At 40.1% G+C, this 144,179-nt stretch overlaps 1 protein-coding gene, 1 long non-coding RNA gene and 2 pseudogenes across 2 annotated transcripts in view; 1 reads left to right on the top strand and 3 right to left on the bottom strand.

Annotated features, from left to right (window-relative positions):
* The window catches only part of LOC147623594 (uncharacterized), a 1,066-nt gene extending 141 nt beyond the window's left edge, over window positions 1–925 (bottom strand). Inside the window, exons 1-3 of the mRNA XM_086820862.1 lie at window positions 577–925; window positions 375–452; window positions 1–84 (exon numbers count right to left, since the gene is read on the bottom strand). The exon at window positions 1–84 is cut by the window's left edge and continues 141 nt beyond it. Of these exons, the coding sequence (XP_086676988.1) occupies window positions 1–84; window positions 375–452; window positions 577–925 (511 nt within the window). The remainder of the gene's footprint in view (window positions 85–374; window positions 453–576) is intronic.
* A 38,958-nt stretch (window positions 926–39,883) lies between these two features.
* On the top strand, window positions 39,884–50,192 carry LOC147623593 (uncharacterized; annotated as a pseudogene).
* Window positions 50,193–59,263: 9,071 nt separating this feature from the next.
* On the bottom strand, window positions 59,264–60,338 carry LOC147623592 (uncharacterized; annotated as a pseudogene).
* Window positions 60,339–93,243: 32,905 nt separating this feature from the next.
* On the bottom strand, window positions 93,244–136,132 carry LOC147623591 (uncharacterized). Its single transcript, XR_015269275.1, has 4 exons — window positions 135,844–136,132; window positions 135,415–135,743; window positions 93,964–94,093; window positions 93,244–93,792 (listed from the first exon to the last, which is right to left on the bottom strand). It is a non-coding gene; the product is annotated as an uncharacterized LOC147623591 (long non-coding RNA).
* Window positions 136,133–144,179: the final 8,047 nt, after the last annotated feature.

Here is a 144,179-nt window from a genome sequence, read left to right as displayed (position 1 = left end):
ACAGTACATCCGTGTACGGGTCACAAGGCGTCCAAGGTACGCTCTGCAGAAATCTTCCGACACTCTTCTGCTTCTTCAAGAAAGCTGCAAAAGAGAGTACACGAGAAAAACGACTAGCGTAATTATGTATCGGATTTATTTATTATAAGCGAAGGAACAAGCTGAAAACCTGTCAAAATTTGCAAAGCAAACTCTAGCTTCTTCATTGAGTCATTACTTTTCCTTTGCCAGTATGGTAACAACTTACTGCACTCGTACCGAAATAATAAATACAGGAGAACAAATTAGGAAAACGCAGAAGGAGCAAGATTATCGCCATCCTTCAAGTACGGTTTCCCTCACAAAATCCTACCAAAAGGAGCTGTGAAAATTACCCAAACTACAAAAATTGCCCCCAAAAAAAACAATTAGGGCGGAGTTGAACGAGTTCTCTGTGTCGCATAATGGAAACCCTGCAGACGAAGCCAAGATCTATCAGGCTTTGGAAATAATTATACCACAACGGCTGAAATCCCAAGCCAAGAGCCAGAAAAAACATAAAAGAAATTGAGAGACATGGGGTACGGCAGTGCATGCCTTGCACGCAGCTTGCACTGCAGCGCAGGTACATCATACCCAGGCAACTTGCGCAATTCGGAACGCAAACTGAGAGAGCAAGTTGCAGTAATGAAGATCGCTTACACCAGCTGCAGAACAGAGAGAACACAGCCCAATGGTAGTAAATCTTAATAAAGAATATTAAATATAGCATGACATGTGTAAAGCCAGCAGGCTGTGCTCTCTCTCTTCTGCAACTGGACTCAGCGGTGCCTGGGAACAGTGTCTTGAACGAGAGGAGGAGGAGCTTGTATTTGCCCTCTTTTACGATAAAATAGTAGGGTACTTTGAGAAAAACCAACAAGATCACAAGGTCTTGAGAGGACATGCAATTACATCAAGGTATTATTGTATCATTGTGCATGTATGCATGCAGCCACATGGTGTTACAGCATGTATGTACATGTGTCAGGCCAGCAGGGATGTGCTCTCTCTCTCTTCTGCAACTGGGCTGTGTTGGAGGAGCTTGTATTTGCCTTCTCTTATGATAAAATAGCAGCGTGCTTTGGGAAAAGCAATAGGTGAAGAGGGCGATTTTGAGGAACACGAGGTTTTGAGAGGACATCTTTTATGATAAAATAGCAGGGTGTGGGGAAAGAGAAACCGGGTGTGTTGAGACTGCAAGCTGATGAAGGCTTTTATAGGACCGGTACTACTAAGCCGGCCGTTATCGAGATTCGAGAGAAGCCAAGCATGGCAATAACGAAGGAATAGTGGGCGGTGGGGGGATGTGAAATGAGTAGAGGCACAATCTATAGACCATGTTGTCAATTTTTATTTTTATTTTTATTTACCAACAAGCGCAAGATTTAATTAAGAGACAAAAATTACAAAGTCTGGCTGGGAATGTTGTCAAATTTTGAATTTGACTCGATTAAGTTCAACACTTAATAGGGGGGATTCATATTGTGCATTGCACAAATATAGATTACCGCCAACACTATGTTTTCTTGGAAGAGGTTCGAAGAGCTATTTTAACATGTCGGACAACTAGAAGAAAAATGGAAAGTTGCTAGAGAAGAACATGTGAAAGTTGCCCTTGACATTGAAGAGGGGAATAGAACAAACCCTTAAATGAAGGGAACTTCAATGACAACACTATCATTTTTCTTGCACTGCTTATTTTGATCAATTTCTCTTTATGCTCAATAATTATTGGTTGTAATCTGAGATCTATCCTTAGTCCAACTTTAAAAAGAATTATATTTATGCTTGTTATGGAAAAACTATGAAGGTTCTTTTTTAAAAAAATATGTTACTCCAAAAGGTAACTTTTTAATTAACCTATCTATGGAAGAGAAAAGTAAAAAATGAAAAGTAAACTTTAAAGCAAACCTTCCTACAAAAGAATAAACCTTACTTGCAAAAAAGAACATTACTTGTTGCCACACGTAAGTTATGAATACAAACCTTGAAATTGAAAAGTAAACTTCTATACTATCTCTTACGCGGCGGCTTGGGCTGCCGTCCACGTCAATGATTTTATATTCACGTGATCACAAATTTTTTTTGTTAATAACATGTGTTAACATGTTATTAACATGTTAACATGTTAACATGTTCCCAAAAAAGCCGGTGGGAAGCTCCCTGATAACCGGATAAAATCCCGCCGGGGTTTTGCAATACCCGGCGGTCCCGCCGGGAAAAAGAAAACCCCGGCGGGTCCCGGCGGGGTCGTCATCTAGCCCAGTGGGCTACAATTTTCTATATATATGGGCCCGGGGGGCCCTTTGGGAGTTCATTGCTGACAGTATACACAGGTAATGAGACTTGTGTTTGTGTGTGTGTGTGTGGGTGTGTGTTCGTGCGGGCAGCCGCCCATTGTCGCAATACGCGGCAAGATGTGGGTGGTCCGCCACACGAGGGGTGTGTGTGTAAGGCCATTCTTCGGAATGGTGTTTACCCTGGGGCACTTAGTCGGTAACGCGGCTAGTCTGTGTCCTATGGTAAGTATGGCACGTCGTAGCGGTACTAATCGGTAACGCGGCAAGCATAGTATCGTTATGGCGATGTCACCTTCCCTTTGTCAAATGCGGGCATATGGTCGGTAACGTGGCCAGTGTATGTTCGTATCCTATTCGTATTCCCATAGAATCGGGCGGCATTTTGTCGTTAACGCGGCAAGTTGGTGTTGTCCGCTAGTGCATATATTGTTTTTTGCATATTGCGGCATTTGATCGTTAACGCGATCGAAAAAAAATTTGCTTGCATATTACGGCATATGATCGTTAACGCGGTTGAAAAAATGTCATAAATTTGTTTGATTTGACTTGTATTGTTTTTATTGTGTTTGATCCATGCGATACTTGGTTGCTAACGCGGCATGAGTATTTCATGGATCAAAGTTTACATCATATTGTCTTAACGTTTTATTTCATAATATCGTGATTCGTAACTCGAAAAAATGAATATCTCTCTCTCTCTTCCCGCCCCCCTCTCTCTCTCATGATACACTTCACAACTCTTTCTCTCTCTCTCTCTCATGATACACTTCACAACACGATAGATGTGTAGATAAGGATTTCTTTTTTTTTCTCTTAAAATATACATAATTGCTAATAATTTCTTTTTTCTCCCTCTATTTACTTAAAAATTAAAACAGTACATTATTTTCCTCTTTAGGAACTCACAAAAATATTCAAAATGTCATCTAATGTTTCTTCTCTCTATCTGTCACAACTCTCTCTCTTCCTCTCCTCTCTCTCTCTCTCTCTCTCTCTCATGATACACTTCACAACTCTCTCTCTCTCTCATGATACACTTCACAACTCTCTCTCTATCACGATAGGTGTGTAGATGAGGAGTGCTTTAGGAATACAAAACATTATTTTCCTCTCTTTAGGAACTCACAAAACTATTAAAAATGTCATCTAATGTCCCCTCTCTCTCTATCTGTCACATCTCTCTCTCTTCCTCCCCCTCTCTCTCTCTCTCATAATACCCTTCACAACTCTCTCTGTCACGATAGGTGTGTAGATGAGGAGTGCAACATGTATACACTTGATAAGTAATAATGCACTTGTTGCGGTTGTCTCACGTTCGATAATGTATTGCATGATGTTGAGTTCAGTAATATTGTTTGATATTCCGTTTTTGTTTGATCATTGATAAGTAATGATACACTTGTTGTTGTCCTCTCACGTTTGATGATGTATTGGATGATGTTGATTTCAGTAAAATTATTTGATATTCCGTTTTTGTTTGAACATTAATAAGTAATGATACACTTGTTGTGCTGTTCTCTCACGTTTGCTTGATGTTGATTTCAGTAATGTTGTTTAATGTTCTGTTTCTTTGTGTTTAGTGATATTTGCTAGATTTACGAAGACGACCAACATGCTCTTCCCTGAAGAGCGTAAAATCGTTCTACGAGCAATTCGCATTGAAGCAGCATCACAGTGTCACAATGTACTGATGACGTCATCAAAAAGATCAATGAGTCTGAGATACTCATGCGAGATCTAATAGAGCAGATATGGGAAAATGCACAGCGTCGACTTCGAAGCGGAGGCAACGCTGAGTTGCTTGATAGACAAAAGATAGCAGATTTCAACCATCAACATATAACACGAACCATTTTGGGGAGCATGTGTGTAGCATGCAATGATCTTAGAGATGCTGCCCCGCCTGAAGCTAATATGCATCGTCTACAGTTATGGGACGTTGTATGGAGCGAGCAAAGAGCCAAGAGCAAGCGCATGAAGGCGCTGGATGCAGAGTCACTCCCCAAAAGAGTGCGCATTGCCCAGGACGTCGCTGCAACGTCCAGCCAGGTAGATGCGAGTGGGACAGGTGCCATTAATCATACAATCTACAATTCTATGTACACACACCTCATTGGCACCCCGCACGAGGCTCTGTTCGAAGGGCGAACAATAGGCTCTGGTGTTTTTGGCACAGTAAAAGAGTATACAGTTAAAGGTATATCATTTTTGTCGGAGCACATTACTTTTTGCGGAAAGCACTACAAAGGAGAAGGCAGCGCCAAGTTCAAGAGCTTCCAGGCAGAGAAGGACATGCAGGTTCTACACCCATCAATTGTCAGGTGTATTGCCTTCACAAAAGAATCTCCTTGGATCACTATTTTCCCATACTATAATGGCGGCTCGCTTGGTGATACTCTTCTAAAGGTCCCCTTCAGATTCAGTGAGTTCACCAGAATTTTTCGTTTGGATCGAGGATGGAGACAACCCCCGCCCGATAATATTCCTTTAAGTCATCTAGAACTTTCTAAAATAAAACAAATAATAATAACCATGCCACATATTATGCATGCCCTGGTGGAAGGCCTAGCAGCAGCACATCTGGCAGGAATTGTACATACCGATCTACATCCATTCAATGTAGTGTTGGATTTTACAAAAGAGTTGAAGCCACGCGTAGGTATTATCGATTGGGAGTTACTGCTAAGAGCGCCCAAAAAACAGATGTCTCTCAATTTTGTATTTGAAGCAGACAAGAACCCTGAGAAGGTGACACAAGCGGTCTCCTACGCAGACAGAGAGCGAAATAAACGACCGTGGATAGCCCCGGAACTTTATGATCCGTTTTTGGCAGATGCATACACTCCTGCATCTGATGTTTTTGCTTTAGGGTATTTATTACAAACTTTATATGACTTTTGGCAGAAAGTACAAGAGTTGTGGATGGACAATAGTTCCTATGACAAAGTTACCATGGATACTATTATTTATAGAGTCAAAAATTGGATGTGCCTGCCTAATCGCGATGAGCGAAAATCAATTTTGCAAGTAGTGGAATTTTTTAGATCACTAAATACTGACCCAACGAGGGCACAACGTCCTCTTGTAGAGCTATCGGTGTCATTCACCCCAATTTTGTAATGATACAGTATCAGGAGATTAAGTTTCAAGAATGGCACTTTATTTCTCTCTTCAAAATTTGATGTGTCCATTGTTTGAAATATTATCTCATTGAGTCTTTGCAATATCTCTCTTCTCTTGTGGTGTTTAAGTTTATGTTTTCTCTTCAAAATTTGATGTGCGCGCATTGTTTGAAGTATTTTTGGAGTCAAGTGGATATTTCTCATTGAGTCTTTGCAATACATATCTCCTCTCGTGGTGTTAAACTTTAAGTTTTTGAGGGTAACGGTCAATTTATCTTATGTTGATCTTTACAGTTCATTAAAATCCTAAAGTCATTTACGTTCATGCAGATATGGCAGAGGCGCAAGCAAACGAGCATCAAAAGTTAGCCAAGAAGACATATGAGTGAATGAAGGCCCTTGCACATGGCCTGACAGCCCGCGAAGCTACAAGAACAGCATGCAGGTTGTCGAAATGGACAAATCCTACTTATGCTCAATGGAAAGACATAAACAAACGCGTAACCACAGAGATGATAAAGGAAATATGGCCATGTCCAGATGGCGAGATTAAGAAGGAAAGATGGAAGATTTCACGTTGCACTCACAATGATATCAAAATTAATGCCGAGCGCATTTTCTTGGAGGTGTACGGTTGTCCTCTCCATAACGCCGACGCTCCACTCTATTTTGCTAAGATGCTATATGCACAATTTATCCTAGAAACTCCAGTGGACTTCGCCTCCAGAGAGGCCACTGTCAACACCCACGACATACGTGAAGAGACAGTGACATTCACAAGGGAGGAACTTGCTCTCATGGTGGAGGGCGCTGTATTGGAGCTAAACAAGGTCAAAGAAAGCTTAGGGGCATAGCTAGCAGAGAAGGAGAAAGAAGCTGAGCGATTATCTCAAGTGTCAACTCCTCCCCCGGCCAATAGAGGGATTCAAGAGCAGCTCACAAAGATCAACCAAGATGTACAAACCATCTCTTCACGTATTGCTCCTGTGCGCCAAGGAAACCACATCTCTCATTTTTTGATACATCCTGATCTTGTGGGAGTTTCTGCTGAGGCTACTAGTTCCTCCACCCCCCAATGTCCTGTATGTTACAAAGTATTCGCGATGGGTGGAGCGGCCAGTATATACTACCCTGTGGACACTACTACCACTTAATATGTTTAGTGAGGCAAATGCAAAATATTTCCACATGTGCATTGTGCAGTGTCCCAATAAATCAAGGTATTTATACAGTGTTCGGCATGGCTAGCGAATATAAACCACCAGGACCTTTAGATGCAACTCCTAGTGCAATTCGCAATTTATTTCAAGATGAAAGCTAAGAAAGACATAAATCCTACTTTTGTATTGATAATTTCTCCAAATACGATCATTTGTACAAGTACTTTTTATGAAATTAATGAAATGACTTCTTCCTCTATGTCAGTATCTTGCTCCAAAATTCTTTCACCGTTTACCCTCTCGTCTGCTAAATTAAGCTCATCTAAGTCAATGTCTAAATTGTCTTCTATCTCAAGGGTGGTGCTGCACGACGTGCGTCCAACATCAAAGTTCTCGTCTACTACATCATCACAATTGTACATCCATCTGGACATATCTTCTTCATACTCTTCGCTTTCAATGTCTCGCAAGATCTTTTCATTGCAATACATGTAAACAAGTTTATCTGCTCGATCTGCAAGAAGTCAATTGCGAATAGTACTATGAATATATTTGTACATGCTCCAGTTTCTTTCTGAGCCTGAGTTTGAAGAGCATTGACTTAGAACATTCATCGCAAGGTTGCGCAATAAAGCATAATGCTCACCACCATTCATCATCCACCACTTCCATGCAGGTTGCTCTTTAGCCATTTGTTGAACAAGGGAGTTGGAAAATAAACCCTCTTTCAATCGAAATGAGGTCATCTCCTTTATGCACTTTACACGATCATCAACATTATTATAGAAAGTGTTTACCACTTTATAAAAATCTTGCACCACCTCAACGTTGGACATCAAATCCATATTCCAATATTCAGGATCTAACATGTAAGCAGCACTGTGTAGTGGTGAATGCGCTCCAATCCATCTAGCATGAAAGTACTTCAATAGGACTTTTCTTTGTCTACTGGAGAATGGTACACGCCATTGCTTTTCCACCACTGAATGCTCTAATTTCTCAGGACACTCCAAACTCCGCTGGACAGTCCACCATTGCATCCATGCTTTCCCGAGATTAGGCGCTCTTTGATCAAGACTTTGTACGGCATACATAACAGGCATCATTACATGGTATGCATCCATCACGCTGTTCCACCAACTTCTTCTCGTAAGCGCTGCCTTCAAGACTTTGATTTTCTCTTTCACTTTTTCAAGTTGAGTGCTCTCCCAATCATGAAATGCCATGCATGTAAATGTTTCGCAAACTGCATCTTTATTTCGAAGAAGAGACTCAAAAGTGTAAAAGTGAGTGCAAAACCTAGTCTCCGCTGGAAGCTTTAACATAACTGACATGCGAGGTCGAAAAATATCTAACACTCTCTGTCTCTTGAGCATGAATCTCACAAGTTGGCGAGCAGTGTCGGCGATTGAGGCAAACCATTTGGTATCATCACTTTTATACCAATCTTTTAATACAAGATTCAAACTATGAGTATTACAGCCTACCGGAAAAACATGTGGATATTGTCGTTGTAGGATTTTGGATACATTTTTGCAATTCTTTGCATTGTCCATGACGACTTGGACTACATTTTTTGCACCCACTTCCTCTATCACAGAACCAATGACTTGAGCAATGTAAGCCCCAGTTTTGATTGAACCAGCTGAATCCACGGCACGGATGAAAGTCTCACCTCTAGGTGAAATAACCATTATATTAATTAATGGTTTTCTTTGTACATTAGACCATCCATCACTTACTATACTACATCCAGAAAGCTCTATATTGCTAAGAATTATTCTTTGTACACGTTCTTTTACTTGCGCATAACATTTCTCTAATAGATCATTTCGCATAGCATGGTACATAGGCGGTGAAAACCTTGGTCCAAACTCACCAATTTTCTTCCATGCTCTCTTCCAATGCTCACTGTCCACCATCATCATAGCACTCCCAGAAAATTAAATCGCTTCAGCAAGGGCGAGTTGTGCATCATCGAGCCGACCTTGACATAGGCTTTCTTGCAATGAAGTTTGACGCATGGGTATATTTCCTGTCAAAGTTTCGCTTGCAGGAAGATACACTGGGTAGATTACTTTACATTGACATTCGGAGTGCAAGCAGTAGGAGTGCAAGCAGTAGGAGTGTCATGTTTTCTTGAATCTTTCTTTTGAATTTCTTCTCTTATGCGTTTGGCCACTACAGGTGCAGAGGGGTGGGTACATGACTTTTTCTTCGGTCCGCCTAAAAAGTGTTCTCTTAGTCGAGGCGCCCCACCTGATTTTACTGCATGGCATAGCTTACACTCCCAATCTATGAATCAATCACCAACGTTAATTGCATATTGCCACTCTATCCCAGGTGCCTTTTTTTTCTGCTATTTGAAATTTGGACTCTATTGGAGGTATCACTGGATCCAACATTGTCCTCCATCTCAACAAATAACCTATTCAACCAAGCATATAACAATGAATACACAAATGAAAAAACAACAAAGTCACTCACGTATTACAAAACATACATTAGCAGACAAAGTACTTCAAAACTATCTTGACAAATACAAAAGATCATCACATAACACAAAACTACTTCGAAACTATCTTGCAAGGTCTGACTACAAAACTACTTCGAAACTATCATGCACATTGCACCCCCAATGAAGGATGCCTTTTGTACTACCCAATTAAGGATACTTTACACAATCAAAGATCTATGCTTTCCCAATACTCTAGTATAGGACAATAGACCTTCTCTAACATTCACAAAAAAAAATCAAAGATCTATGCTTGCCCAATACTCTAGTATAGGATAATAGACCCTTGTCTACTCTAAACTATATCAAGTATCAAGAACCAATACAAGCACCTAAGCAAGACTCTTGGCTCCATCAAACCATTCATAAAGCAGGACTCTTGGCTCCATCAAACCATTCATAAAGCAGAATGAGGTAGATTACCTACGTAGCTCAAATGCAAAGCTGAATGACTCCAAATTTGTCCCTAAATCTCTGCAAGTATTAGCTACGAACCACACCCTGCCCCCAATTCAAAGAACTAAGGATGAGTGGCTCAATAGCCTTAGGAGTGCCTACAAGGAAAGACGACAGCCCCTAAGATAAGGACGTTCTTCCCAAGAGGACACTTCTAGTAACTCGAGAGCTCTACAAGTACTTTGAGGAGAGATATCACGCCCCCAAAACAAGGACTATCTCCCCAAAAGTTCCACGATGGGTGTCGGGCAGTGTTTATAAACAGAATAGAACCCCGCCGGTGTTCTTTGGTTTTCTCGGCGGGCCCACCGGGATAACTGCTTATCCCGACGGGCCCGTCGAGAAAATCAAAAGCCCGGAGGTGTAACGAGACTAGTGGGTTCTGGCAGGTCATTACTCAGGTCATGTGAATATACAATGTGATCACAAGTTTTAATATGTTAACAATAGGTTTTGTTAACGTGATCACGAAATTGTGGACGTTAATGAAATCCCTGGTCCACGTGTCAACTTCTTTTGCGCATGCACCGCTTTCTCTTCTCTGGGCCACCATGTCCACGCTGCCCCTATTCGTTGCTGGGTGGCTGATTTACAGAGGTTGCAGGTGTTGTAGATTGCCGCCCCTATTTGACTTCATGGCGTTTTGGTCCACTCCCCTCCAAGCCTCCTATTCGCACAGTGCCCAGCGAGCTCTTCACGCCCTTTCTTTTTCCCAACTCCCGACTGTGCAGGCTGTTGGAACCGTCAACGTGCTCTCCTCCTATCGGGCAGTGTCCAACTCTCTCTCTCTCTCTCTCTCTCTCTCTCTCTCTCTATATATATATATATATATATATATATATCACTATGTTGCGGATGCCTTTTTTTGTTAGCATCATGCAGGCTTTGGGAAGCGTGGATGTGCAAGCTATTGGAAGTGTCGACGAGCTCTCCTCCTATTGGCCAGTGTCCAGCACAACGAGCTCTCTATCCCCTGGTGAGCATATCTCTCTCTCTCTCTCTCTCTCTCTCTCTCTCTCTCTCTCTCTCTCTCTCTCTCTCTCTCTCTCTCTCTCTCTCTTGCGGACCTGCAGGCTTCCTACGAGAGGTGACATGGCAGCGTGTGACGGCCGGCCATGCAGTGGGCGTTTGCCTCAAGGGCTAGCCAATGATCCCGCGTTTGCCATAGCCGGTCGACACTGCCCCTTCCGTCGACCATGCAGTGGGCGTTTGCCTCAATGTCCTTCGACCATGCATCAGTGCTACCATGCAGTCATGTAGTGTTACGATTGACACCGCACCTTCCGCAAGCCATGCAGTGGGCATTAGCCCCTCCACGTGTCTCATTTGTGTGTGCCGCACGCGCGCGCGCGTGTGTGTGTGTGTGTGTGTGTGTGTGTGTGTGTGTGAGAGAGAGAGAGAGAGAGAGAGAGAGAGAGAGAGAGAGAGAGTATTTGAAATAAAGTGTCCGATTTGAGTGTGTGTGTGTGTGTGTGTGTGTGTGAGAGAGAGAGAGAGAGAGAGAGAGAGAGAGAGAGAGATTATTTTTGTGGGTGTGTGGGTGGGTTTTTAATTGTTTTTAGTTTTTTTAATGTTAAATTTTTAAAAATATATTACTAATTTGAGTGTGTGCCGTGTGTGTGTGTGAGTTCTTCTAATTGTAGTTGAAAGTTTTTTAATTGTGTGGTGTGTGCGTGTGAAGAGAGAGAGAGAGAGAGTGTGTGTGTGTATTTTGTGGGTGTGGGTGGGTTTTTAATTGTTTTTAGTTTTTTTAAAATGTTAAAATTTTAAAATGTTTTACTATTTTGAGTGTGTGTGTGTGTGTGTGTGTGTGTGTGCCGTGTGTGTTTGAGAGTTTTTTTAATTGTAGTTGAAAGTTTTTTAATTGTGGTGTGCGCGTGTGTGGGTGTGAAGAGAGAGAGAGAGAGAGAGTATTTTGTGGGTGTGGGGGTGGGTTTTTAATTATTTTTAGCTTTTTAAAAATGTTAAAAATTTTAAAATGTTTTACTAATTTGAGTGTGTGTGTGTGTTTAAATATGTTGAAAGTTCTTAAATTTTTTATTAATTTGAATAGCAAGTGTGTGTCTGTGTGTGTGGGTGTGCGGGTGAGAGAGAGAGAGAGAGAGAGAGAGAGAGAGAGAGAGGGAGAGAGTGTATTTTATGGGGATTTGTGAGTGTAAAGTTTTTATGTAAGTTGAGAGTTGTTTTTTTTAAGTGTTCATCCTTTAAAATGAAGTATTTAATAAATAGTATCACCACTCAAAGAGTAATTATCCTTACGAGAGTAATTTTGACAAATTATATCCCTCATAAGCATAGGCTTTGTGTATAGTAATATCATTTCATTTAATTGATCATCCTTTGGCTGTGCCCACTTCCTTTCCCTTATCTACACTTCATAAGAGCGCATGCATGTACTCACACACACACACACACACACACACATACGTGATGTGCACATGTGTACATTCACAAGCACACATGTGCATATATACACACACACATACATGCATATATGCACACACCCACACACACACCCACACAGAGAGTGTGTATTTTGTGGGTGTGGGTGGGTTTTTAATTGTTTTTGGTTTTTTAAAAATGTTAAAATTTTAAAATGTTTTACTAATTTGAGTGTGTGTGTGTGTGTGTGCCATGTGTGTTTAAGAGTTTTTTAAATTGCTATCTCTCTCTCTCTCTCTCTCTCTCTCTCTCTCTCTCTCTCTTCCCTTCTGTATGTTTGATTGTCTGTCTGTCTGCCTATCTGTCTATACCAATAGTTATTATTGCGCTTTATTTTGTATTTGGTGTGAAATATAATTAGTAGAGGGTGAAAAAAATAGAGAGATAATAAGTTTGTTATTTTATGTGTCTTTGTATGTGAATGTGTAGAAGCAAGCACAAGGACAATTGAATCAAAGTTGGTGATTTTGAGTATAATTCTCTCTTCAACTTGAGGTTAGTTCTTTTGATGTCATTACTATCTCTCTCAATTTTTGTGTTAAAAAGGGATGCATAGAGTCACGATTACCGAGAGAGAGAGAGAGAGAGAGAGAGAGAGAGAGAGAGATGATTATGTACATCAAGATACTTTTTTAATCTCTTTCTATCTTATGAGTGTTTTGTTGTTGATAATCTGATTGTAAATATTAGTGTAATATTGATATTTTAGAAACCTTTCATTTTTTGGACTTCTATCTTTGAGATTGTTTAGAATATATAGAATATACAAATTGTAGTAGCCTTGGAGAATATATGCATTTAGTATTTTATATTAATTGATAAACATTCTTAAAAAAAGCAAAAAAAAACCTTTGATAGACAATTATATGTGTCACTGTGTTCTTCTTTTTGTTGTGGTATACATGTAGGTTACTAGGGTTAGGTATATGTTGGCAAAGATACATAGAGATAATTGTAGAGCTTTAAGATATTAATTTTGGATTTCAGCAAATGGAGCTTCAAAATGATAACAATTGCTCCAAAGATGTAGTAGTTGTGGATGATTCTTCCAATGAAGAAGTAGCTTTGTCTACGCCGCCTGAGTTGATGAATGTTCGAGTTGCAAAACACCTTGCTCGGTCAAGGTCTCCATCTGGACAAACAAGCTCTAAAACTCTAAAAACTATTGCCGATACATACGACTGCACTGAGAAAAATTCGGTTGCTTGCAACAAGGAGTACTTAGATGCCCTTTGGGATGAGATTTGTGGAAGTGTCAGCCAAAGGGGAGATACGTTAAGAGATGAGTTGATTCATCATCTCCATCGCGTCCATGACAGTAGTGGTCGCATGGAGGCAAACAAACTAGACATGATTTCTTTCATGGAGAACATGCCTGTTCAAATTGGGGAATGTCTACGTGGATGTAATGGGCAATGTAAAGAACACATAGATTCTCTAAAAGATCAAGTGCGTACATTAGGCGTGGAGGTATTAAGTCTAAAGATATATGTTAATTGACTCAATGAAATTATGAAAAAGATGTGCTGTGTTTTAGAAGCCAGGGAAGTTGCTTAGAGAGAGGGATGATGTTTTTTGATCAAGGGTCAAATTGTGTTCCAACTTTTAGATTTGGCTCTTCATTTTGACGATATATATGAAATTTCTATTTTCTCAAATTTAATACTTCTCTCTTCCATCTCTCAACATGTTTCAACTCTGACTTCCTCTCTCTCTTTCTCTCTATATATATCTATATGTGTGTGTGTGTGTGTGTGTGTGTGTATCTCACTATCTATCTATGTCATTGTCTCTCTTTGTCTATCTCAAGTATTATGTTGTTTGAAGTTAAGAAAAATAGTATTCGTTATTTTGTATTTCAGAGGAGATTGAAGATGGCTAGGAGCTGTACATACTTGAGTTCGAACCAAGTTCGTCGGCTTTGAATTTTGGATGCAACACGCAGCATGACTCGCCGTCGTACAGTCAGGGACAAGGACTTGCATTCGAAAACAAAATGGTGCTAATTTTATGGATTACTTTAACATAGTTGGAATTGAAACATTTAGAAGGACTGAAAAAGACAAGCAATAGCATCTCTAATTATCGAACTGTTAGAGAGCACTAGTGTTTTATGGTATATATAGAAACTTCCTTTTTATGTAGCCTTTGTGTTTTGTTTGATTAATTTATATTTTTATTGAAACATTCTTTTTTCAACAGGGAATATCTTTACTTTTTAGAACCCAGATTATTGTTAGGTTTGTATGGTCGAGACAGTTACGAATGAGAGCTTTGGGCTCCTTGGAATTTACAATCTACGATTGCGGAAGGTTGCAAATCAACTTCATGTACGTGTAATGTTTGTGGATTATGAAAAGCCTGATAAGCTAGATTTTCGGTAAATAGGCACTGGACAATACATAATTTTTTTATTTACTGTTTACAAGCCTGTTCAAACGTCGTTCACCTCAAATATTGATCCACCAAATGAGTTTTGTAAGCTTTTATCCTTATCCTAATTTTTTTCAACGAGAATTATATCTTCAATGCTAATGTTTCTTTTTGGCATACACATTGCCAGATGGAGGCATGGGGTATAGGCTACCAAGGAGGGATAATCTAGTTGTTTGAAGATTGTTTTGAAGCCGTGTTCAGGTGTGTTAAGATTGTCATCATTTTATGGGTTTGTAATACTAGATGTATATTTATATGCCAAGTTTGGTGCTTTAGAAGCTTGTATATGGATATATGTGGCAATCATGATGTGTTTATATATAAGGTTGGCAAGTTGAGGACGATGTATACATATATGTATGAGTGTGAACAATATCTATGGATATTATGGGTGCGTGCACATACACAGACACATATTTACATGTGTGTATGTCACATGCAGATATTCCTTCATATGTGCACATACACAGACACATATTTACATGTGTGTATGTCACATGCACATATTCCTTCATATGTGTGCACACACATACACATACCTTCCAGTTGTAGCATGTATGGTTTCAATGGATTGCATGTACATGTACATGTACATACATACGTACATACATACATACATCTTTATGCATGTTTGTGTGTAACTGGATCTGCCTAGCTTCTAAAAGGAAAGGAAGGGTGATTTTACACATATTTCTTTTGCCTTGAAAATGCAAAATGTTTCCTGCCCACCGTCGGAGACGGGTCACGACACTAGTTAAATCAAACCTTTCTACAAAATAATAAACGTTACTTGCAAAAAAGAACATTACTTGTTGCCACACTTAGTCATGAATACAAACCTTCCTACAAAGGAATAAACCTTACTTGCAAAAAAGAACATTAATTGGCATAGGTAAGCTATGAATACAAGTCAACCTCACATGGTTGGCTGATGTCATATCTATCGATGCCTATTAAGCATCTAGTTTTAGGAAAAAGGCATTAGAGGGATTTAAGCTGCCAATGGGAAACCTTCCAACTAGAGGGGTTTAATCTACCCAATGTAATGCTAAACCCTTTTGCATTATCTCAATCAGTGTAATTTGTAAGTGCTTCAACAAGATTCACAGATGGGGACCCCTTTCTCCTTGACATGGTATGCCTATCCAAAGGCTCCTTTAGTTGTTGCATCTACCAAATGCATGTGAGTGGTGCATGTTATAGTTTTTCTTCTTAGAAGTATTGGGTTATTCTCACTTTTTTCCTACTACTTTTCATTTGCAATTATGAGTTGAGCATTTTCATCGCATTCACCTCACATTGCTTAGGCATAGCTAAAGTCACCTAAATTTTGTCTTGATGAATTAAAATTTGCACACAATCACAACAATCGCGTGGGAAATGAGACACCTAAATCGTGTCATTTTCTTGTTAGTTTCAAATCAAGGTTTAAATAATTGAAATGGTTAACAAAGTTTAACAACCATTTCATAGATTACCACTACAAGATACATTACTTTGATTGACCATTTTGAAAATGTAACAAGGTTTCTCTGAAGATGGATGCACACACAAAGTGTAACAATATAAAACAACCTAGTTTTATATACTTTATTTATTTTATGAAAAAATACAATGTGAGAATTCATCACAATTAGCAAGCCCTTAAGAAACCACAGATACAAGATTTTTGTCAACAACATGATAAAAAACGATTAAAAAACACTATAGAGAATAACTATGTTGAGTTTTATGGGAAGATATGTATTAGCACACTACCCTTCATGACCATTGGGGATGCTCGAGAAGTCATTATGGCATGTGTATGGTTCATGGGTGATTTCAATATTCATGCCCGTATACCTTGGAGCTAAAAATATTATCTCGTACAAAATTGGACTTGCACTTCTCAAAAACAGAGTTGTTCACACATAAAGTGTGTAAAACTAATAACCTCTTTCACATACACTAATACAAATAGTGTCGCCCAAGTGCAAGGTGGATAAAATAATATATAAAAATAGTGGCACATGGCAAATCAAATAATCATGGTGGTCACAGGACCATCAAAAATATCATCAGACATCTAATAAGTGTCGCGCGTATACTGTCACCATCATCACAACACACCCACGCTCTATATCACCTACGTCTCTCTTTCACTTACTCACAAAGATAATCACATAAATGCCACACAAAGCTGTGAATAAACTAAATTACACACCTAGACGGTGCCGCATAAAGCTGTAATATATATCATACACTAACAATGATTTAGTCCCAATCATAGACCTAACGACTACGGTGTTTCACATAGTGTACCATGCACCACTTAGTTTTGTCCCACTCTTGCGTATGTCATGCATCGCGCCGCCACGACAATGCACACACACAAGATAGAGAAGCTTGAGAGCACACAAACTCACTAGATTAGAATGAACAAATGTGTGCTCTGATACAAAAAGATAAGTACACACCCCATTATGAGTAGATAAGAGGGTGTACATATGCACGGGGAAAAAACTCTTAGTGAGGGAAAAAGTACCCGTGAGTGACGGTCCTAAGTATGCTCACACATATCACTACATATAATGCTACAAATCCCCCCCTAGAGTGATGGTGTGAACATGTATAGGGTATGCCTGATCAATCTTGAAAAGTTAGTAAGCCCAAAGCTTTACAAAAAGATGAGGAAGAGCCATTGTGAATAAATCTGCCATGTTGTCATGTTGTGTAGGCACATAGACCAAGGTGATCTCTACTACATAGAGTCTTTCCCTAACATAGTGGTAATGCACCTTAATGTGCTTAGTGCGAGAATGAAACACTGGGTTCCTCACAACTTTTAATGCACTCTGGCTACAATCAGTGAAAATCATAGCGCTTAGACGACTCTCCAGACGACTCTCCAACACCCAAATCTATAAGACGTCTAAGCCACACACACTCACAACTGTAGCTGTATAAGATGTCCTATACTCAGCTTCACAGTTGGAAGTTGCCACTATAGGTTGCTTCTTACTAAGCCATGATATACATGAATCACCTAGGTGAAAGCAAAAACCACTAGTGGACACTCGTGTGTCATAACATCCAACCCAATCTGAATCACTGAAGGCATGCAGTTGTGACTCACCCCCCTTTGGATAAAATAATCCAAAATACTAAGTGCCCTGCAAATAGCAAAAAACTCGCTTAACAGCCTGCCAATGCTTCATACCTAGGCTATGCATAAATCTGCTCAGCTGTGAGACCACATATGGTATATTTGGCCTCGTGTTGCACACATAAAGAAGGGATCCAACAGCCTGCAGAGTCTCCTGCATCTTCAAGACTAACTCGAGTACCTGTCTCCATAGGTGTAGCCACAAGTTTACAGTCTTTAAGATTAAACCTCTTCAATAGCTTTTGTATATATTTAGACTGCATCTTAACAATGCCATCATTGCGTTGCATAAACTAAATCCCTAAATAGTAATGCAAGGGCCCCAAATCTGACATCTCAAACGATGACTGCAAATTAGCCTTAAAGACTAAAATCTGATCTGCATCGGGTCTCGTCTGAGCGGCATGTCATCAACGTATAGAACGATACTCTCTATTGGATTGTTGCAAAAATCATTTTCAACCAAGTATGCATGAGTGCTCATACCATGCTTTAGGAGCATTCTTAAGGCCATAAAGAGCCTTTTTCAACCTACATACTTTAGACTCTTCTCCTTTCACAGCAAAACCAAGAGGCTGTGATACATACCCCTCCTCATGTAAATCACCATTCAAGAATGCAGTCTTAATGTCCAACTGATGTACATTCCACCCATGATGTGCTGCCAAAGCAATGAGCCACCTAATGGTAGTCATACAGGATGTGGATGCAAAGGTCTCATCATAATCAATGCCCTTTTGCTGGGCATATCCCTTTGCAACAAGTCTGACCTTATAGCGATCAATGCTACCATATGCATCTTCTTTGCGTTTTAACTTGTAAACCCACTTAGTACCAATGGCCTTCTTGCCAAGAGGCAGATCTATCAAATACCAGGTGTCATTCTTGAGTATAGAGTTATACTCATCCTACATAGCATGCATCCAATGATCATCATCGCATGCTTTCTCAAAGGAAATAGGTTCCTCCTCATTACATAAAGTAGAAATGAGAACATGATCCTTTATGAGAATAATCTACATGATGAGAACTTACATGAGATCTGATAGGTAAAGGAGCTACCAACTTGCTATCCCTCAATGTCTACACAAGCCATTTTGGCATATGCCTAGATTCTTCTACGGCTCCTCTCTCCTTATCCGCTACATCCTCAATAATTGTCTCATCAAAAGGCTAATTTACAAGCTGATTTTGCACCTACAAAGGCTGAATTTCAGCACTTCGTTGAGCATTTAATTGCTCCACATATGGCTGCTCTCCATTAAACAAAGGTAGGAGCGAATCAAACATGTCCTGTGAGCATACATTTTGTTGTTTTTTGTATAAAATCATGGTTTGAATTAAGTTTTCAACAAAAATAACATCTCTACTTACCAAAATCCACTTTGAGGCCGGATGGTAGAGTCTATATACCTTGCTTTCTGAATTATACCCCACAAATATTCATTTAACTACCTTATCATCAAGCTTACTGCATTGTTGCTTAGGCACAAGAGCATAATAAGCAAGACAACCAAAAATACGTAAATGAGCCACAGAAGGCTTCCTGCCATGCCAAGCTTCATAAAGAGTTTTAGACTCTGCAAGGCCTTCGTAGGGTGTTCAACACATAGTTTGTGCACATAGTTGCCTCTAACCAAAAACCATGAGGTAAATCTTGGGCTTTCACCATGCATTGTGCCATCTCCATGAGAGACCTGCTCTTCCTCTCAGCCAAACCATTTTACTGAGGTGTGTATGGCACTGTACATTGATGCCTAATGCCTTTTTCAGCCATATATGCATGAAATTCCTTGGACATATACTCCCTCCCTCAATCTGAACAAAGGGTGCCAACTTTACATTCACATGCATTTTTCAGCCATGGATACAAAGTGCCTTAAACCTCTAACTTTTGCTTTAATGAATACACCCAACTATATCTAGAGTAATCATGGATACAAAGTGCCTTAAACCTCTAACTTTTGCTTTAATGAATACACCCAATAAAAGTGACGAAGTAGAGATATCCCCCAATAAATGGTGTCCTCATAAGACCACATACATCACTATGTATAAGTTATAATTTCTTAATAGCTCTCATAGATCCATCCTTTGAAAATGATGCCCGATGCATTTTACCAAGAATATACCCCTCATATACATGTCTAGCATGGGTCTCAAGAGTTGGTTGGCAACTCAGACACCATATCATGCCTTTAAAGGCATAACAAACTGCCATAATTCAAATGGCCAAATCATGCATTCCATAATTCTGCATCACTTATAGCATGAGTCATAGGAGACTCAGCAAGTATCATACTGCAACTTCTCAAATACATCCATATTTTATAGACCATGAAACAAGGTACCTGAGGTAATGATAGAATAACCATCATTAGTATCCTGAACTGTACATCTATTATCCATAAATTTCACCATCAAGCCTGACAAGGATGAGGCTAAAACTAACAGAAAGTTCTTCTTAATTCTTGGCACATATAAAACTTTAGAAAGAGTAGCACTCAATTATGTAGTGCCCTGGTTTCCTGCAATAGTGACACTTCTTGGGTCGCTTCATAGTGGTGGAATCGTTATCCTCCAACGATTTCCCTGTCAGAATACTAAGCAATGACAACAGTGACGTATTCGCTTTGTCCATAGTGGCCAGGGCTGTGCGCAAATCCTTAGTTAACCCTTTCAAGAAATAGTCATTCAAGACCTCCTGGGCTGGCCGCTGCACCAGCGGAACCCGCTGTAATAGCACTTGAAATTTTGCAGCATAATCCTCCGCCGATGTGCGCTTGCCTTGCTTGAGGACCCGTAGCCACTCCAGAGTTTGGCCTACTGTCTTCTCCACACAAAACCTGTGCAAAAACGACACACGTACCGCATCATAATCCTGAAAATGCCCGACGGGGTACTCTACCAGCCATCTGGATGCTTTGTTGTCACTGAGGGTAGACTCGAAAACTAATTTCTTATGCAGAGGAACAAGGGGTGGAGGCACATTCAAGCCATAATAGTTGTCAAACTGCCGCACATGTGCATCTGGATCTTCTCCTTGTTTCCCCCGAAACTTAGAATACTTGATGTTGTTGGCTGGTGCGGCCATCACTATAGGTTGCGGGTGTGTAACGGCCGGTGGTGAAGGAAACAGCCGTCACGCAGCCATTCGAGGAGAGGTTGGGGGTGTCAAAGAGCGCCCACCCGCATTTGGAGTGCGGATAGGAGGACAAGAACGGCTCCGTCGCTACAACCCGGCGGGCTCTGGCCTGCCCAGGGAAAGAGGCGGGCTACTCGTCGAACCATGACGAGCTTCGTCAAATAGACGGTGGCTCCGCCGCCCAGTTGCTGGGACCACCAACTCAGGAGGTCCCTGATAACGTGCGTGCATTCACAAACATCGTGGTCGCCAAGTGTAATCGCATTTACTTCTTGTGCAGATAGTAAGCGATTACGGGACTAGCTACTTTCATACACAGCATACTTATCTTACAAAATGATAAAAATTAAGATAACAGCATGACAGATTTAAGACAAGTATGGAAAATTTGCACAGAACATCATAGCAGATTTGATTGATTGATTCGTGCATACAGCTACATCCATATATAGGAATTGTATCCGGTAATCCGAACAGACATATCTTCCTATGACATCCCCTAGAATCCCTAACTGACTATTGTGCATTACAATTTACCCAATGCGGTCACAAGAATGCAGTTGCGGTGTGCGGTTAATGCCGCAACAAAGCATTTCTAGCTCTTCAACATCAAGGTGCATAGAGAGAGAGAGAGAGAGAGAGAGAGAGAGAGAGAGAGAGAGAGAGAGAGAGAGAGAGAGAGAGAGAGAGAGACAAGCTGCCATTCCTTCTCAACAACGTTGTAATTTCGTCCTGCTCGGCTTCACTCTTGGCGTCCAGGGCTCCAAGTTATCAGGTAACTTACATGCATGTCCACAGAGGGCACTTTCATGAGCACACACACAGAGAGAGAGAGAGAGAGAGAGAGAGAGCTTTTAGAACTGCTTCAATGTGGAGGTCATGGTTGCTTTGTGTGGGATGGTGAAAGCTTCTTCATCAAGCCTGGTGTCTGACAACTCCATCATCAAGAAAGTGGTGCCTCCTAAACAAACGAAGTTCTGTTGCTATGCTGACGAGTTCCATCAGGAGCGCGGGCTATCACTCAGCGGTATAGATCCCCATACATTGTCTGGAAACAAAGGCATTCTGGAGAAGTAGTGGGATGTAGTGTTTATGTGCCCAATGCCACTTCCGGGGAGCAATAAGAAGGTTAAGGCTTACCACATTAGACGAGAGTTTGCAGAGAAGCTCGTGCATCGTAACTGGGATGGCTATCAAGAGGGTCCATTTATGTATGAAGTGGGCCAACTATTTAGAAAGGCATTTGCGGTGGAGAATTACCCCACTGCCAGAATAGGTCCAACGAAGGAGATTGACACTATTGCATGGGCTCCATTTGCAGAACAGGCCATGAGAAGCTCAGAGAGGAAAGGCACAATATTGAGAATAAGCATAAGAGATGGGAAGATGGGAGAACAAATTGAAAGATGGAAGTACGTGCTCCACCAAAATAGACGATGTAAGTGCAGGTGTACAAGCAGGGCATGTGACAGTATTTGAAGATGAAGAGAAACAATAGATACACAGCATGAAGAGGTTTTCACAAGAGAGGTTACAGGTGGTAAGGTCAACTCTTGAAGATGCGAGATCTTGAGTCGACGTTGCCATGCGCGACCTCCATAGGGCTGAGGGTGCCCAGTAGTCAAGTAACATTACTACAATGCTTTAGGGGGAGATTAGTTCCATGGAAGATTAGGCAACCTGTGACCGACTACTTGCTTTGATGTCTCAACTCCAGGCCAACCCTCTCAACAACATTGCACAGTTACAAGAAACTGTTCTCAAGGCAAAGGTAAGCTACTTGCCACCTCGTATTTACATAGCTTCAATAGAATATGTCTCTTTTTGTTTGTTGTAGGTGAGATATGCAAAGCATAGCACAACTTCAATTGCTATTGTATGTTACTATGTGTTATGTAATGCATCCCACTTGCATCTGTGCTATTGCATACAGAATAGCAATCAAAAGCATATGTGCTATTTTGTGCTATATAGCACTAGGCTTCTATTTTCTTTTTTCTGCATGTTTGTGTTAACTAATGTATAGCACTTGTATGTCTGCTATAGTCCTCAATGTGTGCTATATACTACATTTCAATAGAATGGGGTAACTGTTTGTTATTGTGTGCTAACCAGCATTCTAGAGCAGATTATTCACAAGCACTGTACTAGCATGATTGCTATTGTCTGCTATTATGGTGCTATATAGCATAGAAGATCATACTAGTTATTGCATAGCATACTAGTATGTGCTATTAAGTGCTATCCTATGCTATATAGCATAGATGAGCATGTTTGCTATTGTCCTCTAGCATGTGCTATCTAATGCTGTGCACTGGCATGTGTGTTATTGACTGCTATTGTGTGCTATATAGCAGTTAGGAGATTTACAAGGTCATGCATATGTGCTATGGTGTGATATGGTGTGCTATGGGTCCACATACATATGTGCTATGGTGTATACTAGTTATTGCATATAGCAGTTGCATCTGTGCTATTGCTTGCACATGTGCTATTGTCTTCATATGTAATGCATTACACTAGAATGTGTGTTTTTGGTCAGCTATTGTGTGCTATATACAGCATAACACATTGAGTGCTTGTTGTACTTGTGTCAGATGCAGACATAAATGTGCTATTATGAGCTATATTGCACATTCCACATGGGATTGTCAAGTATTGCATGATTGTCAAGTATTGCACTACTCCCATGCACTATACTATAATGTTTTTCATTGTCTGCTATTGAAGAGTTTCTATGCTATTGCTTTGTGCTATGTGCTATATAATACATAGCACTAGCATGTACACTAATTGATTGTTCTTTCTTGTTTTTATAGACACTACTTTCTAAAACTGAGATGGAGTATGAAAGAGAGACGGGCTACCTAAACTTTTGTGGTAGCATGGATATGACATGTGAGACAAGAGTGCCGACTGCAATCAAGCCTCTCCCTCCATCTATTGTTGAGGACAACCAACAAAGCACCATAGTTAGAGTGTGTAGAGGGTATGGATGTCCATTTGATGATACTACACTAGATGCTTTCTCACTGCCCTGCTGCCATGTCTACCACATGTTATGCTTTGCTCATGTTTGCAGAGAGTATGGTGCTTGTGTTGCAAGGGACTGCAACCAAGAAGTTCCTACCAGGGAAAAGAGGATGATGGGCCAAAAGCAAACAATTGTAAAAAAAGAGCATACTTCTGGTAAGTTAAACATGGGTTTTATTCCATCAGCATTTTAAGATGTTGCATGCATTTTATATATCACATTGGATTTCCAGGTACAGAGAAGGAAAAATTTGGGTTTGCACATGAAGTGGCTGGGGAAGGGATAGAGCACGTCTCCACTCATTCACTGGTAAGCTCATTGACATCTTCAGATGAAGTGTACTTTCCTTCCAATTAGTGACTAATTACAACTGAACATGTTGACCTGTAGAGAAATTCTCACATGCTGGGCAAGGATAAGGTGGTTGGCTCGACAACTATGAACGACCCATTTACACCACATATTCAGTAGGCAAGTGAAGCTGAATCTACAATGGGCAACGATGTGATCGATCAGTTGGCAGAGGATGTATGTGAGCCAGAGAGAAGAGTGAGCCCGAAGCCAGCAAAGCCTACCCCAAAGCGGCAACAGTTAACCCCAAAGACCCTAGGTGGTGATGGACTTGATGTCCCTCTTATCAACTATGTAAAGAAATAAAAGCCCTCTGCAAAGTAGAAGTTGTATTCTAATGAGATGTCAAATGAGGCTCCTTAGCCATTTGACATCCATTCATTTGTCTTCTTGTAGCCCAAAGGCATTGCCATAATTTGAATGAGTTTTTTTAATTTGGTATTCCATTCTTTTGCGCAAGTGTATATTCCTTTGATGTTTTTTGCTCCTCCTTGCAACTTGCATTTTAAGTATTTGAGTAGAATGTAGTGATGTGTGTGTGTATGCTTACCTCCTGTGCATGTCGCAGGTGTTCCCCCTATTCCTAAATATCCACTAAGATCCCGTTCAACTGCCTCCAATGTCGTGGATACTCTTGTAAAAGCCACCGACAAGAAGGCTACTTTGAAAGATGCCTCCAAGGAGGCCATACTGTAGGTCCTAAGGTTCCAAGTAGTAAAGTTAATGTGTCAGATGCAAGTAGTAAAGTTAATGTGTCAGATGCAAGTAGTAAAGTTAATGTTCCCATGCAAGAAAATGCCTCCAAGGAGGCTATACAAGCTGATGACACATGTGACAGTGTAGGATGTCAAAATGCACAGAATGCAGGCATCAAATCTATTGATGACATCAAGTTTGATGCATATGTGTGTGATGGTGTTGATATGGCAGCAAATGTATTTGACGACATTAAGTTTGATGCTTTTTTGCATGTTGATGCACTTGTGGATGCTCTTATAGGTAAAATAACTGATGCATAGTCCAATGCATGTATGAATGGTTCTGTGGATGCGACTGTGGCCAAGGATGTCATCGATATGAATGTGGATGCTGGTATTGGCAAGGGTGCCATTGACCTCAATGTGGATTCCAGTGTGAAGGACACCCCTAACTTGAATGAGGATTGCCATGTGGAGCCTGCTGACTCTAATGTTCAGATTCTAGCACATGCTACGACTTCCCACGGGCCCATGTCATTGGAGAGGCTACTGTGCATGATGATATCTCAAAGGTTAGTGACCAGTTTGATGAGCAAGAGCATGTCGAGGCTACTGTGCAAGATGATATGTCGCATGTTAGTGACCAGGTGGATGAGCAAGAGCATGTAGAGGCTACTGTGAAAGAAGGACACCCCTGACTTAAATGAGGATTTCCATATGGAGCCTGCTGACTCTAATGTTCAGATGCTAGCACATGCTACGACTTCCCTGTGGGCCCATGTCATTTGCGAGGCTACTATGCAGGATGATATCTCAAAGGTTAGTGACCAATTCGATGAGCAAGAGCATGTTAGTGTGACCAAGTGGATGAGCAAGAGCATGTAGAGGCTATTGTGATATCTATTATAGTGCCTCCTCTACGGACAAAGACCCGCTTGTTAGTGTTGGATTTGAATGGTCTTTTGTTGAAAAGTTATAGGGTCACATATCACTAAGGTATTGCTAGGGGAGGGGTACCTATTCATGCCATCAACCAAATCTACAATGTCATTGAGACGCCGAGGGTTGCCAACAGGGCACACTTCCATTATGTGGCCAGATCAGATTTGGCCACTTTTTTAAGTAGTTGTAGTTGCCAGTTCAATCTTATTTTATGGAGCAACTGCTCAAAAGAGAATATAGAAGCAGCACTATGTCTGCTTGTTTTCCACATATGCCATCAGATATATTTATTGATAGGATCGCGCACAGGATAGGTGCAAGACAGATGACTTCAGCCCCTGAAGGACATCCCAGGTGTGCCTTGTTCTCCTGATAGAGAGAAACCACTGTTCTTCAAGGACCTACATGACCTGTGGCGCTATTATAGAGAATGGAATGAAGACAATACACTCCTCACATTGACGATACAAAAGATACTAAATCTAGAAAATTATTTTATTTGTCTGCCGACCTTTGAGCCAGAGGACACGGATGATAACCCCTTCTACCTCACCAGGACCCTTTTCCCGTGGGCTACTAAGATGGAGGCAAAGTGGGAGCCCACGGGAGTATACATGCACTCACATGATTACTAATCCAAAGGACACCCTGTCTCCCTTCGTGATTAGGCACTTTAGTCGACAATAAGTAGATGATCTTTTTGTACAATGGTACTCTCGTACCTTTTTGTAATAGGATACCCTTATACGATATTGTGTACTCTGAAACCCTTTGTAATACAATTATCCAAATACTACAGTGATTTAAGTTTAATTCCTTGTTGCTTTTTTGAAGATCAATCTAATATGTGCTATGATAGGTAGTGCTATATAGCACTATCCAAGTTCTATTGGCTCTGTTGTTTCTATGTAGTGGTACCAATTGTTTCTTAACTGGCTACCTATGCCAAGTACAAGCACACAAGCTGTCACAGATTTGTGCCATATAGCACAAATATGTGCTATATTGCAATCATGTCTGACAACCATGTCAAACATCTAAGTGGTGACATCTAAGTGGTGACTACACCTATGTCTGACAACCTGTGCTATATTGCAGTCATGTCTGACAACCATGTCAAACATCTAAGTGGTGACTACACCTATGTTGGCACTTGTGACAAAGACATGTGTGTCATAAATCACATGTATGTGATAGACATCACTTGCATGTCCACTAACTCATCTGTGCTATATAGTACAGATGTGTGCTATATCGCAGTCATGTCTAACAACCATGTCAAACATCTAAGTGATGACAACACCTATGTTGGCACTTGTGACAAAGACATGTGTGCCATAAAGCACCTGGTGTCCCAACACAAGAAGGCAAGAGTGATAAAGACATGTGTGCCATAAAGCACTTGGTGTCCCAACACAAGAAGGCAAAATAGGGTAGAATGCCATTGTCCACAAGAGTCACAAGGAGTAGCAATACCAAAAAAACCTGCAGGATCAAGTCAATACTACAGGGAATTAAATTTGCACAACATCCAACAACATGTTGCACATCAGGGAGTAAATCCAAATATACAACATGGGTTCTATAAGACTAAGCAAAAATTTGCACACCACCACCACTATACTAATCTAGTTATAGCATGGATAATGAAAAGGTAGCCAGTACCCAGTGATGACCAACTCAACTTTATAATGAATACTTTACAAAAACAAAACAAGTAAGCTGTTAAGAGATTATTATTTTCAAAGATACCAAGCCTGCATATACCTCATAATAAGGCATGGCATGGTATATAGACTCATGGATCGACGGGGACAAGTAGTGGCTAACACCCATGTTGTCAAGCAAAGTATAATGTTGGGGATTGTCTAATAGTACCCTATAATCACATAAGTGCCTCTCGCACATCTGTTTCCCCATGCATCTCTGAGAGATTTCTCAGTCAAATACCTTGTCTTAACACATTTAAGAATATAGAAGTCCACACCTTCATCGTTCTGCTCCTCTACATTCACAGCATAATTGTCTCCCTCAGCTGACTGAGCATATCCTGTCCTCCTTTGAACATAGCATAATTAGCCAAATCTTCATTTGCTGGTATCTCATTTCCCAACTGTGGTTTAAGTGTAATGCGTTCCCATTTTTTAACATATGCCTTGTTGTAGCAAGACCTCCACTTCCTTCTGATGCAAGCATTGCAAAAACATGACAACTGCTTGGTCTTCAATTGAGTAACATCATGACACAAAAACCCGCAAATGCTATGCAAGGATCGAGACCCGTTTAACAGTCTCACATCCCCACGCTTTTGACTTGTCTACATCGTCGGGCTTTATTAGCCAAAAAGTTCTGTTTATGTCAAGGCCTGCTTCTTTCGTTGATTCAGCATAGGAGCTAGATGCACCACGTGACATTGTTTTTATCAAAAAATCACAACATCTGCAGCTTGCCTAAGAATCACACCGTATGTCTTAAGCTGCTCATGTGTTAGGGCCCTCTTCACCATAGCGCAAGCGCCATCGTGTTCCCCCTTTCCATGACCTAATCTAAAAATTTCCATGTCATCTCTATCCCTGTCAGATCGTAAAATCTGCCAACAAAGCAGAATGGCCTTGAAGCTTTGAATTGCGACATTGCACCATCAGACCACACCCATCACACCCAGTGCTGCTCAAAACACAAACCTTGATCTTTGAGCCACCTGTTGTGCATAAGGAAGCAATGTTGGACAAAGAGAGTATCATGCAGCTTGTAATCAGAAATGTAAAAGTGCATTTCCTTAATTATGCTGTCATCTTTGTCGCTTTGACGATAAGAAATGTGAACTAAGATTGTACATTGGTCTGTGTGCCAATGCATTGACTGAATCTCATTCTGCTCTTTGAATGAGTAGTTCTCAGCAAAGTCCACCATAGAGACTATGGTATCTACTATAGGAAACACCTTCAAGCACTCTCTATATTGATCAACCCCCTGCCATCTGTATGTAAAGTTACGCTTGATGAAGGACTTGGTTCTTTCTTACAGAAGCTTTGTGAATTCTCTAACAACCAAATGCTTGATGGAAAACACCTTTCGTTTCCTTGTTTCACCATTCTTGTTTTGAACCTGAACATCTTCAAAGACTTGAACTGCAACTATTTTTGTTGTCTCTTGATGCTCACATGGACAAAAGGGAATATTCTTCACACTGCATTTATCACATTTGCCCATAAGACATTTGTACCTGTGAAATGTTGAATCCTAATTCTTTGCACATACACATGATTCCCATAGTTTTGTTATCCTAGACACGAGTGCTCTGAAGCCGCACATTTGCCACCAACAAGCACAACTTTTTTACAAATGTCACAAGCACATGAACATTAGTAGCATCGGAACGTAGTTTATTGTATGCATCTTTCAAGGACAGCATTTGTATGTTGTACACACAGTAGCATGTGTTTCGATCTTTTAGCTTTCTTACAAACCATGGTTTGAGCTTCTCAAAAGACCTCTGCCCAATCTTCACTATTGGGTGGGTCTCTCTGAACTTTAGGAAATACTCTGTCTATAGATAACACATATGCATTAGTTGTCAATGTCCTAAAGTAACTCAAAACTGTAAGCTATATAGCACACTAGCATATGATAATATTGTGTGATATGCATTGTATAACGCATAGCAGTAGTGCAAAACTCATTATGCTTCTGCTATGCATTATATAGCACATAGCTGACCAAAAACACACATTCTAGTACAATGCATTACATAGCACACATATGAAGACAACAACACGTGCAAGTGCTATGGCTCATGTAACACATACTAGTAGACAATAGCAGATATATTCTTGGCTGCTATATAACACACAATAGCAGTCAATCATCTAGTAAAAAAGTTGATAGTAGCACATATGCTTTTGATTGCTATATAGCATAGAATAGCAAGCAATAGCACAGATGCAAGTGCTATGCAATAACTGGTATACTTCTGGATGCTATATAGCAGACAATAGCAGCCAATACCACACATGCCAGTGTAATGCATTATATAGCACACAATAGTGGATAATAGCACAGATGCCCTTGGTTGCTACATAGCACATAATGGTAAGCAATAGCAGAGATGCAACTGCTATGTAATAACTGGTATACACCATAGCACATATGCATGTGGACTGTAGCAAAGAGTCTTTTTTTGAGATTGAGGCACCCTTTAAATTACCAGTATGAAGTGCCAAATAGCTCTATACCTAGTTGTCCATGGACACCAGCTATTGAGCCACCTATTCATGCTTTCACCCTACTATGAGTACCTAAATGAGGATGGTTGCCGCTATGGGTTTCCATGTTCTTAAATACATATGCATATGTATAGCCATGGGTTTGTGAGTACCTCAGTGCGTATGTGTTTGTATAGCCATTTGGACATAAAGCATGGTTATTTGTATAGCCATTTAGACATGATGCATTTGTATAGCCATTTGAACATAAATCATGGTTATTTCAAATTCTTGCATTGAAGTGTCTTATGATTTTCTCACATGTTATATTATGAGCTCGATTCATAGGTATTAACCATTGTGACCTGGATGATGAAAGTTACGTAACTTTATACAAATTGTTTGTAATGTTACATGTGTAAGACATGTTCAACCTATTTAAGAGATGCTTTGCAACATGCTATGGTCACTTTATGCCTTTTGTTTAGAGGTTATGTAAAGAATTCAACCTATTTAAGAGATTTTGTGAAGCATGCTATGGCCACTTTATGCCTTATATTTAGAGATTATGTATCTCAAGGAGGAATATCTATTAAATCTTCAACAAGAAGAAGAACCCAATGTCTTGATTTACCACATACAAAGTATGCCTTGCATAATATTGGGAATCATGAGGGAGTGCAAGTGGATTAGCAAGCTAGTATGTTTATGTGGAGATGTTACTCTAGAGGCACAACAACATACCAAGAGCTTTACTCAAGTCCACTACTCTATGTTCTATGCTCGAAGTCAAATATAGAGTGTATGTGGTAGAGGATTACTTGAGTCCACCGCTCATTACAAATATTGAGTGTATGTGGTAAGAATCACTTGAGTTCACATCTCCTCCAAATATGGAGTGTATGTGGTAGAGTTTTCCACCACTCCTAAATGTTTGTGACCTAGTACTGAGTGCATGTTGTAGATTTTCTCGAGTCCACCTCTCCTTATTGTTTGTGATCAAAGAGTACTGATTGCATGTGGTAGATTTTCTCAAGCCCACCTCTCCTTATTGTTTGTAACCAAATATGAAGTGGATGTGGTAGAGTTGACTTGTGTTACATACCTAGTACTAATCTTTAGGATTAGTGGTCTAATCTAGCAGGGTTAGGAGAGCGGTAATAAAGATGCAAGCGAAATTTGTCAACATTAACACTCTCTATTAGAACTGGGTTAAACTAATATAATCCCACCAGTCAATTCCTCGGTATACAACTTTGGATAATAGCCATAAAACTTGATAATTTACACATTTGCCTCATCAAAAACATGCCCACTAAACCATACATCTGCCACATCAAAGGTGTGGCTTATGAACTGGACATCTTCCATATCAGAGGCGAACTAGGCATTTGGAAATACGTACCTTGTACTAATCTTTAGGATTAATGGTCTAGTCCAGCAACGTTAGGGGAGGAAGTAGGGGCTGATACAAGCAACTAAGGCTCATGGTTAATAATACCAAGTATACTGGCTGCTTATGAACTGGACATCTTCCATATCAGAGGCGAACTAGGCATTTGGAAATACGTACCTTGTACTAATCTTTAGGATTAATGGTCTAGTCCAGCAACGTTAGGGGAGGAAGCAGGGGCTGATACAAGCAACTAAGGCTCATGGTTAATAATACCAAGTATACTGGCTATATTATATTCACTCTGTGGTCTGTGATGGACTAGGATTACTGTCTGGAACATGATTGGATTCAACGGGATCACGAACTGTCATGCCGAAGGCCTCAATAGGCAAGCGTTGGTGGTATATATGAGTGCTGACTGGCATGGTTTGTGGGATTGGAGCCTTAGCCTCTCTCTTGGGGGAGGTTTGTGGATGTGAACCCACGGTTAGGTGGTGAGCTAGCCTGCCCTCCATTTAGGGGGTTTGAACTAATCACTCATGTTCTGAAATTTGCATTTAGAAGATCTATGGGGTTTTAACAACTTGAGTCCTTCCCTCCTCAATGTTTGCAATAAAACACGAGAAAAATTATAGAGATCTTATGGTCGACTCTTCCCTTTAATTGAGGTCAACTATTTAGAATGGTTCTTATGTCTAGTGTGGTACTGGACAAACAGGTGGACAAGTACAAGCTAAATGAAAGAGAGAGATTGTCCAATACATTTTATGCATTGCATGGTATACTTGCATGCCTGGAAAAACATTTTGGAGTGAAACCTTTTAATACGTGAAAGGTCTATATGTCTAGTTTATATGGAGAGGGTGCCCTCTCGTAAACCATATGCGTGTGAATTCTTTGTTTATTTAGGCACGTTGCTCGAGATCAGTTTGTTTATATTAGAATTGGGATGTCTTTACATCAAGATTAAGGTGTCGTTTACACCATATCGCAAACTGAAAAATGATTGTAAGGCGTGCTTCACATCTGTTTGGTGGATGCCTCTAAAAATAACCCTTGTGTTGAAGATGATCTCCAAGGCATTATTGTAGTGTCCCCCCTTGGATTGAAGCTTTAGCTCCAAGGGCTGTTGTGTCATTAGAGCTGACACCTCACCTCCAGGCAAAGCGTGTTCATCAAAATTTGCATTGATTGAGGGAACACAGAAGGGATTTACAGCTAGAATCCTGCGAATCTACCATAAGTAAGGTATTTCTTGACCGCGGCCTCTTGGCAAAGGTCTTCTAGGAGGAGAAGATGAAGCTTTTGGTGCTGGGAAGGCAGCCACAGGAGGTGGAGATAGCAAAGGGAAAGAGAATGGGCCTTGGGCGCATAGAGGACATAGAGGGCAGCGCTAACTAGCGTGCCATGGATCCGCCATCCCTAGGCACGCAAGGGCCATCAAGGAGCGCAAGTCAGGGGCCAGAAGTGCGCAAGGGGCGGTACGTGCATTTTAGGGGCAGCAAGGGGGCGGCCATGATCTAGAGACATGGTGCCCATGTGCAGTTAGCCCAGGGGTGCAAAAGCCGTCTATGGGGGCAGCACCCTCTGTCTACAAAAGTGGCCAGATGGCCTGCGCACAGGCTAGCCATGTTGGGGGCCATAAGGCTATGCTGTACAACTAGGTACAGGTCAACAGGGCGTACAACCAGCAACAACGTGGACAACGAGCAGAGGACGCCCGCGTAGAGGTTGGTTGCGCACGTGATTGTGTGGGCTAAGGAAAGCTAAAACATTAGGGCCAAAAACTTATAATAAAAAAAAGCCCCTTTTAAGGTTTTGATTAAAACACTAATTAGCTAAGGTTTTAGTAAAATGAGACCTCCAAATTTGGCCGTTCAGAGGCACTTTTGGTGCATTTAAGACACGGATCAAAATAAATGTTAACATTCCTTAAATCATGTTAGAGGTACTTTTCAGTCATTATTCTCAGCGTTATTTGAATTTTTAAAACGTCTATTGTACAAATATTCCCACCAAAACACATCCTTTTTTTCTCTCGTCATCATTTGAGTGCTCTCTCTCTCTCTCTCTCTCTCTCTCTCTCTCTCTCTTCTCTTCTATTCTTTTCTGTTATACTCTAATGTCTATCGTTAACTCTTTACTCAATGCAAGAGAACGCAGATACAAACTTGCTATTAACATAGATTAGGTCTATTCATCTTGGAGAAGTATTCACCAACGAGCATTATTGGACAAAGATGAGGCAAACAGACTGCGACTAGAGGGAAGAAAGCACATTGATTTGTGGGTGGATGGAAGTATTTATCCTAATGATCTTTCAACTGGTAGACCTTCTCCATTTGTAAATGTTCATGACTTGATTAGATTTGTTAGAGATGGTTTTGATGGTCTGCTTAGTTACTGTATGATATATTCTGCATCTTCTGTGTGCTCAGTCTAAATGCATCAACTGAAAGAAACTTTATTAACATCTCAGAAAACTATTTCAGAGCTTTATGATAAGATTAGAGAGCTAGAAGCTGTAAACCACTCCTTGAAAGAGAAACTAGTAAACTTGAAAGAAACCCCATGAGGATTCAAAGAGAGGAAGAGAACTTTAAAGAATATAAGTGAGTTGTCTGAAAGTAGTGGGGCTAAAAAGAGGAGACTCAACCTTGCAAAGAAATGTGTCTCTCACATTTCAGGTATTAATATCCGTCGAAATGAGGAGAGAATCAAGCTTCTCATTCAAACCATGAACAAGGCATAATTCTTCAATCTCCAGAGAATACAAATTTGAGATTTTACCATCAAAGAGATAGTAAGAGACTTAAGGACCATTGTGAAACCAGATGAAATAGTAGAGACTTGTGACATTGTGGGTATTAGTCGCAAAGGTTACCAAGATCTTTCTGGATTATGGTTCCAAAATCTTAGATGCAAGAGAATAAGGGATTTTGGTTTGCAAAGATTCCTTTCAGTTTCTCTACTCCTGGGAGACTGCTATGAATCAAAAAATTTCGAGTATTTTTTGAGAGTACATACATATTAAAGAGATAATGCCTTATGAGAGAAGCAGAAGAAAAAGAGTACATTTGTCTAATGCATTCAACAATATATGGGTGGATCTTAAAAAAGTGCAAATTGCAATGGTGCATATATATAAAATTACTGTAGAAGAATGTGGTGGAGTGCTAAAGTTCGTGTTGAAGCTGGATGAGACACATATCCAAAAAGGACAACAGATGGAAAGAGTGAGCATATCTATCATGAACAGGGCAATTGAGTACAGCAATGGTAGAGGAGAGGAACCATAACATAAAATCTAGTCATCAGAGATGGAGCTTTGGTGGGTTGGTGTAGCTCAAATACCAACTGAAAATCATCAAACCCTCAAATGGTTGTTCTTCCACATAGGTATCCCTAATATCATTCAATCCCAAAGTACTGGAGATATGTTCGTTAGTTGATGGAGTTGGCAATTTCAAAGTGGAATGGCATTTGGGTGCTGACTTAAAGACTATCAAATGTATGCTTGGAATATGCAACGGGGTTAATGCAAAGTATCCTTGCATTTATTGTATGGAAGGTATGGGATCAAAAGAGTGGAGCAGTTTGTGACCAGCAAGGAGAGTCCCAACAATGAGAGACTCTATAGATCTGAGTAAGTTCAAGAATAAAGAAAACATTTGGGATTCCATTCTTCCTATCTCTCTTAAGAATGTTCACATAAGCACTTTACATGTAGAGATAAGAATAATCGACAAGCTTCTGAGATTGCAGCTTGATTATGCATATTCTATTAAACCAACATCGTTGGCAGATCAATGTATTGATAAATGTGAAGCATTGCTATCAAAAATGTGAAGCATTGCTATCAAAAATGGGCTTTCATGGGGGTCAGGTTCATTTAAGGAAAGATCCAACAGTTTCAGGGAAAACATGAGATGTCATGGCAGATGTCTCCATGGAAGGTACAAAAGCTAGAAGATTTTTAAGAGACCATAGTAAAAAATAAGTGAATGTTATATGGGATTGTTGGAAAGAATTGTGTGAGATCACGATAAATTTTGCCAGTACACCACGGCTAGCAAATCTTAGAATGGAGGTTTGGAAGCATCTTGACATCTTTCTAAATGTTGTTAGACAATAGAAGACATCAAGTACATATGCACAAGAGTACAAGAGTTCTATTACAAATCTCATTCAAATAATCAAAGAAGCATGGGGAGAAAAAGATATCACATACTATTTAGTAAGACTCCTTTGTATTCATGATACACTCAATGGAATTGACATATGCTAAATTTTTTTTGGTTATGCAACACATCCTCCATGTACATGGGCAATATTTTGTTGAGGAGCATGGACCCCTAGCAACATACAATAACCAAGGGATGGAAAAGTCACATTACCAGGCATGCACATCATCGTTCTTTTAGATCACAAGACATGGTGGAGGGGCTATAAGAAGCAATGCTCTTGAAGAGTTATTCAACTGGTTTTTCGGAAGACAACTACAAAGAATGCAGAAAAACGACATTTCGGACACATAACACTATCAAAAAAGAGAACTGTTGTATTCCTAACTTTGTACAAAAAGTTATCTATTGTAATCCGGAGTATGTATAAAAAGTCTTTTCCAAAGTTTTCACAGCATCATCCTTTGTCAGTGCTCCCCTGGAGCGTAGAAATTTTCTTCTATTGTAGCCACCTAGTGTGTTTACATCGATTTTATTTGCAGCTAGAGCATACACAGAGTATGTCAAAAAATATCCTGCTCTAGAGGTGGAAAACGCAAGGCCATAATAACCAAAAATTCTAGTAGCGGTTCTCAAGAAACATGATTTTATTAGCATTGGCTTGTATAGTTGAGAAACCATACAGTCTGCAGAGAGCTTCAATACAAAGTATAAGCCAGTCTGCATCCTCGGAGAATTGGCTATGCAACATATGGAAAATATTCTCATTCATCTTGTACAAATAGTGTCCAAGTGTAGTATCTTTCTTGCTAGAGCCTGCTTGCCTTGAGCCTTTACCTCTCCCTAAGAAGTTGTCTTCATCTGCTAGCTCCAACTGTAAACAAGAGGAATACTGTGAAATTATTGTAAGTTAAAACAATATAATATATGGATTCTCCCTAAGAAGTTGTCTTCATCTGCTAGCTCCAGCTGTAAATAAGAGGAATACAATGAAATTATCGTAAGTTAAAACAATATAATGTATGGATTTAAATTCATATTCATTTACCTTTTGATTTTCATATTGTTCAAGTATATCTGATGTCCAGAGTGAGATTGAGGTTTCTTTGATGTCTTTAAGTTGGACATAATCACTTTGTTCCTCCCTAGCAACATCAGCAATACCAAGTGAAGCTTGAAGCTGATTGAATTCATCTTTGGAGATCAATGGTTGTGACTCTTGTGATTTCTTAATACATAATGATAAAGCATGAGTTGAATCAATGAACTTGTCATTTGAAGTAGACACATCTAAAGTAGCAAATTCATCATTATGCTCATTCTCAATATCGATGAGCCCTTCAACAATTTTACAACCCTCTACAATGATGGCAAGACAATAGTCCTCCCTCAAGTTAAATAACTTTTGAATATCAGTAAGGAGTAAATACTCCTTATCCTTGATAGGAAAACTTGGCAGTGAAGGAACAATATATTTATGCAATGGATCTCCACCTTCCTTAGGTGACAGAACAATTGTATGTGCCTTTAATTCTATGATTTCATTATCCTTGGCAAGCCTCTTCTCCTCCTCAGGTCCAAGTTCCTCCTCTATATCATTTGCCTCTAAATCTCCGAGAAAGAGAAATTTTGAAGAGCCCTCAATATCCTCAAGTTCCTCCTCTTCACCTCTAAGAGGATATTTGACAATGGAGAAAACTATGAACGTAGCAGCTTTGACCATTCTCCTACAACCTTTTGGATGAGAGGAGCATTCTGCATTTTCTACTAAAAACCTGTGAAGTACATACTACACCTCTTTGTAAATGTTTGTCTCTGGATAGATAAGGTTCCCATAGGGACATGGACATACTCCTTGATAGAAGGCCCTACAGGTTTCTCAAATTCATCAAAGTCCTCTTTGATAAACTGCATGGCATGATTAATAATCACTGAAACATCAATTTATGAATTGAAAATATCCTTAGCAACTGGAAAGAAAGAGGCCTCAATTCCACTCTCAATAAGAAAATCCAACATTCTCTCTGTAGGAGACACCTCTACTATCTCAGAAAGACCAGGAGCCTTGGGTGATGACTTAAACTTTTTTGATGCTATAGGACCTACCTTTGGTGACTTTGTAAGCTTTCCACGTGCTTTGGATACACTAGACTTTGATTGGGTATCTAGTGCACTAAGAGAAATATTTGAGGATCCAATAAGCTTTGTTGGAGAGGGTTGGCTTGTTTCCTTCAGTTTCTTAGATGATTTTGTAACTGTTGTAGGAGATTTGGAAAGCCCTCTCTTTTTGGAAACTTTGGGCCTGGATGGAGATGTGAAGATTGCAAACCAATAAGCATTTTTGGTTAGGTAGACCTTTGAAATGAAGACTTTGAACCACCTATTGGAGATGGTGACCTTGGTGAGGCATGAGTTTGTGATGGGGAAGATGCCATTCCAGAATGGTGCGATAAAGGAGACCTTCAATTTGTATAATAACAAATCACGGAAGGCCATGTGGAATGTACCATTGATGAAAGATCCAATAAGAACATGCCATGTGTCACTAGCCGTTAGAGACAACGAATGGTTATGTGCCACATGTCCAACGGTAAGTGAGGTATATATAGAGATGTGGGACCACATTATTCATTTTTGACTTTGAGAGAGCTCTGTCCTTCGGTGCGACCACATTATTCCCAAGTGAATGCTCGACGTGCCCAAATTGAAGGTAATCCCTTGTGATCTTCTCTCTGTACGTCGCGAAAGGATCTAAAGTACCATGCGGTTTTGCATTTATCGCGCCATTTTGCAGACAAGGTTTTAGGGGTGAGACGACAATTATCCATCCATAGTGACTCTTTGGTGAATTGATGCTTGAAATCTAGGGCCCTTGAGTTTGTCATAGAAATAAGATTACAAATCCAGAGAAGATCACATTAGACCTGATAAGACTTCAATGGAAAGCCTTGTTCTTGAGTTCTCTGCTCAAGAGCAACAACAATAATGTCTTCAATTGTACCCACTATTGGTGTCTCAATGTTGTTGGTGACGTCCGCTATCCCTTATTCCACAATGCGATGCCCCCTACTTTTTTTAAATTCTTTAAAAAAAAAGTTTTCTCTCTATGTCTCGTGGTGGGAAGGAGGGAGACTAACTATTCATTGATCATCCATTGAAAATTAGTGGAGGACAGGTGCTTCATTGAACTTCTACCAAGTTGGAGATCACAAGAGCCTGATGTTGTAAGTGGCCCCCCTGGCTGATCCAAGTCTGGTGCTAGTGCTACCAGAGAGACAGAGTAGTGTTTTTAGCTGTTCGTAAAAACGGCGTGAATCGCCTACATCTTCAAGGGACTTTACCACCCACTCGCGCCTTACGGATTGTTCTACATGTCTTTTGTTGGAAGTACCTTATTCATTGATCATCCATTGAAAATTTATGGAGGACATTTGCATTAGTGCTTCATTGATTTTCTACCAGGTTGGAGATCACAAGAGCCTGATGTTGTAAGTCGCCTCTCTTTGGTGCTAGTGCTACCAGAGAGAGAGATTAGTGTTTTTAGCCATCTGTAAAGCGGCGTGAATCGCCTGCATCTTCAAGGGACTTTACCACCTACTTGTGCCATTTACGGATTGTTGTGCATGTCTTTTATTGGAAGTACCTTATGCAACCTCCTTATTGGTCTTTGGTTTTGAGATGCTATGTTTGCTTAGCACAATCCTTTATTTTCATACCTTATGCAACCACTTTTTGGTTTCAAGAGATGTGTGCTTAGCACTTTGGCAAGTCCTTTATTAAGTCATACCTTATGCAACCACTTTTGAGACCTCCATATGCTATGTGTGCTTAGCATATACGTATATGGAAAAAAAAAATCTTGCTTTTGTTTGGGAAATCCTTTTGTGTGCCTTTTTGAAACCACTAGCCATGCACATCCTTTCTTTATTTCCTCTTGTTTGAGGGTCTTCTATTAATCTAGAAAGGATTTTGACTATTGTTGCAGGGTTTCTCAAATATTTCTTAGTTTGTAATCTATGGCAAGGACAAAGAAAACTGCATGGAAAGTATATATTGAAGATCCAAAGATAGCATAGGTTGCTACTACACCCGGTCCTAAGAAGAAAAGAAGGTTAAGATGGTATTATATGAAGAGGTGTTTTTCAGAGATCAAGAAGGCCCAAGATGACACTCATCATCTTAATATCCCAAGGGCTGCCTTCATCTGTGTAGTAAAGCAAATATGTGACAGGATTAGTGTCTTGACCAAAAGTAATACCCCATACAAAAAGTGGCAAGGTTCTACATTATGGTGCTTGCAAGAAGCAGCTGAAGACTTTCTTATAGATTTCATGACTGATGCTTATATTGCTGCTGCACATGCACACAGGGTCACTTTAATGAACAAGGAATACTCAATGGTGAGCAGCAGGCTTAGGTATAGATTTGATAAAGTTCTCAAGCCAGTTCCCACCACAAATACTAGAGCCTTTAATATCCTGGCAATTCCTCCTAAGAGGTCCCGCAAAGCTGAGGGGCCTACTATTGAAGATGTTACACATGAGTATGAAACAAGAAAAGCACTTGACCAAAAAGAGATGCTTCTCGAGAGGGAGGATAATTTTTATAAAGAGGAAGTTAAGAGACTTGGTGCTATGAATTATGATAAAATGGGCAAGGTATCTGGTCAAATGATTATCAATGTCTCCTCCAACCCTCAGAATGATTATTACTTGAGCATTTCACCTGAGGACAAAGTGATGTTAGAGAAGACAGATATTGCAATATCTGACTCTGTATTATTCTATTGCATGAGGTAAGCATCATTCTTTAGGCACATTTTTTTCCTTTTCTCTCCTTTTTGCATACTTAATACTATCTTTGATTACAGGAGAGCTGTAAATATAAATCTCACACTAACAATTATTTAGGCCCAATCGATACTTGATGACTATGATGTTTCACACGATATACCTTGCACCACTTAGTCCTGCACTCGTCCTACACCACTCTTATGTATGCCAAGCATCCGCCGAAAATAATGGGATCACCCATGAACCATACACATGGCATCACGACTTCTCGAGCATCCTCAATGGTCATGAAGGGTAGTGTGCTAACACATATCTTCCCATAAAACTCAACATAGTTATCCTCTATAGTTCTTTTTATCATTTTTATCATGTTGTTGAGAAAAATCTTGTATCTATGGTTTCTTAAGGGATTTCTAATTGTGGTGAATTCCCATATCTTATTTTTGCATAAAATAAATAAAGTATATACCACCTCATTTTACACTGTTACACTTTTTGTGTGCATCCATCTTCAGAGAGAGCACCCTTGTTACATTTTCAAAATTCTCAATCGAAGTTAGTATACCTTCTGTGAAATGATTATGTCAAACTTTTTTAACCATTTCAATTATTTAAACCTTTATTTGAAATTGATAAGAAAACGACACGATTTAGGTGGCTCCTTTCTTACACGAGTGTTGTGATTGTGTGTAAAATTTATTCATTTAGATAAAATTTAGGTGAATTTAGCTATGCCTAAGTAATGTGAGGTGAATGCGGTGAAAATGTTTGACTCATAATTGCAGATCTGAAAAGTAGTACGAAGAAAGTGAAAATAACCCAACATTTCCAACAAGAAAAACTACAATATGCACCACTCACATGCATTTGGTAGATGCAACAACTAAAAGAACCTTTGGATTAGGCTTAGCTCCAATAACTATTGTAGTATATTCCTCTTTCTTACCTATAGAAACCTCCTTGCCTAGGCATACCATGTCAAGGAAAGGTGTCCCCATCACTGAATCTTGTTAAAGCACTTACAAATTACATTTATTGAGATAATGCAAAAGGGTTGGGGCATTACATTGGGAAGATTAAACCCCTCTAATTGGAAGTTTTCCCATTAGCAACTTAAATTCCTCTAATGACTTTTTCTTAAAACTAGACTCTTAAAAGTAAACCACCTTGGATATTGCATTGGCCAAACCGTGAGGATGACTTTTATTCATAGCTCACTTGTGGCAAGTAATGTTCTTTTTTACAAGTAAGGTTTTAAGCCACCTTTATGTGGAAAACCACTCTTTTTGAATGGAAACCACCCTCCTTCTTTCCAAAATCACCTTCATGAATCTTAATCGTCTCCATAATCCATCAATATGGATGGAATCCACACATTGAGGAGATCAAGGGCCTAATTTCAGAATTTCTAAGCACTAAGTAGGCTCAAATATATATAATGCAGGGCTCATAAGTTTTCTTTTCCCCTTCTTCAAAAATAGCGTTGCATTGGTAGTTTTCTTTTCCTTGAACAAAGAAAATTATTTTTCATCTTACTTTCCTTAATTAAAATTTTCCTCCACCACTCCGTGATGGTGAATTGTTCTCTTCTATTTGAGTCACGCTGCACTCGGGCCATGGATTCTAGCTGTGAACTGTGCACCTGGCCGTCATGGAGGGCTGCTTCGTGAAGATTATTAAGTATTTTTATACAAAGCTTTAATAAGCTTTACTTCAAGTTTTATTAAGCTTAGTTTTAAAGCTTTAAAAGTTTAAGCTTTTTTCTTTTAAAGGTTGAAATAAAAAGCTCACAAAAGATTTAAAATAAAGCTTTTGCATATCTTCAAAGAGGGTTTACAAGTGCAATTTGTGGGCATCAAAAATCCCAGCACAAAATTTTTAGATTTTTGGAAAACTCATAACAAATTTTTTGCAAATTGTATGAGGTGGAAAATCCAGCAAGAGGTGGTTTCTACGTACGGCTTGGCTAACCGGAATGTAAACAAATTAACACCAAAATAAATATTTTGTTTTTGCTCATCTCTACATTTCAGCAAGTGTCCAAGACTTGGGCATTATTTTTTGGTAAAATGTTTAAAAAAATTTCAAAGCGATTTTGAACGGGCTTCTTTCCAAATTGTCAATATCAAGGCTTTATTCAATGTATTTGTTGGGAAATATTCTTGCATTTTTGAAGACTTCCGAAACCATGGTTATTTATTGATTATTTAACATCAACAAATTATTTTCACCACTTATTTTTCAACATATGAGCTCTACTTTGAATATTTTTCCAACTCCTCAAATTCAAGCACATGGACAACACTTTATTACTCAACCACGCGTCGGACCACTTATTTTTCAACATATGAGCTCTACTTTGAATATTTTTCCAACTCCTCAAATTCAAGGACATGGGCAACACTTTATTACTCAACCAACATTTTATTACTCAACCACGCGTCAGATGAGCTAAGTATTATTATTTCAACAAATTTTCTTTTCTACATTTAAAATTTACAACCTTTATTTTTCCACATCTTTCTTTCATCATGAATCCTTTACCCCCTACCATTCAAGAGCAACTTCAATCACTCCAAAATAAGATAAGTTTGTTCTTTTGTAATTTCTTTAAATTATTGTTTTATAATTTATTTTGTAACTTAAAAAAATATGAAAATTTGATGATGAAGAAGACTTCTACTACGATGACTAATTCGACTCTAGAGGTAATAAATTTATTTTATTTGATTATAAATCTTATTTAAGACTTTTTGTAAATCTCAAGGAGAGTTTTTCATGGATCAAAAGTAGAACTTCTTAGAGGAATTGTCCCTTCCATCTCGAACTATACTTTATGAATTTTTCACTATGTATTAGTCTTATGGTATGGGACACAAGATCAATCCTATGTGAAGGATTCCAAAGCATACTTATCTCTAGATTTATGTAGGATAATTTATGGTGGTATGGGACACTAGAATGTATTACACATAGAAGTCCTTGATTTAATATCTTTTTGTCATAATTTAAGAAGATTGTAGAATTTGTATATGGACAGACAATAATCTCCTTTGCTCTCGCAAGTAAACATGTAATTGAGGTCAGTTCCAAGCAGGAGGGATGTTACATAATTTCCACCCTTTAGCTGAATATAGAGGCGCCCACTAGTGTGCCATCCTAGTGAATTGGTATTGTGGGTGACCCCACATTAAATACTACTTACCCAGTGTTATTGATATAGCTTGAGACCATGCTTAATGGGTGTATGTTGTTGAGGTGTAACAAGTAGTGCCATGCTTTATGACTATATTGTGGTGAAAGTGAAACAAGTGGACTACGCTAGAGACAACTGCACATGGTCGAAACGTAACAAGTGGTTTATAAAATTGATGTGCCATGCTAATTGAAGTGTAACAAGTGGTAACTCACTACATTCTAGATGATGTGTATAATGATACTCTCATAGTAGTGAAATAAGTAGTGAGTGTATGTTGTGTTTTTGCCTATCTCCACGTAAGCTAATTTTTCTTACTTTGTTTACAAATTTTAATGAAAAATCTATGGTTTTCTTGATTTTTATGTTTTACAAATGGTTGAATTAAATTCAAATGCTATGCCTTTTATGAAAAGGCCACCCCCTTCTCTTCTTTACATTCCAACCTTTCTTAATCCTAGAAAGATTAACTTAGTGAGTAATTAAACTCTTCTTATTGTTTACTCTCTTGAATTTAGGAAATTGTGTGGATTAGAGTTCTATAATTCTAAATTGGGTTAAGTAAGTTAAGTAAAGAAAGATAAAAATGAGAAATGGTCAGCCATACAAAGGAGGTTATGGCAAAATTTTTCAAAATTTTGTGAAAAAGAAAGTTTATTTTTATGTTATTCTAAAAGAGTAATTCCCACCATTTTTGCATCTAAAAGAAATACTCTAATTACTCCATGTACATATTCACCTATGAATATGCATGGATATCATTGATATTAATTATTAAATTTGATTTTTATACATAGAAAGATGCATAAAGGAATTTTTTTAATTACAAAAGTGTAATTCTCATTAAATTTGATTTTCATGCATAGAAAGATGCATAAAGGATTTTTTTTAATTACAAAAGTGTTATTCTCATTAAATTTGATTGTTATGCATAGAAAGATGCATAAAGGAATTTTTTTATTTTAAAAGTGTTATTCTTATTAAATTTGATTTTTATGCATAGAAAGCTGCATAAAGAAATTTTTTTATTATAAAAGTGTTATTCTTATTAAATTTGATTTCTATGCATAGAAAGATGCATAATGGAGTTTTTATTATTATAAAAGTGTTATTCTTACTAAATTTGATTTTTATGCATAGAAAGATGCATAAAGGAATTTTTTTTATTATAAAAGTGTTATTCTTATTAAATTGGCTTGAGCAATTGAGGGTTCTACTATTGTTTGAAGCAATAGTGGCCACCAATTCACTTTGGAGAGGATTAGGCCAAAAACAATTGAATTATTAAAAAATTCAATGTAGATGGCTCAGGACAAGAGTAGAGTAACAGTGCATAAACACCATTAAGCTTTTACAAAGAGGGAGGCTTCTATTTATAGAAGAAAGTGAGCCTCTAACTAGGCAAACTAATTCTAGAATTTTCCAGATCAGTTTGGTTAATTTTTGACCATTTTTGAGTCAGTTCAGCTTACTTTTTGGATCTAGTTTTGAAACAGGAGAGAGAAGAGATGAAAATATCTCATTTTATTGATTAAGAATTAGGGGTAATGATGAGAAAAAGGTGCCTACTTCATGAGGGGAGATCCCCACACTGAGGTGTCAAAATTCAGTTTTTTAAATTCTTTTCTTTGGTCCTTAGTCCACTCTTCATCATATGTGAGCATTTACTCATTTTTGGGAGTTTTTTCTTTTATTCTTCAATTTATCTCCTCCCTACACTTGGATTGATCCTATTGGCCCATAGAAACCTTAATTGGACCATAATCCAAAAATTTCTGAAAATCTGGACCCTTAGGCGGCTAAGGTCCTTTATACCTATTTTCAATTAATTCCAATTGCACATTGGAAAGTTCTTTTTGAATTTCTGTTTTAGGGGAAACCATTTTAGATACTAGGAGGATTTTTATATCCAAAAATATCTCAATTTTGAATTACCTCCCTCTAGAGACATTTTCTCTCTCCAGGCCAAAACAAGGTAAAATAGGATCTTTCTTTTATTTTAGAGAGGGGAATAATTATAAGATCAGAAGGGGAGGTTCTTACACCTACACACCTCAAAAGCTGGAGGGAGGAATCTTACAATATTAGAGGATCAACCACAAATATGTTGCTTGAAACCTTTGTGGGCATTGTAGAAATGTGACCTCACTCCTTAGTTCTATCCTATGGATAGCCTAGTTTGTTTCATGGACAATACTCTCCTTGCATATTTTTAGATACTCATCTTGCACTTGTCTTGGTTTTCTTTATCCCCCAACCACCCTTTTACCATGACTGTTGAGTATTCTAGTCTATGACTATCTGTTGGAAGTATTACTCTAGGATCCGCACCACCTCTCTTCCTCCTCACACTTCTATCCTCCACATGAGGCATATACATCTCAAGTGAATGCATCCTTGCCTAAGATCTCACTGAATGTATCAAGTCAACCAGCTTCTTATCAGAAGTACTTCCACCCTTCCCCAACATGAATCTTTCCTTTAGCTTCTCCAATTATGGTCCAGTACCAAGATGTTTTCCAAACATGAATGCCTTGTAGTGTGCACTCTACAGAACTTCCATTGCTAGATCCGCACTCTACATGACTTCCATTGCTAGATCTGTAGTATACGCCTCATAAAGTGATATGTACTTGGAGTACCCATGTGCAACCCTCATGCTTGAATGTTTTGTTTCAGACAAGTTCATAGTTGGAACAAACCCCATATCCTCATGTTGCTCAAGGATCGCAACTCCCAACAATTGAGAAGCCTGAAGATCCCACCAATTGAACCATGCAAGTAATCCTGGAAGCTCTCCACCCTTTACATGTTCAAAAGTCCAGAATGACAAAAGAGATTCTTTGCATTTCTCTGCTTCTACTTCAGAACCTACTGTCTTTGTAATGAAGGGGGATTGGCCAATTGTGTTAATAATGTTGGGCAATTGTGTTAATAATGTTGGGCATGGTTTGTACATAAGGGAAGCCCATGGGCATGGACATGGTCGGGCAAGTGTGGGAGCCCAACATTAATAAAGTGTGAAAAGGCGAGCAAGTATATAAGTGAACTAATTGTAATTAGGAAAGCTAATCATTTTTACTAATTAAATCATACTTTCTTGGAGCTTCAAGCTTTCCATGGCTATGGTGGTACTCCCTTGAGTGCATGTGGTACTTCATTATGATTACATCTTTCTTTTTCTCTTTTTGCATCACTACAGTGGTATTAGAACTAGCTTTGATCCCTTTCTTTTAGCCAAGGCTTTTGGTGAAACCCTAATTTCATCTCAAGCTTGGTAAACCCTAAAAATTTCAAGCGACTTAACTTCAAGTAGTTCTTCGATCCTTACTCTAGCTACATCCCACAGGATGTAATTGCATTAGGGGAATTTCGGACTTAACTTTGGGCCCTCTAAGAAGTGTCAACTAAGCTTAGAGAGAGATAATCCAAAAAGCCTAAAAAATAAGGTGAAATTGATTTTGGCGTATTTTCTCTTAGCATTTTCTTGAGATATAAAAGATATATTTCTATTCTTAAATGTACATAAAAATGATAGAATATTGCCAGTTCTCGAAGTCGTCTATCTGTTCATGTACTATATGTACTACGTGAACAATGAATTGGTCAATTCTCCAAGTTTAATGGCTTATATCTCAAAATCTCTATGTACAAGCCAAAATAGAATATTTCTTGAAATTTGAACCAAGGATCATCCAAAAATAGTTCAATTTCCCTCTCTGCAAGAAATTTCACCTCAAATCTCGAAGGTTTTCTACTTCCCTCCCTGCAAGAAACTTTACCTCAAATTTCAAAGATTTTACGTATCAAAGTTTGCAGGTATTGGTACCTTCAAAATCAAGGTTTTTCTTGCAAATTAGTTGGAGTCTTTACTTCTTTTTACTATTTTGGCATCTTTCTCTTTCCATTCAGATTTTTCTACCAATCAAGTGCAAGGAGAAATACAGAGAAAAGAGACATTTACAACCTACACATTGATCTTGAACATGAATATGAACCTGTAAGTAAGAGAAATAAACCTAATACTTTGTGTACTGCTTCTAAAGAAATGTTGAGGATGCAAGGGAAGAAAAACATAGATTTATGGATTGTTGGGAGGTTATATCCAAAAGACCCTTTTACAAACTCCACACCCCTATTTAGGAATACGACATCTCTGCTTAACTTTGTTGGAGATGGCTATAATGGGCTCCTAGGATATACACATCATTTGGAAGCAACAAGCAATGTTCTTAAATTAGAAAGAGATTTGTTTGAGAAGGAGAACATTCATTTGAAGAAAACCATATAATGGAGCATTGTGTACAGAAGTTATTAAGCAATAAGGAAACCATTTCAGGTCTTGAAAAATAAATGTTTGAATTAAGACATAAGCAGACGTCATTAAGTCTCCGTAGATGACACAAAAAAAACTAAGGGATATTGAGCAAATGAAGCTAGGAGGTGGTGGCATCAAGAAGAGAATACATGTAATCAAGTAAGCTCCTTTATATTAACTGGTTTATTGTTTCTATTGTGATATTTTATGAATAGCAAACATTATTGCATATATTCATGTATATCAATTTTTGCATTTCAATATGATATCATATCATTATTGCACCCTGATAAAGAATCAACGACTAAACCTTCTGGCGCACATTTAAGTCTTCTTTTAGATCACCAATATGCAGAAGCACTGATGAACGAGAAGAAATATAAGAAAGTCTTAGAAAAGCAAATAGGCGACTTTTTCAAAGAGAATTAACTCAATCCACAGGACATCCAGGTAATACTTGATGAGGCTGGTATATCACACAGAGGGTACTCAGTCATTTATAAGACTTTGCAGGAAAAGATGAAGGATTCTAGTACGAAAGGATCATTATTGCGAAATCCTTCTTTGGTTAAAAAAAGTGCGTAAACAAGTAAACGAAGAGGTACTGCAAGCACTAGGAACCCCATTTCATATTGAAGACACCTATGCTGCACCAACAGGAGATGTGGTCTACAATAGATACAATAATATTTTCTACGACGTGGAGGCTCTACAATCATATGCTGTTCAATTGTTTGAAGTTACTCCTGAAGAATGTGATGGTGTCCTCAAATTTGTGCTAAATCTTGATGAGTGTCAAATTGTGAAGGAGAGAAAGTTAGAAAGGGTTACCATCACACTGATGAACAGGGCACTTGATACATCTATTCTAAAAGATGATCCTAGATGGTTTAGTGTTCAATTTAAAAACAATATATTGTCGTTGGGATCCTTTGAGGTAAAATTTATTAGACTCGGATATGTTTGTGAAAAAAGAATTACATATAAAAAATACTAATGGGTGTTGCATTCCTATGTTTCTTATGTATTGCAGGTAGAATCAGAGAATTTTGATGTTCTGCATTGGGTCTTTCATAAGACATCGATACCCGAGATCATCCAGCGAGTAGAGAAATGACAAAATCTTGGATGTGGAAGGCATGTGACAATATAAGGTGGAGTGGCGTATGGCGGGTGATCTTAAAACTCTGAAATGTATGCACAATGTGTCAAAGGGTGCCAATTCAAAAAGTCCCTGCTTATATTGCATGTGCAGTACAAAGGTGTTTGATAAGAGGTATTGGAAGAAGGCACCATATAGGCACTTGAAAGACTCAAACTTCAAGCCAATTCTCTATATTCCACTATCAAGTGTCCACATTTGTACAATGCATGCTCTTTGCAGAATCATTGAAAAACTCTTGTTTTTATACATATGTTTTGCATGGACTCTACAGCCCAATACAGCAAAGGTTACATCCATCAAAGCACTAGAGAAAGTTCTATCAAACATTGGTTTGCACAATGGACATGCAAAAATGGAACAAGATGAAAAAAGGTCTAAGGATGGGAAGAATGTACCCAAGAAATCTTCCATTGGAGGTGTTAAATCAAGAAGGTTTCTATTTGAACCAACACCAGAAGGTTGTAGAAGAAGACAATCGGTGCAGATCCTAAAATACAACAGATGGAAGTGCGTTCACAATGTAGTAGTAGACCATGCAGACAATGGTCAAGCAAGAACATGGAAAGCCAATGTGTGGAAATCTCTAGACACTATGTTTAAGTTCGGTGATAAGAAAGTGTAGAGGAAGGAGGACCATGAGATATTTTAAACATTGCTAGATGAGTTCAAGAGATCAATGATTGATGCATGGATGGATCAACACATCACCCACTATATGATTGATTATGCATTGAACTAGTTTTTATAATGTATATTAAAAAATATACTAATTAATGTTTTCTTTTATTCTCTTGAAACATATTATATACCAGATCATACTCCTTGGTTTTCAAAGAAGTATGGTAGTTTATCAATATGGTCAACCCAGGGAATGGAGAAAACACATTATCAAGCACACTCCAGGTATTTCAATCATACAAGACATGGTGGAGGAGAAGAAAAAGCTAACAGTTTAGAGGACTTACATCAGTGGACATATAGGAAGCTTGTACACAAAGCCAAAAAGAAGTAGCAATTGAAAGCATCCAAAATTAATCAAGCAGTAAAACTTGTGAATAAAGAAAGAAAACAAGATATATGGAGGAGATCTAATGCAAGTATTAAGCATGCAGAATGGCGAGGAACAAAACAAAGAAATGGGAAGATTTGGATACCCATAGATCCATGATTAACATTTCAAATTCAGAGATGATCATATGCAAAATTGTCATGACATTACATGAGAGAATATTATTACAAGAGATAGGAATATGCTACTACTCCTTAACTTGCTCACTAACATCCTCGGGTGCATGAAGCCTTGCCCTTTTTGAAGATGGGTCTGCAACATCCTGTAATAACTGGAAAACTAGAGGAGCCCTCGGTTTTGTGAATCTGAGAAGCTCCCTTTTTCCATAATCACTTAGCATATTGGGATCCTTAATCCCACACGCCAATCCATAAGCAGTATAGGCTAAGTAATATTTCCTCCTTAGTGCATAGACTCTAGGGCCCTGCCAAAGATTCACAATGCTAACTACTTCTCAAAAAGCATGACTTTGTCTGCATTCCACCTGACAGGATATGCCCCAAGGTATCTCGATAATGTCTTGATTGCAAACAAGGAAATTCTGCATTGTCTTTCGAGAATTTCTTGTGGAATATAATGAATTGTGGAAACTTCAATTGATTTATGTACTCTCCCAGTACTGAGTCCATTCCGAGTCTTCCCATGCATTTGCCTGCTCCGTGCCCAAGAAACTCATCCTCAAACACAACCAGCTACAAAACAATATTGTCGATGAGCCAACACAACAAATAGAATAAGCTATTCAGCATCATAAAAAGTGATTAACAAGTAAACACACCTTCTGATTTTCATCATTAACAAGTAAATCATTTGTCCATATATTGATTGTTGAGTTAGTGTCCTGGACCGCCGATGAGGATGCCCCTTCCCTTCCCATGTGTGAAATATTGTCTTTGCTGAATAGCCTGAAATTCCCCTTCAGTGGGAAGGTTGGATTCATAGCTTTTTGCATCCTTGTAAATCATAGATAATGTGTCGGCACTGACAGAATGGCACTGACAGAATGGAACTCACTGTCCTTGGACATTTGAATCCAATAAGAGATACTTATCCAAATTTACAAAATCTTCATCTTCCTCAAGATTCTGTGCAATGATGCACGTACTGGATGCCGTCAAACATGACTGTACCACTCAAGGTGGTCTGCTGAAATTACTGCCCTTTCTCCTCAAGATACGAACGAGTAGAAACGATCATGTCTTCGATGGAGAAATTGAAATTAAACATGCGTGAGATTTCAGGATGGCGATGATGCTGTTGAACTTTATAAAGGAAGTCGAACAACTTTTCATTTGGGGTTTCTTGAAGGCCAGCATCAAACTCAACCTGAGTCCCGAAAGGTTCCATCTACAAGCCAAGAAATATGTCAGGACGATGAAAGTTCTGTGTAAGATAATAAAGGATTAGGCAAGATCAGTATAATGCGATAATCGTTGGAGAAATCTCACCGACATCTTTAGTCGCGTTGTAGTAATTTGATGAAATATTAGTGAGAAAATGAAATTGCAAGGAAAAATGTGCCAAAATCACTGCAACGCGATACATGTGGGAGAATTCCCAAGGATCCCTCTCTTTACGTTATAGTGATTTAATGCAATATGTCGAAGGCAATGACGATTGTAAGAAAAATCACTACAAGAACGATAGTAGGACAAATCACTATAACACGATATGGATGGGAGAGTTCTCACCGACTCCCCTCTTTGTGCTATAGTAATTTGATCAATTATTTGTAAGAAAAAAAATAATTTCTTAAAAATCTAAATGATGAAATCTTTGAAAATGCAAAAAAAAAATGACAGTAGGACAAATCACTATAACGCGATATGCTTGAGAGAGTTCGCACCAAGACCTCTTCTCATGTTGTAGTGATTTCAAGAAATTTTTGCAAGCAAAGTACTATTGTGGGCAAAATCACTCAACACGATATGGGTACATTAGTTCTCACCGAGATCCCTCTTCGCGTTATAGTGATTTGATGAAATATTTGGGACATATAAATTAAATTCTCAAAAATCTAAAAGCAACAATCTTTGATGGAATATTTATAAAACAATTGTACAACTTTGGCCAAATTGAAATATGGAAATATTTGAAAACATACCGCGAAATTCACTGGGAGAGCAAGAAGCAACCAACGAAGTTGACTACTGTAGGAGAGCAAGAAGCAACGTGAAGGTGATGACTACGAGAAAAATTGCATGAGAGCAAGAAACAACAAATAATGAATGTTGGTCACCTTTATCCACAGAAACTAACGGTCTATACATGTGGCAGACATGCATGATGGCACACCACGTGCTCTATGCACGTATGATGACACGTGTCAAAAATTGATTGATCATAATCATCATGAGTACGGCCCCACATCCTTCTTCGCATGTGTGGACATGCTCTTTTGCACGTGTTTCGTGCGCTTGTCCTCGGTAAATGTGATACTCGTACTCGGTAAATGTCAAGTGTCCTTGTCTTTTGTTCCCATTTCGTTTTGCCTCCTTCAGCTGCATGTATTCCTCCGTCGTGCCTCATCTACGCCAGCATCCCGAAGAGCAACCAACCTAAGAGCATCCCGAAGAGCAAGCACCCCCTCAACGATAAGCCTCACCGCCCCAACAACAAGAATCATCCCACACACAATAGCACGCTTCATAGAAAAAAATAAGAACATGCTATCAATGTTTTAAACATCCAATAAGAAAATGTAGAATATTTGTCTTGGTTTCTATTGCTCTAAGAAATACAAAATATTGTCATGATTGATGTAACTATATGCTATCAAAAATACATTTATCTCCATTTATTTCTATGTGATGGTCGTTTGCACCATGAAAACTTGCTTCCTTGTAATGTCTTTACATTGAATGGTCCTTTATTTTCTCCTTGGTACCTATTTCCAAAAATCAAAGTAATTTATATAAGTAATAATGATTATGGCGTAGTTTTGGAATGAATACTTTTTCGAGGTTATATTAAATAACATACCTTATGGTCGTTGCATTTGAACAAATAATCATCAGGCACTTATAGATCATCCTCATTTGCCAAGTCTATTCTCACTTGACGCAGTGAGATTTTTGATCTTATATTGAGTACTGTCAAGAGCTCATGTTCAAACTATACCTCTAATAACATCAATGGGTTTTCAATGTCATCCCCCAAGTCTTGATCAATTGCTACAAGTTTTCCATTGACATAATGCCATCTTATATAATGAAAGGCCAAAATAAAATTCTGGGAGCCAATCATATATTTACACACAATAGGTTTCCTATGGATTTTGCAGGTAACCCCATTTAATTCTTTCACATCCCAATTTTGACCTAAGAAATCCAAACATTTCTCTGATTTACAGATAAACATTGACGATGTTTTTTTGACCTCCTCGTCATAAAAGAAGTCGACAAAAACATGCAATGGCATATAGACAATGATTTTCACCTGGCGATTTGCTACATTTGGTCTTATACACCTCTGCATGTCTTGGTATATCTTTAATCTAAAGCACTTACTTGTTTCTGCTATTGATATGGGCCATTCTAGCCTATCGAATGAAGGCAGTGGTAATGCTTTCAAAGATCCATAACCTGTAACACTATGAGGTGCCGTGTAAAATTCATTATAAAATAAAACTCCTCTCTCGGCCAAAGACTTGCTTGATGTTTCTTTGTATAGCTACTCACCATAGATGCATGAAAAACATTGAAGATTCCCATAATACTATCTATAGGCTGCCAATCAACCAAGTTTGAAGGATATATATCTATACAGAGATGAATACAAGAGAAGCATAAGTATAGAAATGAAACACATTACATAAACATAATGTAAAAACATTTACTTACAGTTTAGTCTATGGAGTGGGATTCCATTAGGCAAACATTGCAGACGCAGTTCTAAGTCCATGTAGGCATGTTGTATGAGGACTTCCTTAATGCTCCTACCTGTGTCAAAGAGTTTGAAGTCTTGAACTCTGCCTTTGTAAGTGTCGATGAACTCATTCTTTGTTTCTTTTTCGCTTCCTAGTTTGCAACATAATCCAACTACCAATAGAGATTGTGGTAGGAATCCACCTTTGATTATCCATATCAAAACTATTGTATACTGTAATAGCTCTAGTAGAGGAGCAGGTACAAGAGATGCACTCTTCACCCATGGCGGGTCATTTGGGAGTCTTCAAGACCTATCATAAGATATAGAAGAGTTTCTTTTGGAAGGATGTGCATGACTATGTGCAAAAGTGTTTGTCTTGCAAACAAAACACGTATCCCAACCAATTGCTAGGAGGATTGTTGCAACCATTGCCTATTCTGAAAGGGAAGTGGACATACATAGCCATGGATTTCATTACCGAGCTGCCCACTACAAAGCAAGGGTGGAATAGCATCTCTGTGGTGGTGGTTAGAATGAAAAAAGTGGCTCATTTCATACCCACAAAGGTGCAATATACATCTTCTATGGTGGCTCAACAATTTATGGAGCATGTCTTTAGGTTGCATGGGATGCCTAAGCAAGTGGTAAGCCGCATAGGGATGTCAAGTTCATGAGCCATTTTTGGAAGCGTGTCTTTGATTCCATGCTGACTACACTCACCCCAAGTATGGCCTATCATCCACAAACGGATGGCCAAACTGAAAGGGTGAACAAGTGGCTTGAAGTTATGACACTCAAGCTTCATGGGATAGATGGCTGCACTTATCTGAATTTTGTCACAACACTTATCACATGAGTATCGGTATGTATCCATTTGAAGCCATGTATGGGTGTATAAGGTGCATATACCTTCTATTGCATTCAATGAGGAGAAGGTGAATCCTCAATCTAAAGAGGAGATTGAGAAGATGTGTGCAATATTGCAAAGGTGCAAGGATAACATGTCTGTCACAAAAGAAACAATATGCCGATGAGTCAAGGAAGCATGTGGTGTTCAAAGAAGGGGATTATGTATTCTTGAGAATCCCTAAGTCACGGTATGCTTCATTGAAGGGAAACACCAATACAAAGCTTGCTCATTGCTTTTATGGACCTTACAAGGGGTTGAGAAGAATAAGTGAGGTTTCCTACCAATTGTTATTACCTTGTACCACGAGGATCCACAATGTGTTTCATGTGTCGGGTGGTTGCAAGATCAGGGTACCCAGTTTTGTCCACTCAGGCACCCTGTAAACAGTAAAAAAACAGGCATTTCTTTACCTTTAGTGACTAATCTCTCCTAGTAAATGAAAGAATTTCGTTTCAAGTTCTTTTGTTGGAACATCATATTCAAAGTTGAAAATATAGTTGCATAATTTGATTAAGCATTAGATAGTCAAAAGTCCTCATTTTCTTAGGTACAAAGTCAATGTATACACCCTGTCCCAAATTTGAACTGATTCCATAAAATGCTAATATCTTTTACATATAAACTCATATGAGATTCCCACTTTGTACCTTAGATCTTCACATAATATGGAGCTTAACTTGATTTTTTGAGAAAATTTTAAGATATTTGTCTATTTTCTTTAAATATTTCAAGGTCTTTAAAGTGTTAAAATATACGCCACTTTTTGTACCCACAATAGCTACCACTTAAAATCCTCAATCTTGTAGATCAAAAGAGTGGGTAGGTACTGAGACATTAGTAGAATGTGGTGGTTAGTAAAAATTGCAAATCCAATGGTTGGATTTTTAATGATCTCTTTTTCAAAATTCTTCCAGACTATCAGAAGGCCTGTAAATATTAATAATCTAATTAGTAAAATCACATTTTTGATGTGAATCATATAGAACCTATAGGGACTAGTGTGCTTGTAATGGTGCATCTATGGAAAAATAAATTGGATCACTCTAAGTATGGAAAGATCATTTTTTTATCATTTCATCATATTTTTGATTAATTTTGATTAATTAGACTAATTTATATTAATTTAAGTTATATTGGGTTAGTTTAAGGGCAAGCGTATTTTTTATTATTTGCTTGATCTTATTTTAAGTACCTTGCCTCCCAAAACTTGCTCTCCAAGCATTGTCCCAGTCCAGCATAAACTGGATAAAATTGGACACCCTGATCTTGCAACAACCCTGTCACACTTCAAGAAGTACGTGGGACCTCAATAGGAAGTGGTTGATGAGCTGCCACCTATGGATGAAGAGGGAATGATTCCATATGTGGCAGAGAAGGTGATTAGAATGAGGAAAAGACACCTTTGTAATAGGTCTATTGTTGAGTACCTTGTGAACTAGGGAGGATTGCCTAATGAAGATGCTTCTTGGCAGCTCGAGGGCTCCATGAATGACCATCCGAAGCTCCTACAAGAAATGGGTCATAGTGGATAAAGTGGGTATAGCTCTATGGTATTTTTGGATAGCCATATGCATGGATTGGGATGATGGCATGAGGAATGTCATTGCTATAAATTTATTGTATGGACAACTATGGCCATTAGTGTACTTCACCACTAATTAGTCAAAGCTCAACAAGACTCCGTGGGCTTATGGACATCATAGAGAGCAGTCCATATGTACATAAAATAAGTGGACAGCTCTATGTGGAGTTCTCTTGTGTGAGATACCTCTTGGAATTGCAATGAATGTACTTCGGCACTCATGAGGGAAGACAAAGAAGATTTTCAATAGCCCATACATTGTTCCATACATGGTTTCGAGGACAAAACCTTTGGGTGGAGATGGTTTGTAATAAAGGGGTCTTGGCCAAAAGTGTTAATAATGTTGGACATGGGCCCTTGGGCATGGGCTAGAGCCTTGGGCATGGTTTGGACATAAGGGAAGCCCATGGGCATAGACACGGCCGGGCAAGTGTGGGAGCCCAACATTAATAAAGTGTGAAAAGGCAGGCAAGCATATAAGTGAACTAATTATAATTAAGAGAAGCTAATCATTTTTACTAATCAAATCATACTTTCTTGGAGCTTCAAGCTTTCCATGGCTACAGTGGTACTCCCTTGAGTGCATGTGGTACTCCATTATGAGTGCATCTTGCTTTTTCTCTTTCTCCATCACTACAGTCTTCCACTTTCTACATTGAAAATTATGTTCCTCCTGGTGTTTCTCTTTGACACATCTCTTAGCATGCGTGACCATGTTTATCTCCCAGTGAAATGAACATGTCTTGAACATGTCCTTTATTTTCCTACCACCATCACATTTTCATGACCTCCATTGTAAACTGTTCTAATAGCCAACCAATTAGCTTGTGCTGAATCTGCCATGAAGCCCCTAAACTGGGGCAAAGAGAATCCATTTTTGAGCATCACCTCATTCAACATTTTCCAAAAACAAACCTATGCCTTATTATCTTCAGCTTGAAATTCACCAATGGCAATTGCGAGCAATTCCCTGATATATGTGGGTCATACACATGTGCACCCATGGTATTTCATCCTTTCACCTTGTGGACATGATCAAAATGGATCCATTGCTTCCCCAAACTTCCACCTAGCGTCATTCTCTTGATAGGATCCACCCCATATCCGAGTCCAACAGCTGACATCTTAAGAATATGAGGCTTACTATTATCTGCAAGTTGATCATGAAACAAGATACTATGTAAAAATGGGTACACGCACTTCCTTTTCAATGACAAGATTGCATCAAGCCTAGCATCCACCTTGTGCATGCCTCTTCTTGCAATCTGTAGTAATGACCTTTGCAATCTTCTCCTTTGAGACAAAGGGGTAAGATTATCTAAGACCTCCTAGAGCTTTATTTCATCAAACTCCTTATTGTCATGTCCTTCCTTGGACTACAACATTTTCATTACTAGATCTTGTCCCACATCTACTTCAATGTTCTTACAAGATGCATAAGGATTCAATTGAGCCTAGCATCCACCTTGTGCATGCCTCTTCTTGCAATCTGTACTGACTTTTGCAATCTTCTCCTTTGAGACAAAGGGGTAAGACTATTTAAGACCTCCTAGAGCTTTATTTCATCAAACTCCTTATCGTCATGTCCTTCCTTGGACTACAACATTTTCATTACTAGATCTTGTCCAACATCCACTTCAATGTTCTTACAAGATGCATAAGGATTCAATTGATCTTTGAGGTTGACCATGTTATGAATCTGTTTTTGCATGGACCTTGACAAATGGGTGTTTATGGTGGTCACCCACATGAATCACAGACCTAGTGGTGTATTGTCTCTCATGTGGTATACAATAGTATATGTATGCATCACAACCTTGCACACACTCAGGTGGCTGCCCACAATGTCTCCATTTCAAAGTGCCATGCTCTGCATATATTGGTCCTATTGAGAGTGGTTTCCTTACTTTTACTTTCCACTGGGAGTCATTAACCAAGCGAGTTCTTTTCGCAAAAGGACTATCCACATTATAACATCTAAGGTATCCACAGCACTTGCTCATCCTCACAGTTCCCTGCATGCTATTGCTAGTAGGTGGAGGTAGCAATTCATAGACCACATATTAACCAGTATATTTCATAGAGAGCTCACTCAGTGGTGTAGGCCACATGCATTACTATTAATATTAATCTATGCCTACCCTAGTTCCTAAAATTAATCTATCCCTAATATTCACTGTCCTTCGCTAACTAGGCTAATAACTAGTTTCTTTTTATGTTTTCTTTTTTTGTTACCTTATGTTCCCAAGAAGGAAGCCTTAAGAGACTTCATCTCTACAACCTCCTTGACTAGGTAATCTCTTCTACTAATCTTTCACTTTTCTTAGCTATGCACTGTATTGTGTTCTCCAGCTCGCACTATGTCTCTATGGCTCACGCCGTACTGAAACACTTAGTGTAGAGCACCGCGTATCAATACACGGTACTGTCCAATGCTGCACGCCATATGATGTATGGAATGTGAGGAGTATGGAGTATGGAGCATACAAAGCACCGCATATTGATATGCGGTGCTGTGTGGCTCAAGGTTTTGTATCATGGACAGCGTTGATAGGGGGACGTGCATGGCAAGATCAAGAGTGAACAAGAGTTCAGAGCAAGAGTGAACAACAGGCTGCATAGGTCTCTCCGTTCAAAGAAAAAGTGAATGTGAAGCCTCTGCCTCTCTCTCCCTATTTGTGGAGCTCACTCTAAATGTTCTCTCTCCCTCATAGCAGGAGGTGAGGAGCATCACATCTCTCTCTATCCATCTCTCTTGAACCAACATGTTTAAGAGAAGGGATGAGCTCTCTGGAAATGTGCAAACCTTCACCTCTTCTCTTTCTCATCATCGTCAAGATGTGATAACCAATCTCTCTCTCTCTCTCTCTCTCTCTCTCTCTCCAATGTGGGCTGAGTTCGCATATCACCCGTTGCAGGAACCCTAGAGTTCTTTACAGTAGTAGTTTGCAATGTCTTCCCTTGATCTGCCTGGTACTCCATTCTCACAAGTTTTTCATTCTTTCTATGTTTCCCTATACCTAATGCCAGAAGGCTGACCAAGACACCAAGACCAACAATGCCAAACCCCTAACCACAGACCCAACAACAATATTCCATCTATTTGAATGCTTCCTCCCAGATCCTGGAAGAGTGGATGATATCAGAGACTGGGCCGAGGTTGGAGATGGAGACGCGCGAGGTGAATTTCTCACCACCCAAGTGGTCTACTTGACAAGCAACTTGGGCCAAGTCAGTGTAGTTCACACCAGTTGATTTCTGATCAAAATATGCACACTTAAAGTACGAGCTTTGTGTAAACCCAATAGATATGAGTGTTTTTGTTGTGGATATGCTTAGCTGTAGAGGTGGCTGAGTGCTGTTGAGATTGGTGGCATCGTATACAAAAACAAACAGCACAGGTGGAGCCAATGCACAGCCTCCTGGCAAGCTTTGGAATAGGCTCAAGCCAAGCATAGACAAGTAAAGCCCTCTTTGGTATAGGGTTTACCTCACAGCCATGGGATTCCAAGGGGGTAGGATGTTTATTGTAGATTGCACGACAGCCTAGCAGGGTTAGTCCTTGCAGTACTATCACAGTACTTCACGCTGGCATCTAGGTGGCCTCCGATGCACGTGGAGTTGAGCTTCTGTTGCATCCAATAAAGTATCAAGAGGGAGCAGCATGTGGGAGGGTGTCTGAGGGTGGACATTGCGAAGGTCATTGGAGCCCATATCACCTACTAAATAGTAGGTAGACGGCGGCATGCTTGTTGAGGTCGTGGTGGATGATGCGAACAGTGTACTGGATCGAGTCACGCATGCAGTCGCGTGATTTTACAAAAAATTCAGAATAGCGAGCCACATTTGAGACAAGTTTCATTGCCAGTAAAACAGACCGCATTTCAAAACGTGGTCTGTTTTATTCCATCAGAATCCATAGGAACGCATGCAGTTGCGTGATTTTGTAAAAATTTCAGAATAGTGGGCCGCATTTGAGACAAGTTCCATTGCCAGCAAAACAGACCGCGTTTCAAAACACGGTTTGTTTTACTCCATCAGAATCCTTGTCTGTTCTACCCATTGTCTTGAATCATGGCACATGCCCACCTCTAGAGCCTAGGCGTTGCTCTTTTTTCCCATGCATAGCCTGCCTACTATCGCCTGCACGCCGAGGCGTAGCGATGAGCCACTTTCTCCTTCATTGCTCAGAGAAAGGTGGGTGCTGAGTGCAAGATGAGGGCAAAGCTTTGGAATAGGCTGGTGTTGGCAAGCCGGGCATAGACAAGTAAAATCCTCTCGGGTACAAAGGTTTACCTCACATCCTCGAGGAATAATGAACTCATTGATTTTCACTCCATATCTTCGAGATGGAAGACGTATAGCTTGGAAGGTTCCAGAAGGTGCAGCAGAAACTGAGACATTGTAGAGATTTGTTGTTTTGTGGCTGTCAAACTGCTACAATGCAGCTAGCTGGAAAGGACTAGTCTTCTCTGCAAATCCGAAGTATAGATCCTCATGACGTATTGCTAGGCTGTATCCAAGACTTTCCCACTGCCCAGTCCACTGCGCCTTTTTTTTAAAAAAATATATAAATTAATAACTTAGTAAATTTAAAGTGTTTTAAAGTTTAGAGATTTAAACAAAGCTAGTCCACGGCCTATGACACAACCAAGGGGAAAATGAAACCTAGGATAAAGGCTACCATTTTGGTTTTGAAGGAGGTTAAGAGATATAAGCTTTCATAGCTTTATATATATATATATATATATATAAAGCTTTTAAAGATCTTATAATTAAGCTTCTTCTTAGCCTTGGAAAAATACCGTGCTTAACTAATATTTTTTTTTAAAGCTTGTCTGAAAGCTTTAATCTATAGTTTTTTGAAAGCTTTTAAGGAATCTCCTCCATGGCAATCCGACTACGTTTTATAGAGATGGGTGAGAGAAAGGTTTAAAATAAAAAACAAGAAATAGAATAGACATCACCTTGAACACAGTATTGGGTAGAATCTCTCTCTCTCTCTCTCTCTCTCTCTCTCTCTCTCTCTCTCTAGCAGAAGTGTTGGCATCCTCCCACTTCTTGGATATTTATGTCTTAATTCATAAAAATAGCCCACATGCCAAAAATAGTTGCATGCTTATGCATGGGCTTACCCTTTACAAAAATAGGAGTTACTTCTAACACAAGCTTAGATAAATCCTTCCTATCTAAACCACAAAAGGAAAAATACATAAAGAATCCCAAGGGCTAATTCACGTGCAACAATCTCAATAAGTCCACACCCAAGTATAATAAAAGTGGGTGGCCAACAATAATACAAAATATCTTATAGTAAATACTACGGCAAAATATCAAAAATGAGAACCTTCCTGGTAATTGTTCATGCCATATCACTGCCATCATGTCTCAGCCAAACCGGCTTACAAGCATAAAACTTGTCAATCTCACCAACCTTAGATTGTCCATTCAAACAAAATACACATTAGCAACACATGCTAAAGTTACACAACATCACAAAAGCATTAAATTCAACACTTAGTTCTAGCCATCCCTAATTTCATATGTCCTACACATGGAAAATTCAGAATCACCCGAGTGCCATGCTACAAACATAGTGGTAATTAGGTATCTCCAATTAACCACAGAGAGACAGACGAAAAATCCATACCAATAAGCGCTTTATGTTTAAGACTAAGCCTTATGAATAAGGGCTTGATGCATGAAGCGTTATGTAGCATGCATTATGGCTTCATGCATGAAGCATTTATACATAAGGGCTTATTGCATGATACCTTATGCATAAGCCTATGTATAGAGGCTTTATGCATAAGTCTTCATGGATTAAGGCCTTATGCACAAGTCTTAAGCCTTATACATAAAGCCCTTATTCATAGATCTTTATGCATAAAGCTTATTAACATATATATTTTCTTATGCTTGTAGATTATTTGCAACATAAGCTCAACTTCGTAATTCATTGCCTACTTATCTTCTTCTCAAGGTAACAGTACTTATCTTTCGTAGTTCATTTCTTTTACTTGTTTATGGTACACCCCCAAGTGCTTCAGAGTTTTTTTTTCATTACACAAGTCTTAAGCACAATGTTTAAGCCTTATACATATAGACTTAAGCATTAAGTCTCTATGCTCAAGGCTTAAGAATTAAGCCTCTATGCTCAAGGCTTAAGAATTAAGTCTCTATGCTCAAGGCTTAAGAATAATGTTTAAGCCTTATGCATAGAGACTTAAGCATTAAGCCTCTATGCTCAAGGCTTAAGCATAATGTTTAAGCCTTATGCATAGAGACTTAAGCATAAGGGATTTTTGCATAAGGCTTAATCCTTATGAATAAGGGCTTGATGCAAGAAGTCTTATGCACATGGCTTCATACATAAAGCATTTACGCATAATGGCTTATTGCATAATGCCTTATGCATAAGCCTATGCATAGAGGCTTCATGCATAAGGCTTCATGGATTAAGGCATTATGCATAAGGCTTAAGGCTCGCTTAAGGCTTATACATAAATCCCTTATGCATAGAGGCTTTATGCATAAAGCCATATGTATAGAGTCTTAAGTATAAGGGCTTTATGCATAAGGGCATTAAGCTTAATGCATAAGCCATATGCTTAATGCTTAATACATTTAAGCTATATGTAGTAATACAGTAATGCTTTTAAGCCTATGCATCCATCAATGCTTAATCAATGTAATGCATTTGTACATGTTTATTTTCAATGTCTATACTTGAAACATTAATGAAGATAAACAATAATATGTTATTTTTGCTCACGTACCAAAATGATGAAGATGCATACAACACTTCTCTTTGGAGAAAGCAGTATGTTGTAGATCTTGTTCCTGGTCTACAAGAGCGTGGTGGGTGCACTCAATATGACATCAACAAAGAGTAAGAGAATCTTTCCAAAGTAATCACATAGTGGAGGCAAAATTGTCTTTTCTCTTCCACACAAGAAAAGAATGCTCGTGGTGCTGAGCTTGTCGAGTTAGTGCAGCGAGCTTAACAAAATGTACTTTAGGATTTAGGTATAATGAACTATGTAATTTAAAATTTGTAATATAATCCATTTTATTTTAAATTGGCTTATTGTAATTAATTTTTATGTTTTAAGTGTTTAAGTACTTAGTGTTTAATTGTCCTAAATGTCATTAACTAGTGTTTAAATAATGTGATTAAAAAAATAAATGAGGACAGACTAGGGGAGTGATGTGGGGACATATCCCCACAAATCTCACCTATTCTATCCCTTTTTTTCTGTAGACAATACACGACTATAGCCGCGTGCAACTATATACGCTACTATAAGCATTATTGTGCGTGCAGCTATGTACGCTATTGTATATTTGGTTTTTACTGCTGTTTGTAGCTGCGAGCTCGTAGCTGCATGAATATTTTTTTCCATTTATAGATCCATTGGAATTTCAATGGCTATTCACGCAGCTATGCTCTTCATTTGCTGTAGTGTTGCTCAGTGTTTTATGGAATGCACCCTAATGGTACTATTTCTAATTTGGCTTCAGAGGCCCGAGTTGTGTACAATGCACATCCATTTGATTCTAGAGGATACATGGCTAGCTTCATCGTTCAATGGTGGTTCCTTATCTTTTCTATTTAAGCGAGATCGCCCATGGAGCCATTATCTTAGAGTTTTCACACTTCAGATTTGTTTTTGATCCAAGCAAGGGCACATCTAGCTTTACCTCATCGACATTGGTTCTCTACACTTTCCATTTGACCCAGGCAGTTGGAGAACCAATGTCTTGGATTTCACATGGCTTGGAATTCCATTTGATCCAGGTGGTTGGATCATTAGCTTCACTGTCTCACGGGAGTCCATTATCCTTTCCATTTGACCTCAGGGATCATATGGCTCATGTGTTGGTCTTCCATGACATTGACATTCAGTTTTGGATGTGATTTTTGGCTTTTGTATATAGCCTTTATGTGTGTTTTGTGCACAACCACCCTTTGATTTCAAGGATGAAATCATTGTAGGTGGGGATGTTTCAGCCTTTGCATGTGTCTTTTGTGCACGAACCCTTCGATTTCAAGGACAAAATCATTGTAGGAGGGGATGGTTTGTAATGAAGCAGTTATATATGCACATGCACACATGTACAGGTTTGGACCTAGGCACATGGACCTTGAGTTCCTTGAGCATAGATTTGGGGCATGGGCATATTGTTGGCTAGTGTAAAATTTTCAGGCACTATTTAAGTGGCCTTGCTCTAGGCTATTGTAGCTTTTTCATATCCTCTTGATCATTTGATATGATAGACATCTTGTCTTCTTGGAACTTATGCCCAAGCTTTCATGATCGATTCATGGCAATCTTTCCATGTCTAGGTGCTACTTCCTATGATGAGTGCGACATGTGTGTACTCCATGCTAATGAGTGCAATACCCTAGGTCCCTTCATTGCATTGGTATTAGAGCCATAGATTCTATTCATTGCAAAGCAACTATGTACATGAAGTTTATTACTTTTTCATCTTGCATTAAGCTTAGGGTAAGACTACTTTATAATTCGAGCACTGTCTTACATAGGCTTCCATATACATGTGGGTAAGATGGCAAAGTGCCTTGCAATTGGTTAGTTAGGTGAAACCATGTTAATATTCCATATTACATTAGTATGGATGAATTATTAGCCTTAGGGTTTCCATGCATTGCTAAAGCTACGATAATTTCCTCCCACATGTGAAGTATTCACATTTCCTATATATATATATATATATAAGCAGGTTTTCCCTTTTTGTCGTATGTCATGAATCCTATATATAAGCGGGCTTTCCCTTTTTACCTTATGTCATGAACCCTAAGAGACACCCTCATGAATGAACTGTATTTAATTCATAGAGCCTACAATATAATCTCATGTAAGATCTTTGATGTATATGATTGGCATCTTTATAAGATATAAGTACATAACATTTCCATAGAGCTTAAGCTATTCTCCCATATAAGATCTTTATAACATTAGCATCTGTATAAGATCCTAGTACCCATTACCATCTTTATAAGCTAAAAGTACATAACATTTCCATAGAGCTCAAGCTATTCACCCATATAGGATCTTTGTTTTATAACATTAGCATATGTATAAGATCCTACCATTAACATCTTTATAAGATATAATTACATAGTAGTTTATTGGTTTCCATTTGCTTATCTTAATTAATCATTGTAGTGGTTCTTACTAGTATTTCAAAACTATAGAACAAAGTTAATAATCATAATCGTTGATGTGTAGTATTATAGAACAAAGTCAATAATTAAACACTCATAATGCTTCATTCATCCCTAATAGTGTCCATAATAATCAGTTACCTTAATGTTTATCATGTACCATTATGTGTTGAGAAATTCATGTCCTCTAAATTAATGAGTCCTAGAAATTTAGTTTTGAAGTTGAAACTCAGAATTAATGTAGATAGACACTCCAATATGGAAATGTTGATGGAAAGAGTGAAGCTATATTTGGATGCACAAGAGGTGGAAAAGGCCAGGATCATGGTTCAATCTAGTCACTCAAACTCTTCTCCACCATATTTTAACAAAGATACAAATAGTACTATAGTTAAATCTCTCTCTCTCTTCATTGAGATGATTGTACAGTCCTAATAAGCTTTTCATATCATGTCTTCATTTTCATTATCACTTCTAATTACTAAAAAAAATATCATGTCTTGATTATCATGATCACTTCTAATTACTAAAATAACAAATCCAACGGAGTAGGCATGAATAGCTTGACTTTCTAAAGGAGCTATCAACTCTATATAAATATTGCACCCTTAGAATTATTATTACACCATCATGGGTATTGAGACTAACTCTATTTTGTAAGTCCCCCTTTATGGGGAGAGGCCTTGTGTTTGACCACATCAATAGGTCTGGATTTAGACATGGTCAAGTGTAGATAGATTTGTAAGAGATGGCTTAAATACAACTAAATAAGGTACATGTATAGGTGCATGCTAATACTCCTATATTGACTATACTAAAGGTAGAGGGAGATGGCTTAAATAGGTTTGGAGTAGAGGGAAATATTTGTGAGAAACAACGTCCTTGGTTTGTAAGATCCAAATGACCTGAGATGTGTTTAAAAGTTGTATCATGACCCACAATTACTTGTTTAGTCTAATATCAATGTAGAGTGTTGTGTTTGATTGGATCCAAAAGGACTTAAAAGTAACATCATGACCCATAGTCACTTGTGTAGTCTAATATCAGTGTAGGAGGGTGGTGTGTTTGATGAGGTCCAAAAGGACTTAACATAGGGTGGGTGGACACAAGAGCTAGATAGTTATCAATCATACCAAATATAATTGTATGTACACCCTTTAATATTTCATAATGTGTGAATCTTTCATCTCTCATTATCTTTTTAAACCACCATTGAAGACCTCATGAACTAGATCAATAAAGCCCACACACTTGGCGACACCAAGTCGATCGAGGCACAGAGGCTCCCCAACTCCCTTGTAGAGCTACAAGCACCACCATGCACCAAATCCATTGCCATGCCTCTAAAAGCTACTAATCTCTTAAATAACTAAGAAAAGGGATGTTACGTAAATGTCAAAGAAAGTAAATCCATTGTGATGCCTCTAATAAGCTAGGGAGCTTCACTCCCTCCTAAGAAAAGGGATGTTAAGTAAATGTCAAAGAAAGTAGAAAAAAGATTCAAAGAAAGTAGTTGTGTTGGAGAAGTGCACCCACACGAGCACACCTTGGAGAAGTTCTTGTGTTGGAGAAGGGCACCCACATGGGCACACCTTCTGCTGCCCATTGCCCATGCACATCACTTGCATATTTCACTATGGGAATCACTTTTTTTTTCACTTCTCCCATCTGACTTCACACACAAACACATTTACCTGCACCTCTAAACTTGTCAACGCCATGCAAACCCTTTAGATACATCTCTCGACAAGGGGACTATGGCAAACACAAGCCTGGCCCATGGTATGATCCATCACTTGGAGAACCCTTGACCTTACAAGTATTTCCAATGAGCTTCCATGCCTATATCATTTGCTTCAACTCCAATTCATCACCAGGAGAACCTTACCCTAGCCGACATAATTTAATTTTATTCTTGATGTATTTTTCACTTACAATTTTTGCCTTCACTTTATTTTGTGAAGAACCTTGCTGATTGTAATTTTAATGCACAAGTTGTATTTTCTCAATCTTGTTTATTTATGAGCTAATTAATAACTTTACTCTCTTTTATTACACTCAAGTTAATCCAATATTTGATGACGTTTAACCAATTAATGTCTATAAGAGAAACCCATCAATACTTTCAACTTTTGATTTGAATAAGACAAATTTTGTTTAATCCAAACACTTGCATCATGAATTTGATTTGAATAAGACATAAATTTTGTTTAATCCAATACTTTCAACACTTGATTTGAATAAGACATAAATTTTGTTTAATCCAAACACTTGCATCATGCAAAAATGAAAATTCTTAATCACAATCATATTTCTCTTCTGAGATATTTCAATACATGAATGTGTAACATGGATAGGAAAATCCAAATAAGGGTATCTAATTAACTTTTCATATAGTGGATTGAGGTCAAAGTTTATAAAAATCCATTTGTAAGATAAAATAAAAGTAAGATGTTTAAAAAGTAGATATTGTTCTTTTATAGCTTTATATATATATCTATATCTTTTTAGCTTTTTGAAAAGTGGGTATTGTTCTTTTATAGCTTTCTGGAATATATATATAAATATTTCTTTTATAGCTTTTTGAAAAGTAGATATTGTTCTTTTATAGCTTTTTGGAAAGTATATATATAAGAGATGAGATGGATTAAATCCACCAAGGCCTTCGAATGCTCAAATTTTAAAAAAGCTCACATCTCACAAAAGAGCACTTCAAGCATGTATGCCATTCAAAATGAAAGTTTGAAACTTATTTCTTTAGCTTTTAAAGAGACTCCAAATGATGATAGTTGGTGGCTCCTTCAAGTAGCACCAAACAATGAAAAGATTTTTAGGAAGTTTGAAGTGGCCACTCAATAGTAAAAGTTTGAAGTGATCACTCCATAGTATTTAAAAGTAGTTGTTTAACAAAACTTTATTCGAAGATTATATTAATCAACATACTTTTGAGCTCTTCATTTCCTCAAATAATACTCCTTACCTCCGATGTAGATTAATGCATGCACATGGAAATTTAAAAAATATATGAAAGTAGTAGTTTAACAAAATTTAATTCTAAGATTACATTAGTTATAATACTTTTGAGTTCTTCATTTCTTCACATAATACTCCTTAACTCTGGTACATGGAAATAAGAAAATATGAAAGAACCTCATTTATAACATTATGTTGATATGGCTTCTTACAACCAATGCCGTATATTTCTAGATTTGGTGGCTAGGTGGATGCTTTTTTTCAAGGAACCCTAGGGGTTTCATAATTGCAAATACGCTTTACAAATTTTGGGCTTACAATGACATGGAAGAGGACACTAATAAGTACATAAAAACTTTGAAGAAATCACTATTTTCAAACAAATGCAGTTAAAAAGAATGTCTCAAAATTATGATTCTTTCAACATATTATGTTCCATCTTTTACATGAAAATAACATAAGTTATCTTTTAGAGTATATCGTGCATATTTTATATAGCATTAGAATTTTCAAAAAGATGTTAATACAAAGCACTTCACATCAAAATAAAACAAGTTCATCCCCAACATTTAAAAATATATTAATCAAAAAGTGTTTACATCAAATTAATGCATACATATAAAAATTACTTTAGAGCACATAAATGAAGATCACACACATTAAAAGTAGACTTTCAAGAACATAAATGAAGCTTATAAAAGGAATAACAATGACACAAAGGAACACTTTCAAACATCAAGGGAGATATTTAGTTTTGGTTTATAAGGTAGTCCTCTAAATCTTTGATCGAACAACAAGATAATATTGCTATTTAGCTGTGCAACTTGGCCTTGAAGGATTTACTATCTAAAAAAATACGTAAAACACATTTAAATTGGTTGTTAAAGAAAGATATGAAATAAACATCATTAGTATGGAAAAGAAAGATATAAAATAAACATCACTAGCATGGAAAAGAAGAAAACGGTATTGATATTATGTCACTTGGATGTAGATAGCAATAAAATAGTAGGCTTACTTTTATGTTACAAATCACCACCCTTAAGTATGCATACTTGTATGAATATTTAACACCCATGTGTTAAAACTAGATTAGAAGCTAATAAAAAATAAATATTTTGCAAGTATAACCACGAAAATAATCTTCTCTAACATACTCAAGTGACATCATACATTTTTGTTAATAATGTCCCTAACATTTCCCTCATATATTTTACATGTCAAACAAAAGAAACTTCTACAACAAAGTTCCATTTGAGAAGCCTTGACTCTAGTATTGATGCCTTTTGATAAGGAGGATATATCATTTGACAATTTAAGAAGGATTCCAACAAAAAATGCTAGGAATGTAGCAACATATATTCACCATCCGCCGAGACACTTTAAATTTAAACAAAACAACTAACCAATGTTCTATACTAAAATAAATACATAATTTAATTGTTAATGATTGGAAATACTCATGGATCTTAACAAATAGAGATGAAAGAAGATTTGCCAAGAAATTATCAAGATCTAAAGGAGAATACCTAGTGCATTTATTTTGTAATAACACCATGACGGCCATGATCATTAAAAAATTGGTGGTAACATAATATAAAATTCTATATACAACTGACTCTGATTCAAGATATATGTTAAAAAAATCATTTCCTATTCTCAAATGAGATGTGATACATGAACAAAATGACCCAATATTAGTTTTGAGTTACATTTTCCTAGTAGTTTATCAGTTCTATATTTATGACAACAACAAATTGGATTGGACTTGAGACTTATTTCTAACAGATTTTTGAGACTTCACCTAAATTTTGATTTTAAAAAAGAGACTCGCCTTAGAAAGTCCTTAGACAATTTTAAAAAAAACAAGCATAAATATTTGTATGGGCATTTTTTTAAATGAAAACATAGATGTTATTTTTAAAATGCTAAAACTAATTCTGTCACATTAATTTGATAAGAGACTTGATCATGTGTTACTATAAACTATTAAACTAATTTTAAAAAAGTATCAAGTGTTAATTATTAGTAAAATACTTGATGCGAACCATAACTATGTATAATGAAGGGTAAAACGCAAGATGACTTAGAGATGTTGAATTGTTCTCAACTAGCATATCCTATAAAATTTGCATTGAGAGGGAGTGTTGAGATTGGCAATGCCAAATTGTTGGGGTGAGAGGTGAGTTGGTCAAATTGATTGGAGAGATTGTATGCACACACCCAAGTTTACATTGAGGAGAGGTGTTGAAATGTGCAATGTAAAATGAACGGGTTATTTGATTGAGTGTGTGAACGCACCTTAGAAGTGCAAGATATTATGGTAAGATAAGAATGCCACATAAGATATTGCATGAATGGTAAGACCCACATAAAAGAATGTGGAAAAGGAGTTTCCACATGCCATGATGACATATAAAGAAGATGGGTCAATCACTATCTATATTAGTAGCCTCATTGTATGGTTTACAAGCATATGCAATAGAATTGATTGTTGAGTGTGCTGCTCTCTCTCTCTCTCTCTCTCTCTCTAGTCATGGAGTTTTTGGTGTGGTATAATCCACCTTAGTTATGCTTACTCTATGTTGCTAATCACCATGATCAATTTCATATTAGGAATCTCAACACATTTTGGTAGTTACCGCATGCATTGGGAGCTTCCAATGCATGCCAGTGGCTATTGGCATGCTTAGGTAGCACCCGACATGCATTGGACCTCTTGGTGCATATCAGTACTGGCATGCATTGGGTGCTCCCAATGCATGCTGGTAGCTACTGGCATACTTAGGTAGCACACCTGTCAATGCATATGCCAGTAGCTATCAGCATACTTAGGTAGCACAGGGCATGCATAAGCCCAATACACAAGCACTCAGCTGATGCATAAGCCTTATTTATAAGACGAATGTATATTATGCATACTATATATAAGGCCTTATGTATACTATGCATAAGCCTTATACATACTATGTATAAGGCTTATGCATAGCATTTATAGCCTACACGAGGCTATGTATTTCTAGCTTGCATAAAACTATGCATAAGCCTCATGTATAAACCATATACATAAGTAGCCTTATGCATTAACCATATGCATAAGCAGCTGCATACATGAGCCTTATGTATTAGCCATATGAATAAGCCTAATACATAAGCCTCGTGTATGTGGCTTATTGTTAATCCCATTTGGATTAACACCATGATCCTCAATTGAGGACATTAATAAGTGTCATATAAAGGCACTATAAAGGTTGTACATTATGAGATATTGACCACCCAAGGCTTGGTTAGTAAGTTTTGGACACCCAAGTGTGAATAAGGGCCAATTGTATATAAAGTATTTTCTCATAATGGAAAGGACACCCCTTTGTGCTATATTGAGAGCTCCCCCCTTATGCTTGTGAGAGAGTGAGGAGTGAGAGAATTCTAGCATTATGTCTCTTTCATGATGCTTGTGTCTTTATGCTTGTATGAGAGAGTGTGATTGGTCTATGTGTGGGAAAATGGAAGGATAAGGTGTGTGTGGTTCAGAAAAAAATTATAGTTTTGATGCTGTGAATGTTGTGGAAAGTAGTTTAGGAAAGGATTCATTGGTTACTCTTGATAAGTTTGATGTGAGCACCACAAAAAACACCAACGTGAAGAAGCAGGTTGGTTGTTGTTTTCTTCTTTTTTCAAAAAAATCAAAAAAAAATCAAAAACATAAGGGACCATTGGATGAGCCAGGAACTTGTATTTCATTCCCGAGCATTGGCACAATTTAATTTTCATCATTTGGATAAGTATTATGCACCCAAGACTACAAATTGCCGATGCGAAAAACTCCACGTGAAAGTGCAGGAAGTTGTTTACGATGTGAACCATTTTCCTGCAATTTCACGTCGTGAGACTCACAAAATCAATGCCGGGATTTTCACCAGAAATCACGAGATTACATTCCAAAAATAGAAACCCTTATCCTGACACCTCTGACATGGTACAACCCGCTAAAAATTGGAGCATGTGAAAGTGCAATAGACTTGAACGACGTGAACCATTTTCAAAGCAGTTCACGGCGTGAAACACTTTTTGTTTCACGACGTGAAAGAAATCCTACTATTTCACATGAAGACCAAAACCGATGGATTGACAAAACTAAGGCTGTGAGGGTCGGCTAAAGAAGGAATTTAATCTTAAGGAGGAAAATTGATGAGCACGTGAAAGTGCAGGAAAACAATTCACGACGTGAACCATTGTTTCACGACGTGAACCGAGTCCTATTGTTTAACGACGTGAAACATTCTCTACTAATTCATGCCTCCTACGATAGAATCGGAAATTGAATTAAATTGGGTTAATTAATAGCTTATCAAATTATATATACATACACTTAAGATCTAGAAAACTCATCGGAGACGATCTTACACCTGACGATAGTGCATCAAATTATCCAGGAACTTCTTACCAAAAAGAAGTGTGGGATCAGGACATTCTGCAAGCACACACTTGAGTGTTTTGAGAAACCTGACCATCGTGAAACCAGTAGTGAAGAATCCATGGAAGAAGGGCTGAGATACGCTGGGTTTGGGGAAGGAGATAAACCACACTCCCCAACCAAGTCCAATGGGATCACTCGGGGATTTTTTGGTCTCCAAACTAGTCACGATGAAGAAGCGCAATCTCCGGGCATGGGTTTGTCACATCAACTAGCGCTAGACTCAGTCCAAGACAAGAAGGACCATTTCAAACGTTGAATTCTAGGTTGTCAAATACTGGTACCCCTCGAATTAGATGAGATATGGAAAGTGCAGTTAGGATGGGTCAAATATTCTTTCCCTCACCACCGAGGAAATAGAATTGGACCTCCAACGAAGTGAGGTAGAACGACAACTCTAAGAATTGAGCTTAAGGAAACAAGAGCTTGATACTCGTAGGGCAAGAGCTGAGAGAAAGGAGATAGGAAGTGTTAACCTTCTCCAAAACAGGAAGAAGCGATGGAGAAATTCCAAACTTGGAATGCGTCAACGAGGAATCCAGGATGGAGGAAGGGTTTGCAACTAGAGAAGAAGAGGGTAACTCAGCTATAGAAGTAGAGAACACCGACTCTATACCAAGGATATTGAGTTAATGATCAATCACCCTACATTCTTACAAGACATGGAGCTCTTAATTACACAAAGATGCACAGAGGCCACTATTAGTGAATCCCACCAGGGTACCACAACTAGACCAGTCCATGAACCTGAGATACCTAGAAGAGCCAATACAGATAGGGACGAGGTCTAGGAAGGGGGGGAGCAATCCCACAGAGACTTAGAAACAATCCAGCCATGGACCTTAATGTAGCCACAAGGGTAGACTTGTTAAATATTGCAGCTGAGATGGGTAGGGGGATGGCCAGGGAGTTAGGTTCTACTCTAGAACCCTGACCTTCCCAGATGAAATCTCATACATCTCAAAACTTGTCTAAAAATTCTCTGGGGATGGGGATCCTATCCAGCATGTAGATTGAATATACATGTGAAACCTGCGGACCGATCAGTGATGTGACCATGATACATGCTTTTTCGCTGACCTTAGAGGGAAAAGCTCATCCGTGGTTCAGAACCCTTAAGCCTAAGGACAAGGTTAACTTCACTATGTTAAAAAATGTTTTTGTGCCTAGCTTTGCACCACGTAGTGGTGATAGATGGAGCCCTATGGCCCAACTACATTACATCAAACAGAAAGAAGATGAGTCTATGAGAGACTATGTTTCTCGCTTAAAACACTTGAATTTAAGATGCAAACTTCGGGAAAGATTGACAGATGATCAATTGTTACCTTGTTTCAGGAGAGGGGTTACAGACCATAAAATGTATGATTACCTGGTAGCTACTCTTGATGCATGCTGCAAATTGGCAATTGAATATGAAGATAACATGTTAGAATTGCCGCAACCCAAGGATGTTAGAACGTCTATGGCGGCAATCACAACTTCACGTGTCTCGAGTCACCAAGAAATTGAAACTTGAAGCAAGAAAGGTGCAAGATTTAGGAGCAATGGTGACGAAAAGATTGAGGAAGAAGCACAAACTCATAATCATCATTAATAGAGTGATTAATAGGTGATTAATTTAAATTTTTTCCAATTTTGGTCTACCCACTCCAAATTTTGGTCCAACGCTCCAAAATTTGGTTCAAATTGAATAAATCTCCCCAAAAATCACTTACAAATCCAAGAAAGCAAGCCTCAACCCCACTATTCCCACAAGATTAATCAAGATCAGGCCCAAAAACCTCAAGAAACCCAAAAAGGGGTCTACATCTCATGCATTGTGATTATTATTGTTCCTTGTAGCTCCACCCCCTTCGCCTCTCTCACATTTCCATTGCTTCTTGCCTGGACATTTGCACCATTGTTTCTAGTTACATGATCTTAAAACACAATAAAACATCACAAGTGAAAATCAGTTTTGCAAAAACAAAGAGGTTTAGGATTTAGGAATGTACTTGTCATGCTTGCCAAGCATGTTCTTCGGTAATAACAATATATCCTTTGTCTTGCACCCTTTCAAATAGAGCTTCCAAACCCCGTTGTAATGTAAAATTATATTCATCTTGCGTAGAGGGGCGGTCCATTGCTTCAAGCTATAGACATACAAACAAATGAATATTTTAGAAAGTTGCTATTTAAGATAACCTTCTTTAATTAAAAGATAAGATACAATTTGAGGCTAATATATACTTACAAATATTGTTGGGATATCAACTCCTCCTTCACGTGTAACATCGTGCTGCAAGTTATTTGCCATCTATCCAAGAAAAAATATAAATACTTAAAACTCTTATGCATATGGTCTTATGCTTATAGCCTTATGCATATGGCTAATGCATAAGGCTAATGCATATGTCCTTATGTATATAGCCTTATGCATATGTATTATGTATAACGTACCGACATGAATAGGTAGATAAGGCATGCATAGGCATCTATCGGCATGCATTGGAAGCTACCGGCATGCATTGGTAGCTACTGGCATGCCTAGGTTGCTCCCGGCATACATTGGAAGCTACCAGCATGCCTAGGTTGCTACCGGCATGCATTGGAACCTACCAACACGCATTGGTAGTTAGCTACCGGTATGCATAGGTAGTTGTACCAGCATGCTGCCTTGGAAGCTACCGGCAAGCCTAGGTAGCTACCAGCATGCATAGGAAGCTACCGGCATGTCTATGTTGCTACCAACATGTCTAGATTGTTATCGGGATGCCTAGGAAGCTACCAACGTGCCTAGGTTGCTACCCGCATGCATTGGAAGCTACCAACATGCATAGGTAGCTATCGGCATGCATTGGAAGCTACTAGCATCCATTGGTAGCTATCGGCATGTATAGAAAGCTATCGGCATACATTGGAAGCTACTGGCATACCTAGGTTGCTACTGGCATGCATTGGAACCTACCGGCATGCATAGGTAGATACCGGTATGCCTAGGTTGCTACCGACATGCATTGGAAAAACTACCGGCATGCATTGGTAGTTACCGGCATGCGTTGGAAGCTATCGGCATGCATAGGTTGCTACTGGCATGCCTAGGTAGCTACCGGCATCCATGTAGGTTGTTACCGGTATGCATTGGAATCTACCGGCATGCCTACGTAGCTACCGGCATGCATAGGAAGCTATCGGCATACATTGGTAGCTATCCGCATGTATTGGTAGCTATCCGCATGTATTGGAAGCTATTGGCATGCATGGAGCATGGAAGAAATAACAAACCATAATCTTAAAACCCTAAACTTACAAACCCTATAACATGTAAAAGCATAAGAGAAGAAACATACAAAAAAGAGATCTCTTACCTTGTGAGGCTTGTATGTGTTGAAAACCTACTAAATCAAACCAAAATAAGAAAAAAAAGTACTAATAATAAACCCTAATCTTAAAATCCCTAAAACTTACAAACCCTAAAACACGTAAAATCATGAAAGAAGAAACATAAAAGAAAGAGACCTCTTGTGAGGCTTGTATGTGTTGAAAACGTACAAAATTAAAACCAAGTAAAGAAAAGAAAAATTATTAAGAAAAATCAAGATCTCTTACCATATGAAGCTTTAATGGAGAGCTCTCAGAGGGAAAAAGAAGAAGGGAAAATACTCAGGAAAAAAGAAGAAAATAAAAACTTAAAAGAGAGAAAAGAGAAAGGAAATACTCATAAGAAAGCTTATTTGCATAGGAGATAAATGAAAAGAGTATACATACCTTGCTTGAGCTTGAGGAGGATAGGGTAGGAGAGGTAGAAGTGATAGATAAGGCATAAACCTATAAAAAACTTAGAGTACAAGTTTATTCTATTCAAAAGATAAAACTACGCGACGGCAAAAGAAGCAAAAAAAGCAGTATATTTTTACAATATAGCAGCGTTTTTTCTCTACTATACATTCTTTTGGGCAGCGAAATTTTGTTGTAAAAAATGTTGCGAAGCAACAATAAATCGTTGCTCAGCATCAGCATCATGAAAGCCCTCAATATTTTCCTTGCAAAAACGCTGCTAAAAATTGATGTTGTGCTTCCAATGTGTTATAGTGCATGTTTAGAATGAGTAGTGGACTCTACCACATACACTCTATATTTGACTTCGAGCATAGAGTATAGAGTAGTGGACTTGAGTAAAGCTCTTGGTATGTCATTGTGCTTCCAATGTGTTATAGTGCATGTTTGGAATGAGTAGTGGACTCTACCACATACACTCTATATTTGACTTCGAGCATAGAGCATAGAGTAGTGGACTTGAGTAAAGCTCTTGGTATGTCATTGTGCCTCTAGAGTAACATCTCCACATTAACATACTAGCTTGCTAATCCACTTGCACACTCCCTCATGATTTCCAATATGTAGGGCATATTTCATATGTGGTAAATTAGGACATTGGGTTCTTTTTCTTGAAGATCCAATAGATATTCCTACTTGAGATACATAACCTCTAAACATAAGGCATGAAGTGGCAATAGCATGCTTCAAAGAATCTCTTAAATAGGTTGAATTCTTTACATAACCTGTAAACATAAGGCATAAAGTGACCATGGCATGCTTCAAATCATCTCTTAAATAGGTTGAATATGTCTTACACATGTAACATTACAGACAATTTGTATAAAGTTACATAACTTTCATCCAGGTCATAGTTGTTAATACCTATGGATTAAGCTCATAATATATCAAATTTACTATGCAGTACTTCCACTGCTCAACAACAAAAATAGTAGTGAAATGTCATTGCTTAGCAAGGAAATTACGCTACGGAGCAACAAAAAAGCGCTGTTATTTTCGATGGTGAGTAGCAAACCTGTTGCAATGAAAATAGAAGCGTGTTTAGCAGCAAAATGGGACCGACATATTTGTACCCTTCTAGTTATAAAAGCGCTACTATTTTCACTGCTAAACACTCATTCTGCTGTAGTGATGGAGTGTATGTGGTAAGAGTATCACTTGAGTCCACATCTCCTCCAAATATGGAGTGTATGTGTGGTAGAGTTTTCCACCACTCCTTAGTGTTTGTTGTGACCTAGTGCTAAGTGCATGTGGTAGATTTTCTCAAGCCCACCTCTCATTAGTGTTTGTGATGACTGAGTAGTACTGAGTGATTTTCTCTAGCCCACCTCTCCTTAGTGTTTGTAACCAAACACGAAGTGGATGTGTATAGTTTATGGAGAGAATGCCCTCTCGTAAACCATATGTGCATGAATTTGTATTCCACCATTGTTTGTGGGTTGTAAATAGGTGTAGTAAGTGTGACTCTCAACTCTTTGTTTATTTATGGTAGTTCCTTGAGACCACTTTATTTATACTAGAATTGGGTGTCTTCACATCAAGGATTAAGGTGTCATTTATTTATTTATATTATAATTGGGTGTCTTTACATCAAGATTAAGGCGTTTCATGTCACAAAATGAAAAATGATTGTAAGGCATGCTTCACATGCGTTTGGTGGACATGTGTTTGGTGGATGTGACCCCTCTAAAAAGAACCCTTGTCTCTTGAAGATTAAGGCGTTTCATGTCACAAAATGAAAAATGATTGTAAGGCATGCTTCACATGTGTTTGGTGGACATGTGTTTGGTGGATGTGACCCCTCTAAAAAGAACCCTCGTCTCTTGAAGATTATCTCCAAGGAATATTGTGGTGTCCCCCATTAGATTGAAGCTTTAGCTCCAAGGGCTATTGTGTCGTAAGAGCTAACACCCCACCTAACAACCCACGTCTCCATGCAAGGCGTGTTCACCAAAATTTGCATTGATTGAGAGAGCACAAAAGGGATGGGTGTTGCATAGGGAAATCGAGCCCCCTGTGATGGCCTTTTCCCATTGGAAATGTAAACCCCTCAAATGACTTTTTTACAATAATGACTTCCCCCTAGAAACATGCACGTAGTTGATGTCCACCTCATATATGGCATTCTTGTTGGCCAAATCATTGTTCTACATACATAGATATCATGTCGCAAGCTCATTGTTATGAAATGTTATGCGCTCATTAGTTGCGGAATGTGAACCCCCCTAAGTTGAACACTTCTTAATATTTATCAAATTATAACTATGCCTTTATAATTTTGAAAAGGCAAAAGTTGAGGAGTTCCAAAGTTGAAGCAAGCCCATACATGTATGTTTACATATCCAATAATATTGTGTGCATCCACAATAATGTCTTAATATCTATTTTGTATGTATATATAAGCGAGTGGACCTTCTTACTATATATAAAAGGAGAAGATGGGTTGATTTTTCTTACTACCACGTGGAAAAGTTTTTAAGCATCTCCTCTTTCAACGTTACTTTTCTAGACTTTAAGTCTCTCTCTCTCTCTCTCTCTCTCTCTCTCTCTCTCTCTCTCTCTTTCTCTCTCTCTCTCTCTCTCTCTCTCTCTCTCTCTCTCTCTCTCGGTCTTCCTGACATGAGCGTCATGCAAATGGAGTGATACATAAGGTTAAAAAAAAAGTGATTTCAAATTTAAAATTCAAATGAAGGATGTTGCCTACTAGCAATGCAGCCTCTTTTCCCCTTCATATTAATGAGAGAGACAACTAGATGTTTAGGTCACCTTTACATGTCCTCTCTCTCTCTCTCTCTCCATAGCTTTGAAATATGGGAGAATGGAATTTAATTTAGCTTCTTGCTTTGACCACAATGGAGACAAGGTGGTCTCTGAGTAATGTGTGCATGCACAGACCACATCTTTGAATGTGGGCATGTAAGCAGATGGCATGGACGGTGGGGGTTTTGGTTTTGCACACAAGTGCAAGTTGCATAAGAGAATATCAATGGAGGCCAGTATGGAGTGATCTAGTAGGGGGAGGGGGAGAGGGAGAGGGAGAGTGTGCATGTGTGTGTGAAGGATTGCAAGGGAGAGAGAGAGAGAGAGAGAGACAGAGAGAGGGGGGGGGCACCCAAGTATAGGGAGAAAGTATTTGTGTACATGTGTGTGTGTGTGTGAAAGAGAGAGGGAATATTCTTTGTGTGTCTCCATGTATGTGTGTGTGTCTGCATGTGTGTGTGTGTGTACATGTGTGTGAGAAAGAGAGAGAGAAACAATTATGCTTTCTCTATGTGTGTGTGAGAGAGAGAGGGGAGGTGCAGGGTGGGGAGATAGCCTCCTGTAAGAGAGAGAAGATATAACTCTACAAGTATCTGTTAGAGAGAGAGAGAGAGAGAGAGAGAGAGGAAGTGTGGGATGGGCGAGAGGGGAGGTGCGGGGTGGGCAGACAACTGATGGAGAGATTAGAAAAATCTATCACAAGTGTGTTGAGACAGAGAGACACACACACACACACACACACACACATGGCAAAGGGGTAGGACGGTATCCAAATGCTACTTGCTCAAAGGCTCTCTCTATCTCTGAGCTCAACTTATCTTGCCTATTTCACACTCTTAGCCATGTGTATAGGCGGCCTCTTTTTCTCCACAAAAGCTTTCATGAGAGCAGGCAAGAGCATCCATGGCTACCCACCAAGAACAAGAGTGAGCTTATCTCCTCATGTATTCATCGCCATCATCATCATCTCTCTCCATTTCCAAACTCTTCCTCTGGCCTTCAGTTTGTCGAGTGTGGTGAGGAGACAAGATGAGGGTGGGCGAACAGCACTAGGAGTAAGTGGCGCGGGTAAGTAGGGTTTAGGGTCTAGTTTGGCATAAAAACTTATATTTTCAATTACTTAAAGCTTTTGATGTGTCTAGTTAGACAAAATAGGCATTCCATTTATGTCTTGTGACAAGTTAATGGTTACTTTCTCTTTTTAATAAAAATGTTGGCAACCAACCCCTAGAGGAGAGCGAAGTGCTCCATGAGGACCTCACATATCCTATACAAAGTGTGATGATTATGGAGCCACTAGGGGATAGAACATAGCATCCATAAGTTTCAAAGTATCCAACTTATCCACTAAGATAAACGCCCAATGTTGTCATTTCTTTTTTGTTACTTTGTTTTATATAGAAAAGTGCTTGCTAAAACCATTAAGAAATGCTTATTTTTTGTTACTTTGTTTTATATAGAAAAGTGCTTTCCAAAACCATTAAGAAATTCTTATTCATACATAATTCGAGGACCTTAATAAAACACACACTCTATATCATTATGTAGTTTTTTAACGAAACATTTTATGAAGTCCTATATATTTGTTTATCAATATTCTCAAAATAAGTTGTTTAGTTCCATTTAAGTTTAATTTAAATTTAACATTTCTTTCTTACTTTTTTTAGATATTTAGATGTGTTTTAGAAAAATAAATAGGTTGTTTATATAGAATACTATTTATTGTGTTGCGCATGTATACATATATATGCACATTTGTAAACACACACACACACACACACACACACACACACATGGTTCATTTGGTGCACCAGAAATATGGTAATGTTTCATCATCAGATTGTGGTGGGTTCTCCTAGCAACTCATGCACTTAGAGTTCTAGAAGATTGTCATGCTTTTGACTGACCAAAGCACAAGTATAACCTTCTCAGGATTGTCAACACATTATGACATCGTGATTCATTGTATCTGCCGATGCATCTTTATACCTCATGTACCTTATGACGTGAATATAAATTTAAAATTATTTTAAAAAAACACACACATGCACACACACATGTATATATATAAATGCACATGTGTGCATTTGTGTTATATATATATACATACATACATGCATGTGTGCATTTGTGTTATATATATATACATACATACATGCATGTGTGTGTGTGTGTGTGTGTGTGTGTGTGTGTGTTTGGATGTAGGTATGTAATATGTATCTATCTATATTTATAATATCTATACTAATCTTTAAAAGAGGGATTTGTTGAGGGACAAAGTCATTAGAAAAAAATTGGACTCACAAACTGACCCTCTAAGGGCTTTCTCTCTCTTCCATGAATCAAGGAAAAGTATAAAAATGATGTTATAATATTGCTCCTCTCTCTTCTCTTTTTGAATCTTGCACATCTCAAAATATTAGTTTTATAATAGATTCACTTATTATTTTATTGGCTATCCAAGAACTGTACCAAACCTGCTCAGAACTCGAATATCTCAAAAACTATTCTTTTATTTGAGATGGTTTCGAATATCTCAAAAGATATGACATTCTTAAATACCCAGATTCATTTATGACTGAAGAAACAATCATTTCGTGATTCTAGAAGGATTTTATCTTTAAAATGGAATGTCTTGATTTGTACTTTGTATTTCATAATTTCTTTTTACAAGTACGTAGATCCGTGCTTTATCTACATTCTAGTGCATTTTTATGTTTTTTTATAGAGATTTGAAGAGAATAGACATTTTTTAAGATTTTAAGAATGTGTTTAGATTTATTATTTTAGAAAATAGTGCATTACGAATTTTCTCTTCTTCTCTTTAGGTCATTTCTTCTTTCCATAGCTCATTTCTTCTTCTACTTTCAAATTTACCAAACAGTTTGTATTTCCCTCATGTTCTATTGCACTTGTTCACTACAAAGCTAGAGAATGAAGAGTGATTTGATTTTTTGGTGCCATTTTCTTGGAGCCAACAAACCATTTCCCTCTTCATTAATCTTGCTATCACAGAGAGACACAAAGAAGAGACAACACAAGCAACAGAGAATAAAGAGACAACACATAGCCAACACAAAGAAGGAACAGAGAATAAAAATGGAGGTTAGCAATGTTTTGATGTTGGTTATGTTCAATTGAGTTCTATAAGTTATGTTTTCATGTTGGTTATGTGCATTACTATTCGTAAATAATAAAGTTAATAGTAAGATATGTTTTACTGTTGGTTAATAATAATAATATGTGCATTACTGTTGGTTGATAATAATAATAGGTGTTAAAGTTGGTGTTAAGTTACACATATGTGTTAATAATCATGAAATTTTGTGTGAGTTTTCTTGTAGGCATTGATTTTACTCAATGGAGATAGTGATGTATCTAAGTGTTTCTAGGTTTTTGATGTTTTAGGAGGTGATTGTGGTATATTCTATGCATCAGTTGTTGAAGCCTGAACTTTAAGTAGTATAACACATTACATGGTAAGTGTGACATTACAATTAATTTATATGGTTTTAGAGACTAACTATGATTACATTGTTTATTGATGTAGCATATATTGCATGCTTATGCTCCTTACTTTGAAAATGAAGGAGGTTTAGCGATATGGTCTACACAGGGCATGGGGCGATCTCATTTTTGGCAAGCACGATGTGCTTTCCAAAAGACAACTACTCATGAAGGTGGAATCTATGATGTCAATCCAATGAAACAATTACTTCTATGGTGGTATAGAAAGATAGTAATAAGGCTAGAGGAGAAGAAACCTATGTCCAATGGATCACAGGCAATACATAGAGTCATATGTGAGGTCAGAAAGGCACGATTTGAGGATTCATCAAGTAGAGAGAAACATGATGAATGGTTGATAACTCAAGAAAGAGAGAGAAGCAAGTGGAAAACCCAAGAGTCAAGTGTTTCAAATGAGCAAATGTAAGTTGAAACTCTATAATTTTTTGTTGATGCAAGTATACCAATGGAGACTAATAGTGAGCGCACTCAATCTGACAATCCAGGAGGCACTACTATAGGTACAATGCATCCACATCCGCCACATCACAAGAAGCGTAGGTGGAGACCAGGCACTGCTACTCTTCGAGAAATAAGGAAGTATCAGAAAAGCACAAACTTAATCATACCGAGGGTGCCATTTGCAAAACTGGTGAGACAGAGATATTGCAAGATCTCCAGCGAATGTCTCGTGTAATAGGTTCTATGCAAGACTTAGTTCTATAGTTAATAATGTGCAGCGATGGTCAGCCCAAGCAATGCTAGCTCTTCAAGAAGCAGCTGAGGCATATTCGGTGGACCTCATGCATGATGGTAAGTTGGTAGCTATTCATATGCAAAGCGTATCACTCTTATGGACAAGGATTTGAGACTTATACGAAGGATTCATAATAACGGTGATGCCTTCAAATATGGATAATATGATTTGAGTAAATCATATGATGCGTTGTAAACCTATGTTAAAATGTACTTGTAATCTATGAGAAGTGTTTTTAATACAAGTACAATTTGATGTTTCTTTCTCAATATCTTAGGTGTTATTATCTTTTTCTCATATAGTTTTTCAAGTTTATCGAAAGCATTATTTTTTTGTTCACATACCTCATATGGATTTAGGATTTTTCAAACAACATGTATGCATGAAAGACTATAACTGTATAAAATTTCAATGAATTTAGAAGTTTTAAAAATTTTGTCTTTACTAAAAAATATAATAAAAATAACTCTAAAAATTAGATTACTTAAAACATGGAACGAAGTTCTAGAAACCCTAGGGAATTAGTGAGATGTTGCATCAGAGGGGCTCGTATAAATAAGGAAATTACTAAATATTATAAAAATTACTTTAAAAATTAAGAGTTATTTATTTTCATTCTATAAAAAAATAAATATAAGTTATATTTTCAGTTTTTGAAGTTATAAATATAAGTTTGGAGTCTTTCGTTTTCATTCTATTCTTGTTTTATCTTCTTCAAGAACATGGCTCGCAGGAAGCAGACTGCCAAGAGGGTTGATCCTGTGAACGTCAGGCCCCCACCACCACCCACACATCGTAAACTTCGGTGGAGACTCAGCACCGTCGCTCTTCGGAAAATCAGAAAGTATCAGAAGACGACAGACCTTCTGATCCCGAGAGGCCTTTTCATCGCCTCGTTAGGGAGATTATGGATGATTTGAACGCAAGGCGTCTATCGCGATGGCATCCTCGAGTTAACAATAGTGAGGCTCGCACACGATGGATAGCAGTAGCTTTGAAAGCTCTTCAAGAGGCTGCTGAAGCTTTTTTGGTGGACATATATGGTGACATAGTGTACACAGCAGTCCATGTCAAGAGAGTCACCATCACTGACAAAGATATGCGGCTAGTTCTACGCATGCGGAAGTGGAGGGAAGATTATGGTGATGATGAGCCATAGTTTAGGGTTTAGGATAATCTCATGTATATTTCACAATGTAATCTCATGTGATCATGGTGTAAATGCTTTTCTTAATGAAAATATTTTTTTAAAAACCTTGCCAAGTGTCTACTTGTATTGTGATTTCAATTTCAAATTAATGATAAAATATTATTTGTTGATTTCAATTTTAAATTAATGATTAAATATTATTGTTGATCACATGGATACAACAAAACTTTAAAAATATATTTTTATTAATATAGAAACTGTTACATCATGACATAGAAGCAAGTACAAAAACCCTAAACTCTGCGCCTCTTAGAACTAGGCTCAACAGAGTCAGTAGGAGGTTTACGCGAAGGAATTACAACAAAATTTCCTTTGAGTTGGAGATGGATAGCATGAAGATCAATCTTCCCAGTGGCAAGGCCTAGGCCAACTAGTGAATGAATCTTCCCTCCACGCTGAGCTTCGAACAAGTATAGGAGCTTGCAGTGTTTCACAAGCACCACCTTCTCTAAGCTTGATTTCACAGGCATGGACTTGATTTGCAGCACCCTTTGTTAAAGCCTTGATCTTCATGAGAGAGACTTGTCCATCAGGGGAGCATACTTTGTGGAAGACAATAATGTCTTGGAAGATTTTGCCAATGTACTCCTTCAAAGCTGCATCCTTGACTCTTCCTCTGCCACCCCTTGTTCCACCAGCTCTAGATGCAAACTGATCGACATAGATAATTTCCTGAAGAAAATATTTGCATGCAAAAATAAAATATAAAAAATTATTCCAAAATACAATTGCATGAAAAAAAATATTTTCAAATGAGATGAAATTGTCTGTGTGGGGCCTCAGGGGCTTGGGGACCCCACACATGTAATCTGGGATGCATCAGGGCCCTCCAGGCAAGCCAACCGAAGAATGGAGAGGATGGCCCTGAATGGGATGCATCAGAGGGGCCATCCATGCCAGCCTTCGGCTGGCTTACCTGGAGGGCCCTGAGAGGGAAAGTAAAAAGTTAAACATAAAAAATGGAAAAAAATAAAATTCGATTTTCAAACTTCCATGTGCTGACCACAAGGTACATCTGAAATGAAAGATATGGAATCTGACATTTCTCTGTTTTTTTAAGATATGGGCTCTATTATTTTATTATCTTAAAAGAGATTTGAGCAAAGATATGACAAAAAGATCCATGTTACATGGATTTAGAATCCCAGCTCTCTCATTGGTCAGGCCAATCTTTATTTATTCGCTCCTTAAGGGGCAAAATGGAGAGTCCATATTTTTCCTAATGTGAAAACTTTACCATGTTCAATTTTTCAAATTTTAAAAGTGAACTTGAGAGAGGCACATTCCAAATTCAAATCCACCGTGTGATAAGATAATAAGTTTAGAGAGGAAACAAGATGTTTGGACATAAGGCTTCCTTATATGTTTGCCAAATGTAAAAGCATAATGGGTGCTTAAGGATTCAAAAGGAGGCCACTTGGTCTACACAAACAACAAGATATTCCCTATAAGCCCACAATGAGAAAGCATAAAATAGCCAAATGCAAGGGACTTTTGCCAAATACGAGGAACATAACTTTGGTCTTTAAAGCCTATAGTTGCATAGGAGTGGGGCACAAGGAAAAGCAAGTTTATGAAGAGATTTTTTGCTATAAGTAAAGTTGTGCATGGCAATGCTTTGGTAAATAAGAGCATCTAGCAAGTGATGGCATTGCTAGACAAGGCAATTCATATTGTGCTTGGATTTGTATACCAAATGGGGTGCTTTTCCTAATTTGCAGCAAGTGCTCAAGGAGCTGCCATCTATGAAACATATCATCTTTTTACGGAAAGATATACTTGAACCAAAATTAGCAACAATTAAAGTACTATGATTGGATTAAGCATAACGACCTCTTCAAAAAGACAAGGGCATATATGAGAGCAGGTAGAAAATGGAACAAATTTATGAACATAATATTGGACATGGCTAGCTAGAGAATGATATTGTGCTTGGCTACACTTTGGTGGATTTATTCCACCAAGGAACTGCCTTCTTGGAATGTCATGGCCTTATTTCAAGATATGTCCAATAGGGCCAAGGTGAGCAACCACTCATTTGTTTTGAATGAATGTAGCATGGATTTATTCCACCAAGGAACTGCCTTCTTGGAATGTCATGGCCTTATTTCAAGATATGTCCAATAGGGCCAAGGTGAGCAACCACTCATTTGTTTTGAATGAATGTAGCATGAGAACGACTCTCTAAATGTAATGAGTTGCTTGCATTTTTAAAGTAAATAGGAGCCGAGTTACAAATCCATATTGATATTGCCACACGTTGTTTGTCGGACAAAATATATTGTGCTTGGGTGGATATGTTTTCTTGAAAAAGAAGGTGGCATAGGAGCAAGTGACAAGAGGAAAGTAAACGATGATTTCTCCTTGGCATAGTTGTCTTTTCAACTGTGTGCCAAGATCTTACCCATTAGTTGCATGTGAACATGTTCACAGAGAGAGAGAGAGAGAGAGAGAGAGAGAGAGAGAGAGAGAGAGAAGAGGAGGTGGGAGGAAGATAAAGAAACACATTAAGAATTGCAAAATGGAGAGAGAGAGAGAGAGAGACAGAGAGAGACAGAGACAGAGAGACAGAGACAGAGAGAGAGAGAGACAGAGAGCTCTGAACCTTTAGCCTCAGCCCTTGGCTTGGTTGTTAGGTATGGAATCCAAATTTCCACTAAAGAAGGTTCTCATGAAGGTAAGCAAAATCTAGCCACCCCAAATTATTACAAGACATAAAGTCTCTTTCAAACATATTAAACAATAACCCAATTCGCATTTGGATCAAAACATGTTTCTCTTCTTATTGTTGGGTCTTCTTGCCGCGCCTGAGAGAGAACACCTACTTAGGGGGAGGAAGTCGATGAGCCATGCAACCCTACTCTTAAAAATGGGTGTCTTACAAATCAGAGCTAGGCGCATTGCTCAAACACAGAGTAGCTTCTCCTCCTAAACGAAATGGTACTAGTTGCTGACCGCACAAAAACAATGCAAAGGGTCGTGCATTTATTTCCAATAGATAATTCCTAGAACTCTCAAGTACATTCTATTTATTTTCTTACTAATTAGAAGTGGTCATGATAATGAACATTGCTTTTTTAAAATAGTTGTCTTGTTTTTGAACTTTTATTATTCTTTCTTGAAATACAACTTGAAATTATAATTGCATAAAATATATATGATAATAGTGATGTTTGATAATAGTTTTATCCTTTTGATAGCAATTAAATTTTAAAATTCTTGGAAGTGATATTTGATAAAAATGTAATCCTTTTAATAGAAATGAATCTTTGAGTTTCTTGAAAGAGAAAAATAGGGTCAATTATTAAAATAAAAGGTTTCACGTGATTCCATATATAATCCTCATGAACAGTGATGGAACGAGCTATTAAGGAAAGAGCACGCAGATAAGATTACACTTTGTTTTTTCCCTTTTAATGCATTACATCTACAACCTCTATAACTATGCTATCCATAAGTAACTTAAAGGAAAATATAGAGACTAGGAGTGTGCTACCCACCCTAATGTAATTTTAAATATGTGGTTTTAGGCTCTCTCTCCATCCCCCTAATGCTTTGCAAAGTATGGATACAATACTAAAGTGAAGGTTGTTGTGGCCATTTGTCATTCCATCATTAAAAATATGGTAGAGCAAAACATGTAAGTTTTTTGTTTCATATCAATGCACATGGTGATGGGCTTTAAAAATATGGTAGAGCAAAACGTGTATTTTTTTCGTTTCATACCAATGCATGTGGTGGTGGGCTACTCTTACGAGTGATTACTACTCTTCATTTGCTGTCTGCAGCCTCTATGGAATCCTTCACTAGTGTATATGGTCTACTCATCTCATAGACAACATGTTCCTACTCACTCGCATCTTACGAGTGATTGCTACTCTCCATTCTCCATGCATATCATTGTTTACATCAGCCTCTATGGAATTATAGCATCCATAACATTTCTACTCGGGGGAATATCCAATAAAGATACATTTTTCTTCCTTCAACAAATCTAGTTTGCTTCTCACCTCATTTGGCACATTTACATATGCAATGCCCCCAAATACTTTCAAGTGTGCCGCCAAACTTATGCCAATAAATTTTCGTTTAGGTTTCATGCCAGGAACTATTGTAGGTAGAGCAAGGGTTCTATTCATAATCTAAAAAACTACAGATGCTACTTCTTCAGCCCAAAAATAGTGAAGCATTCCTTTCTCATTCATCGACACACGGGTAATTTTTGCAATATGCATGTTCTTCCTTTTATGCTAGCCGACATAACATACTTCCCCTCCTCGGACATTTACATCCTTAGAAATGAAGTCGGGGAATGTGGGCTTCAAGCTAGCAACATTCTCCCATGTTTAGTCCTCCTCGGCCCTATCTTCCCCACTTAATCCTATATTCAGGAATCAACTTATTTCTAAGCTTTCCCTCCTTTAAATCAATAACGAGCTCCTGCTCATGTGGACCATAGGACGAATCCTCAACATCAAGTCACTAAGGTGACACAATGCTATCCTCACTGCTCGGTCCCTCTTTGAGTCAACTCACATGAAAAACGGGGTGAACTTGCCGAGGAGGTAATTCAAGTTTATAACCAACCTTGCCAACCCTCTCCAAGATCCCCCCTAAACACAAGTTAAACACAATCTTTCTTTCTTTTTTTTGACACAGGCTCAGGCTCACTACCCCCAACCATAGATCCAATAAACTAGATCACCCTCAGAGGGATCAAGGCTCCTATCCATGTTCCCACATACGATTGGGATCCACCCCAAAGGGGATGTTGTTGGTAGGCCCACCTTCACATCACTCTATAACTATATAGAGTGAAGGAATGGGTTAGTACTAACACCTCAGAGGGATCAAGGCTCCTATCCATGTTCCCACATATGATTGGGATCCACCCCAAAGGGGATGTTGTTGTTGGTAGGCCCACCTTCACATCACTCTATAACTATATAATAGAGTGAAGGAATGGGTTAGTACTATTTTTAGTAGCAATTACCGTTCTTTTAGCCTACTTAGTTATTTCAAAAACGTAACAAAAATTCTAATGTAACTTACTCGAAATCACTTACATCAAAAATTCTAATGCTATTCCCGTGGATAACATACAGCCAACTTGGATAACATATAGTCATGTGGATTCACAAGAATAACATATAGCCAACTTCCATTGTGTGCATTTGGACGGAAGAATGCTTGTTCACAACGCTATGGAAAGACCAAAGACTCGCATAACATATAGCCTTGTTTACAAATGATCTAGAAAGACACGGTCCTTTGAGTCAATGACGTAGATTCCACATTTATTTATTTAACATGTTTTTTTTTTGTGTACAATTAGGAACCGTCGTACTTCTAGAACTAATTGCTTGAAATACTTATAACTAACCTCAATAATTTCCTTGAGCAACACAATAACATAGCCCACCAACTTGCAATCGACAAGATTTTTATCATGAACACCAACTTGCATTCGACAAGATTTTTGTTGGAACGAGGCAACAGCATCCATTGTGGCTCTTTGCGAATCGATTCTCTTGATACAAAAAATGTCGGCTATGAGACCACATACTACTATAAAATCGTGCATGTAAAACCAAGTGCAAATAGGGTGGCTAAACAATGCGATGGTGCATGTCTCTGTCGAAAAGAGGTGGAACAGTATTGAGAACCCACAAGTATGGAAACATGTGGATGCATACCAAAGCATGATAAGTAATGTCACAACAAGAAGTGTAATTGTGAATGCTTGGCAGAATGTAAGATGAGATGTTAAAACTGAGATACTCAAGAAATGAGTGAGAGAGGGAAAGAAACCACATAGAAGAAGTGTGATTCACTCAACAAAAACCAGATTGTGAACATCGGGCTCTAGGGTCTGCAAACCCCAAATGTCGCAGTTGAGTCGAGTCTCTAACTTTGGAGAATCCCCACATATACAAACAAGGAGATAACATCGGGGCAACATTGCAATTCTCACCTCTAGCATTGAACTCTAATATTTGCACCTTAAACCATACTTGCCCATAATAATGTCCTTCTGCTACTTACTTTGGAGGTTCTTATATATAATAATAAAAAAGATTTTGATTCCCACCTATGTCTTTCCATTTGTATCCCCACTGAAAAGATACCATTTCATCTACAAGATGTGGCTTTATGACATGATTACAATATGGTATAATATCATGGCATTCTTGTGGTATAATGTTTTCTTCTTGGTGGCCATAATTACTTTGTGAAGGTAGTGGTAGATGGAGTAGTAGACGATTTTTATGGACAAGTTGGTTTAAAGCACAAATATTAGAGCTCAATGCCAGAGGTGAGACCTGCCATGTTGTCCCAATGGTAGCTCCTCGTTTGTGTGTGGTGAAACTCAGAAGTTAGAAGCTAGAGACTCGAGAGACCGCATGTCCTTAGTGAAGTCATCATTAACTGCAAGAGTTGTAGTAGCTGTAGACTTTGGCACCACATACTCTAGCTTTGCCTGAGGAGACCAAAGCTTGGCAATTTCTTCAAGTGCTACGAATGGCTTTATGCCTATGCGGACAAGGTAGGAGCCAGAGAAAGTGGGGAAGAACCCAGACAAGAGCTATGATTCTTGAATGCTTTTTTTTGTTGATTTTTGTGGGTGCCACTGGTACATGCACATTTTATGACTATTCTCAGTACGTAATCGACAATAGGAATAACTTTCTTCCAAAACCTTTGGGTATTTTGTAGATGTTAAATAAAATCTCTCTCTCACCCCTCCTCCCCTCCCCTCCCCAATAAAGTGTAAGACTGATGTTGTTGAAAAGAACATGTAACAAAAAACAAGTATAGACAAATACAAAGAGCTACTCATGGAAGAAATCAATATACAAAATAGAAAATGAGTACAATATGAAACTGAGTACAAGGATCTTGTGCAGCCTGGGCATCCCAGTGGAACATCTAATGGCAACCCCACGCTTGCTCACTTCTAGGTCGAGTAGGCTAGGGCCTAAAAAATGAGTAATCTACAAGCAACTCCTCTCTCACACATACTCTAGGTAGCAGCTATCAAACACGATGAGACACATACTCCTCATTGCCTATACGCTCCTCAACAACAATATAGTTTTGATACACTCCTACATGTCCCCTACTACTATCAACCTTGCTATATTTACATGGGTGTATGGTCAACCATTTATGTAAGTGCACTCGCTCCATGGAACCCTACCATCAGATGCCTCTCTCCTGAATGGATGTTGTATTTGAGCATATTTCATATGTGCCCATGCTGATCATCACATAGATCATGACCTTGCCCCAAATGTCCCAAGAATAGACTAGCCCACACAAGCTCATAAGAGTGGCTTCAGCATGAAGGTCATCAGTAATGTAAATACCACAATGCGCACCCATAATAGTGGACGATGATATAATGTAGTGATGTCCCCAAGGACTGAACTCCTCCTCCCAATAACACGGAAGATGATGTGCAATCCAAGCATCAACTTCTCTATGATCCTAAGATGATGGCACACGTCGCACATGCTATCTTATAGCCTGTAGCCGCCTCTGTGCTATCTGTTATAGCCTTTAGTCTCGTCTTTGCGTAAGATGACTGCACATATCACATCACGCTATCTGGCAGCTCTCTGCAACAATTCCTAGAGTAAAGTGGCATCCCTCCTTAGTCGTCTAGTCGTTTTAATAGGTCATGGAGTAATGTGGCATCCCTCCTCCTTGGTCTCATCCTAGTCTAACTACATATAGCCTGAATTGTGGTCGAACGGCATGTGATACATATCACATCAGGCTATCTAGTAGCTTGTAATCGTCTCTGCAACAGTTCCTAAATTAGTGTGGCATCCCTCCTTAGTCATCTAGTCGTCTGCAATAGGTCAAGGAGTAATGTGACATCCCTCCTCCTTAGACTCATGCATATAGCCCGAATCATAGCCAATTCACCCATGCCACGTGGCGAGACATCTCCCTTCCCTACCTCATCATTATGAGAGGAGCTCGAGCTACTCTAACAAGAACTCACTGTAGTCCACTAGAAGATATGACCATGTATAAGATAAAAAAATATGAGCACTTCTTTATAAATAAGAAAACAAATAGGATAAGTAAGAAAGTACACAATATATCATCACGTCGAAGTGGGTGGTGGTGGGTGACTGTAGGAGCACTCTTGCAATGCAAGCCATGCCGTACTACCAGGTACGCCTTGCAGTGCAAAACCATGCAGTGTCTTCAATTTTCGTTGTTGTCAAGTTGCCAGCTATGCATATTACCTACCTTACCTTCTTTCTTCATTTTTTCTCTAAAGCAAGGTTGGGCGCAACATTCTCATTTCCTGCGTCCCTCATGTCTAAAGCTCCATCACTATAAAACCCAACTAGTTTTGAGGTATCCAAGCCCCATTCCTGTACAACACCCTTTAAACTTTGAAAGATACCTGCTGCACATGCTAATTGAATGTTAGCAAGCTTTTAAAACTCTATAACCTGCAATGTAGGAGATGTAAACAATGGTGTGCTGCTCCATGGAGTGATCAGTGCCCTCAACTATCATCAAAGCCATAAAACGGACTTGCAGTTATCATGGGATACTCGGGGGCTGTTGTTCTAACATGGGATACTCGGAAGCTGTTGTTCTAACATCTGTGCTCTTCCTAAAGAGACAAAGAACAATAAGAATATAACTCAAAAGAAGCTCTTTAGAATCACTTGCTTTAATTTAAAGATCCAAAAACAAGGTGTAAAATGATGGGTTAGAACTTGAATAAGCTAGCCCTAAAATTTCATAGACCTTCAGTAGAGTATATAAGAGTCAAAATACAGACCTGAATTAGCTCCTTCGCCTTTGCGTTGTTGGCGATATCAAGCACAAGAGAGAGAGAGCCTCCAGATCGCCAATAGAAACTGATCCAGAGAGGTAACTTACTTGCAAGAATCAAATTGCTTTCATTTTTCCTGCATAGCATTTTGCAATTGGCAAATTGCACAAGTGAGGTTTTCCACAGTAAGTGAGAGGAAAGGAGAAAACTTCTATACAAAAAAAGTTTGTAGATAGGGTGGCCTCAAGCGCTTCCCGTACTTTAGGAGCTAATGGAGATGGGGAGGGCGGGCTGTAACATGCGGAACCTTACAGACCAGGATTGTACTTTGACCTCTCTCTTAAGAATTTTTGTGGGAAATCCTTGTATGTGGTGGGACATCAGTCGTTGAAACGCACCTAGCACATTTACAAGTCCAGGCAGCATTACTTTATATGTAAAAGTCCCATCCTTTGTAGCGAAGGCGGTTGTATCTTTGGGATCTATGAATACTTGGTTGTACTCAGGAAATCTATCCAAGAAGCTGTAAGCTTCTCTCTGCTACCCTTTCAAGCCTATGTTCAGTGTAAGGCAATGGATAGTAATCTCTCACCATGGCTGCATTTACCTTTTTCAAGTTCATGCATACATGATCTTGCGACAATTTTTTAATACTATGACCACAGGTGAAACCGAACATCTAGATATGTTCCAGCTCCAAGAGTTACATCTCAAGTGGAGGGTTATGCACACGGACAACAGCCCCAAATTTGGGCATCACCGTCATCGTAGATTTATTAAACAGGTGCCACGGGATGCTCGGCATTATAAGAAGGCCAAAGAATTCAAGTCGGGGGACAAGGACATAATGTTTGAGAGCTATAATGGAAAGCTGGACACCAGTAAGGCACTTGCATTCATAAGGCAATTTGAAACAGCCTTCTGCACTGAGGATTTCATAGAGAAATCCATCTCAGGCATGTCGAAATGCATCTGAAAGAGACTGTGAGTGATGGTGGATTGCAAAGCTCTTAGACAGAACAGCTGCTCGTACTTGGAGTACCTTCAAGGAGCAATTTTATGATCAGTTTCTTCCTCCCCACTTTGAAAAAGATGTACAGAAGAAATGGGATTAGTTCACATAGGATGAAGGGGAATCCGTTTCTTCATATGTTTCAAAATTCTAGCGGATTCTTCTCAAGGTCACACCCTTCGTGTCTAGAAGTGAGGATGAGACGAAAAGGAAATTCGAGTCAAGGCTCCAATGAATCATCTAAAAGAGCCTGACAATTTATCCTCATAGGACTTTACAAGAGCCGATATACTCAACCACTGTTTTGGAGGAATTGCATGGAAAGGGAAAATCAAAAAGGCAAGAATTCAGCTCATACAAAGGAAAATTCAGAGCTGGAAATGAGGAGAAAAAGGGTGGACAGCCACCTAAATCTATGCCTAATAAGTCCAAGGATGTAGAAAGGAGCTCTGAAAAGAAGTCGGGGGGTAAGAAGGATGATACCAAGCTATCTTGACAACATAACTTATGAATGTATGAAGAAAGAGGGAAAATGTTTCTTATGTGTGTTAGCATATTCATCCCCATATTTTGCCCATGTATTGTGCCCATAATTGATCCCTTTTATGGCCCTTGGTTGTGGGCTGGCCACCACTATTTTTCCCATTTTCCTGGTATTTTTCCCAAGTCGGGTGATGATCCTCCAGTCAGCCAGCTCCTTTTTCTCTGGTCGGCCAAGTCTTGTGTTCCAGTCGACCAGCCCCTCATAACCTATATATAGGTGGACTAGCCTCTTTACTTTGCATAGCTTGGTCATCTTTTGTATCCCTCACTTATGAGACCTTTATGTCTCTTGCTCGGGATTGCTTTCATTGCAGTATATTCAGCTTGGTTGCTTCATATCTCTCTCTCTCTCTCTCTCTCTCTCTCTCTCTCTCTCTCTCTCTCTCTCTCTTGCACTTCTCAGATCAGCACGCTGTAGTGCTTACCTTGCTTCCGCTTTGTGAACTCTTTCAACGTGGCAGTAAGGATCACATGAAGTCTCAGTGCCCTCAAAACATCAAAAAGTCTAATGTGCAAGATACAAAACCAAGTGTGAATGTCATACCCGATATATAGGGGAATACTGCACATGAACCTAAGAGTAGAGTTTTATGCAAGGCTTGGGGCAAATTGATGGACCAAACTACCTTGTTTCTTTTTGATAATGCCTCCATTAATAATTTCATATCTATGCAGATGGCTACTGCTCTTGGGTTAAAGTCTGAGGAGTTGGGTATGGATTTTCATGCAGATGCTGCCTTTGAGGGTAAAGAGATTAACGTCACTCCCATCATAGGGAAGCTTCGTATACAGATTCAGGGCTATTTGGATCTCATGAAGACTTCTTGGTAGCACTGTTCATGAGATGTGATGTGATACTTGGGATGCCTTGGCATTACCATTTGGATCCCAAGAGTTTGCATTAGGAGAAGAAAGTAAATTTTACTCATAGGGGTAGGGAGATTTGCATAGATGCCGGTACCACTGGGAGTACCATACCATTTACATGCCATATTTCCATTTCCAAAGCAATGAAGAAATCAGCTTGTTCTTGGTTTTTGTACGTGATAATGTTGAACATGATTTTTTGACTCCCATAGATCAGGATAAGATTAGCTTCTTAAGTGACTATGCTGATTGCTAATACTCTTCTTGGTGGACAATTACCTCCAGAGAGGCCAGAGGATCGTTGTATTGACATAATCCCTGGTAGCTCCCCTCCTAACCGACCTCTCTAGAGAGTAAGTGCCACCCAACACGAAGAAATTATGACCCAGGTTAATGACCTTCTTGACAAAGGGTTGATATGAACAAGTGTTTCACCTTACTATTCTCCAGTATTACTTACTCAGAAAAAGGATGGTTCATACAGAATGTGTGTTGATTACAAAGCTCTCAACAAGATAACCATCAAGAATAGGTTTCCGATTCCTAGAATCGATGATATTCTTGACAAGCTTTTAAGAGAGCTGCGTGTTTCAATCGTATCGATCTTAAGAGTGGCTACCATCAGATTAGAGTGATGCCTCAAAATGTTCATAAAACCACTTTCAGGACATATGAATAAGTGGTACCTTTCGGTCTTACAAATGCACCTGCCACTTTCAACAAAATTATGGATAGGATTTTTAGACCTCATTGCAAGTTCACGTGAACTTTCTTTGATGATATTATTATCTTTTCAAAGAGTGAGGCAGAGCATAAGGAGCACCTCGCCATTGTGTTTGAAGAGCTTAGGAAACACAAGCTTTTCATCAATGGAAAGAAGAGTCCTATCGGAGATCTATTATTTGGGGCATATTGTTTTGAAAGAGGGTGTATGCATGGATCCTACCAAGATCCATGCTATCTACTATTATTTGGGGCATATTGTTTTGAAAGAGGGTGTATGCATGGATCCTACCAACATTACCTTTTGGAGGCTGAATTTATGCTTAAAACAGATCATCAAAGTTTACGACACTTTCTCACATAGCCTAAACTCTCAAAGAAGCATTTAAGGTGGGAGTATTTCTTATCCATGTTTCATTTTTAGAATTTTCATACTCCAGGCAAGAAGAATTTGGTAGCAGATGCTTTGTCACGGAGGCCTCAACAAGTGCATGCGCAGTGACTACCGCCTACCATTAGGATTTGTCAGGGATGCGAGATATGTATTCATTGGACACAGATTTTTAGCTTATTTGGGCTTATTTGATTAGGGGTATTGCTATTCCATCTTATTTAGTGTACGAGATCGGTTTCTAATGATGCAAAAGTACATTTACATGGTCAAAAATTTGCGTCAAAAAGTTATGGAAGAGTGCCATGCTCCTCCATTCGTGAGTGCCTGGTGTGTTAAAAAGTCAAATTTGAAGACACAAAACACCTAGTTTACTTCATCCTTTACCCATTTCACATGAACCATGGGAAAGCATTGCCATGGATTTTATTATGGATCTCCCAAAATCTACACATGGTAATGTCACCAGCCTGGACATTTCCTAGTCTGAAAGGGGTCTGGTGGACTCCAGGATGTTTAAATATTTGGAAAGTACAAGCTTTGGGAATGGGGGATTATCCTAGAATACAAAGGACCACACTCCTAAAATTTAGGAGAGTTGCTCTTTTTGGCCCGACTCCGATGGAAATTCTGTTCGCGTCATTACATCTGGAATTAAGGAGATACCAAGAGTTGGCAAAGTGCCTATGACAGAATGTCTACCAGTTGGGATATTTTTAGAGATAAAGTTTATGGAAGGACCCATCTCTTAGATTGGGACATGTGGCAAGAAAGTGGACCAAAGTGAGACAAGTGGCCTGACACTTGTTAGAAAGTGGATCAAAGTGAGACAAGTGGCCTCACACTTGTCACTTCAGCTATTGTGTGGCTCTCCACTTGTCATTGTAGCCTTCTCTTGCCATTTTAGCTCATGGGAGGCCCAAATCTATAAATTGGAGCCCTCTCTCTTCATTAATAGAGGCTCTCTTGCTGCACACTAGCCTCTACCACCGTTACAAGCTACCCTAATGATGGCTACTCTCTTTCTCTCTCTCTTGAAGGCTGCCCATGAAGAATACCGGCTGTTGGGGACTGTTTTGGAGGCTTCCATCGCGAAGAAATACTGAAGGCAAGGGTATTTAATCATTTATTATGATTTCTAGCCATTGTACTTGTTGCACTAGCATTTGTACTTACTGTACTTGCTGCACCAGCCACCGTACCTACTGTACCAGCCACCGTATCGGCTGTACCAGCCACCGTACCTACTATATCAGCGACCGTACCAGCTGTACCAGCCACTGTACTTGCTATATCTATTGTACCAGCCACTGTACCGGCTGTACCAGCCACTGTACTTGCTGTACCGGCCACTGTACCTCTATTGTACCAGCTGAACGGAGAGTTGTACTTGCTGTACCAGCTCTATTGCACGAAGACCCGTGGTTTTTGGGGAAGAATCCGTACCCACACGGAGGTATATGGATTATATTGTTGGCTCGGCATTTCTACAGCCTATGTTCCAGCTTGGTAGCCTTGTGTTGGGCTGTGTTATGGCATTTGTATAGGGATAATCCGGCATCTCCCGTGGGGAGAGTAAGGCCCTCAAAGCTTGTACATGATATTATTCTCCTTGGGTAATAAAATACTCCAAGGGGGGGGTCGGCCCATTCCGGCCTCTATGCGGTGTCACACGTGCAAGCTCCATTTTCAGCATTTGTGGATGTTTTGTCCAGCTTTATGTTTTATGTAAAGTGATGATGGATATGTGTTAAGGCTGTGGCCATGTTTAAGTGTTTTAATATGCATTGATGGTATCAACTGAAACCGATCCCGTCAAGTGGGAAAGACTCCGTTGGACACCCACACGCTTAATAGCACAACTTTAAAACCACAAATTTGAAATGGACAACTTAAAACAACTTGAAAAATAAATGAACAGAAATGGAAAGATGGACACCAGCACTGGGGCCGGAACGGGCCGACCCCCCCCTCAATATATGATATATTTATTGGGAGTATTTAATGAATACAATGCTCTGAGAACCAGATAATGTCCATGTACATATGAAAACAGTACCAAACAAATAGGCTCGGATTTCGATGAAGAAAACTCGAAGCAGAACGACCACTAGTGTGGTCCAATCTCTACGGTCCTGTGCTTTCACTGGACTCCGCGGAGAGCGCCTCACTGGTGTTCCGAGACCACGCACAAACAGGCGCTCTCGTACTAACGCCTGGCTCTCCCGATCTCAGCACCTTTGGACCGAGGTTCGCCAATACAGCTTGGACAACCCGGCACCGAACGGGTGTGGCCGTAGAGGGATGAATCCCTTATCAGATTTAAACATATAATACTTTACTCAAATCTGAAAATCACTTACTTGTAGATGGTTGATAGAAAACCAATACTTGTGGTTTGCTGAGGATGAAACCACCCTTGTTGAAGATAGAGTAGCCTCGTGAAGAATCACCAAGACAAGTTCCACCACAAAGGGCACAGCCGCCTGCTGTGAGAGAGAAACTTCCACTTGCAAGAGAGGAGAGAGACAATACACAGCTACCAGCAGAGGTTTAGAGCTTTGGCGTCTGCATGAAGAAGAGTTGTGGAGGGCAGCCGACTGTAGTAGCACAGAGGCAGGTAGCCTTCAGGTGGTGGCAGCCGGCTGTAGCACAGTAGCCGCCTACGCACAGCAGATTTAGCAGCCGCCTGGGGTAAACATGCGCAGCAGTGCCTTGTGAAGATGCAGATTCAGCAGCCGCCTGGGGTAGTAGGCGCAGCAGTGCCTTGTGAAGATGCAGATTCAGCAGTCGCCTGGGGTAGTAGGCGCAGCCAGCAAGACAGAGGGTACTGCAGTCGCTTGAGGCGTGTACAGCCACCAGCCACGATGGAAGAGATGGCCGCCCGGTTGATGAATCGTAAGAAGGAAGCGATGGATTCTACGCTTGAAGGGGGCCCTTTTTTTAATAAAACTTAAGTGAAGATACCACTATAGATTTCCCACGCATGCATGAAAGGGAACTAGTGGGGGTTGGTGACCATGCCCACCCCCACACTCACTTAAAAGTGGGGCTGCCCACCTTGGCCCCAAAGTGGGTGCCCAAAGGGGGTGCCCACTTTTAAATAAGTGTGAACACCTAACCTTATAAAATAAAGGGTTAGAATAAAAAATATTAAAACAACAAGTGCGACATACTTACCACCTGTTCACATGCACCAAAACTCGTCAGAATACAGAGCAGACTTCACGACTCACTGGCAAGCGTCCCCGCTCAGTAAGTAACACGTCAAGCAGGCAAACACACAAATACATGTCATGCGAAAACAGTTTCAAACATGCAAAATATGTGTGCATGTGCAAATAGTAACATGGACATATCTCCCGTTCATGGAACAAGTACAAAATATCTGTCGGCACAAAACTGGCACGACATAAAAACATAAAAACCTGGTCTTCCTATGGAGTGACAGTCCCATAGGTAAGACACAGTTCCAGGCACGAGTCTCCCTATGGTGTGACAGTCCCATGGCGTGACAGTCCCATGGATCGAACACAGTCCAGGTCATACACGGGTGGCACTGGTCTGGCTCCCGTCCATATACGACACCATCCTGCTAACACACGGGTGGGACCAGTCTGGCTTCCGTCCATGTCAGCAAAATATTGGCCTCTTCACATGAGACACCGGCCTGGCCTCAAGTGAACGAGACGCAAAAACTAGGAATGGACCAAATGGTCGGCCAATTGGTGACATCCCCCCGGGCTTCTAAAGAGTTGACCTCAACTGAAAAGCCTCAAGATATGCCTGCAACAACTGCGGATAATCTGCAAAATAATCCTCATTTACCCATTTGGCATCAATAGGCAAATAATTCTTAAACTTCACAAGGTATCTTCTGGAAAGCTTTCCTACAGGTAGCTTTCTCTCCTTGTGAAAAACAATCTGTTCTGGCTGGAGGATCTCCTCAAGCTCTTCAATTTCTGGCGGATCTTCTGTGAGGCTCATCAGGATTTGGCCCCACATATTTCCGAAATAGACTCACATGAAAAGCATTGTGAATCTTCCAATGACTAGGTAAAGCAAGCCTGTAGGACACTTCATTGATCTTCTGAATCACCTTGAAGGGTCCATAATAGCGAGGAGAAAGCTTAGGATATGATCCTTCTCGTCCTGGCCTCTTCCGAAGCCTAGCCTTCTCAAATTTCAGCAATACCCAATCACCTTCTTTGACTTTCATGTCCCTTCTATGCTTGTCAGCTGTTACCATATTATAGTAGTGATGTGTGTGAACACACTTAGGACCGCCGGGGCACTTTTTCCCTCACTAGGAGGTTTTTTCCCCCGTGCATTGTATATACGCCCATTATCTTCTAGGGCTGGTTATCTTTCATTTTTGGCACTCATAATACACTACTGTGTTGTGCTCAAACTTCCTCATCTTCTTGAAGTTGTGTGTGCATTTCTGCAACCCTAATTCCAACAATTGGTATCAGAGCAGGCTTCCTCCTCTCGGGCAGCATCACCGGCACCTGCCGCTTCATCTCCTCCAATTGCGACGAGGTTTCACGAGCGTCTGCAGGTTAGTATATGCCGTGGGTAAGCCCGTAGGGCTTGTTCGTTTCAGAATTTTGATCTGAAGTCATTTCGCCCTCCGTTTTTGCATTCCAAGTACTGCGCAGGCAAAATCGTCCTACTGTGCAGATTTTCTGTCAAGATTAAAATCTGCAGGACAGGTGCCCATTCGTCTGTTTTGGGCTGTGCTACATAGCACAGGTCGATTTTATACAGGTTTACCTCTTACAGACAGCATTTACATCTAGTAGTACAGTCATTGGCCATGGCTGACAACAATGATGTATTCCGCATGTTGGCTGCTGAGGATAAGTTGGATGGCACCAACTATCCATTGTGGGCATATATGATGCGACATGTATTGGTAGCAAAGGGGTTATGGAACATTGTGCAGGGTATTGATGCACGTCCTATTGTGGCTGGGAATGCTGCAAATACATCAGAAACAGGTACTGTTGATGATGGTGCAGGCACAAGTGCTGTAGCAGCTGTTCGAGAACCACCACTTTCAGCAGAGCAGATTCGTTGGGATGGTAGAGATGCGCAGGCTCATGCCTTGATTGCGCTGTCTGTCAAACGTACCATTATCCCACATATTCGCTCCTGCAGGACTTCTAAGGATGCTTGGGATGTACTTGCCACATTGTATCAGGCAAGAAATGAGGCTCGTGTTGCTTATCTCCGAAAACAGTTGGAGAGTGAGCATATGAACGAAGGTGATTCTCTGGATAGCTTTTTGACAAAGATCAAGGATTTCAAAGAGCAGCTCATTTCTGCAGATGAAATCCTGTCAGACAGTTCACTTGTGCAGACTGTTTTGAATGGTCTACCAGATTCTTATCAGGGTTTTGCTTCCACTCTTCGCTTGATGATGAAAGGCAATCCCAATGCCTTATCATTTGAGGAGTTAGTTTCTGTTTTGCTGCAAGAAGACCAGTCAAGGCAAAACAGGAATATTATGCGTGTCGCAGATCAAGCTTTCGTTGCTAGTCAGAGAAGCGGGAAAGGTAAAGCTGGCTTTTCTTCTAGTAAGCAGAAATCTGCAAATGCTGCGCAACCAAAGAAGGAAGACAAAGATGAGAAGAAGGGTGACAAACAGAAGACATTTTGCAAGTACTGTAAGGGAAATGATCATGTCATCAAAGCGTGTCCTAAGCTGGCTGCGAAAGAGGCTAAGAAGAAAGAGGCTGGTATGGCTGTTGCAGATGCCTCTCCTTCTAACAATGAATCTGCTAATGTTGTGCTAGATACAGAATGGGCATTCAATGCGCAGTGCAGTTATGACCCATCTTTGCATGACACATGTATGTCTGCAGTAGATTCAGATGTATGGTACTTTGACAGTGGTGCCACTAAGCATATCACCTCGCAGCGCAGTTTATTCACTTTCCTTGAGTCTGCTCCCACAGGGAATACTGTCACTTGTGCCAATAACTCCTCTTATCCCGTTGAAGGAGTTGGACAGATTGTGCTGAATGTTGCAAATGGCAACACCTTTACACTTTTTGATGCATTGTATGTGCCAGGGATCAAAAAGAATCTGCTGTCAGTCTCCGCATTTGCCAAAACAGGTTTGGTTGTAAAATTTGTGGATGACAGATGTACTGTTCATGATCTCTCTTGTGGTGACATCATTGTAGCATCTGGTTCACTATGTCGAGGGCTGTATAAGCTCAATATGGATGGCAAATGTGTAGAGGATTCAGCATGTGCTATTATGGATACGCAGGCTATTTCAGATGCAAAACTGTGGCATGCACGTTTTGGTCATCTGAATTTTGCAAGTTTGCTGCGCCTGCAGAAATCTGAAATGGTGTCTTCTTTGCCTAAGCTTGAGGCACCTGTCAAGCATGTTTGTGAGGGCTGCATATTGGGTAAAATGCAGCGTGCTTCCTTTCCCAAAGATGGATCAGTGAGAGCTGAACGCAGATTGCAGCTTGTTCACAGTGATGTTTGTGGTCCCATGCAAACTCCATCATTTGGAAACTACCTTTACTTCGTGACTTTCATTGATGATTTTACCAGGCATGCATGGGTATATCCTTTGAAGGCAAAGTCCGAAGTGTTTTTGTGCTTCAAACAGTTTTTGGTTATGGCTGAAAATGTGTCAGAAAGTAAGATGGGCACCCTCCGTTCAGATCGAGGGGGGGAGTATATGTCTTCAGAATTTAATGCATTTCTGGCTGAGCGTGGGATAAAACACCAATGTACAGTGCCGTATACACCACAGCAAAATGGTGTGGCTGAGAGAAAAAACAGGTCTCTCATGGAAATGGCAAGATGTATGGTTAAGAGTCAAAGTCTACCACATGGTTTTTGGCTTGAGGCTGTCATGTGTGCCACTTATGTACTAAACAGGTGTCCCACCAAAGCATTACAGGTTGTCACTCCATATGAGGCTTGGCATAGCCGCAAGCCATCTGTTGGCCATTTACGTGTTTTTGGTTGCCTGGCATATGCATTAGTGCCTGTGCAACATCGCAGAAAATTGGATGACAAAGCTGTCAAATGTATTTTTGTTGGATATAGTGCTGAGAGCAAAGGCTATCGTTTGTATCATCCACAGACAAAGCGCATTTTGGTTAGCCGTGATGTTGTATTTGTGGAAGATGCAGTTCAGCCCTTGGTTTCATGTACTAAGGAGACAGATATCAGCTCACGTGATGTCTATGATACATTGTTGCCTCTTTTCAGTGGTGCACAGTCAAGTGCAATACCTCATGAGGCAGTTTTTCAGCCTATGCAGGTTTTAAATGATGGCACAGATCAGCCTATATCTGATGCAGATGTGCATGATGCACTTGAGGATGAGAGACAAGAGATTGAGGGCTCTAGGAATATGCCTAGATGGCTGGTGCAGACTTTGCGTGACAGCAAGTTGGATGCCCCTTTGTCTAGTCGCACTCGTTCTGGCTCTCATGGTGCCTCTTATGCGTCAGATTGTTATGCATTGGCTGTTTCTAGTATGTGCGATGAAAGTGAGCCTGTTTCATTTGATGAGGCACAAAGTTCAGAAAATTGGATGGCTGCTATGCAAGCAGAATACGATGCTATTATGAAGAATGGTACATGGTCTTTATGTGACTTGCCCCCTGGCAAGAAGGCCATTGGCACTAAGTGGGTTTACAAATTGAAGCGTAAGCCTGATGGCACAGTGGATCGCCATAAGGCTAGGCTTGTTGCAAAAGGTTATGCTCAAGAGAAGGGCATTGATTTTGATGAGACTTTTGCTCCCACATGTCGTATGACCACTGTTCGTAGCATCTGTGCATTAGCAGCTCATAATGGTTGGAATGTACATCAGCTGGACATAAAGACTGCGTTCTTAAATGGAGATTTGCATGAGGAGGTGTATGTATCGCAGCCTCGTGGTTTTGTTCAAAGAGGGCAGGAAAACAAAGTGTGCAGGTTAAAAAGGGCTTTATATGGTTTAAAGCAAGCTCCACGAGCCTGGTATGAAAAAATACATGCATATTTGACTGCACATGGGTTTCAGAATAGTCCAACAGAAAGCACTTTGTATGTTAAACGTGTGGATGGTGTACATCTAATCATTGCTCTCTATGTCGATGACATGCTGCTCACAGGACCAAATGAGAGTCATATTGCTGATTTTAAGGCTGATTTGAATGCCTCTTTTGAGATGTCAGATTTGGGGCATTTGCATCATTATTTGGGGATACAATTTAAGCAGTGTGATGGAGGTATTGCTTTGTGTCAGACAAAGTATATTGAAACATTGTTGCGGAGATTTGGCCTTGAAGACTGCAAGCCTATTGCTACTCCAATGGAGACAGGTTTGAAGTTGAGTCTTCATGATGCTGGAGATCACTTTGATGTCACACTCTATCAGACAGCTGTTGGTTGCCTCATTTATGTATGCATTACGAGGCCAGACATTCAGTTTGCAGTCTCACAGGTGAGCAGATTTATGCATAGCCCAGGCATTAAGCATTGGCAGGCAGTGAAGCGTATCTTTCGCTATTTGAGTGGTACTCGGCATCTTGGGTTGTTTTATCCCAAGGGGGGATCATTGCCGCCAGATTTACATGCTTTTTCAGATTCTGACTGGGCTGGTTGTTATGACACACGCGTGTCCACGAGTGGTTTTTGCTTCATGCTTGGAAGCTCATGCATATCATGGTTGAGCAAGAAGCAGCCTACTGTGGCCACTTCTAGTTGTGAAGCTGAGTACAGGGCAGCTTTCACAGCTACGGTTGAGTGTGTGTGGCTCAGACGCCTTATGGCTGATTTGGGTGTTGGGCAGCCATCTGCCACCACCATCTTCACTGACAGTCAGAGCGCATTGGCAGTTGCGCGGAACCCAGTGTTCCATGCTCGTACGAAGCACATTGAGGTGCACTACCATTATGTCAGGGAGAGACTCTCTGCAGGAGAGATCAGTTTGGCTTATGTGCCAACACAGGATAACCTTGCAGACCTTTTCACAAAGGCTCTGCCTCGTGAGAAGTTCGAAGCTTTTCGCAAAGCTTTGGGCTTACTCCCTTTTGTGGATTCGTCCACATAGCTAGACACTTCCCTATACATGAGTGCTAGCTCTTGTTCACCGCATCACTCCAGGGGGGATTTGTTACCATATTATAGTAGTGATGTGTGTGAACACACTTAGGACCGCCGGGGCACTTTTTCCCTCACTAGGAGGTTTTTTCCCCCGTGCATTGTATATACGCCCATTATCTTCTAGGGCTGGTTATCTTTCATTTTTGGCACTCATAATACACTACTGTGTTGTGCTCAAACTTCCTCATCTTCTTGAAGTTGTGTGTGCATTCCTGCAACCCTAATTCCAACATCAGCAACCATTTTATGCTTGTCCTGAGATCTTGCAATGGCTGTCCGCACCTGACCAAAGACAACATCCAAGTCACGAACATATTCATCAGCTGCAAAAATCTCATCCTTTGTACGAAGGATGGGTGGCAAGACCACTCTGCCATAAATAATCTCAAACGGAGCCTTTCCTGTGGAAGCATGGATCGTATTGTTGTAGGCAAACTCAACAAGTGGAAGATACTTCTCCCATGCAGTCTTTTGATCTGCCACATAACACTTCAACAAATCCAACACGGTTGAATTTGCAGCTTCACTTTGGCCATCCGTTTGGGGATGATAAGCTGATGAAAACTCAAGTTTAGTACCCATATTATCAAACAAAGCCCTCCAAAATAGGCTTGTAGTCCTGGGATCTCTATCCCCAACAATGGATTTAGGCATACCATGATGCTTGAAAATATTAGCAAGAAAAAGCTTTACCATATGATCAGCTTTGATGGTTTTTCTTGACGGGCAAGAAGTGAGCTTGCTTGCTAAACCTGTCCACAATAGTCCAAATAGCATCATTCCCATGCTGGGATCTAGGCAAATCCATAATAAAATCCATCGTGATACTTTCCCAAGGTTGCGAGGGAATAGGCAATGGCTGAAGCAAACCTGGAGGCTTTTGCCTATCAAATTTCACCTTTTGGCAAGTAATACATGCAGGCACATAAGCCTCAATGTCTTTACGCATGCTTGGCCAAAAGAAATACCTCTGAATCATGCGAGTAGTAGGCATAATACCTCTATGACCAGCATAAGGTGGAGCGTGACATTCGTCCATAACCTTTGGACGCAGATCCTTCACCACACACAGGCAATTATCCTTCATTAGATAACCCTCATTGATAACATAAGAGGCATGTGAATGACCAGCCATCAAATCAGTCCATATATGGCAAAAATCAGCATCCAAATGATACAAATCTCTCATAGCAGATAGATCTCCATGAGAGGCCACTGAGACTGCAGCAACATAAGGCCTCCTAGATAGTGCATCGGCCACGACATTTTTCTTTCCTGGAGTATGCACAATCTGAAAATGAAACATGGAAAGAAAATTTGCCATTCTCATCTGCTTCTCTGAAAGTTTGGTTTGAGATAGAAAGTATCTCAAGCTTTGATGATCTGTCTTGACTACAAATTCAGCCCCAAGAAGATAATGTTTCTAAATCTTTAAGGCGTGAATTACAGCCAAGAGCTCTTTCTCATAGATATCCATATGAAACTCAACATCATGCAAACGACGGCTCTCGTATGCAACTGCATGTCCTTCTTGATTTAGGACAGCTCCTATGCAATCACCACAAGCATCACATTCAACCACGAATGACTTGTGCAAGTCAGGAACAATCAATACTGGACCACATATGATCGCATGCTTGAGCTGCAAGAAAGCATCCTGTTCCTTTGAAGTCCATTTGAAAGCAGTTTTCTTCTTCGTGAGATCATGTAGAGGAGTGGCAATCATAGCAAAATGCCTTATGAAACGCCTGTAATACGAACATAATCCCAGAAAACTACGTGCTTGATGTACGTTTTGCAATTCGGGCCAATTCCGAATAGTCTCGATCTTTGCAAGATCCATTGTAACTCCATCTTTGGATACAATATGTCCCATATAATGAATCTGTGAAAGGAAGAACTCACTTTTCTTGGCATTGACAAAGAGTTTATGCTTCCGCAACTCTTCGAACACTGTGACCAAATGAGTTTTGTGTTCCTGCTCATTCTTGGAGAAAACCAAGATATCATCAAAGAAGACTCCTGTAAACTTGCGATGGGGTCGGAATATCCTATCCATCATACGATTAAAAGTAGCAGGAGCATTGGTGAGACCAAAAGGCATTACCAAGAATTCATATAATCCGAAGGCTGTCCTGAAAGCAGTCTTATGGACATCTTGTGGCACCACTCGGATCTGGTGATAACCACTCTTTAAATCAAGTCTGCTAAAGCAAGCCGAACCATCAAGCTTATCCAAGATATCATCAATACGTGGAATTGGAAATCTGTTCTTGATGGTAAGCTTGTTCAAAGCTCTATAGTCTACACACATACGGAATGATCCGTCCTTCTTTTGAACAAGAAGCACAGGAGAGCAGTAAGGTGAGGAACTGGGCTGAACCAAACCTTTCTCTAAAAGCTCGTTTACCTGCTTCATAATTTCTTCTTGTTGTGCAGCACTCACTCGGTATGCGGGTTTGTTAGGTGGAGAACTACCTGGCACAAGATCTATACGGTGATCTTCGGGCCTTTGGGGAGGTAATTCGCAATGAGTCAGCAAAACAATCGTTGAATGCATTAAGAAAATTCAGCCTATCATTAGACATAGCATCCACATTTTGATGATTTGGCACAAGACTATCACGCACAAAAACCAAGTACGTTGAAAGACTCTTTTTCATTGCTTTATTAATTTGGATGTGTGATACAACTGGGATGGAATCCCCTTCTTTGCCAGCATCAATAAAATGCATGCGGCCTTTATGCATTAAAGAAATCATATTAGACTTATAGTCTTTGCGGGGCTCAAGCCTATGATGCCACGGCTTGCCCAACAATACATCACATCCATTCAGAGGAGCAACTAAGAAATGCTCATTATCAAGGTAGCCCTGTATATGGATGCGCAACTTCCCAATCAAAGGAGTAACCTGCACCTCTTTACCAATAAATGCAGCTTCGGCTTCAATCTGAGGTCCCATGTTTTCAACCTCAATACCCAATGCAGCTGCCATTTGCATAGAGATGAAATTGTCAGTTGCACAGTCATCAAACATGAAGAGTGCGGGCTGATCCTTGATTTGCCCCCAAGCCTTGCAAACCATACGCTCTTTTGCATCATGACCTGTATTACCTTGCACATCAGGAACTGCATGAACATTTGCTTTGGAGTGCTTGTCCTCGTGCTTTGGTTTGCGATCTGGGCATTGCCGAAACATGTGGTCTTTGCTACCACAAGAAAAGCATTTTCCATCCTTAGCATATTGCTCTCTTTGCTCCGGGGTTAAGCCAAATTTGTTCTTCCTTGGGCCTTGTTCTTTAGATGTGTTATTTTCAGCTTTACCACCCTTGTAGGACTCTCGGAAGTTCTTTTTAGGTGGCTGTCCACCCTTTTGCTGATTTGGGACAGCCTTGTCCTTCCCCTTGGAACCTCCTTTGATCCTGCTTGATCTTGAGTACCAATTGCTCTGTAGCAAGAGCAGAAGCTGTGAGTTGTTGCAACGTATGTTTTGGGTGCAATTCAATACCCGATCTATATGCAGGTTGCAATCCAGAACGAAACTTCCTCTTTCTTTCATCCTCTGTGATTAGCATGAAGGGAGTCACTTCCAGCAACACTTTCCAAAATTTGTTAATATACTGTTGCACACTCTCATTGTCTTTTTGTTCCAGCCTGTCCCACTTTTGAGTGAGAGTTTGCTCCGCATTGGGTGGCAAGAACTGAGCATAAAATCTATCTTTGAATTCCTTCCAAGTAGAGATGGGATCCTTAGTGATCTTTTCGGTGATCCACCAATGGGCAGCAGTCCCTTTCAAAAACATGCTAGCATGGCGCACCTTTGATTTTTCTGTAAAGTCCTCATCGCTAAAAGCAATGTCGAACTGTGCCACAAATGCTAACACCTTAGAAGCATCATGTTCACCATGAAAGATATCAAATTTGACAGATTTATCACCTGCTTTGAATTCCTTGAGCTTCTTGGCATGAGGCTCATGGTCTTCTCTTTTTCTTTTCCCCTTATCCAACGGGGCAGCCCTATCTGCATGGGCTCCATGGGCCGTCATAGAAGCTTCATGGGGCACGGTGGCATGTGCTCCACGAACTCGAAACTCAGATGCATGTGACTTACCTGCATACGGCAGTGTCTCTCCATGAGACAATTCAGAAGGCAAAATTTTTCTGGAAGTAGACCTGTCACCATGAGATACATATCTTGCATGCATGTGACTTTCGTGCCCTCCATGAGCACTGGCATACATATATCTGTCAGGCTTAGTGCCTTGTGGAGAGGATGCATGACGAGAGGTGACAGTCACCTCTTCCTTTTGCATAAAAGATTTCAGCCTCTGGGATGCAGGATCTCCATGCTTCAAACGAGGTGGATTTCTGAATTTCAGCTCTCCGTCATCCCCCTCTTTGATATCACCTTTGCGAAGGAGATAGACAAGTGCCAACTCCCTTGGTTTCTTGCCCACTTCACGAGCCATTGATTCAAAGGTTACATCAACCATGGCATCAGCCTTCCTGGCTTCAATAGCACTTTGCAGATGGGGATCTTCATGCAAAAACTTTAATTCTTGCTCTTGAGCCTGCAAAAGTTTTCTCATATGTTCCATTTCAGCCCTCATAGCATCAGGCTCTTGTTCAAGCATAACTGTCTTTCCTGGAGACAGTTGACCCTTGGTTTCACTATCAAGAACCCTTTCAAGGGGCTTGTGCCTACCACGCAGGGCATCAGACCCACGAGAAGCACTAGATGGACCCCTCGAATTTGGCACTTCCAAAGGGTTGCCTTGGCTGTCCATTGTGTTTTAAGTTTGCTAAAAGCGGGATGTCCAGTACACAGGTTCGTTTCCCCACTAGAAAGAGGGAAACAACCGTGCTCTGATACCAATGAAACCGATCCCGTCAAGTGGGAAAGACTCCGTTGGACACCCACACGCTTAATAGCACAACTTTAAAACCACAAATTTGAAATGGACAACTTAAAACAACTTGAAAAATAAATGAACAGAAATGGAAAGATGGACACCAGCACTAGGGCCGGAACGGGCCGACCCCCCCCTCAATATATGATATATTTATTGGGAGTATTTAATGAATACAATGCTCCATGGGTTCTGAGAACCAGATAATGTCCATGTACATATGAAAACAGTACCGAACAAATAGGCTCGGATTTCGATGAAGAAAACTCGAAGCAGAACGACCACTAGTGTGGTCCAATCTCTACGGTCCTGTGCTTTCACTGGACTCCGCGGAGAGCGCCTCACTGGTGTTCCGAGACCACGCACAAACAGGCGCTCTCGTACTAACGCATGGCTCTCCTGATCTCAGCACCTTTGGACTGAGGTTCGCCAATACAGCTTGGACAACCCGGCACCGAACGGGTGTGGCCGTAGAGGGATGAATCCCTTATCAGATTTAAACATATAATACTTTACTCAAATCTGAAAATCACTTACTTGTAGATGATTGATAGAAAACCAATACTTGTGGTTTGCTGAGGATGAAACCACCCTTGTTGAAGAAAGAGTAGCCTCGTGAAGAATCACCAAGACAAGTTCCACCACAAAGGGCACAGCCGCCTGCTGTGAGAGAGAAACTTCCACTTGCAAGAGAGGAGAGAGACAATACACAGCTACCAGCAGAGGTTTAGAGCTTTGGCGTCTGCATGAAGAAGAGTTGTGGAGGGGAAGCCGACTGTAGTAGCACAGAGGCAGGTAGCCTTCAGGTGGTGGCAGCCGGCTGCTGCAGCACAGTAGCCGCCTATGCACAGCAGATTCAGCAGCCGCCTGGGGTAAACATGCGCAGCAGTGCCTTGTGAAGATGCAGATTCAGCAGCCGCCTGGGGTAGTAGGCGCAGCAGTGCCTTGTGAAGATGCAGATTCAGCAGTCGCCTGGGGTAGTAGGCGCAGCAGTGCCTTGTGAAGATGCAGATTCAACAGTCGCCTGGGGTAGTAGGCGCAGCCAGCAAAACAGAGGGTACTGCAGTCGCTTGAGGCGTGTACAGCCACCAGCCACGATGGAAGAGATGGCCGCCGGTTGATGAATCGTAAGAAGGAAGCGATGGATTCTACGCTTGAAGGGAGCCCTTTTTTTAATAAAATTTAAGTGAAGATACCACTATAGATTTCCCACGCATGCATGAAAGGGAACTAGTGGGGGTTGGTGTACATGCCCACCCCCACACTCACTTAAAAGTGGGGCTCCCCACCTTGGCCCCAAAGTGGGTGCCCAAAGGGGGTGCTCCATGTCAGTAAAATACTGGCCTCTTCACATGAGACACCGGCAAGTGAACGAGACGCAAAAACTAGGAATGGACCAAATGGTCGGCCAATTGGTGACATCAACAAGTGTGTCAAAGGGCCTAGTCCCCCGGGCACCCGCCGCGGCGAGTTACAGGTAATGATGCTATTTGGACGATCATTGATTGCTTTAGCAAACATGCACACTTTATTTCTGCTGCGAGGAAAATAATAAAGCCAGAACACATCGAAAAAATATTATTGGCTCAGATTTTCAAACACCATGGCATGCCCAAATCTATTAGGGGGGATAGAGATCCTCGAACCACTAGTTTATTTTGGCGGGCATTGTTTGATAGCATGGGCATGAAGCTGATTTTTTCATTAGCTTATCAACCTCAAATGGATGGTCATAGTGAAATCGCAAATCAAGCATACTTGATTTGCTCAAATGTTATGTATGTAAGTAGAAAACTGATTGGGAGAAATACTTACCCTTGGTTGAGTTTGCATACAACAATATTGTGCATTCTTCAACTAACAAGGCACCGTTTGAGATAGTTTATGGCAAGGTGGTGTTACCACATATTCTACGAACTAAAGATCAAATCTTTGTAGTAGATGAGTATGTCCGAGATTTGGATACTACGTTTACATAGGTATGGACAGCCATAGAAAGATCTCTGAAGGGGGCCCTTTTTTTAATAAAATTTAAGTGAAGATACCACTATAGATTTCCCACGCATGCATGAAAGGGAACTAGTGGGGGTTGGTGTACATGCCCACCCCCACACTCACTTAAAAGTGGGGCTCCCCACCTTGGCCCCAAAGTGGGTGCCCAAAGGGGGTGCTCCATGTCAGTAAAATACTGGCCTCTTCACATGAGACACCGGCAAGTGAACGAGACGCAAAAACTAGGAATGGACCAAATGGTCGGCCAATTGGTGACATCAACAAGTGTGTCAAAGGGCCTAGTCCCCCGGGCACCCGCCGCGGCGAGTTACAGGTAATGATGCTATTTGGACGATCATTGATTGCTTTAGCAAACATGCACACTTTATTTCTGCTGCGAGGAAAATAATAAAGCCAGAACACATCGAAAAAATATTATTGGCTCAGATTTTCAAACACCATGGCATGCCCAAATCTATTAGGGGGGATAGAGATCCTCGAACCACTAGTTTATTTTGGCGGGCATTGTTTGATAGCATGGGCATGAAGCTGATTTTTTCATTAGCTTATCAACCTCAAATGGATGGTCATAGTGAAATCGCAAATCAAGCATACTTGATTTGCTCAAATGTTATGTATGTAAGTAGAAAACTGATTGGGAGAAATACTTACCCTTGGTTGAGTTTGCATACAACAATATTGTGCATTCTTCAACTAACAAGGCACCGTTTGAGATAGTTTATGGCAAGGTGGTGTTACCACATATTCTACGAACTAAAGATCAAATCTTTGTAGTAGATGAGTATGTCCGAGATTTGGATACTACGTTTGCATAGGTATGGACAGCCATAGAAAGATCTCAAACTAAGCATAAAAAGGCAGTTGACAAGCACATGAAAGGTAATTTTCAAGGAAAATGATTGGGTGTTACTTAAGTTCGAGAAAGCACCACTTCGGAAGCGGCGAGGCAAAGAAGGCCGATATCCTAAGCTTTCGAATAGGTATTATGGGCCATTCTGATTTTACAGAAGATAAATGAAGTGGCTTATAGATTGGTATTACCCAATCATTGGAAAATACATAATGTAATTCATGTCAGTTTGTTGAGGCCTTATGTGGGACCACCTCTTGTGGATCTAGTTTTGGAAGATCCACCAGAGGTAGATGAGCTTGAGGAGGTATTGCAACCTAAGCGAATAGTTTTTCATAAAGAGCGTAAGCATGTGGGAGGCAAGCTTGCACGCAGGTATTTTGTGAAATTTAAAAACTATTTAGCTATGGACGCAAAATGGATGGACGAGGATTATTTTCAGGATTATCCGAAACTTTTTGACAGCCTATCTGGAAGCTTTTTAGTTGCAGTCAACTGCTTAGAAGTTGTGGGGAATGTCACAAAATTCCTCATTGCTTCTATTTTCTACTGTACATGTGTGGCATATGAAGCTTGACATGACAATACATGTATGGCTTATGGAGCCTAACATGGTGTGTTTCCCTGAGACTAGCTATCCTAGTGTTCACCTGTATTTATGTTTTGGGAAGATTTTGGAAGGAATTTAGATCCCTGAACACTTTACGTGATTGATACAACTGAGCAGATGGGTGTTTCTTCTACTTTAGTTGCACTCATGTGTGTGCATGACCTTAATTTATATTTGGATGACTTGTTTTGTTTTCCTGGACAGTGCCTCAGATTATTGCCTGTGTTGTCCATGGGACCGGGGAAGCTTGGGCACCCTGTGGACGTGCATGTGCACACTGGTTTTGGATTGACAGGTGGTCTACATGTGTTTTACAGGTGGTAAGTGCTCTTAAAAACTCAATTTATAGCTTTACGCTTTCACATGCTAATATTTATTGATGTAGGTCCACACTCACTTAAAAGTGACCGAGCAAGTTTATGAGTTGTACACACTAGGCAGGACTATTTTAATACATGTGGTGGCCAATGATTCGAGCACTGGACATGTTATACGCTATTTGCTTGTAGGCGCTCCCTTCTGGACCTAAAAAGCACATAATTTGATATTTCTGGTGGGGAAGCTCTAATATTGGAGGAGAAGTCGAGTTAGAGCTGGTCGCATGCTTTCTAGGTAGATGGTCGAGCTGGCTGACCTATTTTGGAGCACATAAGTGCTGGTCGACTATTTTCCAGGTGTGGGAATCTGCTTGTCGACTTAAACTATTTGAGTAAAGGGCTGGTCGACTTGAAGGAGGTGTTCTACTTGCTCGTCGATTTTCCTTGGCATGCAAAACTCTGCTGGTCGACTCCTTCAGAGACATCTAAAAGCTGGTCGACTAGTGGTATAGCTCTCTTGAGGTTGGTTAATTGCTGGTACAACCCTCTTGAGGTTAGTCGATTCTCTCTGTGGGCATGGTAGGGTTGGAGACAACCAAACAGGGCTCTCTTGGGCTGATGTGGGAATGTTGTGGGCTGTCCATGGTTGTCCCACATGTGCTTAAAACCGCGAAGGCTCTCGAATTCTGTGGAGGGACACTGAATTCAGCTTATGTTTTGTTTCTATTTTCATCTTATATTGTAGGATTCAGGTGCTTGCCAATGGAGAATCCATGGGCACCCACAAAGTTGTACCTAAAGTAGACTCCTTTTCGGTAATCTAACCATAAGGGGGGGAAGGGGGGGGGGGGAGGGATATCCCATCTTCTGGCCCCTAGTGTGGTGTACTGTGCAAAACTGTTTTATTCACTCTTTCCTCTCGTATGCTTATGTGTTTTACTATGATTCTTTATAGGTAAGATTTCCATGTTACAATTGCCCTTCCGCTACAGACCTTTTCAGGTTATAGAGATCAATGATGTATGGTATCGGTTGGACCTTCCCGATCATTGGAGGATACATAATTCCTTCGATGTCAACTTATTGAAACCATATATGGGACTACCCCCCAAGGATCATGTATTAGAGGATCGACCAGAGATGGAAGAGCAAGAAGAGATCTTGCAACCAGAACAGATTGTATTCCATTTCGTGAGAAAAAGAGAAAAGATAGTGGTCAGAAAGTTTCTCCTTAAGTTTAAGAATTATTCACCTATGGATGCGAAATGGATGCGAGATGAGTACTTTAGGGACTATCCAAAGATACTTTGATCATATGAGGAAGTGCTTGGTCCAGATGTATTTGAAGTACATGCATAGACGTTTTGCGAACGAGATGGATTCAAGAGGAAGGGATTGTACCTCAAGCCCTCTTCATTGTATATAAATTTTGGAATATAATTGATCATTATTCTGCTTATGTAATGGTTAATTGGACATGCTCTAGTTTGGGTGGTGGCAACGATGCTAGATAACCCAAGGAGCATGATTTGTATTTGGGTGGCAGCGATGCTAGATGATCCATTGGATGGCCTTATATCTTGGACTTCATAGTCAGGCGGTCATTGCGACTAGATAGCCTAGAAGACTATTTATGAATAGTTGGGCAGTCATTGCGAGCAGATAGTCAAATGATTGTATTGGACTTCACAGTTGTGCAGTCATTTGCCACCAGATGGCCCTGATAACTATATTGGATTTCATAGTCGGGTGGTCAATGCGACTAGATGGCCCAGATGACTATCGATGAACTCTATGATTATCCTCATGACTAGATAGCCTTGCGGATTGACTGAGCGGGTTCCTTCTGGAGCTAGATAGCTCCACCACCGGTTTTCGATGAGACCAAACAAGATAATCCATGAACAGGAGGATCAGTACTTGTGCACTACATACTAATGTATGTTTGAATTTCTTTGACTTTGTGTGTTGTTTTTACAATGCTTAGATTTATGGCATGAGATAGTCCACTGGGCTCAAGACTACCTGGCTAGTACCTGGAACACCCAGTGGACGTGAATGATGCATACCTATTCATTGACTAGAGTTGTCTAGTTTTTGCAGGAGGTAAGTATCGCTATATGTTATCTAACACATATTTTAGGTCATGAAGAAGTACCATCAAGAACAAAGCTATTGGTAAAAAATAAGGCATAAAGATGTTGCCAGCTGGGCAGATGACACCATGCAAATGGAGATGGACTAGAATCACAAGCTCTCCAAATGGGATTGGGACCTGGACCATATGGAACGCTTCTATTCCGCAGTTGAGGACAACTGTGATATAAGAGGGAGGAAATGTAACTAATTGGCTTCCCCTTGCTCTTTTCACATGATGGAACCCTTGCTTGGACACTAGATATGTCATGTGCATGGAAGATGCCATGGACATTCTTAGGTACTGGTCTAGAAGAGGCAGCCAGATAAAGAGTATGAGAACTAGATAGAACCAGGACCAGGATTTATGGAGTACAGAATGCTATTTGGTAGTGTGAGACTAGGATAAAGGCATGGAAGAGATGGAAGGATAGTCGGCTGAGAACATAAGCTGTCGGCTGTACCAGTTTAGTGTCGGTTGCATGGAGAACTGCGCTTGGGCATCTAATGCACAATCGGACAGCGTTTAAAGAGTGATATGCGTTGAAGGCTGGCCGACCAGCAGTCAGCCAGTCTGCCAAGTCTTCAAAAGGGTCTATAAAAGGGCAGAGGTGCTCCTCAATGTAATCATTCAATCCTCTAGGGATTGGGTCCTTAGGGTCCTAGAGTAGGACAAGATTTTGGGTGTTCACCACCTTTTGTACAAGGCAGCCTATGGCTGTAGTAGAGGTACCTTTTTGTACCATATCAATATACTCAATTTCCAGCACATCTCTCTCTCTCTACTCTCTCCATATCTGTGTTTTGCATCAGCATGTCTCCAGGAGTGTTTAGGCATCACAATCTCCAATTTTATGAACAATAAAGTTTTCATGATCCACATAATCCCCAATTTGTAAACAAAGCTTCCCTAAGATAGGGGTCACTTTTGCTGACATTCCCTCGAAGCAGCACCTACAGAAATAGGAGTTCTAAACCTATCTAGAGGGAGTTTCATAGCTTCAACCACTCGGGGATGGATATAGTGGTGGGTAGCATCACTATCAAAATGAATAAGCACGGGTTGGTTGGCCACTTTACCCCAAGCCTTGAAAAGTTGTCGTCTCTCTGATGGTGTATCATCCTGGTGCTGAAGTTTCTTTGGCAATGCATTGGTTTGAGGCGGCTGGGCTTCTTGTTTAGCTTATTGAGACATTTTACAGCCATGTGTCCCTTCTTCCCACATTAAAAACACTTTCCTTTCTTAGCATATCTTTAACTTTCTTATGGGACAACTTCTTTCGGAAGAGTGGAGGTTTGTCCCCACTCCTATCCTTGTTCTCCTATGGCTCATTCTTTGATTGAGATCCTACTTTGAACCTCTTCTTTTGGGATGTATATCGATTGTCATTCTTCATCTTACCCGCCATCCAAGGCATGTGCAAGGCCTCAGCTTGTAGATCTTTTTCTTGTGCTTCCTCCAAGGACTTTGGACTAGCCATGTACACTGCTTACATAAGCTTAGACTACAATCCATTCACAAACTTACGCATTTCCATTAGTGGTGTAATGGGAGTATAAGAAGTAAACTTTAATGAAATGGCTGAAAAGTTGTTAAGGTAAGTTCCCACATTCTCACCGACTTTTTACTTTACCTCATCCCATTCTTTCTGCACATCTGCTTGAAAGTTTTCGGGTAGGAATTTGTTGTAGAACATGGTCATGAAATCGGTCCATGTCTTTGGCTCAATCCCTTCTTGTAGTACCACCTTTAGCCACCAATTCAAGGCATTATCCTTCAAATGCATCGAACCATACGAAGATTGGACTTTTCGGAGACGTCCTGGCCCCAAAAGCGGCATCAAATTGCTTGACAAAAGATAAAGCTTTCTGAGTGTCCCACTTTTCATAAAAAGCATCGAACTTGACGCTCTTTTCTCATGGCTTGACGTCCACTTTGCCACTTGATGAAGGCTTCTTTGCCTTTCTTTCCCTTGCTTGACCCGAAGATGCTGCATATGAGATAGCTGGCCTAGGGACAACCTCCCTGTCATCTCCATGACAAATGGAACGGGTAGCTCTAGATCCTTCTGCAATGGTGACTCCTTTGGCATGAAGATAAGATTTAGCAACTTCAACTCCTTCGATTTCACTCGCTCGATCCTTGATGAAATCTTCAAACATTTGAGCCCTTATATGGTCATGTTCCTTCTTAGCGCTTCAAGAAGCAAGGAATTCTTCATCTTTGAGAAACTATCTAAACCACTGAAAATCTTGGTACTCTGTTAATGACATGGCCGTAGTTTCATGAGTAATGGATCGACGACCTTGGTTCCCATCCTAAAGTCCTGGATCCCTTGTAGTTATTCCCTTCATTAGGCCCCTGGTCTCCCTCTACTCTCGAGATGGCTCTGTCACCCCAAGAAAGATTTCCTCAAGAGAAATCTTGCTCTGATAGAAATCAAACAAATATACCTATGTAGAAATACGGATCGGAGTCAATGTAAAGACACAACATCTCTGATGCCGAGCACACCACGGGGATGACCCACAAGAATCTCTCATCGGGCTAGTACCGATATCCACTATTCGTATCAAAACCCAAGTCCAGTTCCAAGGAATCCCTAGCTTGTACACCAGTGCTTTAGGGGATGATATCTAGTAGTAGAATTAATGCCCAAACAGAAGTAAAAACCAAATCTCAAGGATAGGCTCCTCGAAAGAGTGCCAAATCGAGTTCACAGATGGCGGCACAATGTTGTACCTAGTGGTGGATCTGTGGACAGCAGCCAAGTGATAGCTGGTTGACAGGGACTGACATGCTGGCAGTGCTGTTGTCTGCAAATTGACACTAGTAGCGCTCTTAGCTGGCGGTGCAAGCGGAGTCGACGACGCAGGGACTGAGACAAGTGGCGCAACGTTTGCTAAATAGACGATGCAAGGACTGAGACAAGCACAGGCCGGCGGCAGTGGCGCAGGAGGCACAGAGACTGACCGGCGGCGCGTTGTTGGTGAGAGAGATTGGCAGGGGCGATGGTGGTGCAGCTCAACAATTTGGTGGGTGAAGATGAAACCGATCCCGTCAAGTGGGAAAGACTCCGTTGGACACCCACACGCTTAATAGCACAACTTTAAAACCACAAATTTGAAATGGACAACTTAATACAACTTGAAATTGAAATGGAAAGATGGACACCAGCACTGGGGCCGCAAAACGGGCCGACCCCCCCCTCAATATATGATATATTTATTGGGAGTATTTAATGAATACAATGCTCCATGGGTTCCAAGAACCAGATAATGTCCATGTACATATGAAAACAGTACCAAACAAATAGTCTCGAAGTCGAATTTCGAAGTAGATGCTCGAAGCAGAACGACCACTAGTGTGGTCCAATCTCTACGGTCCTGTGCTTTCACTGAACTCCGCGGAGAGCGCCTCACTGGTGTTCCGAGACCACGCACAAACAGGCGCTCTCGTACTAACGCCTGGCTCTCCCGATCTCAGCACATTTGGACCGAGGTTCTCCAATAGAGCTTGGACAACCCGGCACCGAACGGGTGTGGCCGTAGAGGGAGTCGGGAATCCCTTATCAGATTTAAACACAAAATACTTTACTTAAATCTGAAATTCACTTACTTGTGGATGGCTGATAGAAAACCAATACTCGAGGTGTTTGTGTAGAAGATGAAGCCACCCAGGGGATGTGAAGTCTTCTTGTAGTCGCCGGTGGAGAAGATGAGCAACCTCTTTCAAAGTAGGAAAAAGACACCTTGTTGAAGAAATAGTCACCTCGTGGTGAACCACCAAGACAAGTACCACCGCAAGAGACCACAGCCGCCTACTGTGAAAGGAGGAGTACCCACTTGCAAGGAGAAGATACCTGGCTGCTGTGTGGAGGAGCCGGCTAATCTGAACGTGCAGCCTTCAGTAGATGGTAAGCCGTCCTGTTGGAAGACAAGCGCTTGGGGTAACTGATGCAGAGAGGGCAGCCTGTGCAGTTCAGTTATGCCTGGCTGCAACCTGCGCAACCCACCTGTAGGAGAGAGGATGTGATAGGCGCCTGGCTGGGGGAGGAGAAGCAGTCGCCAGCAGTGACGGTGTAGTCGCCTGTATGGGAGGTGAAGCAGCCGCCTGCTGCAAGAGAGGAGGCAGCGCAGCAGTGTAGCCCTTGGAGGTGACAGCCGCCTAGTGAAGGGGCTGAGGTGCACACAGCCGCCTGTGAGAAAGGATGCCTCGCTGCTGTACACAGACGCAGCCCACCTGTAGGAGGGTAGATGGTGTAGGCGCAGCCTGTAGTGCAGTTGCACCAGCCGCCTAGGAAAAACAGGCGCAAGGAAGATGGTCGCCGGGTGATCTTACGTAAAAGGGAGGAAGCGAATCATGCCCACGCTTGAAAGGGAACGTTTTCTTTTATAAAATTAAAGTGGAGTTTTTTCTACGCTTGCATGTGGGTGAGGAGTGTGGGTAGGTGACCATGCCCACCCCCACACTCACTTAAAGTGGAGCTCCCCACCTTGGCCCCTAAGTGGGTGCCCAAAGGGGGTGCCCACTTTTAAGTGTGTGAACATTAAACCTTATAAAATAAAAGGTTAGAATATGAAACATTAAAACAACATGTGCGACATACTTACCACCTGTTCACATGCACCAAAACTCGTCAGAATACAGAGCACACTTCACGACTCACTGGCAGGCGTCCCCGCTCAGTAAGTAACACGTCAAGCAGGTAAACACAAAAATACAAGTCATGCGAAAACAGTTTCAAACATGCAAATCATGTGTGCATGTGCAAATAGTAACATGGACATATCTCCCGTTCAGGGAACAAGTACAAAATATCTGTCGACACAAAACTGGCACGACATAAAAACATAAAAACCTGGTCTTCCTATGGAGTGACAGTCCCATAGGTAAGACACAGTTCCAAGAACGAGTTTCCTTATGGTGTGACAGTCCCATAGGCAAAACACGGCACGAATACTCGCTCTTCCATGGCGTGACAATCCCATGGGTCGAACACAGTCCAGGTCATACACGGGTGGCACTAGTTTGGCTCCCGTCCATACGACACCATCCTGCTAACACACGGGTGGCACCAGTCTGGCTCCAGTCCATGTCAGCAAAATACTGGCCTCTTCACATGAGACACCGGCCTGGCCTCAAGTGAACGAGACGAAAAAACTGGAGATGGACCAAAATTGGTGACATCCCCCCGGGCTTCTAAAGAGTTGACCTCAACTGAAAACCCTCAAGATATGCCTGCAACAATTGTGGATAATCTGCAAAATAATCCTCAGTCACCCACTTGGCATCAATAGGCAAATAATTTTTAAACTTCACAAGGTATCTCCTGGAAAGCTTTCCTACAGGTAGCTTTCTCTCCTTGTGAAAAACAATCTGTTCTGGCTGGAGGATCTCCTCAAGCTCTTCAATTTCTGGCGGATCTTCTGTGACAGGCTCATCAGGATCTGGCCCCACATATTTCTGAAATAGACTCACATGAAAAGCATTGTGAATCTTCCAATGACTAGGTAAAGCAAGCCTGTAGGACACTTCATTGATCTTTTGAATCACCTTGAAGGGTCCATAATAGCGAGGAGAAAGCTTAGGATATGATCCTTCTCGTCCTGGCCTCTTCCGAAGCCTAGCCTTCTCAAATTTCAGCAATACCCAATCACCTTCTTTGACTTCCATGTCCCTTCTATGCTTGTCAGCAGCCATTTTATGCTTATCCTGAGATCTTGCAATGGTTGTCCGCACCTGATCAAAGGCAACATCCAAGTCACGAACATATTCATTAGCTGCAAAAATCTCATCCTTTGTACGAAGGATGGGTGGCAAGACCACTCTGCCATAAATAATCTCAAACGGAGCCTTGCCCTTGGAAGCATGGATCGTATTGTTGTAGGCAAACTCAACAAGTGGAAGATACTTCTCCCATGCAGTCTTTTGATCTGCCACATAACATTTCAATAAATCCAACACAGCTGAATTTGCAGCTTCACTTTGGCCATCCGTTTGGGGATGATAAGCTGATGAAAACTCAAGTTTAGTACCCATATTATCAAACAAAGCCCTCCAAAATAGGCTGGTAGTCCTGGGATCTCTATCCCCGACAATGGATTTAGGCATACCATGATGCTTGAAAATATTAGCAAGAAAAAGCTTTACCATATGATCAGCTTTAATGGTTTTCTTGACGGGCAAGAAATGAGCTTGCTTGCTAAACCTGTCCACAATAGTCCAAATAGCATCATTCCCATGCTGGAATCTAGGCAAATCCATAATAAAATCCATCGTGATACTTTCCCAAGGTTGCGAGGGAATAGGCAATGGCTGAAGCAAACCTGGAGGCTTTTGCCTGTCAAATTTCACCTTTTGGCAAGTAATACATGCATGCACATAAGCCTCAATGTCTTTACGTATGCTCGGCCAAAAGAAATACCTCTGAATCATGCATGTAATAGGCATAATACCTCTATGACCAGCATAAGGTGGAGCGTGACATTCGTCCATAACCTTTGGACGCAAATCCTTTACCACACATAGGCAATTATCCTTCATGAGATAACCCTCGTTGATAACATAAGAGGCATGTGAATGACCAGCCATCAAATCAGTCCATATATGGCAAAAATCAGCATCCAAATGATACAAATCTCTCATAGCAGATAGGTCTCCATGAGAGGTCACTGACATTGCAGCAACATAAGGCCTCCTAAATAGTGCATCGGCCACCACATTTTTCTTTCCTGGAGTATGCACAATCTGAAAATGAAACATGGAAAGAAAGTTTGCCATTCTCATCCGCTTCTCTGAAAGCTTGGTTTGAGATAGAAAGTATCTCAAGCTTTGATGATCTGTCTTGACTACAAATTCAGCCCCAAGAAGGTAATGTTTCCAAATCTTTAAGGCGTGAATTACAGCCAAGAGCTCTTTCTCATAGATATCCATATGAAGCTCAGCATCATGCAAACGACACCTCTCGTATGCAACTGCATGCCCTTCTTGATTTAGGACAGCTCCTATGCAATCACCACAAGCATCACATTCAACCACGAATGACTTGTGCAAGTCAGGGACAATCAATACTGGACCACATATGATCGCATGCTTGAGCTGCAAGAAATTATCCTGTTCCTTTGAAGTCCATTTGAAAGCAGTTTTCTTCTTCGTGAGATCATGTAGAGGAGTGGCAATCATAGCAAAATGCTTTATGAAACGCCTGTAGTACGAACATAATCCCAGAAAACTACGTACTTGATGTACGTTTTGCAATTCGGGCCAATTGCGAATAGTCTCTATCTTTGCAGGATCCATTGTAACTCCATCCTTGGATACAATATGTCCCAGATAATGAATCTGTGAAAGGAAGAACTCACTTTTCTTGGCATTGACGAAAAGTTTATGCTTCCGTAACTCTTCGAACACTGTGACCAAATGAGTTCTGTGTTCCTGCTCATTCTTGGAGAAAACCAAGATATCATCAAAGAAGACTCCTGTGAACTTGCGATGGGGTCGGAATATCCTATCCATCATACGATTAAAAGTAGCAGGAGCATTGGTGAGACCAAAAGGCATTACCAAGAATTCATATAGTCCGAAGGTTGTCCTGAATGCAGTCTTATGGACATCTTGTGGCACCACGCGTATCTGGTGATAACCACTCTTCAAATCAAGTCTGCTAAAACAAGCCGAACCATCAAGCTTATCCAAAATATCATCAATACGCGGAATTGGGAATCTGTTCTTGATGGTAAGCTTGTTCAAAGCTCTATAGTCCACACACATACGGAATGATCCGTCCTTCTTTTGAACAAGAAGCACAGGAGAGCAGTAAGGTGAGGAACTGGGCTGAACCAAACCTTTCTCTAAAAGCTCGTTTACCTGCTTCATGATTTCTTCTTGTTGTGCAACACTCACTCGGTATGCGGGTTTGTTAGGTGGAGAACTACCTGGCACAAGATCTATGCGGTGATCTTTGGGCCTTTGGGGAGGTAATTCACCTAGCAACGAGTCAGCAAAACAGTCTTTGAATGTATTAAGAAAATTCAGCCTATCATTAGACATAGCATCCACATTTTGATGATTTGGCACAAGACTATCACGCACAAAAACCAAGTACGCTGAAAGACTCTTTTTCATTGCTTTATTAATATGTGTGATACAAGTGGGATGGAATCCCCTTCTTTGCCAGCATCAATAAAATGCATGCGGCCTTTATGCATAAAGGAAATCATATTGGACTTGTAATCTTTGTGGGGCTCAAGCCTATGGTGCCACGGCTTGCCCAACAATACATCACATCCATTCAGTGGAGCAACTAAGAAATGCTCATTGTCAAGGTAGCCCTGAATATGGATGCGCAACTTCCCTATCAAAGGGGTAACCTGCACCTCTTTACCAATAAATGTAGCTTCGGCTTTAATCTGAGGTCCCATGTTTTCAACCTCAATACCCAATGCAGCTGCCATTTGCATAGAGATGAAATTGTCAGTTGCACAGTCATCAAACATGAAGAGTGCGGGCTGATCCTTGATTTGCCCCCAAGCCTTGCAAACCATACGCTCTTTTGCATCATGACCTCTATTTCCTTGCACATCAGGAACTGCATGTACATTAGCTTTGGTGTGCTTGTCCTCGTGCTTTGATTTGCGATCTGGGCATTGTCGAAACATGTGGTCTTTGCTACCACAAGAAAAGCATTTTCCATCCTTGGCATATTGCTCTCTTTGCTCCGGGGTTAATCCGAATTTGTTCTTCCAAGTGGAGATGGGATCCTTGGTGATCTTTTCAGTAATGAGCAGCAGTCCCTTTCAAAAACATGCTAGCATGGCGCACCTTTGACTTTTCTGTGAAATCCTCATCGCTAAAAGCAATGTCGAACTGTACCACAAACACCTTAGAAGCATCATGTTCACCATGAAAAGCATCAAATTTAACAGATTTGTCACCTGCTTTGAATTCCTTGAGCTTCCTGGCATGAGGCTCATGGTCTTCTCTTTCTCTTTTCCCCTTATCCAACGGGGTAGCCCTGTCTGCATGGGCTCCATGGGCCGTCATAGAAATTTCATGGGGCACGGTGGCATGTGCTCCACGAACTCGAAACTCAGATGCATGTGACTTACCTGCATATGGCATGGTCTCTCCATGAGACAACTCAGAAGGCAAAATTTTTCTAGAAGTAGACCTGTCACCATGAGATACATGTCTTGCATGCATGTGACTTTCATGCCCTCCATGAGCACTGGCATACATATATCTATCAGGCTTAGTGCCTTGTGGAGAAGATGCATGTGAGAGGTGACTGTCACCTCTTCCCTTTGCATAAAAGATTTAAGCCTTTGAGACGCGGGATCTCCATGCTTCAAACGAGGTGGATTTCTAAATTTCAACTCTCCGTCATCTCCCTCTTTGATATCACCTTTGCGGAGGATTCTGGGAAGCCCTGCTTTTTACCATAAGCGGGCCAAGCTTTTGATTTTCACTTCTTCACTCTGCTTTTGTCTTTTTGACTTTAGGCTTAATAAAATATTATTGAAGTTTAATAAAGTTCTTTAGTTTTTCTTTTTTTTGGCTTTAGGGCCTTGCTTTTTGGCCCTAGAGATGTTTTCTTAAAAAACAACTTTTAGCTTTTTGGTTCAGTTCAGTCTCCTCTTGCCAATGGTGCTCTTGGCTCACGCGGTCAATCTAATTTGACTTTTTGCTTTTCTCTGCTTTTTGACAAAGACTGGTGCTTTTTCTTGAGCAAACCTTATGGTCCCTTGCTCCATACCTTCTTCCACCTGTCTAGTGTCCGGGCTCTAAGGGAAAAAGGACCAAAGGACCAGATGTGCGAGAGGTCAGAGAAAATTAACACAACATGAAATGGATGAATGAGTGTATGTTTATTGGTGAATGAAATCCAGTACAAGAGGCCATCTAATGTGAGGTCTCTAAGCAGAAGACCGGTGAAGAAGCAAAGACAAGGTCAGAGCTAAAGCATGGTCGGTGATGAAGGCTCGCATCGATGTGAGACAAAGGTACTCCGTGAGGTGGTCACTGTCGAATGACCAGAGAGGTCTGCCATCCCGATTTCGAATGATGATGATAAGCAAAGAGGGCTACTGTCCCAACGATGTGAACTGATGAGCAGAGAGGGTTGTTGTCCCAATGATGTGAACTGATGATGAAGCAGAGAGTTGGGTTGCTGTCCAGAGAGGATCTGTAGGAGAAAAAACGTAGATGTGATGGAGCAGAGAGTTGGCTACTGTCCCAAGATATGTTGCAACAAAAAACATTCATATGATGAAGACGTAGCCTGCTGCTGCAGAGGGTAGGTATGTAGCATTGCTCTCCTGAGAAGCAACAGCATGGGTGCTGCTGATCCAGATAAGAAGGTCCATAGCAGTAGTGTACAGAAAGTGATGGTGACAATCAGCCTAATGCGATGAAGCATCGGTAGCAATAGCAGTAGCAGCTTTATAACGATGATGTTGTGTATTTTCTTCAATTATGAAGCTTCTGTATATATATGGTGTTGGGTTGCTGGTCAGCCGAGGGAGGACTGTCAAACGGTTGCAAGACAAGGAAAAACATAATAAATTAGCACACCCTCTCTTCACTTTTCCCACCCATAGGTGCCACCAGCCAGACTCCCGTGACATCAATGACTATCATCCGAACTCAACCTAATTTCAGTAAGTATGATGGTAAGTGTGATCATTTAGCTGTCAATCAATTTATTCATCAGCTTAATGCATATTTTCCTTTGGCAAAGCTAATAGATTCTCAAGACAAAGTCTTTAGGGTGAGGCAGTCACTTGGTGGAAGCATCGATCTAGTTTCCATATAGACAAGATCACAAGTGTCACATCTTTTCACTGGGATACCTTTGTCCATGACCTAAAGATCAGATTTCTCCCTCCCCAATATTTGACCAACCTGGGAAATGAGTTCTATGGACTCAAACAGAACGGGTCACGTATGCTTCAGTTTTTCGGTAAGGTTATCACTTTAGCACAACAGTTAGGGCTATCTGAGCAGGCCAAGATGGATCAATTCATTCATGGATTAGATCCTAACATCCGATTCACAGTTCGTAACTTTGAAACCAACATCTATAACCAAGCCTTGATTCTTGTTCAAAATGAAGAAATAAAGATGAACGGAGGGAGGCAAGCCCAAGAAACCACAATCTAGTATCAAACCCCAGCATCAACAAACTGCTTCATAGCCAGGGAATGGTAATTCGTCTTCTAAAGACACCAAGAAGAACGACAATTGGGTGATTGCAAGATCAGGGTGTCCAGTTTTGTCCACTCAAGCACCCTATAAACAGTAAAAAAACAGGCATTTGTTTACCTTTAGGACCAATCTCTCCTACCTAATGATGGAAGTTCCTTTCAAGTTCTGTTGTTGAAACATCACATGCAAAGTTGGGAATATAGTTGCATAATCTCATTAAGCATTAGATAGTAGAAAGTCCTCATTTCCTTAGGTACAAAGTCAATGTATACACTGTGTCTCAAATTTGGACCGATTAATATCTTTTACATATAAACTCATATGAGATTCCCACTTTGGACCTTAGATCTTCACATAATATAGAGCTTAACTTGAAGCTTTTAGAACATTTTAAGCAATTTGTCTATTTTCTTTAAATATTTGAAGGTCTTTAAAGTGTTATAATATATGCCACTTTTTGCATCCACAATAACTACCACTTCAAATGCTCAATCTTGTAGATCAAAAGAGTGATAGATAGTGAGACATTAGTAGAATGTGGTGGTTAGTCAAAATTGCAAATCCAGTATTTGGATTTTAATGATCTCTTTTCCAAAATTCTTCCAGGCTATCAAAAGGTGTGTAAATATTAATAATCTAATTAGTAAAATTACATTTTTGATGTAAATCATCTAAAACCTATAGAGACTAGTGTACTTGTAAATATACATCTATGAAAAAAAATTTGGATCGCTCTAAGTATGAAAAGATCGTGTTTTTATGATTTCATCATATTTTTTATGAATTTTGTTTAATTAGACTAATTTATATTAATTTAAGTTATATTGGGTTTATTTAAGTGCATGTGTATTTTCTATTAGTTTCTTGATCCCATTTGGAGTACCTTGCCTCCCCCCAAATTTGTTGTCCAAGCATTGTCCCAGTCCAGCATAAACTAGACAAAACTGGACACCCTGATCTTACAACAACCCAATTGTAGCTCTAGTTCAGGGGGTAAGAAGGATAACCAATCCAAACCTAAGAAAAACCCTAAGGAAAAGGCTAAAGTGGGCATCACTGGAGGCTATCTTCCTCTAGAGAAGAAAAGGAAGTACCAGTCAGAAAACAGATATTTTTTCTATCATACCATTGGGCATGGTAAGAAGGATTGTCAAAAATGGCAAGCGAAATGAGAACCTATCTGGCTCACGGAACTGCCATCCCCATCTGGCACTGTGGAACACCACCAACAAACCTCCTGGGAGTTCTTCCCAATCTGTGTTCTTGCCTTGGGCTTCAAATCCGTGTACTTTCCTGTACCTTGGACCTGTACACCATCATCTGGGGACTGAATCAGTGTTTAGCTTGGCTTAGCCTGATGCTCTGATACCAATGTAACACACGGAAGCTCTGGAGTCTTCTTTCAGCCCTAAACACTCTTGAAAATCTTTTGATGCAAAAACGCAGGTATAGAGAGAGAGTAGAGAGAGAGAGAGGTGCTGGAAAATTCAATATATTCTATGGTACAAAAAGGTACTTAAATCTGCAGCCATGGGCTGCCTTACATAAAAGGTGGTAACACACCAAAAATCTGTCCCCTATGGGACTCCTACTGACTCAAACCCCTAGAGGGAGAGAATGAGTTCTATGCTGAGCATCATTGCTATTTATAGTCACTTGTATGGCTGGAGGAGCTGGCCGACTGCTGTCGGACCAGTCGACTGGCATTAAATCTTCATTAAAATATTGGGTGCTTGCAACCGCCTTTACCAGGTACAGTCGGCTCCACTTGTTCAGCCGACAGTCCCCTTATCTTGCAGCAACAGCCGACAGCCCTCTGGTCTTCAGTTTGCTCTCCACGCCTGTCTCCAGTCTACACTGCCCAAGGTGCTCTCTGTGCTCTATCATTCTGGTTCTACTCTTTATCTGGTTGCCTTTTCTGGATCTAGCCCTGAGAATGTCCATGGCATCTATGATGCAAATGACATCCCCCTCTGCTAAACTTGATGACGGGATTCCAACCTGCTCTTGGATGACTGTCATCATCCCAATCCTGTCCCGAAGTCCCTCTGTCATCATCCATCCTTGGCAACCGTTTTCTCTGAAAAACTCGGCCTGTTCTCCAAACCACTCTGTCTCTAATGAAGATCTATGCATCTGGTCTTCCTCTAGTTCACAATCCATTCCTGCCCTGACTCTAAACACCGTCTTGGTCTTCATTCCTGGAACTGAGTCTAGCACTCACATCACCCTTGGAGGATCAACCTCCCTTGGGACCGTTACCTGAGAACCTATCTGGCTCATGGAACTGCCATCCCCATCTGGCACTGTGGAACACCACTAACAAACCTCCTGGGAGTTCTTCCCAATCTGTGTTCTTGCCTTGGGCTTCAAATCCGTGTACTTTCCTGTACCTTGGACCTGTACACCATCATCTGGGGACTGAATCAGTGTTTAGCTTGGCTTAGCCTGATGCTCTGATACCAATGTAACACACGGAAGCTCTGGAGTCTTCTTTCAGCCCTAAACACTCTTGAAAATCTTTTGATGCAAAAACGCAGGTATAGAGAGAGAGTAGAGAGAGAGAGAGGTGCTGGAAAATTCAATATATTCTATGGTACAAAAAGGTACTTAAATCTGCAGCCATGGGCTGCCTTACATAAAAGGTGGTAACACACCAAAAATCTGTCCCCTATGGGACTCCTACTGACTCAAACCCCTAGAGGGAGAGAATGAGTTCTATGCTGAGCATCATTGCTATTTATAGTCACTTGTATGGCTGGAGGAGCTGGCCGACTGCTGTCGGACCAGTCGACTGGCATTAAATCTTCATTAAAATATTGGGTGCTTGCAACCGCCTTTACCAGGTACAGCCGGCTCCACTTGTTCAGCCGACAGTCCCCTTATCTTGCAGCAGCCGACAGCCCTCTGGTCTTCAGTTTGCTCTCCACGCCTGTCTCCAGTCTACACTGCCCAAGGTGCTCTCTGTGCTCTATCATTCTGGTTCTACTCTTTATCTGGTTGCCTTTTCTGGATCTAGCCCTGAGAATGTCCATGGCATCTATGATGCAAATGACATCCCCCTCTGCTAAACTTGATGACGGGATTCCAACCTACTCTTGGATGACTGTCATCATCCCAATCCTGTCCCGAAGTCCCTCTGTCATCATCCATCCTTGGCAACGTTTTCTCTGAAAAACCCGGCCTGTTCTCCAAACCACTCTGTCTCTAATGAAGATCTATGCATCTGGTCTTCCTCTAGTCCACAATCAATTCCTGCCCTGACTCTGAACACCGTCTTGGTCTTCATTCCTAGAACTGAGTCTAGCACTCACATCACCCTTGGAGGATCAACCTCCCTTGGGACCGTTACCTGAGAACCTATCTGGCTCACGGAACTGCCATCCCCATCTGGCACTGTGGAACACCACCAACAAACCTCCTGGGAGTTCTTCCCAATCTGTGTTCTTGCCTTGGGCTACGAATCCGTGTACTTTCCTGTACCTTGGACCTGTACACCATCATCTGGGAGGACTGAATTAGTGTTTAGCTTGGCTGAGCCTGATGCTCAGATACCAATGTAACACGCGGAAGCTCTGGGAGTCTTCTTTCAGCCCTAAATACTCTTGAAAACCTTTTGATGCAAAAACGCAGGTATAGAGAGAGAGTAGAGAGAGAGAGAGGTGCTGGAAAATTTAGTATATTCTATGGTACAAAAGGGTACTTAAATCTGCAGCCATGGACTGCCTTACATAAAAGGTGGTAACACACCAAAAATCTGTCCCCTATGGGACTCCTATTGACTCAAACCCCTAGAGGGAGAGAATGAGTTCTATGATGAGCATCATTGCTATTTATAGTCACTTGTATGGCTGGAGGAGCTGGCCGACTGGCATTAAATCTTCATTAAAATATTGGGTGCTTGCAGCCGCCTTTACCAAGCACAGCCGGCTCCACTTGTTCAGCCGACAGTCCCCTTATCTTGCAGCCGACAGCCTTCTGGTCTTCAGTTTGCTCTCAATGCCTGTCTCCAGTCTACACTGCCCAAGGTGCTCTGTGCTCTATCATTCTGGTTCTACTCTTTATCTGGTTGCCTTTTCTGGATCTAGCCCTGAGAATGTCCATGGCATCTATGATGCATATGACATGACACCTATGCTGGCAGCAAGCCTAATCATCATGCGTGGTACACCTCTACATCATTCCAAAGGGTGACACTTGAGTGCAGGACATGCACTACCTTCATGTGCAAGACATGACCATGACCATGTATGAGATGTGTACACCTAACCAAGGACTCTAAAGTGGATCCCTGGCTGACTCGTCCTGGACAGGGGCTCACAAGGGGCTAGTTATACCACTCTAGGTCCTACACCTACTGTACATATATGGCCATTTGGCATCCAAGTGCATGGTGCACGTGACATGGGCGCAATATGTTAGAACTTAGGAGGAGACATGTCTCTGTAGGTTTGCTTCACAAGCAGAGGACAAATGAGGGTAGATGCTAGTTAATAGCACTTGGTCCACACACACAAGGGTGAGAAAGCTCCACTTTTGCCATAGCCATGAAGATAGATGCTACTTGAGAGAGCATTTTGTCCACATGCACAAGGGTGAGAAAGCTCCACTTGTGCCATAGCCATGCTTAATATCATCTACATGATGACCTTTCCCCAAAGCAAAAATCCAATCATCATTAATATAATTAACCAAGTCTTTAACTACAAGATAACAAATCCAAGTTTTCAGGTTAGAGCCTCTAATTGCACAATCATCTGCATGATGACCTTTGGGGAAAGGTCATCTGCATGATGACCTTTCCCCAAAGCAAAAATCCAATCATCATTAATATAATTAACCAAGTCTTTAACTACAAGATAACAAATCCAAGTTTTCAGGTTAGAGCCTCTAATTGCACAATCAAAGACTCTGATCAACAAGTATTCAAATAACCAAATGGGTTCATTGAAATTAAGAAGATGGGTCCACATACGTTGAAAATTATATGGGTTTACAATGGTTAAGCATATGGGTTCACAATGAATAAGCATATGGACTCGTATATGAGTCTCCAGAGATAAAACAATGATTAGGTAGAATTGTTCACATAGATTGAACAATGATTAGGTAGAATTGTTCACATAGATTGAACAATGATAAGGAAGAAGAGTTCACATAGATTTTGCAAATGGGTAACATGGTTGCAGCACGCAAGAGGTTAATCGTTGTAATGCGCAAGAAAGCCTTCTTTATGCCTGTGAGTCTATACGACTCCAATTAGAGAGAGAGTAGAGGAGAGAGAGAAAGCACATAAGAGTTGACACAATATTGGGTCCCAATTAACCCACTCAAGCCCCCCCCCACCCCTCACATAGGTGTATTTGCTTATATTAATCTTTGGAGAACTTACAACAATGAGTATGAATGATGACTAAGGATTGCAAAATGCAAGGATGATGTAGACTAGACGCGGGTTGATCCAAATGTTGTCCAAGCTCCTTTCAATGGCTCTTCAAGACCACTATGCAACCCCAAAACTGAGGGATGCACATATGCTGCTGAATGCTGAAGATGCCCTTGGTGGAGACTTGGGAATGCTTGGAATCTGCTTGGAACTGATGCTGAATTTGTTGAATACTTGAATGATGGAATGGAAGGGATGCGTACGCTTTTATACGTACAAAAGCTACTCATCGGTCAATCCCTTGTGGACAAATAATGCCCATTAATGCTTTTAAATACTGGTCGACTTGGTACTGCTCACGACCTGGTCTCGTCCCCTTGCCATGCTAGCCGACTACTGCTGCCCATAGGCAGTTAGTGCTGGCCAACAGCCTTTGGTGGGGCTCTTATGCTTGGCCAATGGGGCATAGGTAGGATAGCCGACTAGCTACCAAGGCCCTCCTATGGCTTGGATGCTGCCCTTTAAGGGTTGGCCATGCCATGGCTTGGCCCATAGGCTTATCTATATGCTACTAATGCAAACCTAATACTAAGGCTGACACTACATGCACTATCTGATAAATTCTTCAAGTTAAGAGGACTGACACATGCAGACTTATATACCTAGATGAATCCAAGAACATGCCTTATAAGAAAGTGCAATTTATAACCTCATGGTAGTCATCCACAAGACAATAAACCATCAACTCCATCATGCATATTATGGACTAGATATTATGACATCCCCACTAACATCATCAGTGCCCAAAAGTGGGTGTAGAACTTGGTATCAATATATGCTCCCACACACACATAGCATACATTCATACAGAGGTCTGCCTATGGAGACTGACCTACGTAGCCCATGCCTAACATGTCCCGAACTAGGCCTCGCAATGGAGCCACGTGATGAAGGATGCACTGATGTAGAGCCAGTGTGTCACATAGCACTCCAATGCAGGAAGCATGTGACAATGGTTCTCTCTCTCTCCCCCGTGCATGTGCACACATGTATGTACACAGTGCACACACAGCCCACAATCATACTATTGCACAAGACTGCCTTATACTCGTCCATCTACATTTATAAACCCTCTATCTTTGTGTATAAGCACATACATTTGCTAAACCTGTTCTTAAGCATCCGTAAGTACAAAAAACCTTTAATCAATGATGAAATCAGAAACCCTTTTGAAGCTTAAACAAACCAAAACATGCATTACATATCTTACGCTGCAAAGATATGATGAGTAAAGCTTTTTGCCATGAAATTTTGAACTGTCAGAGGCGAGAGAGAGAGAGAGAGAGAAGCAAACCCTGATTCCGCAGCCACCGTTGCAATTGCTGTGCAAGCAAAAAAAGCTGTAATATATCTGCACAGATCAATGAAGCTCCACGCCTCCTCTGCGGAGATAGCAAAAGGGTTTTCCCTTTTACCTGCTGTGCTTCCCGAAACATGCATAGGGCTTTAACCCTCCATCTCCTCCTCTTAGTGGGACTAGGCCTGCAACGTTCGACTCTCGAATAGCCCATCTGGCATTGCCTAGCTTTTCCATGTGGCCGATAGCCATTGTGATAGCCTGCTAGATTTTTGCGATTGCCATTGCATGGTTTTCATTGTCCGACGCCTATCGCGAGCCTTTAGCTGCGTGTTTACAGCAGAGAACTTGCTAAGCTTCGTGAGGAAAAAATCGTACCGAGAAGCCCTACCTCTTGTGTGCATTTTTGTGAGGAAAAAATGGTACCGTTCCAGAAGAAGGCGGGAGTTGCCCTAATTTTGTCGTCCTCCCCGGTACTTTCTTTCTTCGGGGCAGGAGTGCGCTGGAGCGTACTTTGGTGTGGACGCCTTGTAGTGTAAATTGTAATGCTACCCGGACGTACTACTGTCCAGATTTTGAGAATCTCTCCGCTCAGGTTTTAAAAAGCCCTCATCTGTTCCTTAATCTATGAAGTACCCGGAACATTTTGGTGCCGCTGCTGCTGAGGGCCATTTCTCGAGAGGTAGCTTATAGATAAGCTGCACCTATTCACGGCAATGCCTCCCCTGTTTTCCCTCAAGACTATCTCCCACGGGATCATAAAGACCCCTTAGGCATGGGTCAACGGCGGGGAAGGCCGGCGGGCGGGCGAGGACAATGGGGGTCGTTTGTAAACTTGGGCGTCGGCGGCATTTTTGTAAACGCGGGAAAATTTGTAAACTCGGTAGGCCCCCCTACCCCCTGACAGTCCAACAAGCCGGCAGCCATCCTCCAGCTAAGGCTGGGTTCAGACCGGACGGCGGAAGAGAGAGAGAAAGGGGCGCTCATCCTTAGTGGCTGAAATGTATTGGCTAGCAAAAAGGTTCTCCACTGCCGGCCCCATTGAACCATGGGCGAGCCCCCCCCCTCGGAAATGAAAAGCTTCCACTCGGAAGACGCGAGAGAGAGGTGCCACATAGGCGATTGTCAGCTGTGAGCCGTAGATCTTTTCTGCCTTGCTGGTCTACCTCCGCCTCGTGTGAACCGTAAGCCCGGCGGAAGGAGTTTTTGCTCTCCTCTTCCGCCGTCCTTTGTGAACCCACCCTAAGATCGAACGGCCCTCGTTGGCCCTACCCGCGTGCCTAGGCTTCCACCGTTGATCCCATGCCCACGGGGTCTTAATGACCCTGTCGGAAATAGTGTTGAGGCCTGTCTTCCCCATCTCCCTCTCTTGGGTTATGCCTCTCACATGCCCACCTCCTTGGCTGCCCACATTCACGCTCTCTATGCCACCCGCCTCTCCTTGTCCAACACACCCGTTTCCTTGCCTTGGGAATTGTGCTCATTCAGCGCACGGCTACCTCGGACGCTCTTGTGCAAGAGTTATCGTCGCGAGAGAGAGAGAGAGAGAGAGAGAGAGAGAGAGAGAGAGAGAGAGAGAGAGAGAGAGAGAGAGAGAGAGAGAGAGAGACACACACACACACACACACAAAGAGAGAGAGCTATGCTAATGCATACACAGCCTGATTGCAAAGACCATATATAGAGGGAACCCAACAGAACACGTGTAGATTGAACATGCCGAGAATCGAGAGAGAGAGAGAGAGAGAGAGCACGCGCCCACTAGAAGCCCTATATCTTTTGCTTATAATCAACATGTGTGTAAAGTGGAGTTTTTTAGAATTGGCCACTATCTTTTGCTTATTCTCAACATGTGTGAACAGTGGAGTTTTTAGAATTGCTTGTGGGATTACTTTTTAGTCCTAATCTTGGGTAACTTTCGTATTCCTAATAGCATACTTCATTCTAAACCAGTAAAGAACCAAAGAGCCAAACCATGGACAAGAGCAAGATGTGAAGCCTTGAAAGAAAAACACACAAGGAAGGGGTTAACCATGATTTTGTGGGGATTGAGCAACAAAGGATTAAAAAGTAAGAAATAGAAAAATAGTAAGAATAGAGAAACGATTCTTATTTCACATTCAATTCTATATGTTACTAGTGGGGAGGCACAAGAAAAACATGAATTTAATAGAAAATATATTCAAACATTTTAATTAGTATATTCTCTAGGGTCAACACTTTGGGCCACCATGCAAAGTTTAAACTAGGGCATCGAACAAAGCAAAAAGCAATGTTTCCTCTTAAAATAGGGTGTCTTACAAATCAGAGCTTTACTCAAACACAAAGTGGCTTCTCCTCCTTAATAAAATAGCGCTAGTCAATAATATAATAATAATATTGTAAAGGGTAGAGCATTTATTTCCTGCCTACTAGAAAGCTTAAGTGCTACTACCTTAGATTCATTTTTTTACTAATTAGAAGTAGTCATGATAATGAACATGGTTTTTTTTCAAAATAGTTGTCTTGCTTTTTAACTTTTATTATCCTTTCTCGAGATACAACTTGAAATTATAATTGCATAAAATATATATGATAATAGTAATGTCTGATAATAGTTTTATCTTTTGATAGCAATTAATTTTTGAGTTTCTTGAAAGTGATATTTGATAAAAGTGTAATGCTTTTGATATCAATGAGTTTTTTTTCTTAAAAGACAAAAATAGGGTCACTTGTTAAAATAAAACATTTAAGGTAATGCCATATATAATCCTTATAAACAATGATGACATGAGCTATTAAGTAAAGAGCATTATACTTTGCTAGTTCCCTTGAGTTGATTTATTACAATATTCAATCACTTCAAATGTAAATTTAAACGGCAAGAAGAAATGTACTTAGCTCCTGTCACACTCTCCACTTGATTTGCATGAACAGAGCACCATGTGTGTCGGGAACACCATGTGGCATGGATTATTTCCATATATGTCTCTGTACAATACACACAATAATACTTTAGCATTTTCTTCTATATGTGCATGGGTGCAAGCGTGTATATATATATATATATATATATAATTATTTGGTACCAACGTGCGCGCGCACACATACACACAAATATACTAGTGTCATGACCCGTCTTCGACGGGTAGGAGCTAGACACACCATTACAAAAGATAACTTTATCAAGGTAGCATTCTGCACGTAGTTACAGGCAAAAAGAATATATGTGTAAAGTCACCCTTCCTTTCCATATAAAAATGCATCTAGCATTACAACCCAATAAAATGATGACAATCTTAACACACCTAAACACGGCTTCAAAATAATTTTTGGACAACTAGATTATCGAGTCTCCTTGGAAGCCTATACCCCTCGTCTCCATCTGGCAAAATAAATGCAAGATAAAAACATTAGCATTGAAGATATAATTTTCATTGAAAAAAAGAAGGATAAGGAAAGAACCTTACAAAACTCATTTGGTGGATCAATATTTGAGGCGAACGGCATTTGAATAGGCTTGTAAACAGCAAATCGAAATTGTCCAGTGCCTATGCAGCACCGAAAATCTAACTTATCAAGCTTTTCATAGTCCACAAACATTACAAGTACATGAAGTTGATCCGCAATCTTCTGCAATCTTAGATTGTAAATTCCCAAGAGCCCAAAGCAAAGCTCTGGTTGTAAGTGTATCGACCATACAAACCCAACAATAATATGGGTTCTAAAAAATAAAGATATTCCCTGTTGCAAAAAGAATGTTTCAATCAAAATATAAATTAATCAAATAAAACACAGAAGCTACATAAAAAGGAAGTTTATATATATATATATATACCATAAAACACCAGTGCTCTCTAATAGTTCGATAATTAGAGATGATGTTGCTTGTCCTTCCCAAAATGGAGGGTCTATAATTCAGCCATGAATATTAAATAGATCTTGGAAAACAATAATACCTATATTATAGCAAACGTCCAAAAAAATTACCTTCAATATCTTGTCCATCACCATAGATAAACGAAAATGATTTCCTTGCCACATCCATCCTAAGCAATATACCCCTAATATCAAATATAACACACACTCTCTCTCTATATATATGTGTGTGTGTGTGTGTGTGTGTGCGTGCATGTGTGTGTGTGCGCATGTTCTCAATAGCTTGAGCCAAGCAAAGGATAATATAATGGCACTGTATATATCCCTAATATCAAATATAACACACACACTCTCTCTCTCTCTATGTGTGTGTGTGTGTGTGTGTGTGCATGTGCTCAATAGCTTGAGCCAAGCAAAGGATAATATAATGGCACTGTATATAAAAGCAATCAAGAAGCAAAGAAAGACTGTACATGGCACATCTTTGCAAACATTCCCCATTCAAATGCTTACTTCATTGTATAAAGATATGTATAAATGTAGTCTCTAACATTTGTAAGCTACCATTTACATTTACATTCTTCGGCATGCCATTTGCAAAACCTCCTTGTAGACAACATTGGTTGTGAAGACTCCATTTGAACCTTCTATGCCGCTTTCATATTCCACAATATGCTTTACACAGCTTTCACTGCATCGGATGATCTAACACGTGACATAGCAACGTACAGTTGTCCATGTGTGAATATTTGTGTGGCCAGATAAAGTCCCAATACACTCAATGTTTGTCCTTGGGACTTATTTATTGACATACCAAAAGCTAACTTGATAGGAAATTGTCTCCTTCTCATGTCAATGTTATCCTAGGAATAGAGACTTTGTCTCCAATGTTTGTACCTGTAATGATTTCTGCTTCTATCACCTTTGAGTTAAATTGCTTGCATATCAATCTGGTACCATTATAAAGTCCTCGTCCAGGGTCCAAATTGTGGAGCAGCATGATAGGGGCATTAATCTTTAGAAGTAAGCAGTGAGGAGGGTAACCACCACCTAAGTTCAAACTGTTCAGAAACTCAATTGGATACATTATTGCGTCATTCTCGCAAGAAACAACAGAATCTGCATTAAGGTATTCTCTTTCAAGATTGAGCAACGAACTCAAGGCTAGTTCATTGATCCATCAACCTCTATTTGTAATGTCCATTTGACAAATTCATGTTCTATCTTATTATAAGAACTATGTCTAACCCGCATGTTTTGGTGAGTTTTAAAACACTCACATATCTCCAAATATGTGACCGGCATAACGTTGCATCAACAATATCCTCGCGCGATCCCTTTGGCACAACCAGTAAGATTTGCTCAAGTCATCGCCAAAGAGCATAACTTTTCCACCAAACACTGTATCACTTTGCATAATGTCTTTCAATGTCCTATCCATTACTTCATATGCATGCCGATGCATCATTGGAGCCTCGTCCCAAATGATTAACCTTGCAAGCTTCAACACCTCAGCCAATGCGCTATTAGCTTTGATTCCACATGTGCTAGAAGCGTTCAGCACCAATGGGATTTTGAAACATGAGTGAGCTGTAACAATGCAGCTATTCCACACGATGTACATGCCAAGGCAGCTTGTTTCCCTCCACGCAATCGAGATAGCAAGGCATTGTAAAGATAGGTTTTGCTTGATCCACATGATCCATCAAGGAAAAAAACACGACCCTGGCTCAAAGAAACAGCTCTAAGAATAGTATCAAATGCTCTTGATTGAAAACTATCAAGACTCCCTTCCATGGAAACATACAAATTAGCATGCTTGATCCACCTGGTCCATCAAGGAAAAAAACAACACCTTGGCTCAAAGAAACAACTCTAAGAATAGTATCAAATGCTCTTGATTAAAAACTATTAAGACTCCCTTCCATGGAAACATACAAATTAGCATGCTGAACAGAATCAAACATCATCTCTTCCATCAGCAAACCATTGTTGACAGTGGCAACACGACCTATCTGGAATAGGCAACCCTTTAAAACCAGCTAACTACTTTCCATATTGTTGTAAGAGATCTTACATGTGTAACAAAGCCTGATTCTTTGCTATAGAATGACAAACACCAACATCGACACACCCTCTCTGCTGGGAATGAAATTGAAATCTTCTGAAAGTTCGGCGGAGAATTTGTCCCAAAGCTGTCCAGGGTATATAGGCTCACAAAAACCCATTATAATGACAAACAATTGACGCAGCTGGAATCCTGTATTCTGAATTGCAGCTTCTTGGAGACACATGTACCACTCATCATCACTCTCCAACATCCCTTTGGCTTCACATGAAGCCTTAAAACATGGATACAAATGTCCATTCACTGTTCACAAGTCCTCAAAAGATTTACACCCTTTGCACACCATGAGTAGCATGCGTAAATAATATTGCTCACCTGCACTCAGACTAACATTATACATACATCCAATCATATTTTTCCTTTTCCTTTTAATCCATGAGCGAAGAGCCGAATTCCACACCCACTTACAAGGGAAATCAACATATAGTAAACTATTTGCATGCGCATACAATTGATTGGCTTTGAACCATTCGGTGAGAGATGTTCTTTGGTTTTTGTCACAACTAATCATATCACGCAAGTCGTCCTAGTCATTGAAAAGCACATTATTGTGCATCGGGAGATGAACATGTAACCTTTGTATATCAGGCTTTTCATCGTGCAAATCATATTGATATATACGCTAGCATGCCTCTGACACTGAAACATGCCATGCATCCAGATATTGACTAACCTCATCAATAATCCCATTTTTGTCTTGCAATTCTATAGTAGCTCTATCATGTCCTTTGTATACATACTTATACAAATACTTTACAGCTGTAATGGTAGAGCATACTTCTATGTTAATATGGGCTTTGTACCTCAAAGAGAGAAAAGGGTTATATGGAACAACCCATCGACTATCCACCCTATGATCCTTTACCTGGATGAAACCACCATCATCTCATCGCATGTAAGTGGGATATCCATTATCATCAACGATAATAGTCTCACAAAAATTTTGAGGATACTGATGTTTGCAACTTCCATTAACCAGGCAAGGAGAGTGCATATTTAGTTCACCACATTGTCCATGGACATTACAATGACTAATTATGATGTGCAACTCTGGAAACATCACCTTCTTATAGGAAGTTCAGCACATACCAACATATCATAGTGAGGGATCTCAATCGGTTTACTTCCACTTTCCAATATCCATCATATATGTGCATGTGGCAAGCCTCTTTTTGAAATTCAATAACAGAAACAAATCCCAATACCCTTCCAAATATTGCTTTTTTCACCAATAAGTGCATCATATCCTTATGCTTCTCATAAAAGACCCGTGCAGTCAAGTTGGGCACGGGCGTACGGATTATGTCCATACATCATTGTTTGCAACCTTTCAAGAATGATATGATTTAAAGAGGGCATTCCATGAACTCTATTCTCTAATTCATGCTATGTATCATACACATAAAACTGAGCAAATCGAGGAGCCGCATCTCGTGTTTCATTAGGTATGACAGAACCAACACGATGATAGGTGGTGCCATGGATTCAAAAATTGAATACTCCTCCCCCCTAGTGAACTGACTATCCAAGTGAGCACCCAGTGAAACGAATGCCAAGGCATTATTATAAGAGCATATATTCTTTCTGTATTCTCCTTGCTTGCATTATCATTACCATGTAACAACTCCACCAATGAAGGAGGTGGACTTTCCAATGGTACTAAAGAGACCTTCCCACTTCCACAATAGTGTTTGCCCACATATTCTCCAAGCTTTCTTGACGCCTCACACTTCTAAATTATTGCACCACAAAAATGGCACTTATGAGAAAGGGCTCGTAAATGAGTGAAGAGTACAATCTCCAGAATATACCACCATAGTTGCTGGGTGCTTAACATTCTGAGGCAAAGAAAACACCCACCTTCTAGAGTGGCATTCAGATTTAATATCTTTTACATCACCAACAACAAACGTTATAGAATGAAAATTATCATCCACCATAGGTAGCTCATTTAAATTAAATGACAAAGGGCCTCGTGCCATATCTCTATGTGTCTGAGCATTGTGATGTTCATTGATAGGTTCTTGAAGAACCATAGCATTGAGAATTGCTTTGTCACTTGAATCCAAGTGGATTCCACCATGGAGTTCTCTATGCTCCTCATTTTAAACCTTTCCAAATGTTTCAATTCCACCTAGGTTAAAGTAATCCATAAGATTAGTAACATTTTGTTTTCGAATGTAAGCCCTTGTCCATGATCGTTTACGGTGAGTCATGCGTGTTGCATCCAAAATGCGAAGCCAATGAACTCGGTTCAAACTCAAGTATGTACAGCTCCTATCTTCAATCTCCTTCGAAACACAAAATAATGAATACTATTTTTCTTAACTTCAAAAAATAACACAATACTCAAGATAGACATAGAGAGAGACAATGACATAGATTGATAGTGATATATATATATATATATATATATATATATATATATATATATATATATATATAGAGAGAGAGAGAGAGAGAGAGAGAGAGAGAGAGAGAGGCAGAGTTGAAACATGTTGAGAGACAAAAAGTAAGAGCCGAGAACAAAATAGAAGAGAATAGTATTAAATTTGAGAAAATAGATATTTCATATATATCGCCAAAATGGAGAGCCAGATCTAAAAGTTGCGACACAATTCGTCCCTTGATCAAAAAACATCATTCCTCTTACAAAGTCTCTAGGTAACTACCCATGGTTTCTAAAACATGGCACATCTTTTTCATAATTGCATTGAGTCGATTAACAAATATCTTTAGACTCAATACCTCCAAGCCTAATGTACGCACTTGATCT

The sequence above is a fragment of the Cibotium barometz genome, chromosome 26 (genome assembly GCF_041138505.1).
Source record: "Cibotium barometz isolate CiBa-2024 chromosome 26, ASM4113850v1, whole genome shotgun sequence".
NCBI lineage: Eukaryota > Viridiplantae > Streptophyta > Polypodiopsida > Cyatheales > Cibotiaceae > Cibotium > Cibotium barometz.
The sequence above is the reverse complement of the archived record's forward strand: the minus strand, read 5'-3'. Positions and strand labels throughout refer to the sequence as shown.